This window comes from Macaca fascicularis, chromosome 9, assembly GCF_037993035.2.
Source record: "Macaca fascicularis isolate 582-1 chromosome 9, T2T-MFA8v1.1".
NCBI lineage: Eukaryota > Metazoa > Chordata > Mammalia > Primates > Cercopithecidae > Macaca > Macaca fascicularis.
The window spans coordinates 56,690,929-56,833,481 of record NC_088383.1 but is presented as its reverse complement, the minus strand read 5'-3'; the positions used below and the strand labels follow the sequence as shown (position 1 = coordinate 56,833,481).

The 142,553-nt window shown below is 49.2% G+C and overlaps 2 protein-coding genes, 4 long non-coding RNA genes and 1 pseudogene across 24 annotated transcripts; 3 read left to right on the top strand and 4 right to left on the bottom strand.

The window, feature by feature from the left end:
- Window positions 1-345: 345 nt before the first annotated feature.
- Window positions 346-2,626, bottom strand: LOC123566929 (uncharacterized). The gene is made up of 2 exons (XR_006689649.2): window positions 2,044-2,626; window positions 346-561 (listed from the first exon to the last, which is right to left on the bottom strand). It is a non-coding gene; the product is annotated as an uncharacterized lncRNA (long non-coding RNA).
- A 6,897-nt stretch (window positions 2,627-9,523) lies between these two features.
- LOC123575562 (uncharacterized) lies at window positions 9,524-12,096 on the bottom strand. 2 transcript variants are annotated; one of them, XR_012417706.1, is made up of 4 exons: window positions 11,663-12,096; window positions 10,579-10,661; window positions 10,212-10,386; window positions 9,524-9,991 (listed from the first exon to the last, which is right to left on the bottom strand). It is a non-coding gene; the product is annotated as an uncharacterized lncRNA (long non-coding RNA). The 2 variants fall into 2 exon arrangements; XR_006700877.3 differs by lacking the exon at window positions 11,663-12,096 and having other exon boundaries at window positions 10,579-10,782.
- A 135-nt stretch (window positions 12,097-12,231) lies between these two features.
- Window positions 12,232-17,159, bottom strand: LOC135965090 (uncharacterized). The gene is made up of 2 exons (XM_065520692.1): window positions 16,689-17,159; window positions 12,232-16,363 (listed from the first exon to the last, which is right to left on the bottom strand). The coding sequence occupies exon 2, from the start codon at window positions 14,541-14,543 to the stop codon at window positions 12,372-12,374; it is 2,172 nt and encodes a 723-aa protein (XP_065376764.1). The 5' UTR covers window positions 14,544-16,363; window positions 16,689-17,159; the 3' UTR covers window positions 12,232-12,371.
- Window positions 17,160-48,221: 31,062 nt separating this feature from the next.
- LOC123575473 (uncharacterized) lies at window positions 48,222-127,416 on the bottom strand. Of its 17 annotated transcripts, none has more exons than XR_012417699.1 (10): window positions 127,291-127,416; window positions 118,788-125,807; window positions 117,822-117,918; window positions 110,397-110,582; window positions 110,088-110,177; window positions 108,779-108,812; window positions 107,230-107,263; window positions 105,873-105,952; window positions 100,032-100,129; window positions 48,222-49,907 (listed from the first exon to the last, which is right to left on the bottom strand). XR_012417699.1 is itself a non-coding variant. In XM_074001586.1 (9 exons), the coding sequence occupies exons 3-8, from the start codon at window positions 117,855-117,857 to the stop codon at window positions 100,086-100,088; spliced, it is 318 nt and encodes a 105-aa protein (XP_073857687.1). In that variant the 5' UTR covers window positions 117,858-117,918; window positions 118,788-125,807; window positions 127,291-127,416; the 3' UTR covers window positions 48,222-49,907; window positions 100,032-100,085. The 17 variants fall into 17 exon arrangements, 11 of the variants coding, with proteins under 11 accessions (XP_073857687.1, XP_073857688.1, XP_065376762.1 ...); XR_012417701.1 differs by having other exon boundaries at window positions 117,822-117,897; XR_012417700.1 differs by lacking the exon at window positions 108,779-108,812.
- LOC102142430 (adenosylhomocysteinase pseudogene) lies at window positions 52,992-54,329 on the top strand (annotated as a pseudogene).
- LOC135965089 (uncharacterized) lies at window positions 119,782-126,638 on the top strand. 2 transcript variants are annotated; one of them, XR_010577948.2, is made up of 6 exons: window positions 119,782-119,870; window positions 120,255-120,343; window positions 122,596-122,721; window positions 123,190-123,295; window positions 125,918-125,980; window positions 126,222-126,638. It is a non-coding gene; the product is annotated as an uncharacterized lncRNA (long non-coding RNA). The 2 variants fall into 2 exon arrangements; XR_010577949.2 differs by lacking the exon at window positions 125,918-125,980.
- Window positions 126,999-134,719, top strand: LOC141407673 (uncharacterized). The gene is made up of 2 exons (XR_012417705.1): window positions 126,999-127,828; window positions 128,403-134,719. It is a non-coding gene; the product is annotated as an uncharacterized lncRNA (long non-coding RNA).
- Window positions 134,720-142,553: the final 7,834 nt, after the last annotated feature.

Below are 142,553 nucleotides of genomic sequence, written 5' to 3'. Positions count from 1 at the left end.
GTTTAGTGCAGAAGAGCTTGGTCCCCAGGTGGGTCTCAGACAGAGGAGCCTATGGGTGGGGTCCTGAGCCCCAGGCCAGGCTGGGGAGCTGGAGGGAGGCAGGAGGAGAAAGCTCAGGCAGCTGGAGTTGGCCTAGAGGGGAGCCCAGGCCCAGCAGGAGGCACTGCACAGCTCCTGATTGGCGGGAGGTAAGAACACTTCCGACGCAAATGCCTGGAACTGGGCACCGAGAGGGTGAAGCGCAGAAGAGAGGTGTCCCGTCCCGCGGGATCGTCAATGTAGGCCCTGGAAGAGGGGGTGGGAATTTGGGGAGCAAGAGACACGAGAAATGGAGACAAGACAGTGTCCTGATCAAGTCTCGTTTATTGGCGGCAATACAATGCCTTATATACGTTAGGAGGGGCGGGGGTTGGGCTAAGGCGGTGATGATCTCTCCGCAGTGGGCGTGGCTAGGTAGGTTTCGGTTTCTTCGGTCGGACGTCATGTTGCGCCTGCGCCGTCAGAGAGTGATTTTCGCGGGCGCGGGAAAAATGGGTGAAGAAGAAGCAGGAAGAGCGCCATCTTTTATGAGATAATAGTACAGGGAAGAAGGTAAAACTAGGGAGGAGGTATAGAGAGGAAATGTATTTAGCTCAGGCGTCAATCGTCAATTATTACTCGCTATGGCCGGGGCGCGCAGCTCCGGACAGGGAGGCAAGGATCCTGAGGACTGGATGGGGGTCTGCGCCCCACTTATAGCTTTGATGAAGAGCTGCTCCCTGAGCTGCGGGGAGGCTTGAGTTTGTGCATCGTGTGCTGTGGGTTTGGGAGAGGGAGACCTAGGTGGGCATGAGGGCGAAGAAAGCAAGTTCACGAAGAAGGACTCTGGGTGTTGGCCGAGAGGGGCAGCAGGGGCTGTGCAGGGCCTGGCCACCCTCCCTCCTGAGCCGGGGCTCTTAGAGCTCCCCCACATGGCAGGGACTCTTCGCCCGCAGCGTGAAGTCAGCCTTCAGGGTCCATGCTCGGCCCAGCCTTGCTGGCTCAGCCCATCACATTGGATTAGCCTGTCCCAGTCCTGCCACCAGAGCCAGCTCTGCCTGGCCCAACCAGTCCTGTCTGCTTTAACAGAGGCTGACAGGCCAAATCCCTGAGCCAGCCTGCAGTGCTCAGCTGCCTGCACACCCTTTGGGGCCGCTTCTCTCAGCCTTTGGTCTTTTTGTTTCAGGAGCACAGGAAGTCAAGGAGCCGTAGCACTCTTATTAAGCAGATTTGCTGCTTTGGTAGGATAAAGAGAGTGGGGGAGATTGAGTCAGGGTCAGGGATCTGGAGCTGTGGGTGCTGGGCGCAGGGCTGAGGGCTTAGCAGGATGACCTTTTCCAAACTCAGCCCTGCATATTGAAGGATACAGTGTCCAACACGAGGGAAGCCCATAGGGTTAGGTTTAGGATTAGGATTAGAGTTAAGATCAGGAATGCCAGTCCCATTGCCTGTCCTTGAATCTCAGTTGCATGCCCTTGGGTTAGGGTTAGGGTTAGGGGTTAGGGTTAGGGGTTAGGATTAGGGTTAGGGGTTAGGGTTAGGGGTTAGGATTAGGGTTAGGGGTTAGGGTTAGGGTTAGGGTTAGAGTTTGGGTTAAGAAAGTTGGTCCCATTGGAAGGGCCTGATTTGTAGTTGCACATCTATGGGATGCTCCCACTTCACCATGAAGGGTTCATGCTGGGCCTTTATGAGCTCTCCAAAGCCTAAGTGCCCTGAGACAGGCATGAGCTCAGGGAAAGCCTGGCCATACCCAGAGTACCAGCTAAGCAGCTCCTAACCCCACACCCTTCCTCCCTCTATGCTTACCAGATCAGAGGCAGAGAAAACAAAAATATCTCTAGTCAAAGTCACAGCAATGAATGAGCACGACACTGTATGTGCCTGGCACCCTCCTCCATTCAGGGAGGTCTTCACAGTGGACAGTGGCTCCAGGAGAGCTCGGGAGCTGTTTTGTAACATTCCATCCCCTCCGCCTCAATCACCTTTTTAAAGTTTTCTCAGAAAAACAATCCATGAACATCTTACCTTAACAGAGGAGCTTGAGTCTCACGGGCACACAGTCATGCAGGAAGGAGGTAAAATGGTACAGACCACTAGAGCTCACAGAATGTGTTCTAGTTCCTCAGGCTCTTAGGGTATTACTGGGGTCGCTCACTGTGCATTACTTTCATTTCTTTACAAGCAAATTAGCAGATTCAATGTGTCAACTCCAGAGGTAAGCGCTCCTGCTATTCCCATGGTGGTCCCGTAGCGGGAACAGAGCTGGGCGTGGGCCTCAGAGAGCTCTGTGTGCAGATTCCTGCCCTGCTTCTTCCAGCAAGTTGCTCAACCTGCTCTGAACTCCAGGTCCCTCCCCGGTGCAGTGAGCATAGTAAGCCCCTGCCCCATGGAGTTCTGAGAACTGTGTGGGATCCTGCGTGTGCACCGCTGGTGCTCATAACCCTGAGGTGCTTGCCCTCCAGCTGGGCTGTGTGAAAAGGAAAAGAGAAGAGCCAAGGGGTTTGCCCCCTTGCACACACCTTAGTCTTCCTGCTCCTTTCTATGTCTCCCCTCCGAGTGACTTTCATCCCCTGACCGTATCTCAGATGGTACAGAAGGCTGTCCATGGCCCCCGACTCCCCTCCCCACTGCAGGACTGCAGCTCTGGTCAGGAAAAGGCGGGGCTCATGGGGAAAGCATTGAGGTGGCCATGGGGTTCCCTGCCCAGGTGCCACTGACCTGGAGTCCTGAACTCCTGGGCCCAGAGATGCCAGCAGAGCTGCCAGCAGGCTCTGCCCACAGGACAGCCCTACTGCTCCTCCCCCAGCCTGTGGGACAGGCCTGTGCTTGTGGAGTCCTGGCTGGAGCTGCCCTCAGGCAGAGGTGGTGCAGGCTGCTAGTGGGTGAGGGTTCAGGTGGAGTGATGGGAAGGACCCTACCCCTCTCCATCCCTCCTCTGTAAAACGGGTACCAGGCCGAGGCCCCCCATCACTCTAGGGGTCTCTGGGTGGCAGGTGCTTGGGTCTTGGTAACCTCTGCCCTGGAAGATGAAGTGGGGGTACCTGGTCATGCCTTGGAATGAGCTGTGCTGCGGGCCCAGCCAACTGCAGGGGTCCCGGAGCTTCTGGAGGTCACTCCTGGTGCCTTTGCTGAGCAGGTCACTCCTTGCTGCTTCTGCAGACAACAAGGTTACCAGCATGATTATTGCTATGACCGATGGAGCACTGGTGCTAAATGCATTTCAGGACATTCTCAAAGAAGCTAGTCAGGTTCACAGTTACCAGCATTTTGCTCCACCTATTTTGATGACTAATACTTAATGCCTTCAAATGCGTTTCAGGAGACTCTCAAAGAAGCCAGCTGGGTTCACAGTTACCAGCATTTTGCTCCATCTATTTTGATGACTAATACTCAATGCCTCTTTGCCTTAGGCTGAAAGGCTTGGAGCCTGGGGGCCATCATTTACACCCTGGGTGTGGCTGATTATAAGATAGACCAGGTCATTCTAAACTGGTAACCAAGCACCACTCTGGAGCTGAGTGGAGAAAGGCGTCCCAGGCGGCTTTCCCAGGGCCACCCAGAGGACAGTCATCTAACTTGCCCCAAGTGATTTGGCCCAACCCATGGCCACTGCAAAAGTGATTGACAGCGTGTTGTATAAATCCCACCACACCAAATGGGAGGGTGGAAGAGTTCCCCATTCCCTGATAGTGGGCTGCAGGCTAGAGAAGGCTGTGGCCCTCAGAGCCTGACATTCTGCTGCCCCCAAAGCATGGGGGCAAGACACTGTCCCCTGGGCCTGTGACCTGCTGCATCCTCACCTCCTGGGCGGGGGTCCAAGCCACCCCCAGCAATTGATAACAGTAATTGCACACAGCCGGGACCACGTGTTTGCAGTGGGCGATGGAGTTTCGGAACAGCATGACCTAGTGGACAGAGTGAGTGGGGTGGATTTGAGAGGTGGTGGGGGCCTGGCTGCCGTGCCCTGAGGCTCACACTCCCTGCCCCTTTGTACCCTACTCTCTATTCCAGATCAGAACACAGGTGTCTTGAGGTGAAGTCTGTGTGGAGCCCTCCGTTGTGTGTACAGGAGGTGAGCGCTGAGGAGGCCCCGCTGTAGTAAGAAGGGTGTGTGCTGCATGTGCGGTATGTGATGTGTGTGGTGTGTTTTGTGATGTGTGTGTGTTGGCTATAGTGGGTATATGGTGTGTGGGGTGTGTTTTGTGATGTGTGTGTGTGTGTGTGTGTGTGTTGGCCATAGTGGGTATATGGTATGTGAGTGTGCGTGGTGTGGTGTGTGCTGTAGAAGTTGTGTTTGGTTGCATGTGGGGTTTGTGTGTGTGTATGTGCTGTGTGAGTGTGTGTTGCGCATCATGTATGGTGTGTGGTGTGTGTGGTATGTACATGGTGTGTAGATCATGCATGTTTCTGGTACAGTGTGTTTATGTTGTGTCTGTGGTATATGTGTGCTAGTTGTATGCGGTATAGTGTGTTTGTGGTGTGGGTGTTGTATCTGTGTGTATGTGGTGTGGGCATGCACAACAGCTAACCTGGCCCATAGACCAGGAGCAGCCAGGGTTCATCTCAGGAATGCCAGGTGGGTGTGGGAGCTGAAATATCTGTGTAATTTACCACATAAACAAAACGGGAAAGAGGAACCAGGTAATAGGGGATGAGGAACAAGAAGTGGGGGTGTCAACATCCCACAGCACCCTGGGAGCCGAAGGAAACCTCCATAGCCTGAAAAAGTCGTCCACACAAACACCCTTGATTCTCCTAGGCCCCAAAGGATAAATCCCAGCACACATCCATGCTGTCTGGGATGTGGAGAGAACGTCTTCTTGCCAGCCAGGGTCCCAGCATCGGTGGTGACAGCCCTGTGAGGGCCTCTGTGATGACCCCTGTCTGTCCTGAGCCGGAGGACGTGGGCTGGGGCTGGGCATGGCTGACATTTGTACAACTGCAGCTGCTGGGCAGAGGAAGAGAGCCCTGGGCGTACTCCCTCCGGGAGGACAGCACGAGGCCCTTAGCAAGACCACCAGGACCTCCAGCAGTTGCACTCTGGCCTGCCTGTTCCTCACTGCAGAGCACCCTGGCACTATGCTGTGGGGACAGACGTATGGTCCATATCTGAGCTCTGCTCTCCATGAGCACACAACCAGGAGCAAATAGTCCAATTCCAGCGAGCTCCAGAGGTGCCTCCCATGAACAGAAAGGACGCTGTCAGGCCCGTCGTGAGTCCCAAGGCACTGGGCTGTGCTGGGCCTGGCACAAGGCTGGGAGCTGGTAGGACCCCAAAGCAAGAACTACGCTGACACTTCCATGATTGGTCCTGGGCTCTGGTCCCCCACCCCGCCTCTCCATCACGCAGAGCTGAGGGTGGGGGTGGAGTAGAGAGAGCTCCCCTTCCCCTCAGGGTGTCTTTCTGCTGCTCCTGCTTTAAAGCCGTTCAGCTGTGCAGCAGTTGTGACAGCTGTGCTCCTCTGATGATGTCCCCTGGACATGCACAGGCTGTGGCATCTGAGCAGCCCTGTCAACCGCAGGTGAGGATGTGAGTCGTCATCCTCCCTGGAGGCAGCTGAGTGGAGATGACAGGTGCCCTCTGCCCACCAGCTTCCAGCTTGGCCCGCTGCCTCTGCCCACGTGACCTGGCAGTCACAGCCCTGACCTGTCAGCTGTTGGCCGACTTGTACAAAGCCACCCCACATGGAGGGTGACAGTCGCAGTAGGGAAAGACCAAGGCAGGAGCCTGGAACCCAAATGCAACAGAATGAACCCTGTCAGCAGGCTGCCACCAACAAGCCACAAGGGCTCCGGGGAGCCCAGGGAGGAGGCCAAGGAGGGAGGCACGCAGCCCAGACTCTCCCATTTATCCCTGGGCCTCATATCCAGCCTGGCAGAGACCTCTGCTGGGCTCAGGACCAGCCTGGAGCAGTGAGGCTCTCCAGGGGCCACTCCCTGCTCTGGGCACCCTGTGCAGAGGTGGGACCAGGTGGGGCATAGGCAGTCTGCAAGCCCTGCCTCAACGTGAAGGGCCGAGCCCACTTGCCCTTGGCAGTCCTGCTCGAAGGACACCTCGTCCCTGATGACCAGCCTCTCTGACTCCCTGCAGCCCAAGGGCTTGGTCTGTCCCTCTCGTCAGTCACTTGTCACTCAGGATGTACTATGACTTCTGGTTGTCTATGTCCAAGTATAATTTTCTTATTTAGTTCTGTCTTTCTTCTAATCTTTCATTATTAAATTTTTCAAACTTTACAGCCAAGTGGAAATGATTGTGCAATGTATATGCCTGTTTGTGTCATGGAGATTTTTAATTAATGCTTGACCACGCTTGCTTTATCCTGTCTCTGTGTGTTTCTTCCTCTCTCTGTCTATCTTTCTCTCCACCAATTCATCTTATTTTTGGATGCATTCAAAGTATTTTATAGTCCTCAGGGTACTTTACCCCTAAACCCTTCAGTTCGTATATCTTTCACTAGGGAACAGTATTTGTTAAGTTCTCTTTTTGCAGCGCACAAATCTTTTTTTTTTTTTTTTTGAGACGGAGTCTCGCTCTGTCACCCAGGCTGGAGTGCAGTGGCCGGATCTCAGCTCACTGCAAGCTCCGCCTCCCGGGTTCACGCCATTCTCCTGCCTCAGCCTCCCGAGTAGCTGGGACTACAGGCGCCTGCCACCTCGCCCGGCTAAGTTTTTTTGTATTTTTTAGTAGAGACGGGGTTTCACTGTGTTACCCAGGATGGTCTCCATCTCCTGACCTCGTGATCCGCCCGTCTCGGCCTCCCAAAGTGCTGGGATTACAGGCTTGAGCCACCGCGCCCGGCCGACAAATCTTAAGTGCATCATCTGTATGAGTTTTGACGAGAGCACACCACATCCGTGTAACCGCAGACCCTGTGAAGATGTGGAATGTTACCACGGCCCCAGAAAATCCCCTCAGACCTCCCTGTGCATGTGGCTCAGTAGTTCCCTGGGATTGAGACAAGAAGTGGAATTGTTGCATTAAGGGCACACACTTGTGAAACGTTCTTCAGTAGTGTTGCTTATCTGTCCAGGCCACACCAAGCAGTGTGCGGGAGTCCTAGGCCCCACTGCCCCCCTCCCCCAGCACAGGTGACTTCCATCTGTGTCCTGTTGCCCTTCTGGTAAGTCGTCAGCCCTACAACACTGCTCAGGACTGCAAGGACTTGACCCCTGTGGCCTGAGGGAGCACTGTAGGATTTCAGGGTGGAGAGCTCCAGCTGAACTGCCCCTGTGCAGAGGCTGAGGCAGGGTGCCTTTCCTGGCTTCCTTGGATTGGGAAGGGTGTGGGAGTCCTCCTGTGTCCTCAAGGCCCAACTACCTCCTCGTGGACCCTCAGTGACACCAGATGAGGATTTGGTCCAGTGGACACACAGATATTCATTCAGACACAGCCACTTCCTTGTAGGGAAGCCCCCTGGGAATTCAGTTTTGGGGATGGATCACAGGAGCAGGGAGGTCAGAGTGGAGACTGCCCTCCACTCTTCCTTACTTGGACTTTTGAGTGTTGTTCTTACATGATCCAAGCAAGAGATTATTCATGGATATGACTTTAATAATGCAAAGAGCCAGGACCAAGTTATTTGCAGATTCAAGTTTAGCAAAACAAAAGTCATTGGTAAGTAGCCTCCTCTGAAATCTGCAATGATCCAATGAGGTTTTCCTTTGAGCATTACGGTGACATTCAAACGATTTCAGATTTCAGAGCATTTTGGATTTTGAATTTTCAGATTAGGGATACTCAACCTAACTAAGCAAGGTCACCTGTGTAGAGCAGCTGGCACAAGTATGGACTTTATAATATTTTAAACTCTCCTATCGTTTGGCAACACTCAAGCATCGGGGAACCTCTGCAATTGGAGAGTGGCCTGAGGAAGCGCCCAGTCTAGGCAGACACTGTGCCCTGGGTAGCGGGGGAGTGTGCTCTTCCCTGCTGAGTGCCTGAGGTGCTTTTGGATTTTCTGCATCCCCCTCAATTCTCCCTCTTGACCCCTTGATACATTCATTCCACCTGATCATGTTATGTTCAATGGGCTCTTATTCAGGGTCATCTGGCAAACTTGGAATGACTCCTCTCCCTGCAGGATGCTTCTCGGCCATCTCTCCTCCTGTCCCTGCGTATATAGAGTGGGGCAGAGGCTGTCATTGTCACAGTCTCATGTGGCAGAGTTGTGTAGGTGGTCTCAGGCCATTAAGATTCCACTGACATATACTTTCATGGGAGTGACTTAGGGACGGAGCAGCCCCTTCCTAAGGAGAGCTACTGGGTATTGACTGCTTCTTATATCAGGTATTGTGCCAAGTGCCTTACACTCACTGTCTCCATGAATTCTCCAAGCAGCCTTACTGCATTTCCTTTGCATGGGTGGATAACTAGGGCAGGGGTGACGGAAGAGCTTTCCCAGCACCACACACCTGGAGAGTAGACCCAGGAGATCTGTCTGCCCAGTGGGGGCCTTCCGTGTCCCTGAGATGATGGTTTTTGGGGAAGGCATGGCCCTGCCTATCCCCAGGAAGTCCAATCAGACGCCTCCTCTGCCCGCCTGTGGGTGCACTGGTTTCCTGGAGGGCACTAGTTTTTTCTCCAAGGTGGGCCAGCACCAGGTCTCACATAGGAAAGCCCATGCCACAGTCCTGGGTGCCTCTGCAGACGGCCACACTGCTCCTGGTTGGTGACTGTGCAGAAGTGACTGGGCATGGCTGTGTATTGCAGGGAGCTAGGATGCACTGAGGAGTGACTTTGTCATTGATTACATTTTCCTCTGAAGAAAACATTCATGAAACATTTTAGAAATAGGGAAGCAAGAAGACATATTCAAAGCTTGATGTTTCTATCTGCTTCGTGTTTTCTGTCTTTATAGGCTACATTTTTGTAATTTAAGAAATTTTTTAATATGGTGACTGAAGTATGGGTTTAATCAGTTAATCTGTTTGAAAACTCTTTTTCCAGCAGCCCGGTGTTGCTGGGCCCTCTGCCTATCTTGGCCCTGAACCATGGCCTCAGGGTGCCAGTGCCACCCGCCCTCCCCTGGAGCTCCCTGAGCTGTCCCAAATGCCATACTGCAGTCAGATCACACCTCTTGGGGATTTTTAACCCAGTAATCCCAATCTTTCCATCTCTCAAAGTAAATCTGTTTCCTAACCATGTTTTCCTGATCGTTATCTTTATCAGCACCAAGGAAGAGGTCAACAGTTTAGAAATTCATGGCTAATCTGACAGTTGGGTTCAGGCCAACAAATTGTTCCATGTGGAAATGAATCATTTTGCCCACAGTAACACTGACCTACATGAAAAAGAGAAAAACAATAGAAATTACTTTTATGTATACATGAAATTTTAATTTATAAAATTATATTATATTTTGCTATACATTTGTACAATTATTTTACAGTGTTAATTATATTTTATTATAAAAATCATACAATGTAGAAAAAAGAAACATAGACAAAACATAATGAATAAAAACATTACCCCAAATCCCAAACCCAAAGACAAGTGCTATTAACATTTTCAACTACAGCATAATAAATTTAATTTTGCTTAAATATGACGGAAGAAAAAGAAAATGAAATGGGATTGAAGAAACTGTGGAGCATCACACGAATGCTTCTGGTCGCCTGTGACGAAGTGGCTGTCCCTTCCCCTCCATGCCTCTCCTTCCCTCTGCTCATGGACATCACAGCACATCACACTCTGCCATCTATTTTGTTCTCTATTTTTAATTTTGTTGTCTGTCTCCCACGCAGTCCTTAAAGGTGAGTTCTTGAGAGCAGGGACTCTGCCTGCCTGTTCCTGTTACACAGCAGAGCGCTGCACAGGGCCTGGGTGTGGCGGGTGCTCATAGGGGTCTCTGCAATAGGAAAGCAGAGCCCAGATGCCGGTTGTGGACCATGGGGTCAGCTCTGCGTGATGAGGACCGGAGGTGGGAGGGACAGTGGACGAACATGTGCATCGACATTCTTCCCACGTCATTTCCTTTTAGAAAAAAAAAAAAAAAATCAGTATGGACAAGACTTTCATGACTTGCCCTGGACCAAAGATTAAAAACAACCTGGACAGTAAGAATCTCTGGCAGGAGGCCCTAGAGGGCAGGAGGCCAAGGGTCACGGTTGGGCACCGTGAGGTGTACAGAATGTGGATGCCCCCCTGCTGGGGCAGCACGTGTCTGCGGCTGGTCTAAGGACACAGTGCTCACCTCCCTTGTTGGTGGCCCCCAAGGTGTTCAGGGATCCGCAGTGTCCTAGGGATCTGTAGTGTCCTAGAGATCTGCAGTGTCCTAGGGTCTGTGAGGAGGGCAAGATGCCGGAGATGATTGCCCGAGGAATGGTCCCGTTGCTCCAGGTCACCTTTCAGAGTTAAGCCAACGGACTCTGTAAATACAGAAGAGCCAGAATGGTTGACACCAAGCAGCCATTTGTGGTCACTTAGGACACAGTCACAATGACATGAGATCTCATGCAAGGCCCCTCGCTGCTGGACCCACATCCCCCTTGGCCATCATTGCTGAGGTAGACCTCATAGTGCTTTGGGGAATGAGAGCATTGCCCATGCTGTCCACTCACCGAGGGCAAGAACTGCATCTCCCTGGGCTGGCTGTCACCATCTTCGCTTTCTGTGCTTTAGGGAGGTCTTTGTTGAAGCCAGCCTGAACAATGGCAGAAATGTCTTTTCTAATGACATCACTTTGAAGAGCACCACCTGTGTGAGTACCAGGGTGGGGATGCCACCAACCTGGGCTGTCCAGAGCCCCTGCACTGGAATGAGGTACACCCTGGGGAGGACAGGAAGAGCACACAGTTCCTAGGCAGTCCCAGAAAAGTAGCATGTGCAGCAGACACCTGAGCCTGCTTGATCCTGTTCCAGCTGGCACAGGGGGGTTAGGCTTGGAGGCTGTGTGCCAGGAGCCAGAATCCAGGACCTCTAGAGTCTCCAGCTTCTCCACATGGGCCTCCCAGGTCCAGGGGATCTGGAGAATTCCACGCACTACCTTCAGGATGCGCGTGCCGCTGAACCGGTGCCCCAGCTGCTAATCTGATCCTAAACCCACTTACAACCCCATCCCCGCAGCCTGCCTGGTAGTCATCTGCTGTCATTTCCCAGATGCTGTCAGCCTCCTTTCTGCCTCTCCTCCCTGCTCGGGCCCCGGAGCTGCCCCTCTCTGCTCCCTCCCCGAGCCCTGCAGTATGTCCCCTCCCGCTGCTGATGGGGAGGCTGTCAGGCGCCCAGGCCAGGCTCAGGCCCAGCTCAGGCCAGCACAGGTTCTCTCCTCTCCCCTCCCTAGCCTTCTTTCTAAGCAGAGGTGGAAGGCCTGGGCAGCCTGCATTCCCACGGATGCCGCCCAAAGTCCCTTTACTGTGAAGAACAGCCAGAGAAGAGTTCCCGTTGCTTACACCCCATGTATCCCTGGTTCTGAGCCAGGCCTTTCTCCGAGCTCTGTAAACCTCACAAGTGCCCCCAGGGAGGGAGGCTTATTCCCTTTCCACAAGTGTGGAGGCTGAGGCTCAGAGCGGTGCGTGGATGTGCCCATGGTGCAGAGCCTGGAAGTGGGGAGAGCGGCTGTGGGGGATGGACCCGGGTCTCCTGCCCCTGCTCCTGCACCTGCACCTCTCTCGGCCACGGTACCCCCACCCTCACTTATCTTTGTACCTGTAGATTTAGTTGTCCTCAAAGAAGCCCTGTGCTGCAAGCGAGGTGTTCAGTGAGGCTAGGTTCATCAGATCACAGAAATTTCTGGGACTTTCTTGGCAATGCTCTAGGGCAGAGCCTTTGAGCAGGACCGAAGGAGGAGTCTGTAGCTCTCTGGTGACCAGCCCTGGCCACTAGCCTCACTTTGGTACATGGAGGAGGGACCAGCTAGGGAGAGCGAGGAGTGGGCAGATGGGTCACCAAATGGTGGGCACCGGGAAGAGGCCACCCAGGCCACTGACATTTGGATTGTCTACCAGGCGTAGTGCACGTTAATACCTTTCTCCTACAGGGTGCCAGTCCACCACAGACCACCATTCGCCACAGGCAACCCGTCCATCACAGAACACGCATCCATCACGGACTACCTGTCCATCACAGGCCACTCATCCCCCCCAGAGCACCCATTCATTATAGAACACCCGTCCACCACAGGCCACCCATCCATCACAGGCCACCCATTTACCACAGAGCACCCATCCACCACACAGCACCCATTCACCACAGATCACCCACCCAACACAGAACACCCATCCACTACAGGCCACCCATTCACCACACAGCACCCATCCACCACAGAACATTCATCCACCACAGGCCACCCAATCGCCACAGAGCACCCATTTACCATAGAACACCCATCCATCACAGAACATGTGTCCACCACAGACTACCTGTCCACTACAGGCCACCCATTCATCACAGGCCACCCATCCACCACAGGCCAACCATTCCCCACAGGCCACCCATTCCCCATAGGCCACCTTTTCACCATAGAGCCCCCATTCACCACAGAACACCCATTCATCCCAGGGCACCCATTCATCACAAAGCACCCATCCATTACAGCCCCTACATCCACCACAGGCCAGCCATTCACCACAGAGCCCCCATCCATCACAGAACACCCGTCTGCCACAGGCCACCCATTCACCACAGAGCACCCATCCACCACAGGCCAGCCATTCACCACAGGCCACCCATTCACCACAGAGCACCCATCCACCACAGGCCAGCCATTCACCACAGGCCACCCATTCACCACAGAGCCCCCATCCACCACAGGCCAGCCATTCACCACAGGCCACCCATTCACCACAGAGCCCCCATCCACCACAGGCCAGCCATTCACCACAGGCCACCCATTCACCACAGAGCCTCCATCCACCACAGGCCACGCATTCACCACAGAGCCCCCATCCACCACAGGCCACGCATTCACCACAGAGCCTCCATCCACCACAGGCCACGCATTCACCACAGAGCCCCCATCCATCACAGGCCAGCCATTCACCACAGGCCACCCATTCACCACAGAGCCTCCATCCACCACAGGCCACGCATTCACCACAGAACTCCCATCCATCACAGGCCAGCCATTCACCACAGGCCACCCATTTACCATAGAGCCCCCATCCATCACAGGCCAGCCATTCGCCACAGGCCACCCATTCACCACAAAGCCTCCATCCATCACAGGCCACGCATTCACCACAGAGCCCCCATCCATCACAGGCCATGCATTCACCACAGAGCCTCCATCCATCACAGGCCAGCCATTCACCACAGAGCCCCCATCCATCACAGGCCAGCCATTCACCACAGGCCACCCATTCACCACAGAGCCTCCATCCACCACAGGCCACGCATTCACCACAGAACTCCCATCCATCACAGGCCAGCCATTCACCACAGGCCACCCATTTACCATAGAGCCCCCATCCATCACAGGCCAGCCATTCGCCACAGGCCACCCATTCACCACAAAGCCCCCATCCATCACAGGCCACGCATTCACCACAGAGCCCCCATCCATCACAGGCCATGCATTCACCACAGAGCCTCCATCCATCACAGGCCAGCCATTCACCACAGAGCCCCCATCCATCACAGGCCAGCCATTCACCACAGAGCCGCCATCCATCACAGGCCAGCCATTCACCACAGGCCACGCATTCACCACAGAGCCCCCATCCATCACAGGCCACGCATTCACCACAGAGCCCCCATCCATCACAGGCCAGCCATTCACCACAGGCCACCCATTCACCACAGAGCCCCCATCCATCACAGGCCACGCATTCACCACAGAACCCCCATCCATCACAGGCCAACCATCCACCACAGGCCACCCATTCACCACAGAGCCCCCATCCATCACAGGCCAGCCATTCACCACAGGCCACGCATTCACCACAAAGCCCCCATCCATCACAGGCCATGCATTCACCACAGAGCCGCCATCCATCACAGGCCAACCATCCACCACAGGCCACCCATTCACCACAGAGCACCCATCCATCACAGGCCACTCGTTCACCACAGAACACCCATCCATCACAGGCCAGCCATCCATCACAGGCCAGCCATTCACCACAGGCCACCCATTTACCACAGAGCATCCATCCATCACAGGCCAGCCATCCATCACAGGCCACTCGCCCACCACAGAGTCCCCATCCATCACAGGCCAACCTTCCATCACAGGCCACCCATCCATCACAGGCCACCCGTCCACCACAGTCCACCCATTCACCACAGAATATCCATCTATCACAGAGCACCCTTCCACCCCAAACCAGCCATCTATCACATACCACCCATCCACCACAGACCACCCGTCCATCATAGACCATTCATTTATCATAGACCATTCATTCACTGCAAACCACCCATCCATCACACACCACCCATCCACCACAGACCACCCATCCACCACAAAGCACCCGTTAATCACACACTGCCCATCCATCACAGAGCGCCCATCCATCACAGCCCACTTGTTCATCAGAGAGTACCCATCTGCCACAGAGCACTCGTCCATCATAGGACACTGGTCCATCACAGGAGGCAAGTCAACCAGAGGGCTGGACAAGCAACCCACTAATCATCCAGGTCCTGCTGGCCCTGCTCCTGACCCTGCTGCTGCTTTGTGGTTTCTGGCAGGTGTGTGACAGGAGAATAAGTGCTCCCTGCCCGCCCAGCCCTGGGGCTCAGACACAGGTCCAACCTCCAAGGACTTCAGCATGTGACTGCCACATGATCCCACCTGTGGGAAGTTTCCCATCAGTTCCCAGGTCATCACATGAGCCAAGGGAAGCTGTCCACACGTTCACAGAGTCTAGGAATCCTAGGCTTCTGTAGGACCTCCTGCCCCGGCTGGTCACAGAGAGCTGGCCTGGGATGCCCTGGACATGGGGCTGAGGCCTGCCCTGGCTCCTAGAGAAAAGTGACCCCAGAATCCCTGAAACCAGGGCTACCTCAACAATCCGGACTTCCGGAAGCCTCAGATGGACAGGCCAGGAGGCGTCCTCTGTGTGGAGGGAGGAAGAGAGGGTCCCCCATGAGGCCCTGCTGGCCCAAATGGAAGACAGTGCTATAACCCCCAGCTGTCTGTGCCTTGAGAAACCAGCATGGATCTTGGCATATGTCTGGTGCCTTCTCCATTCCTTCATCTGTCTTTACTGAGCTCCAGCTTCCTCTGGGCCCCATGCTGGGCTGGGGAGGGACAGAAATGAAGCAGCTACTGTTCCCCATGGGGAGCTCACAGTCCTGTCTGGTCAGGGCTGAGGATGAAACGTCCACCCCACAGGAGTGGGAATGGCTACCTGTAAGGCAGAGCAGGACCCAAAAGCAGAGATGGAGCCCAGGGCGGGGAGGGCAATAGAGGCCTTGGAGTTGAGGTGGATGGACCCAGCCCAGAGAGCTGCAGACAGACAGAGCAGGGGGAGGAGAGGACAGAGCCCAGCCCAGGGAACACACAGGTCTCATCTCTGCCCAGGGAGCCACGAGGGGAGGAAACCGGGGACTCAGCCATGAGGCTGGGAGGTCAGGGAAGGCTCCCAGGGACAGATAGGCTCTCCCTGAGGAAGGGAAGAGGGGCGGGCGCTCTCTTTTCCATATGGCTGTGGGCAGAGAAGGACACTTGCAGGGGCTGGGCCTCTCTAGGGACCTGATCCCTGGCCTGGCTGACCCCTAGGAACCCCACAGCAGCAGTACAGGGGTTCCCCTTGGATAAGGTTGGAGGCTGAGGCCTGGAAGAAGGAGCCTGCTTGGTACAGCACAGGCTCAGAGTGCCCAGGTGACACCCTAAAGACCGTGCTCTGTCCTGCTGCCCCACCCCCATCCAGCTCTGCTCCATACCAGGGTCCCAGCTGGGTACAAGGCCAAGGCAGAGCCAGCCCACTCCCATCCAGCTCTACTCCAGACCAGGGTCCCAGCTGTGTACAGGGCCAAGGCAGAGCCTGCCCACCCCCATCCAGCCCATGTTTGTCTCTTTTGAACATTCTAGACTGTCAAGGATCCACCACCTCTGCAGAAACCAGAAAAGGTAAGTCGCAGTTCCAGTCCCGATATTGTCACATCCCAAGGAGTCCACTGACCTTCACCAAGAGTGCCATGAAGCCTGAGCCCCATGACCTCCACCTACTTGGGAAGAGAAGAAGGTGACAGAGGGGCAGAGTGGAGCCTGAGAAGGGTGGGGACTCACAGTAATGTCCCCAGCACACCCTTCTTGCTCCCTGCACCCCTCAACATGAGCCTTCTCACCAATTCACAGCCTGGGGTGGCCAGTTTCAGCAACTGTGATGATCTCTCCTGAGTAAATGGGGCTCTTCTGACAATACCCACGGAGCATGTACAAGATGCTGAGGATGGAGCGCTCTGGAAAAGAAGCCCCATGTTTTAGGGATCTGGCCCCATCCCCAGCCTCCGGATGCGGGTGTGGCTCCATTTGGCCTCCCTGGATCCCTGTCTCCTGGCAGGGATGAGGGGCTGGCTAACGTTAGCTTCAAGGGACTGCAGGGCTGAAGGATGCAGGAGTCCTGGCAGGCACCGAGCTGGGAGAGACACCCAGCCCAGTGAACACAGGGGCCAGGAGTCCGGAAGCAGGCTCCTGGGACAGGGACCCACCCCAAGGGCCATGGGCAGTGGTGAGGGCAGTAGCTGAGGCAGGAGGCCCTGGACCTGAGATGGGGGGGGAACAGACCTCCCTGGCCAAGTCTGTCCACTGCGGTGCTGCAGAGTGGGCTCGGGGAGGATGCATCTGCAACCAGGTGGATGCGGACAGCCACTTGCAAATTCTGGGACCATTGCACAGCCCCCAGAGCAGGCCTCTTTCAACAAGGGTGGTCACGGGAGAACCAAAGGGACAGAGATGAAGTCGTTGGCATTTAGGGGAAAAACCATGTCTGCAAACCAGGAGGAGTTTGCATGTTTCTCACGCGAAAGATGCTCCCCTGTTGTGTGGGCTCCTCACTGGTCCTTTCATTCCACAGACGCACATCTGGGAGCGGTCAGCACTGTGCCTGGTGCTGGGGCAATGACACCATGGCCTTGCACTCAGGATCTGCCCGTAAAGGAAGCAAACAGTTGTTTTCCTTAGTTTAGAAGCCAGAATAGGAGAAACTACCTCCTCTTCCTTCATCACCACTGCCCCCGCCTCCTGTGAACACCTGCCCCACTGTGATTTTTTATTGCTGTGGGTGCCGAGGAGTGTACAGGATAAGAGGGATAGAGGTGAGAAGCACAGAGGGGCTGTGACCCCCAGGCTGGGACTGCAGGAGGAGGGTGCAGCTGGGTCCTGCTGCAGAGGCCTGGGCCCTGGAGGAAGGCAGGCTCTATGGGTGTTGGCCTTGGGTCACTTGATGCCAGGGGCAACCAGATGCCCACCTCACCCTAGTGTCCCAGTGGAGGGCAAGTATGAGGGCTCCTGTCCCCTGCACCACCAGGCCTGTCCCAGCACAAGGAGTTTCCTCTTTGAAGGATCCAGATTTCTGGACATAGCAGCTAGTGACGTCTGAGCAGTCCTGGCTCTCCCAGGGGTTATAATCAGCTCTGGTAGTGGCTTAGGTTTCAAATCAGTGGCCTGCGGGTTGATGAGTCAAACAAACTGAATCACAAAGTCTCCCACAGGTCAGTAAAATATCAACGTAAAATAATCAAAGGGTCAGAATGTAGATTAAAGATAATTTATTCACTTGAAAAGATTGAGGATGGACCAACTGGGAAGCATAGATTCCAGAAAACAAGTCAGTATTACAAAGTGGAGAAGTTAGGGACCATTTATACAGACAAAGTTTAGGAAAGTTAAACTGAATTTTAACATCTGTCCATGTGAAGTTTAATGCATAGTTACAATGATCTGATTAGTGGAGATAGTCTTTCTCTTTTGGGAAAGGTATATTTAACATTCCACACTAAAGATGTAACTATCATGAGGTCTTGGGCACCCTCTGTTCTCAGTTAAGAACAGGACAACAAAAGGAGGCAAGTAATCTATAACAAGGATCAATGATGGGAAGGGAGGCGTTCTGGTCTCTGGTCTCTCCTAGTCATTTACAGAACTAGAACAATGAGAGAGAGTTAAGCTATAATCTATGAAGCCAAATTGCAAACATGGTATGTGACTGAGTCTTCAGGGCTTAACTTCCCCCTTAGCATAATAAATTTAGAAGGTCAGGACATTTTACTTCTCTTACATTTCTTCCTTTTCTTCAAATTATTTCAGAGAAAACATGGCAGAAGAATCATGTATTTAAGTCAAAATCTCATCCTACTAAGAAGGCTCGTTCCTAGGAAGTCAGGTCCAATAGGGGAAGAATTAGAAAGAAGTAAAGCCAATGTATGAAGTAAACAAGGGAGAAGTGGTCCTCAAATCTGATTCAGGCCACATGACTGCCTCTTCATTCAAAGCAGTTCTTTGAGCAACCATTATTCTAGCCTTTTTGGTTGTGCATTGACTCAATTGCAAACATGTGCCATAACAGCAGTGTAGACAAAAACAGGACAAAACACAACAAATGATTACAATTCCCAGAATTAGTAACAGTTTTTTTACACCAAGTTCTGCAAGATACAAACCAGCTGCATAACTAATCAGAGTACTGAATCTGAAAAGTTAGTTATTTGAATTTGTATACCCGTGATTAATTTCATGATGTTGTTCAAGTCATCTGGAGTAGAGACACAACACTGAGATTTTCTGATGTACAAGTTCCTCCTCAGGCTGCACTGAGTATATCTAAAGCCATACTCTTCTGTAATGTAGCAGTTCTCATAAAAGCAACTTACTTGTTTAGCAATGCCATACCCATGGAGCTATTATTTAAGGCCTTTTGTGTATAATTGGTTAGGATCTCTTCATGACAAATGATACTCTCAATACCTGATTTGTGGTACAAAGATGAAAGTTAAATGATCATACCGATGAAACGCAGGATGAACACAATGAGATTGTGAATGAGAAAAATTTGCAGATTTTGACAGGGTATGAACTACTTAGCCCTGTGCCCAAGCATAAGCCAAGGAACACGGTCTTAGCCTATCCTGGGGGTAACCATGGCCACAAGTTAGTACTACATAGCCAAGACATTCCATTTGGAGCTAACCAATAAATACTTGCTCATTGTGCCTGTTCACCATCATGCCAATCAGTACTTTGTAATGTAATAGTGTGGATATATCATTCTTTGGATATCCATCCCACATCTTCAGCGTTATTTGAGTAAGGTATCTTTGGTATAATTTATCTGTTCACAAAACAAACGTGCAAGCTGACTGAGCTGACCACAGCAGAGGGTAAGCCAGATAAAACAGTCCCAGATTTGTGTTATACTAACCTGAAATTGAGTTGTCTTGTCTCTCAAATGAGGCAGTGCTGTTTCATCCCTCTGTCGGGGCACCATCAGTGTTAAAGGTAATGTATTAGTCCATTCTCACACTGCTATAAATACCTAAAACTGGGTAATTTATAAGGAAAAGAGGTTTAATTGGCTCATGGTTCTGCAGGCTGTACAGGAAGCATGGCTGAGGAGACCTCCAGAAACTTGCAATCATGGTGGAAGGCGAAGGGGAAGCAGGGATGTCTTACATGGCCAGAGTAAAGGAATAGAGAGAATGGGGAGGTGCCACACACTTATAAACAATCAGATCTCATGATAACTCACTCTCTAACATGAGAAGAGCAAGGGAGAAATCCGCCCCCATGATCCAATCACCTCCCAACAGGATCCTCCTCCAACACTGGAGATTCCAATTCAACATGAGACTTGGGCAGGGACACAAATCCAAACCATATCAGGTAATGAACTAGTTTCTTATACTGAGAAGCTCTTCCCATGCTCTTTACTCTGTAAAGTATTATTAATAGGCCAGTGGCATACTTTATCCTTAGTCATGCTAGTGTCAAGCATCAATGACTGTTTACAGAAACATGAATACATTCCTCCTCCTCCTCCTCCTTCTTTCTTCTTCTTCTTCTTCTTCTTCTTCTTCTTCTTCTTCTTCTTCTTCTTCTACTTCTTCTTCCTCTTCCTCTTCTTCTTCTTCCTCTTCCTCCTCCTCCTCCTCCTCCTCCTCCTCCTCCTCCTCCTCCTCCTCCTCCTCCTCCTCCTCCTCCTCCTTCTTCTTCTTCTTCTTCTTCTTCTTCTTCTTCTTCTTCTTCTTCTTCTTCTTCTTCTTCTTCTTCTTCTTCTTCTTCTTCTTCCTCCCTCTTCCTCCTCCTCTTCCTCCTTCCTCCTCCTCCTCCTCTTTCTCTTCCTCTTCTTCTTCTTCTTTTTTTTTTTTTGAGATGGAGTCTCACTGCCCAGGCTGGATTGCAGTGGCACGATCTCAGCTCACTGCAACCTCCACCTCCCAGGTTCAAGCAATTCTCCTGCCTCAGCCTCCCGGATAGCTGGGACTACAGGTGCGTGCTACCATGCCCAGCTAATTTTTGTACTTTTAGTAGAGATGGGGCTTCACTGTATTATCCTGGATGGTCTTGATCTCCTGCTCTCATGATCTGCCCACCTCAGCCTCCCAAAGTGCTGGGATCACAGGCATGAGCCACCGTGCCCGGCCAAAGCATGAATACATTTCTGATATTATACCCAATCTTGTCCTTAGAGAGGAGATACTCATCATGAAATAGCAGAACTACTGGAAGGGGCATAAGACTCATATCAGCCCATTTTGGCATCATTATGGAGAAATATGTGAAACTGAGTAATTTTTAAAGAAAAGAGATTTATTGGCTCATGGTTCTGCAGGCTGTACAAGATGCATGGTGCCAGCATTTGCTCAGCTTCTGGGAAGGCCTCAGGAATCTTACAATCATGGCAGAACACGAAGAGAAAGCTAGCATATCACATGGCATGAGTGGGAGCAAGAGAGAGAGGAGGCAGGTGCCACATTCTTTTAAACAACCAGATCTCGCATGAACTCGGAGCAAGAACTCATTACTGTGAGGTGACACTAAGCCATTCACGCAGGACCCATCCCCATGACAGAAACTCCTCCCACCAGGCCCCACTTCCAATACTGGGGATCACATTTCAACATGAGATTTGGAAGTGACAAAACATCACTGCACATTAATAAAAATTATTTTATTTAATAATTAGTAATTAATTTATTTAATTATTTAATAATTTTTATTTATGTGCAGTGATATATTATCACCTCCAAATCAAAATATAAATTATTTTATTTTAACAAGATATGGAGGTGCATATCACTGCACATAAATAAAATAATTTAGGTATTTCAAAGGTATCCCATTTAGACCTTTTTAGTTTTAAGTCTTCATAGGTTAAGTAAGAACATTTTTATAGATACTGACAGGAGATGGTGCCATAAATACTGTACATGAATCAAACTGGAGTTTCTAAAGGGGAATCTCTCATCAAGAAGAATAACTTGGACTTAAAGGGATTATTGCCTATAATCTGAGCTCTCTTTCTCTCTTTTTTTTTTTTTTTAAGATTCATGGGATGTATGAGCATGTTTGTCACACAGGTATATTGCATAATGCTGGGGTTTAGGTTTCTATTGAACTCATCACCCAGATAGTGAACATAGTATCCAATAGGTAGTTTTTACACCTTGCTTTCCTTTTTTCCCCACTTACGGGGTCCCTGGTTGTCTATTTTTTCCATCTTTATGTCCATGACTATCCAATGTTTAGTGCCCACTTACAAGTGAGAACATGCAGTATTTGACTTTCTGTTTCTGTTTTAATTTGTTTAGGGTAATGGGCCTCCAGCAGCATCCATGTTGCTGCAAAGGACATTTCAATCTTTTTGTTGGCCACATAATATTCCATGGCATATATGTGCCACACTTTCTTTATTCAATCCTAATTGGCACTTAGGTTGATTCAATGACTTTGCTATTGTGAATAGTGCTGCAATAAACATATGATTGCAGGTTTCTTTTTGACAGAAAAAAAATATTTTGCTTTTGGTAGATACCCAGTAGTGGTATTTTTTTCATTCTTTAAGAAATCTCCAATTCTGAAGTGGTCAAGATGGCTGACTAGAAGCAGCTAATGTGTACCACTCTCACAGAGAGGAACGGGAAGGGCGAGTAAATGCAGCACCTTCAACTGAAACATCTGGGTACACACATTGGGACTAATCAAGAAAACAACTCTACCCACAGAAAATGGAGAAAAGTCAGGCAAGACACAGCCCACCAGGAAGACACATGGAGCCAGGGAAACCTCCCCCATCCAGGAAGACAGTACTGGAAAATCAGAGGTAACTAGGGACTAGAGTGGACCCCCAGCATACTGCAGCAGCCCTAAGGAAAAGTGGACAGACTGTTACATGGATGCCCATTCCAATATCGCCTCACTGGGAAGATGCTTAAGGCCCAGGCCTCCAGCCACCCCCTACCAGGGCTAGGGAGCCAGGAGCAGCTCTGCAACTCCCTGGATGGAGCTCCTAGTGGGAGGGGTGGGTTGCCATCTTTGCTGTCTTGCAGCCCTTGCCCTTGCTGTCTCCAGGTGTGGAAGAGTCTGTGGGGACCAGGGGCTGGTCCAGACCCCCAGCAGAGAACAACCTTCTCTCAGAAAAGTGGCCAGATTATTCTCCATGCAGATTCCAGTTCTTACTTCTCCTCACTGGGCAGGGCCACCCGACCTAGATTCCAGTACAACCACCCTGCCTCTGCCTGATCACCACAATCAGAGGGAGCCCAGCATTCCCCAAGGAGGAAATCCCAGAGTCAAGCCACAACCCCTCTGCCACTACAGTTGCAGTGGCGCAGCCCTAACAGCCCTAGAACTGGGAAGGAGCAAAAGGCCTAGTCATTATGCTGGCACTTCCAGCACACTGCAGCCACCATACAGACAGGAGTCCAACCCCTCTTTTCTGGGAACCCCCATCCCCACTCCAGAAGGCAAGACTCCTGGTTCATGAATACAGAACAGTCACTGCACCCACAGCTGAGTGAATACCACTGTAGTAACCCAGAGTTTTCCTGGGAAGAGGGTCCCAGAGGCGTCTAACAGACCTTCTGCCACTTCCACAGTAACAGTTATATTCCAGATGCCCTTAATTTGGGGAAGATATAAATCATTATACCATAAAGACATATGCATGCGAATGTTCATTGCAGCAGTGTTCACAATAGAAAAGACATGGAATTAACCTAAATGCCTATCAATGACAGATTAGATTTTTTTAAAAAAGTGGTACATATACACCATGAAATACTATGCAGCCATAAAAAACAGGATGCTATCTTTTGCAAGAACATGGATGGAGCTAGAGGCTATTATTTTTAGCAAAATAATGCAGGAAGAGAAAACAAAATACTGCAGATTTTCACTTATAAGTGGGAGCTAAATGATGAGAACTCATTAACAAAAAGAAGGGAATGACAGACAGTGGAATCTGCTAGAGGATGGAAGGTGAAAGGAAGGAGATGAGCAGAAAAAAATAACTATTGGGTATGAAGCTTAATACCTGGGTGATGAAATAATCTGTACAACAAACCCTCATGATACGACTTTACCTGTATAACAAACCTGAACATATGCTCCGGAAAAAAATTTCTTTAAAAGAAATCTTCATACTGTTTCTATAGGAGTTGAACTAATATACATTCTCACCAAGAGTGTATAAACATTCTCTTTTCTCTGCACCCTCACCAATATCTGTTATTTGAAAAATGTTTAAAGATAGCTATTCTGACTCGTGTGAGGTGGTATCTCATTGTGGTTTTGATTTGCATCTCTCTGATAATTAGCGATGTTGAGTATTTTTTCATATGTTTGTTGGACACTTGTATGTCTTGAGAAGCATCTGTTCATGTCCTTTGTCTGTTTGATAAGGGAGTCATTTGGGGGTTTTTGTTGTTGATTTGTTTAAGATCTTTACAGATTCTATATATTAGTACCTTGAAGGATGCTTAGTTTGCAAATATTTTCTCCCAGTTTTTAGGTTGTCTGCTTATTCTGTTGATGGTGTTTTCTATGTGTGTGTTAGTGTGTATGTGTGTGTGTGTGTGTGCAGAAGCTCTTTAGTTTTTGTGTGTTTTTTTTCTTTTTTTACTATACTTTAAGTTCTGGGGTACATGTGTAGAACATGCAGGTTTGTTACATAGGTACACACGTGCCATGGTGGTTTGCTGCACCCATCAACCCATCACCTACATCAGGTATTTCTCCTAACGTTATCCTTCCCCTAGCACCCCCCACCCCCAAACAGACCCCGGTGTGTGATGTTCCCCTCCCTATGTCCATGTGTTCTTGCTGTTCAACTCCCACTTATAAGTGAGAACATGCAGTGTTTGGTTTCCTGTTCATGTGATAGTTTGCTGAGAATGATGGTTTCCAGCTTCACCCATGTCCCTGCAAAGGACATAAATTCACCCTTTTTATGGCTGCATAGTATTCCATGGTGTATATGTGCCACATTTTATTTACCCAGTCTATTATTGATGGACATTTGGGTTGGTTCTAAGTATTTGCTATTGTGAATAATGCCACAATAAACATATGTGTGCATGTGTCTTTATAGTAGAATGATTTATAATCCTTTGAGTATATACCCAGTAATGGGATTGCTGGGTGGAATAGTATTTCTAGTTCCAGATCCTTGAGGAATCACCACACTGTCTTCCACAATGGTTGAACTAATTTACACTCCCACCAACAGTGTAAAAGCGTTCCTATTTCTCCACATCCTCTCCAGCACCTGTTGTTTCCTGACTTTTTAATGATTGCCATTCTAACTGGTGTGAGATGGTATCTCATTGTGGTTTTGATTTGCATTTATCTGATGACCAGTGATGATGGGCATTTTTTTGATATGACTATTGGCTGCATAAATGCCTTCTTTTGAAAAGTGTCTGTTCATATCCTTTGCCCACTTTTTGATGGGGTTGTTTGTTTTTTCTTGTAAATTTGTTTTGTTTTGGTTTTTGGTTTTTGAGATGGAGTTTCACTCTTGTTGCCCAGGCTGGAGTGCAATGGCATGATCTTGGCTCACCACAACCTCTGTCTCCCAGGTTCAAGCGATTCTCCTGCCTCAACCTCCCAAGTAGCTGAGATTACAGGCATGCATCACCAGGCCCGGCTAATTTTGTATTTTTAGCAGAGACAGGGTTTCTCAATGTTGGTCAGGCTGGTCTCAAACTCCCGACTTCAAGCAATTCTCCCACCTCAGCCTCCCAAAGTGCTGGAATTACAGGTATGAGCTACCACACCTGGTCTTTTTCTTGTAAATTTGTTTAAGTTCTTTGTAGATTCTGGATGTGAGCCCTTTGTCAGATGGATAGATTGCAAAAGTTTTCTCCCATTCTGTAGGTTGCCTGTTCACTCTAATGATAGTTTCTTCTGCTGTGCAGCAGCTCTTTAGTTTAATTAGATCCCATTTGTCAATTTTGGCTTTTGTTTCCATTGCTTTTGGTGTTTTAGACATGAAGTGTTTGCCCATGCCTATGTACTGAATGGTATTGCCCAGGTTTTCTTCTATGATTTGTATGGTCCTAGGTCTTATGTTTAAGTCTTTGACCCATCTTGAGTTGACTTTTGTATAAGGTGTAAGGAAGGGGTCCAGTTTCAGTTGTGTCAGATTTGTCAAAGATCAGATGGTTGTAGATGTGTGGTGTTATTTCTGAGGCCTTTCTTGTGTTCCATTGGTCTATATATCTGTTTTGGTACCAGTACCATGCTGTTTTGGTTACTGTAGCCTTGTAGTATAGTTTGAAGTCAGGTAGCATGATGCCTCCAGCTTTGTTCTTCTTGCTCATGATTGTCTTGGCTATGTAGGCCCTGTTTTGGTTCCATATGAACTTTAAAGTAGTTTTTTCCAATTCTATGCAGAAAGTCAGTGGTTGCTTGATGTGGATAGCATTGAATCTATAAATTACTTTGGGCAGTATGGCCATTTTCACAATATTGATTCTTCCTATCTGTGAGCATGGAATATTTTTTCCATTTGTTTGTGTCCTCTCTTATTTCCTTGAGCAGTGGTTTGTAGTTCTCCTTGAAGAGGTCCCTCACATCCCTTGTAAGTTGTATTCATAGGTATTTTATTCTCTTAGTAGCAATGGTGAATGGGAGTTCACTCATGATTTGGCTTTCTGCTAGTCTGTTATGGGTGCATAGGAATGCTTGTTATTTTTGTACATTGATTTTGTATCCTGAGACTTTGCTGAAGTTGCTTATCAGCTTAAGGTGATTTGGGGCTGAGATGATGGGGTTTTCTAAATATACAATCACATCATCCGCAAACAGAGACAATTTGACTTCCTCTCTTCCTATTTGAATACCTTTATGTCTTTCTCTTGCCTGATTGCCCTGGCCAGAACTTCCAATACTATGTTGAATAGGAGGGGTAAGAGAGGGCATCCTTGCCTTGTGCCGGTTTTCAAAGGGAATGCTTCCAGTTTTTGCCCATTCAGTATGATATTGGCTGTGGGTTTGTCATAAATAGCTCCTATTATTTTGAGATATGTTCCATTGATATCTAGTTTATTGAGAGTTTTTAGCATGAAGGGATGTTGAATTTTGTCAAAGGCCTTTTCTGCATCTATTGAGATAATCACGTGGTTTTTGTCATTGGTTCTGCTTATTTGAATTACATTTATCGATTTGCGTATGTTGAACCAGCCTTGCATCCCAGGTATGAAGCCAACTTGATTGTGGTGGATAAGCTTTTTGATGTGCTGCTGGATTTGGTTTGCCAGTATTTTATTAAGGATTTTTGCATTGATATTCCTCAGGGATATTGGCCTGAAATTTTCTTTTTTTTGTTGCATCTCTGCCAGGTTTTGGTATCAGGATGATGCTGGCCTCATAAAATGAGTTGGGGAGGATTCTCTTTTTTCCTATTGTTTGGAGTAGTTTCAGAAGGAATGGTATCAGCTCCTCTTTGCACCTCTGGTAGAATTTGGATGTGAATCCATCTGGTCCTGGACTTTTTTTTGGTTGGCAGTCTATTAATTACTGCCTCAATTTCAGAACTTGTTATTGGTTTATTCAGGGATTCGACTTCTTCCTGGTTTAGACAGGAGGGTATATGTGTCCAGGAATTTATCCATTTCTTCTAGATTTTCTAGTTTATTTGTGTAGAGGTGTTTATAATATTCTCTGATGGTGGTTAGTATTTCTGAGGGATCAGTGGTGATATACCCTATATCATTTTTTATTGCATCTATTTGATTCTTCTCTCTTTTCTTCTTTATTAGCCTGGCTAGCAGTCTACCTATTTTGTCAATCTTTTCAGAAAACCAGATCCTGGATTCATTGATTTTTTGAAGGGTTTTGCATGTCTCTATCTCCTTCAGTTCTGCTCTGATCTTAGTTATTTCTTGTCTTCCACTAGCTTTTTAATTTGTTTGCTGTTGCTTTTCTAGTTCTTTTAATTTTGATGTTAGGGTGTCAATTTTAGATCTTTCCTGCTTTCTCTTGTGGGCATTTAGTGCTATAACTTTCCCTCTACACATTGCTTTAAATGTGTCCCAGAGATTCTGGTATGTTGTGTCTTCATTCTCACTGGTTTCAAAAAACACCTTTATTTCTGCCTTCGTTTCATTATTTACCCAGTAGTCATTCAGGAGCAGGTTGTTCAGTTTCCGTGTAGTTGTGTGGTTTTGAGTGAGTTTCTTAATCCTGGGTTCTAATTTGATTGCACTGTGGTCTGAGAGACTGTTTGTTATGATTTCCATTTTTTTGCATTTGCTGAGGGGTGTTTTGCTTCCAATTAAGTGGTCAATTTTAGAATAAGTGCAATGACGTGCTGAGAAGAATGTATATTCTGTTGATTTGGGGTGGAGAGTTCTGTAGATATCTTTTTGTCCTGTTTGGTCCAGAGCTGAGTACAAGTCCTGAATATCCTTGTTAATTTTCTGTCTTGTTGATCTGTCTTAATATTGACAGTGGGGTGTTAAAGTCTCCCACTATTATTGTGTGGGAGTCTAAGTCTCTTTGTAGGTCTCTAAGAACTTGCTTTATGAATCTGGGTGCTCCCATTTTGGGTGCATATATATTTAGGATAGTTAGGTCTTCTTGATGCATTGATCCCTTTACCATTACGTAATGCCCTTCTTTGTCTCTTTTGATCTTTGTTGGTTTAAAGTCTGTTTTATCAGAGATTAGGATTGCAACTCCTGCTTTTTTGCTTTCCATTTGCTTGGTAAATATTCCTCCATCCCTTTATTTTGAGCCTATGTGTGTCTTTGCACGTGAGATGGGTCTCCTGAATACAGCACACTGATGGGTCTTTACTCTTTATCCAACTTGCCAGTCTGTCCTCTAATTGGGGCATTTAGCCTATTTACATTTAAGGTTAATATTGTTATGTGTGAATGTGATCCTGTCATTATGATGCTAGCTGGTTGTTTTGCCAGTTAGTTGATGCAGTTTCTTCATAAATTGTAAATAGCTTCGGCTATTTAGGCTTTCTTTACAATTCGGTATGTTTTTGCAGTGGCTGGAACCAGTTGTTCCTTTCCATGTTTAGTGCTTCCTTCAGGAGTTCTTGTAAGGCAGGCCTGGTGGTGACAAAATCTCTCAGCATTTGCTTGTCTGTAAAGGATTTTATTTCTCCTTCACTTACAAAGTTTGGCTGGATATGAAATTCTGGGTTGAAAATTCTTTTCTTTAAAAATGTTGAATATTGGGGCCAGGCACGGTGGCTCAAGCCTGTAATCCCAGCACTTTGGGAGGCTGAGACGGGCGGATCACGAGGTCAGGAGATCGAGACCATCCTGGCTAACACAGTGAAACCCCGTCTCTACTAAAAAAATACAAAAAACTAGCCGGGCAAGGTGGCGGGCACCTGTAGTCCCAGCTACTCCGGAGGCTGAGGCAGGAGAATGGCATAAACCTGGGAGGCGGAGCTTGCAGTGAGCTGAGATCCGGCCACTATACTCCAGCCCGGGCGACAGAGCGAGACTCCATCTCAAAAAAAAAAAAAAAAAATGTTGCATATTGGCCCCCACTCTCTTCTGGCTTGTAGGATTTCTGCAAGAGAGATCCGCTGATAGTCTGATGGGCTTCCCTTTGTGGGTAATCCAATCTTTCTCTCTGGCTGCCCTTAACATTTTTTCCTTCCTTTCAACCTCGGTAAATCTGACAATTATGTGTCTTGGCAGTCTGACCCTTAGTAGAGTTCGAACACTGTGCTAGGAGGTCCACTTCTGTCTTCAGAGCTGTCAGCTTCATACTCCTTGCTCTTCTCAAGGAGTATCTTTGTGGTGTTCTCTGTATTTCCTGAATTTGAATGTTGGCTTGTCTTGCTAGATTGGGGAAGTCCTCTTGGATAATATCCTGAAAACTGTTTTCCAACTTGGTTCCATTCTCCTCATCACTTTCAAGTTCACCAATCAAACATATATTTGGTCTTTTCACGTAGTCCCATATTTCTTGGAGGCTTTGTTCATTCCTTTTTATTCTTTTTTCTCTAATCTTATTGATATCCTTTCTTCCACTTGATCAATTTGGCTATTAATACTTGTGTATGCTTCAAGAAGTTCTCATGCTGTGTTTTTCAGCTCCATCAGGTCATTTATGTGCTTCTCTACACTGGTTATTCTAGTTAGCAATTCGTCTAACCTTTTTTCAGGGTTCTTAGCTTCCTTGCATTGGGTTAGAACATGCTCCTTTAGCTTGGAGGAGTTTATCATCCACCTTCTGAAGCCTACTTCTGTTAATTCGTCAAACTCATTCTCCAACAAGTTTTGTTCCCTTGCTGGCGAGGAGTTGTGATCCTTTGGAGGAAAAGAGGCGTTCTGGCTTTTGGAATTTTCAGCCTTTTCGTGCTGGTTTCTCCCTATCTTTGTGGATTTATCTGCCTTTGGTCTTCATTGTTGGTGACCTTCAGATGGGGTCTTTGAGTGGACATGCTATTCCTTTCTGTTTGTTTGTTTTCCCTCTGACAGTCTGGCCCCTCTCCTGCCCATCTGCTGGAGTTTGCTGGAGGTCCACTCCTGACCCTGTTTGCCTGGTATCACCAGTGGAGGCTGCAGAACAGCAAAGATTGCTGCCTGAGTTTTCCTCTGGAAACTTCGTCGCAAAGGGGCACCTGTCAGATAACAACCAGAGTTCTCTGTATGATGTGTCTGTCGGCCACTACTGGGAGGTGTCTCCCAGTCAGGATACACGGGGGTCAGGGACCCACTTGAGGAGGCAGTCTGACCCTTAGTAGAGTTCGAACACTGTACTGCGAGGTCCACTTCTGTCTTCAGAGCTGTCAGGCAATGACATTTAACTCTGCTGAAGCTGCACCCACAGCCGCCCCTTTCCCCAGGTGCTCTGTCCCAGGGAGATTGGGTTTTATCTATAAGTCCCTGACTGGGGCTGCTGCCCCTTTTTCAAAGATGCCCTGCCCACAGAAGAGAAAGCTGGCAGTCTGGGCACAGCAGCCTTGCTGAGCTGCAGTGGTCACTGCCCAGTTTGAACTTCCCAGTGGCTTTGTTTACACTGTGAGCATAAAACCACCTACTCAAGCCTCAACAATGGCGGACGCCCCTCCCCCAACCAGGCTTGCACGTCCCAGGTCCATCTCAGACAGCTGCTGTGCTGGCAGTGAGAATTTCAAGCCAGTGGATCTTAGTTTGCCAGGCTTTCTGGGGGTGGGACCCACCGAGCCAGACCACTTGGTTTCTTGGCTTCAGCACCCCTTTCCAGGGGAGTGAAAGGTTCTGTCTCACTGGCATTTCAGGTGCCCCTGATGTATAGGAAAAAAAGAACTCCTGCAGCTAGTTCAGTGTCTGCCCAAATGGCCACCCAGTTTTGTGCTTGAAACCCAGGGCATTGGAGGGGTAGGCACCAGAGGGAATCTCCTAGTTTTCAGGTTGCAAAGACCATGGGACGAGCACAGTATCTGTGCCAGAGTTCCTCAGGCTCAGTCCCTCACAGCTTCCCTGGGGAGGGGAGAAAATTCCCTGATCCCTTGCACTTCCTGGATGAGATGATACCCCACCCTGCTTTGGAACACCCTCCGTGGGCTGCACCAACTGTCCAACCAGTCCCAATGAGATGAACTGGGTAACTCAGTTGGAAATGCAGAAATCACCCACCTTCTGGGTCTATCTTGCTGGGAGCTATAGGCCACAGCTGTTCCTATTTGGCCATCTTGCCAGCAATCCTCCAGCTCTTTAGTTTAATTAGGTCCCATGTGTCAGTTTTTGGTTTTGTTGCATTTGCCTTTAAGGTCTTAATCATAAATCTTCCCCTAGACCAATGTCCAGAAGAGTTTTTATTATATTTTCTTCTAGGGTTTTTACAATGTGAGGTCTAACATTTAAGTCTTTAATCCATCTCGAGTTAACTTTTATATATGATGAGAGGTAGGGATTCAGTTTTATTCTTCTGCATATGGCTAGCCAGTTTTCCCAGCACTATTTAGTGAATAAGATGTTCTTTCCCAATTGTTTATTTTGTTAACTTTGTCAAAGATCAGTTAGTTGTCAGTATGTGGCTTTACTTCCAGGATCTGTAATCTGTTCCATTGATCTATGCATCTATTTTTGTACCAGTACCATGCTGTTTTGGTTATTATAGCCTTGTAGTATAGTTTGAAGTTGGGTAATAAGAAAAAAGCCTCAGGCTTTGCTTTGTTTGTTTGTTTGTTCTGCTTAGGATTGCTTTGGCTATTTAGGCTTTTTAATTCCACCTGAATTTTAGAATTAGTCTCTCTAATTCCATGAAAAAACATGTTGGGAATCAGATAGGAATTGCATTGAATCTGTAGACTGTTTTGGGAAGCATGGTAATTTTAACAATTTTGATTGTTCCAGTTCATGAACATGGAATGTTTTCCCATTTGTTTGTGTCATGCATGATTTCTTTAATCAGTGTTTGTGGTTCTCTTCATAGATATCTTTCACCTTCCTGGTTAAATGTATTCCCTGATATTGTGTGTGTGTGTGTGTGTGTGTGTGTGTGTGTGTGTGTGTGTGTCTATTATAAGTGAGACTGCATTCTTGATTTGGTTCTCAGGTTGAACATTATTACTATATAGAAATGCTACTGATTTCTGTACATTGATTTTGTATTCTCAAACTTTACTGAAGTTGTTTATCAGGTCAAGGAGTGTTTTGGAGGAACCCTAAGTGTTTTCCAGGTATAGAATTATATCATCAGGGAACAGATCATTTGACTCCCTCTTTTCCTACTTGAATGCCTTTTATTTTTCTCTCTTGCCTGACTGCTCTGGCTAGGACTTCCTGTACTATGTTGAGTAGGAGTGGTGAGAGTATACATCCTAGCCTTGTTCCAGTTCTTAGGAGAAATGCATCCAACTTTTGCCCATTCAGTATAATGTTCACTGTGGTTTGCCATACATGGGTCATCTTAAATTGAAGTATGTTACTTTGATGCCTACTTTGTTGAGGGTTCTTATCATGAATGGATGTTGAATTTTATCAAATGCTTTTCCTGGGTCTATTGAGATGATAATATGGTTTTTAATTCTGTTTGTGTGGTGAATTATATTTATTGATTTGCATGTGTTGAATCATTTTGCAACACAGGTATAAAGCCCACTTGATTGTGAAGAATTATCTTTCTGGTGTGCCGCTAGATTTGGTTTGCTAGTATTTTGTGGAAGATTTTTGCATCTATGTTCATCAGGGGTACTGGCCTGCAGTTTTCTTTTTTGTTGTTGTTTCCTTGCCAGACTTTGATATCAGGATGACACTGGTTTCATAGAATGAGTTAGGGAGGAATCCCTCCTTCTTGATTTTTTGGAATAGTTTCAGTAAGATTGGTACCAGTTCTTCTTTGTATATCTGGTAAAATTTGGCTGTGAATCCCTGTAGTCCAGGACACTTTTGGTTGGTAGATTTTTATTACTGATTCAATTTCTTAACTCATTATTAATCTGTTTAGGATTTCAAGTACTTCCTAGGTCAATCTTGGGAGGCTGTGTTTCCAGGAATTTATTCATTTCCTCTAGGTTTTCTAGTTTGTGCACATAGAGGTGTTTATAGTAGTCTCTGAAGATCTTTGTATTTCTGTGGTATCAATTGTAATATCATCTTTGTCATTTCTGATTGTGTTTATTCAGATCTTCTGTCTTTTTTTCTTGGCTAATTTAGCTAACAGTTTTTCAATGGGTCTAATGGCCCAACTCTTCCCTTCACTGATCCTTTGTATGGGTTTTTTGGACTCAATTTTATTTAGTTCTGCTCTGATCTTAGTTGTTTTGTTTCTTCTGCCAGCTTAGGGTCTACTTTGTTCTTATTTTTCTAGTTCATTTAGGTGTGATACTAGATTATTAAATTGAGCTCTTTATACCTTCTTGATGTAAGGATGTAGTGCTATGAGCTTTCCTCTTAACATTTTGCTGTATCCCAGAGATTTGGTATGTCATATCTCTGTTTCCACTTGTTTGAGTTCTGACTTAATTTTGTTGTTTACCTAAAAGTTATCAAAAGCAAGTTATTTCCTTTCCCTGCATTTGTGTTGTCTTGAAGATCTTTCTTATGTTAATCTCAAATTTTGGGGCACTGTGGTCCAAGAAGATGCTTGATATGATGTCATTTTTAAAAAAATGTATTGAGACTTGCTTTATGACCTCGCATGTGATTAATATGAGAGAATTTCATGAACAGAGAATATCTATTCTGTGGTTGTGGGTGAAGTATTCTGCAGATATCCCTTAAGTCTATTTGGTGAAGTGTCAAATTTAAGTCCAGAGTTTCTTTATTAGTTTTCTGCCTTGATGATCTGTCTAATGCTGTCAGTGTGGTGTTAAAGTCCCCCACTAATACTGTATGGACATCTATCTCTTTTCTTAGGTCTAGTAGTATTTGTTTTATAAATCCGGGTGCTCTGATGTTGGGTGCATATATATTTAAATTACTTAAATCTTGTTGAATTGAACCCATCATTATTACATAATGCCCTTCTTTGTCTTTTTTTTTTTTTTTTTTTTTTTTAACTATTGGTTTAAAATCTGTTTTATCTGATACAGGAATAGCCACCCCTGCTTTTCTTTGGTTTCCACTTATGTGACAGATTTTTCTCCATGCCTTTACTTTGAGCCTACGGGTGTCACTGCATGTGAGGCTGGTCTCCTGAAGGCAGCAGAATGTTGGGTCTCATGTTTTTCTATCCAGTTTGCCTCGGAAAATGTCTATCTTTAGTGCTCTGGGGCTTTGACAGCAGGGTGCTCCCTGCCTCAGAGCTTCAGGGAAGGCAGCTTATCAGAGGCAAGATCAGAGCTGAGACTAAGGCTCAGAAGACAACTGAGCCTTGGCTTGCAATATTAGTAGGTGCAGAGAAGAGCCCTCAAAGCAGAGGAACGAGGGATGGTGCCTGAGACATGGTTGGGTCTTCTAGGGTCTGGGATGTGGGTGCCTGGAGTTCCTGCTTTCAGGCTTATTTCATGGACTAGCACTAAGCCCTTGTGGTGGCAGATTTTTGTTTGCTCATGCAATTCAAGCTGCCGTCCAGTAGATGGCACTTAAGAGTAAGAGCCGGCAAGGTGGCTGGTGCTGAATGGATGCATTCACCCTGAATACATCAGGAAGAGATTAGATGGGGTGTATTGAGGTCCTGAGGCAAAGAGGTGGGTGCTGCAAATCTCCATCCTGAGCCAACAGGAATGCAATCCACTCTCCTGTGATGCCCCTGTCACAGGACCCATGACCTTCTGTTTATAAAGACTTCATCCTTTGGTTCCTGGCTGGGGGCTGTGGATATGTGTCTCTGATGAATATCACTAAAATGGGGCCTGAAGCAGAGCCTCTTCCCCTAGTCCATGGCAGGCAATTCCATGGTCTGTCCTCCATTGCCAGGATAATGCTGCTCTGTGTAAGATGAAGGAGTTAGGTCCTTGCCTTCATGAAAGCTGGAAGCAGGTAAAGGCTCAATTTCAGCAGGGGTGGTGCCACCATGAAAAGCACTTTCCTTGACTTCATGCTCACCATCCCTAGCAGGAAGGACCACCTTTGCATCTACAACAGTGTATGGTGGGGGAAGTGAGAGATGACCCCCTTCCTAACATTTGTTCCCAGTCATCAATGATGCCCCCTGCAGCAGTGGGCCCCACACCCACATTCTCTTTATCTTAACAGGCGCTTTGGCAGGATGTGCTTCCTTTCCTCTTCCTTTAAGGGCAGTCCACCCCAAGGGTTAGAACACCATGGGGACCTGCCATGCTAGCCAAAGTGAGAGCAGGGGGGACATGGTGGTACAGTGACTGAAGGGCAGAAAATCCTCAGGCAGGGCAGTAGCACCATCGATGCACACTCAGTATAGTGCCCACAATCTCAGTTTGCTTCTGAGGGCAATGTAGGCATGCCTGCACAAACTGGCCAACCAGTTTGCTGTCCCTGGTGAGTTCTCAAATAGCTACCAATAGTGTTTCCCTGGGTCAAGAGCGAAGAGGTGCTCTCCAAAAGTTGGGTGTTCAGTAGATTGTCACAGGGGAGAGAAGAGCAGAGAAGCACTCCCACCTACACTTTCCACAGGGCTCTGAGTTCCTTGGGGGTTGATCTCAGCCAGACTCTTGCTGCTTTCCTTTTCCATGCCTCAGCTTCTTTCTGTGGGCATGATGACAGGCCCTGGCTCTTTTCCCTCTGTTTTCAGTTCAGAACTTGTTCATTTAACAGTAACTTAGACCTTCTTCCTAAGGAGATCTGGCATCCAACGTCCCTAGTCCGCCATCTTGAAAAAAAACCGGATTATCTTTTCAAGTGACCAAAGACTGAAAGAGAAAGATGTTTTAGATCTGGTGTGCTGCCCTCAAGGTGTCACTCTTGTGTCACTTCTTCCCTTTTACATGGCTCACTAAATCCAGGAATCACGAGCAGTTACGGCACTAGAAGAACAACCCTTCTCATGTGCCCACCAGGGTAAACAAGCTTCCCTGCATGTTCTTCTTGGAGATTCCCTGGGGGACAATCACATGTTACAAGCCATGAACTCAATTGCATGTTACAAGCAATGAGGTCAAACACTTCCGCAAGACCTTAATTGCTTGAGGTGCCTTTTGGCAAAGAAGGAAAGTTTCCCTTATCCCAGGACTCATCTTCATCCTCAAAGAAAGTTTCTCATTGGTTTTGCTCACTCTTAAAGGGACTTTAGAATGAATGAAGTCCCTTCAGAGTTGAATGAAGCTTCAGAGTTCAGCCAGTTTTTAAATAAAAAGTATTTATTCCTTAAATACTTCTTAAATATTTCTTATGCTATGAAACATTCACCTCCTCTTTTCAGAGAAGGAAACTATTTCCTTCCCTGACCAAAACTGTAATGAAAGGAAAGGACGTACAAACTCTAAAGGGTAGTTCAACGAGCAACCTGCAACCTTAGACAAAAGTAAAAATCACAAATCCATGAACAGCAAAATTGTTAATATATATAGAAATATTCTAATATTATATATAATCTAATGTTGTGTGTGGGTGTGTGTGTGTGAAACTCCTACCTTAAAAGCAGAGCTTCAATTCTAGCTGCATCAAATGTGGAACTGGATCACTCAAATAAAGTCTGAATCTCAAACCAAAATTAGACAGATTCGAAACCCAAGAGGAGCCATGGCAGAGATCCCTGTCAGTCCTGGCAAAGTTGGGTGAATGAAAAGACATTCATGTTGGCACCAAGGCCTTGGTCGATGACACAACAGGAGTGATCTCTTGAGGCTCACATTGAGTCCCTTCAAGGTAGCTGAATGTCAATCTAAAATAATCAAAGGGTAAAAATATAGTTTAAAGTTTAAGGATAGGTTGACCAGGAAGCACAGAGTCCAAAGAATGGAGGTCAGTATTCCAAAGGGTAGAAGTTTGGGATCATTCCTATCGACAAATTTCAAGGAAGTTTAACAGAATCTTAAAAAGGTGTACTGCATATTTACAATGGTCTGATTAGTTGAGGTGGTCTTTCTCTTTGGGAAAGGTAGATTTAACATTCCACAGTGAAGATGTAAATATCAAGGGATTTTGGTTACCGTCTGGTTTCAGAAACAGGACAATAAGGGAGGCAGGTAATTGATAACAAAGATCAGTGATTGGACAGGGGGATGTCTGATCTCTGGTCTCTCCTAGTCATTTACAGAACTAGAACAATGAGGAAGAGAGCTAAGCTATAATCTAAGAAGCAGAATTGCAAACATGCTACATGACTCAGTTTCCAGGGCTTAGCATCCCCTTGGCATATACATTTAGAAGGTCCTAAAATTTTATTTTATTTTTTTACAAAAACAAAAAGGATCAGTCATGAGCCACATTCTTACCACCATGAAAACTCTGGGGAAATGCTGGTGGCACCTGAAGCCCTGGAAGCAAGCTCTTTGTGCAGAATGAGGAAAAGCGTTCACCAAGTGGGCCTTGTAACTGAGATGAGCTTAGAAGAGCTGCAGAGAGCAGGGGCTGAGATGGAGATCTGAAAGCAGGAGCTCCAGGAACCCACATCGCAGACCCTAGAAGACCCGACCATGTCTCAGGCACCCTCCCTCACTCCTGCGCTTTGAGGGCTCCTCTCTGCATCTACTAATTTTGCAAGCCAAGGCTCAGCTGTCTTCTGAGCCTGAGTCGCAGCTCTGATTCTGCCTCTGATAAGCTGCCTTCCCTGAAGCTCTGAGGGAGGGAGCACCCTGGTCTCAAAGCCCCAGAGCATGGACACTGGCTGAGTCTCTTTCTCCAGCATTAAAGATAGACATTTTCTGTCTTTTTCTTTCTCTCTCCTCTTCTGACACAGGTTTGGGAGCTCTTTCACCTCACAGAACCATTGTCTTCCCTGCCCCAGGTCACACCAAGCTCAGAACTGAATTCAGAGCAATAATGTCTTCCCTGCCCCAGGTCACACACCAAGCTCAGAGCTGAATTCAAAGCAAGAATGACCAGAGCGTCTACAGACTTGGCCCAGACTTCAGCCTTCAGGTACAAGAACAGCCTCTCTCCACCTCTTTTCAGGGCTCAGGAAGGCTCAAAAGCACATTCCACCTCCACCACCACTCCTAACTACGAGCCAGCTGAACCCAGAGCCCAGAATATAACCACCAGGATGTATCAGGACACAGTCTATGCCTTCCTGGAGTGGCTCAATCACGGGGAGCCTGAAGCCCCTTCACACTCCAGGGGCGGCACCCTACCTAGGCCCAAGGAGGGCCTTCCTTCCTGGTTAGTGCCCTCCTCTGTTCTTTATTGGGCTGATCCAGGGAATGTGTCCAGCCCTTACCACAGACCCTGGGGATCAGATTGTCCTTCAGGCTCCTGGCTTAATCTGGGCCAAGGATCTGACCACAGGAAGCACAGGAAGATGAGCTCCAGGCAAACCCAGGAGCAGGGTTCTCCAGGGCCCCAGGGGCTGAGCAAGGAAGCTCTCCGGGGGTTTGGGAGTAACCATCACCAGGTCTTGAATGCTGGTCCAAAGCGGGGCAGGGCAGTGTGAAGAGCAGGCTCCAGGCCCAGTTCACATCCAGCTTTATGACTCTCATCCTTTGTAACCTGGAACAAGTAACTCAAATTCTCTGTGCTTCAGTTTTCTTCAGTAAACTGGGATAATAGTAGCACTTACTTGTACAGTTACTGGGAGGATTAAAATAGTGAAAACATGGAAAGTTCTTAGTCTAGCAACTGGCCCACAGAAAGACTCAATATGTATTAGTCCTCATTATGTTACAAGGAGGAGAGCGATCTTAACAATTTGCTTTCTGATGGTTCCAAGGTGACGACCAAGGAGGGTATCTTTATTCCCTATTAGAGCAAGTCAGGGTTGCCCACACAACCTTGTCAAACACACCCAGCAGCATTCCTGGCCTCAAGTGGCCTGCAAAGGGAGTGCATGGGTTCCAGGTCCAGACAGTCTGGGGACCCCATGGGCACCATTTTGCTATGCCTTGTGCTGCCCTCCTCAGCAGATGCCTGACATGGCTCTCTGTTCCATGATCCCAGAGGGCAATTGTCAAGGGCAAAAGCTGTGGCCTTCAGCCCACTGGGAAGGTCCCTGTGCCCCAGCTCACCCAGCCCCTACACTGGGAACACATCAATGGCACCTGGTTGCAGCTTGGTGAATGAGGTTGCACAAAGTATCCTGACTGCCCTGAAAAGCAATGTGGTCATGAGGAAGCAATGCAGCTTAGACGCTGCCTCTAGAAGGCATCAGGACCCTTTAGCTCGCCTCAGCTCTGTCCCTAGAAACACACCCAGATAAGACTTCAGTCTCCTCCTGGGGGAGGGGTCCTGGCAGCCTTATGGGTTAGGGGATGGCCACTGTGGGCCACAGAGAGTTTGGAATCTGGAAATAAGAGTATTTTTGGTGTGGGAGGAGGAGAAGCCAGGGACAGTTTTAGAGGAAAAGTACAAAAGTTGGAGGGACATGTGCTGGCTGAGTACAGGTCCTGAATTGAAATGTGAGGTGGGAATGGAGCCTAGGCAGGAGCTGGTGGAATGGGAAAGGAGCCCTGCTTTATGGGGGCACACATGGGTAAGGCAGGTGAGAGGACCATGCCCTGCTCATTGAGGGAAGGTGCCTGAGACCGGGGAATAGAGAATAGGAAGGCAAGAACAGGCCAGAAAGCAGCCCAGGACCCATAGTGGGCATCCCTTGGCCACTCAGGGCTGCAGTGAGGCCTTTCTGGGCCCTGGTGGGGATGGGATGAGGGCCGTGTGTTGCAAGGCAGTGCAGGCCGCTGGCAGGTGACTTCCTCCCCCCTGGAGCCTGTGTTTTGGCTTCTCTGTGCCCCACACTCCAGGGAGACACAGGCCTGGCTTCCCCCAGATGCCCACTGAGGCTGCATAGGAGCCTGATACTCCCAGGAGAAAGAAAAAGACCTGACCACAGAGCCAAGACCAAGGAGGAGGAGGGCAGAGCCAGGCAAGAACTCTGGGATCTTTTCCCCCTCAACACTGGCCACTCAAGCACGCCCTTCATCCCTGTGCTGAAGCCCCCTGCTGCTTCCTGGCTGGGCACGGGGACTGGATCCTGCAGGCAGTGGGGAATCATTTTTAAAGGGTGTGAACGCAGTAGGGTGACCTCTGGAGATGGGTAGCTGGTGTATTTGGAACCATCTATCTCCCCTTCCTCCACCCTTTTTGATACTGTCTTTCCCATAAACCTCTTTTATGTTATGTAAATGGTTTGCCCTGCAGCCTATATTGGGTGGAAAACAAGATCCTTGCCATCGAGTCTCATCATCACACTTATCCAGTACATTAGTCACCTTAATGGTGTGGACAAGTTTGGAACCAGCACTTGGGGGAAAAAAATTTCATATAATGCCATCCATTTAGAGATATGTCCCCAGAGCCAGGTAGAGCATCCCCCTTCAAATCTAGTACAGGATAGATTCATCTTATAAATGTGCAGAGCAGCATGAACCAGCAGCCCTGTGGTCCCAACACCTCAGGACCCACCTCAGTCCTGGGGGTCCTTCCAGATTTGGGACAACATCATCTATACAAGTCCTGTTTTTTGACTTGGTTTCCCATTCCAGTCTTTTTTATAGACACTGTACTATATACTTTATTTTTTAACCAACTGATGTAGTTTGGATATGTGTCCCCACACAAATCTCATGGTGAATTGGAATCTCCAGTATTGGAGGTGAGGCCTGGTAGGAGGTGATTGGATCATGGGAGTGGATTTCACATGAATGGTTTAGTACCATCCTCTTGGCATTGTCCTCGCAATAGTGAGTGACTTCTCACAAGATCTGGCTGTTTAAAAGTGTGTGTCACCTTGCTGTCTCTCTCTTGCTCCTGCTTGTGTCATGTGACATGCCTCCTTCCCCTTCATCTTCTGCCATGAATGGAAGCTTCCTGAAGTCTCCACAGAAACTGGGTAGACATCAGCACCATGCTTCTTCTAAAGGCTACAGAACCACGAGTCAACTAACTTTCTTTTCTCTATAAATTACCCTGTCTCAGACATTCCTTTGTGGCAATGCAAGAATGGCCTATTACACTGACAAATAGTACTGTTACATATCCACAGGATACACACAACAAAGAATGAAAGAGATTGACAAAGATCTACAGGATGTATAGGACACCATTAAGTGAACAAATATTAATATTATGAGAATTCCAGAAGAAAAGCAGAAGGGGAAAGATGAGGAAAATACATTTAGTGAAATAATATTAGAAGGCTTCCCAAGTCTTAGGAGAAAGATATATCCAGGTCCAGGAAGTTCAAAGAACCCCAAACAGATTCGACTCAAACAGATCCTCTCCAAGGCACATTACTGTCAAAATGTCAATAGTAAAGACAAAGAAAGAATTCTAAAAGCAGCAAGAGAAAAGAGTCAAGTTATATATAAGGAAATACCCATTAGACTAACAGCAGATTTCTCAGCAGAAACCTTAGAGGCCAGGAGAGAGTGGGATGATAAATTCAAAGTACTGAAAGAAAACCACTAACAACCAAGAATATTATACCCAGCAAAGTTACTCTTGAGGAATGAAGGAGAAATAAAGTCTTTCACAGACAAGCAAAAACTAAGGACATTTATCACAACTACACCTGACTTCCAAGAAATGCTCAGGGAAGTCTTACATCTGGAAATGAACAGATAATAACCACCATGATGAAAAAATGCAAAACTATAAAACTCACTGGTATAACTTATACACAAAGGAGAAAGAGAAAGGAAAATCATTAGATAAAACAACCCAATCACAAATATAAGCAATAAGGAGAGAAGTAAGGAACAAAGTCCTTTGGTCTTTGTTTCAGGGGCACAGAAAGTCAGGGAGCCCTGGCACTCTAATTGAGTGGTTTGCTGCTTTCTATAGCAGGGTAAAGAGAAAAAGGGAGACTGAGTCAGGGTCAGGAATATGGGGCTGTGAGGGTTGGGTTTTCCTGAACTCAGCCTTGCCTTTTGAAGGATAGTGTGCCCAATATAAGAGAGCCCACAGGGCTAGGGTTGCCCTATTGAAGTCCTATCGTATTGCCTGTCCCTGACCTCAGCTGCATATCCCTGTGTTGCAGTTAGGCTTAGGACTAGGAATGCCGGTCCACTGGGAGGGCCTGAGTTGCCTTTGCACATCCATGGGAAGCTTCCCCTCTCACCATCAATGGTCCAGGTGGGACCTTCGGTAAGGTCATTTAGGCCTGTATTCCCTGAGACTGGGATGAGCTCAGAAGGCCGTGAAATCCCTGGTCAATGTCACAGTGAGGAATGAGTAGGACAGAGACCTTGCCTGGCCCCCTCCTCCATCCAGGAAGCCCTGCACAATGAACAGTGACTCCTGGAGAACTTGGGAGCTGATTTTTAACAGTCAACCCACTCCATGTCAACCTTCTTTTTACTTTTTTTTTTTTTCCAAAAAGAAATATGTAGGGCTCCTTGTACATCTGCCAGCAGGAGAAACGTTCATGCTGAGAGGATTTGAAAGGGCACAGACCACTAGAGCACAGATAATGTATTCAAGTTTCTTAAGTTCTTAGAACATTGCTTGGGTCACCTCACTGTCCAGGCTCAATATTTCTTTGTTCCCTTGCAGGCAATTCAGAGGATGGAATATTTCAACTCTGGATGTAAGCACCTGCTGTCCCCATGGTGGTCATGTAGGGGGAATACCAGAGTCCCTGGGTGATTTCTATGCAGCACCTTCTTTCTCCTGGGCTGATAATCTCAGCCTGGGGGCCACCATTTACATCATGGGTATGAGCCAATGTGAGTAGGAGCAGGTGACTCAGAACAGGTACTGGGGAAAGGCACCCCAAGCGGCTTTCCGGGGGCCACCCCATCATCTAACCTGCTACAAGTGACTTGGGCCAACCCATGGCCACTACAGAAGTGATTGACATCAGGTTGTATAAATACCACCACACCAGAGGGGAGGGCTGAAGAGCTCCCCTGCTCCCCAAGAGTGGGCTGCTGGCTGGAGAAGCCTGTGACCCTCAGAGCCTGACATTCTGCTGCCCCCAAAGCAGGCAGACATTGTCCCTTGACCCTGGGATCTGCTGCATCCTCACCCCTGGCCGAGAGTCCAAGGCACCTCCCATCTCTGTAGATAACAGCAATTGCAGACAGCCCGGACCACGTGTTTGTGGTGGAGAATGGCTTCAAGGCCCTGAGAAACACCACTGATGCCAGGAGTGAGCTGATGGTGAGGGGCTGAGGCACCCAGCTCCTATGGCCAGAGGCTCACTCTCCCTGCCCTGCTCCACCCCTCCTGTGTTCCAGCTCACGTCAAAGGCCTGCACTGCAGTTAGGTCTGTGGATCCCCCACCATGTGTGCAGGAGGTGAGAGCTGAGGAGGCCCTGCTGAGGGCAGAAATGTCTGTGCCTGTGTCTGGCGGTGAGGAAAAGGGTGCAGTTTGTGTGTGTTGCCTGTGTATGTGGTGTATGTGTGTTTGTGGTGTGTGGGTGTATGTGTACTATATGTGTGTGGTATGTGGTGGGCATATGTGTGTGTATTTTCTGTGTGGTGTGGCACATGTGTAAGTAGTGTGCATTTGTGGTGTGTAGTATGTGTGTGTTGTGATGGTGTGCATGTGCTGCGTATGATGTGTGTGTGTGGTGTGTAGGTGATATATATGTAGTATGGTTGGACATCTGTGTGTGTGCATAGGGGTGTGCAGTATGTGAGTTTGGTGTATTTGTCGTGTGGTGTGTGTGAGTGTCAATGTGTGTGTGTTTCATGTCTAGTGTGTGTTTTTCTGTGGTGTGTGGTGTACTGTGTGTGTGCTATTTTTGTGTAATGTGTTGTGTGTTTGTGGTCATGTGTGTTTTGGGGGTGTGTGATAAGTGGTATGTGTGTCATATGTGCACATGGTTTGTAGTGTGTGTGGTGGCTCTGTGTGTAGAGGGTCATGTGTGATGTGTGGGTGTTTGGTGTGCGGCATGTGTGTGGCATTGCGTGTGTGTGTGTGTGTAGTGGGTGCGTGTGATAGGTAATGTGCATGTGGTATGTGTGTATAGTGTGTGGTGAGTGTGGTGCTTGTGTACATGTATAGGGCTATGTGCGATGTGTGTGTATTTGCTGTGTATGTGATATGGGGTGTGTGTGGCAGTGTCACTGTGTATACATATCTTGTGGTGTGTTGTGTGTGGTGTGTGGTACGTTCTGTGTGTATCAAGTATATGTGTCTATGGTGTGTGGGTATGTGTATGTGTTGGGTGTGTAGTGTGTGTGGGGTGTGTGTATGATGTGTGCATGCTGTGTATGGTGTTGGGTGCGTGCTGGGTGTGTGTGTTGTGTGGCAGAGTGGGGAATTTGTGCCCTTTGTTTGGTGTGTGTATGATGTGTGATGTGTGTGGTGTGTGTATGTGTGGTGTGTCTTTGGTATTTTTGGTGCATGTGTGTTTGCTATTTGTGTGTGTGTGTGGTGTGTGGGTGTGTGTGCTCTGGGTGCGTGGTGTGATGTGTGTGGTATGGGGTGGGTTGAGTGTGTTTGTGGTGCAGTGTGCATGGGTGGGTGGGTGTGGATGTATAGCCTACATGGGTGTGAATGTGAGTGTCCATTGGTGCGGGGGGAATATGCGGGGGTGGGGGTGTGAGTACTTGTGTACAATTAGTGTGTTGTTACCTCACAACAATAAGTTTAACTCTGAAGCAAGAAAAGACATGTGTGAGAACCTCTCAGGGAAACACTAGCAAGTGGCATGGAGCAGCAGCTAACTCGGTCCACAGGCCAGGAACAGCCAGGGCTCCTCCCAGGAAGACCAGGAGGGTGCAAGAGCTGAAATATCTGTGTAATTTACCACATCAGCAAAATGGGAAACAGGAACCAGGCACCAAGCGGTTATCTCAGGGGATGAAGAACAAGAAGTGGGGGCGTCAACATCCCACAGCACCCTGTGAGCAGAAGGAAACCTCCACAGCCCGACAAAGGCATCCACACAAACACCCTCGGCTCACCTCAATCCCACAGGATCAATCACAGCATCTGTCCCTGCTGTCTGAGACATGGTGAGGATGCTCTCTTGCCATCCAGGGTCCTGGTATGGGTGGTGACAGCCTTGTGTGGTCCTCTGTGATGACCCCTGTCTGTTCTGACCTCCGCCTGTGCGTGCTGGGACTCTGCACGGCTGGTATTTACACAACTGCAGCTGCTGGAGAGGAGGGGAGCCCTGGGCATCCTCCCTCCATGGGGACAGCATGAGGCTGGGTGCCGCTGGCCCCAGAGCAGCAGATGGGCTCTGTCCTCCCTGTTCCTCACTGCAGGGTGCCCTGGCAGTAGGCTGTGGGGACAGACACACCATCCATGTCTGAGCTCTGCTCTCCATGGGCGCACGACCAGGAGCAAATTGTCCAGTGTCGGCAAGCTCCCGCGGTGCCTCCTATGAACAGAAAGGACGTTGTCAGGCCTGTCTTGAGTCCCAGGGCACTGGGCTGTGCAGGGACTGGCACGGGCTGGGAGCTGGTAGGTCCCAGAAATAGGAGCTGTGCTGACACTTCCATGATTGGTCTGGGCTCTGTCCCCAACCCCGCCTCTCCCCAATGCAGAGCTGAGGATGGGGGTGGAGTAGAGAGAGCTCCCCTTCCCCTCAGGGTCTTTCTGCTGCTCCTGGTTTAAAGCCGCTCAGCCGTGCAGCAGTTGTGACAGCTGTGCTCCTCTGATGACGTCCCCGGACATGCACAGGCTGTGGCGTCTGAGCAGCCCTGTCAACCCCAGGTGAGGATGTGAGTCGTCACTCCTCAGCTGGAGGCAGCTGAGTCGAGGCGACAGGTGCCCTCTGCCCACCAGCTCGGCCCTCTACGTCTGCCCATGTGGCCTGGCAGTCACAGCCCTGAACTGTCAGCTGTTGGCTAACTTGTGCAAAGCTGCCCCACATGGAGAGTGACGGTCACAGCAGGGAAAGCCCAAGGCAGGAGCGTGAAACCCAAATGCAACAGAATATGCCCTCTCAGCAGGCTGCCGCTGAGAAGCCAGGAGGGTTCTAGGGAGCCCAGGAAGGAGGCCAGGGAGGGAGGCAGAATGTAACTTGGAACCACTCGTTCCATGAAGGTCCAGAGCAGTCCCCAGCCCTGCTCAGGGGGGCAGAGTTGGGCTGGCCAAGGTGTGCACTACCCAGGCTCAGATGTACCTTCCAGTGTCCAGCTGGTCAGGGCCCTTTGGAAGCCTGAGCAGGGAAGATATTGAGAGTGCAGCCCGGGAGCATCAGATTTGGAAGCAGCTCCGCAGTGGGAGAGGACCCCATGCTTGCACTGAGGGTGCCCAGGCCTGGGAGCTCAGCACAGGGCACCAAGCTGGCCTTTCCTGTTGTCTCTCTCACAGCCTCAGTGCCCCCACAAGGTTCTTCCTAAGGAAGCGTCATGGCCATTGGACAGGTGACCTCAGAGGCCAAACAGGAGATACCATGAGGAGGAACAGGCCAGGACGAGCCAGCTGACGTTGGCAGTCGGAAGGCCTTGGAATGAAGGTGGGCCCTGGAGCTCCCCATGTGAGGAGGGTGGAGCCCCAGGCCCCAGTCAGGGGCTGACATAGAGGGACACAAACCCACTATTCCTGCCATTCCCATTTTACAAAAAATCTAGACATTTGCATTTTTAGAAAGAATGTTCAAGTTTTCTTGCTTTTTTTGTCCTTTGAGACAGGGTCTCACTCTGTTGCCCAGGCCAGCATGCAGTGGCATGATCATGGCTCACTGCAGCTAAATTTTAAAAATTTTCGTAGAGACAGGGTCTCATTATATTGTCCAGGCTGGTTAATTGCTGGGCTAAAGCGATCCTCCCACCTCAGCCTCCCAGTGTGCTGGGATTACAGGCATAAGCCACCGTGCCTGTCAATGTTCAGGCTTTTCACTGTGGGCCCCCGTTTTTGAAAATACTTGAAAGGCTCAGAAAGCATGTCAGCAGGCCAGCTTCACCCACAGCCCGCCTTGAAGGTGTGACGCTGCAGGAAGGCAGGAAGCAGGGATCACAGGAAGCTTTCTTTGGGTGCATGGACCAGGGGCACCCCAGGCATCCGCAGGGATTGGAATGAGCGGGGCCTGGGCCAAGAGGCAGGGATGGAGGCCAATGCCCTTGGCAGCTTCAGACCTGCGGGAAGCCCGGCTGGCTCCTGGGGCCAGCCCCACCTGCCCTGTGTCCCCTGTGGTGTTTGACTCAGGGCAGGAGCCACAGTGGTGGAAGGACACACTCCCTGAGCCTCAGGGTGGGTGCCCTGTGGTCCTTACTGGTTCAGGAAGAGCAGGAGATGAGGAATCACCTGTAGGTCTCCGGAATCACAGTTAAAACAGGGCTTCTGTGATGGATTCCCCTGAGCAGGGTCCTTGGTGACTCGCCTGCCGCACCCGAGTCCCGGCCCGCCCCTGTGGGTGTCCTGCCTGCCACAGGCACACAGAAGACAGAGGGGAGAGACCCCGAGGGTTGAGCAGCCCTGAAGGAGGCATCCAGGCCTGGGTGCCCAGCTCAGGCACAAGACAGGGTGTCTTCAGGCAGCCTTGTGGCTCCGCTTACACCTTACATCAGGGAGGGCCTGGCTGAGTGCACGGCCTGCACACCTGGGGCCCGAGGGAGCACCACAGATTTCAGGGCGGGAACATCACGCTGACCCCACCCTGTGCAGGGGCTAAGTGAGACCTTTCCTGGACTCCTTGCTTTAGGCATGGTAGGGAGAGGGCCCTTGAGTACTCAAGGCCCAGCCGCCTCCTCTTGGACCCTCAGTGACACCAGGTGAAGATTTGGCCCAGTGACACACAGACATCGGTCGAGACACAGCACGAGTGGTGTCCTGACCACCCTGCCATGTGTGCTGTCAGGCTCCCAACCAAGGTCGCAGGGCGCCCCTCAGCTCCCTGGAGTTCCCTCTGGCCCAGCCCCTCAGGCCTCCCTTGGGGGCTCAAAGCAGCACTCCCCTGACTGGTGTGAGTGTGAGCTGCAGAACGATGCTGCCCTCCGTGCAGTAGGTGATGAAGGACAGTCGAGTTCTCGGGCTGGAGAAGAAGCACGTGGCCCTGAGAAGCCAGAGAAACAGCCAGAGCGGGTGACACCCATTCGCCACCTCCCACCCTAACTCTTCCTCTTTGGGGCCCCTTGCTAGATATAGGGAGGTGAGATAAATGTAGTGAAGCACTCTGAGGCCTGTGGAGATGAGGGGCCCACAAAGGAGAGTCAGAATGGCAACTCGCTGCATCCCCACGATCCCAGCACCTCCCAGAGACACTCGCACTCACCACACACACACCCCCCCCACACATGCACCGCCACACACACACAAACACACACAAACACACATCACACAGACACACATACGCACATAGGCACACACACCACACACATGCACACACAAGCACACACATGCACACACACCACACACATGTGCACACACACACCACACACATGCACACACACGCATTCACACACCCCACGCTGAACATGCAGGAAGATGGACACACAGCTCTCACAGCTGGTCTCTCTCTATTGGAAAATACTTTGCCTCCTCACCCCATTCCTCTCTCCTCTTCCTCATCCCTCATCCACCTTAGAAACCAAGCAACAAGGCAGAGCAGAGGGAGTACAATTCAGGCCAAACCCACAACTTCCCCACACCATCTTCCCATCACCTGTGTTTACTGAGGTCAGACCACAAAAGCCCTCTGGGGCCACCACCTAGCTAGAGGGTCCAGTGAGCTGCTGGGGTCCTGAGTAGTTTGGGGAGAGGCCCCTAGAGTCCCGTAAGCAGAAACATCTAGTGCAAGGGCAGCCTGGGGCAGGCCGATGTGTGGGGCAGCCTGCCAGCACCTGCCGCCCAGTGCTGGAAGCCAGGAGCACTGGAGAATGGAAGGACTGCAGGGCTCAGCCAGGACCCAGTGGCCCATCCAGTCCTGACCATGTGCACACACTGGAATGCTCTGTGCCTCCCCTCCCAGCATATAAGTATGGTTAGGTCCTTCAGGGTTTAGATGTGCTCAGCATCCTGCTTGGCACATGGCAAGTTCTGGATTCATGTTATTTCACATTCTCCACCTGTGCCCAGAGACCTTCCCCCATCCATCCCGGGCTTGAGCTTTGCCCCCACTGGGGTCCCCAGCAGAACCCTAGGAGAGCGGCAGGTGCACGTAGCAGGGGGTGACTGAGAGGACCGTTTGGACCCTTACTCCCGCTCTCTGGAAGAACGCGTTCAACAAGGCTGCCAGCCTTCAGCGAAGCCCATCCATTGTCCAACCAGATGCCTAAGTGGGGAATCACCACCCTCAGGGCTGTGCTAAGGATCAAGGGCACAAGACCTGGCCAGTGCATCTTGGAAGTCCCTAGTCTGGGCAGGGGGGAGGGACTCCCCTTCCAGCAAGCAGGGAGCTCCCCTCATTGCTGGCTTTGCTTAGAAGTTGGTGGGCTGGGGTCTGCATTCCCTAAGCATCAGCATCCAGTAGGAATGAGAAAAATCAGAGGGAGTTCAGTGGTTGCCTCCCCCAAAGTAGTGAGCTGAGGATGGTGGAGTGAGCAGTCCTGCTAGACACTCCTTATCTGCTCGTTGCGCACAGCGTCCCGTTTCTGGTTTCCACCTTGGTCAGCAGTGCCGCAGCACGGGTGTTGCTCAGGTCTGTCTTTGGAGTTATTCCACTTTTTGTCTTAAACTCTGTGTTTGTGTTTCATTTCTTATTAATGAATTTTAGAACTTTGGCCCTTTTAAAACTCTGCATTTGTCTTAATTAGCTGTTCTGGTCATATAGTTTTATTCCTTTATCTTTTTTGAACACTTTATACACCCTTATTTTAATATTCCTTTTAGATCACTCTATTCTCTTTACTCTCTGGGCTTTGAATCTCCTTGTTTCTTGTATCTGCTGCCTCTCTTTGGGGAGATACCTGGGAGTTTTTCCTCTGAGCGCCTCTTCAGTAGGAAATGATTTTCCACGAGAATCCTGGTTCCCCTGGATGAGGACGGTGTCTCCCGGGGAGAGTTTCCTGTTTGGTTTTGCTGGAGCCTGGCGGGTTCCCTCAGGTGCAGATGGGTATAGTGTTAGCTCCTCAGCTCAGAGTTTCTGTACCAGTCACTGCAGACCTGGGGCCCTGGTTTCCCACAGATGCCCAGGGCAGGGGCCTTCTTCTGTGCTAGGTGCTGCTCCGTGGTATTTGTTCCGTGACTCTGCAAACATTGTTTTAAAATCAGTTTGTAACATCGGCCTAGTAAACAAATGTAACACATGTGCCTCCTGGAACAATGGACTGGCACACCACCCCCTTCTCATCTTCATCCCAGTCCTCAGGGAGGCCCCTGGTCACTGAAGTCTGAGGCCACCAAGGCAGGAAGACCCTGGGGGGAGGGTCAATGAGAGATGCCTCTCAGCCCCTGTTCCTGCTGTCCCTGGGCCTCAGGGTAGAGCTTCTGCGGACTTTGTTCCTTCCCGTTTCTGAGACAGCCTGAACTTGGGCCACCCTCCCCTTCATGGAGTCCCAGCTGTCAAACAAACACCTCCAGGGCCATCTGCTCTCTGAACAAGTTTTCCTCCTAGGATGCCCCCACCCACTCACAGAAACAGGGATATAGGGAAGAAAGGACCAGGATTTCTGGTTGCAATGATTGTATCCATGAGTTTGAGACCCCCAGGTTACCTTTGGACTCATGAGCTGAACTGCTGGGCATTCTGGCCTGGATGTCCCTGGAGCCCCAGAACCTCCACAGGGATCATGAGCAGGGGGTCACTGCCCCAGAACAACGAGGACACCCACACCCACATGGTCTACCCTAGTTCCTCACTCATCAGAGGAAATGACGAGATTCCAAGGTCCCCTCCAGTGTCACAGGCTGGCCTGAGCCATAGGGTCCTGACCCAGCATGGCATCAAATGCCTGGAGCTCATCCTGCAGGAGCAGCCACGGAGGAGCCCCTGGGTGTGCTGGGTAGGGGGGCTGTACGGAATCTCATTCACTCTGGACAGCTGTGGTCTCTGCAGAGGCCAGGGGTCTGTGGCCCCCAAACTACCCTCAACGATGCAGTCCAGCCAGAACTGGGGCCTTTTGGCTTCAAAACGTGTTGGAGTCTTTCCCCAGAGCCCATTGTCTTTTAGAAATTACCACTTAGGGAGGGTAGTGCTGCTGATAAAGCCTGGCATGCACTGAATTGTGTCCTCCCCAAAATTTATATATTAAAGTCCCAACCCCTGGTTCCTCAGGATGCAGCTGTATTGTGTTTGGAGAGGATTTGTAAAGGTTAAACGAGGTCATTAGGGTGCGCCCTAATCCAGTACGACTGGTGTCCTTACAGGAACAGTTTAGGAAACAGACATGCGTGGAGGGAACAGCATGGGAGGACACAGGAGGAAGGCAGCCGTCAGCAAACCCGGCTCCATGAGACCCAGAGGAAACGACCCCCACACCTTGACCTTGGACTTGCAGCCTGCAGAATTCTCAGGAAAAGTGTCTGTTTTTTGTCACTCAGTGTGTGGAACTTTGTTCTGGCCCCTAGTGGACAAATACAATGGCTTTGCTGTTAACAGCCTAGTGGACAAATGCAAAGGCTTTGCTGTTAACAGCCCAGACCTACGTTTCCTGCACATAAGGCATGGGACTCCCTCATCCCCTCTGCCCAGGTCCAGCCCTCGTCTCCGAGCTGAGCTCACCGGGTAGGCTGCGGGCAGCAGGCGGGAGTGGGGCCTCATGGAAGGGGCGGTGCTGAGGCAGTGAGGGCTGCAGAGGGATGCTCACTTGCTCATGTGGCTCAGCTTCGTGGAAGCATCAGGAGCAGGAGTGAAGGAAGCAAGGTGACAGGGGCCACTCATGGGGAGACAGATGGGCAGGCTCCTCTACATGCTGGAGACAACTTTGAGGGTACCTGCTCCACCCACTGCCACACCCTCAAACTTCCCCATACCCTGTGCATGGTCCAGCAGTAGCCCTGATTGTATGATATGACCTTGGTGGTCAGATCAGGCATGCACAGCTTGACCCAGACTATGGGATCAGAATCTCTCCCCAGCAACGTGGCCATGGGGTCTCTGAAGAGAGGACGAGCAACCGCAGACTGCAGGGCTACTCGCAACAGCCAAGTACACAGAGAGGCAGAGGTGAGGAGAAGGGAGCAGAGCTGAGGCCACATGGCCCAGGGAGCAGGGCAACCTGAAGGAGACCCCAAGCAGGGGTCCTGTGGGTTTTCCAATGTCTGGTCCTGCTAAGACCTGGCTGCTCTTGTGATCATGAGCTAGCAGCCTACAGTCACTACAGCCCTGTCCTTCTGTTGTCTCCTCTTGGGTCCTGCCTCCGCACAGCCTGTAGCCAGGCTCAGGCTGGGATCTCCCATATGGACCCTAAGGCAGGCTTTCTTACACTTTCCACGGAAATTCTCCAGCTGATAGAAGTGAACTCCCCAAGCTGGGGCCATATTCTCAAGTGGTCTGTAAAATTTTTGCAAGGTTTGTGGTTCATCTAAAAGATTCATAATTTAAAAATGGAATTCTTGATAGTTAAGTCAAGGCAGATTGGGTTTCTGGTGAGAGTCAGCTCTCTGGTTCATCGTTAGCATCTTTTGGCCAACAATGTCTCCTGTGTCCTCCCACCATGGAAGGAGAGAGGCAGCCCCCTGAGGCCTCTTTTATAAAGGCACTAATTCCATCCATGAGGCTCCGCCCTGGTGACCTAATCACCTCCCCATACCCCCACTTCCTCATACCATCCCTTGGGGTTTAGGATTTCAACATAGGAATCTTTAGGGGACACTAACTTTCAGGTCATAGCATTGGACTTACACCATTGCCACACCCCCGCCCCTCTAATTCTTGGGCCTTCAGACTCAGACTGAGTCACACCACTGACATTCTTGTTTCTGTAGCTTGCAGATAGCAAACTGCGGGACTTCTCGGTCTCCATAACCACATGGGGCAATTCCTATAATAAATCTCCTCTTACATATACCTGTATATATCCTGTTGGATCTATTTCTCTGGATAACTCTGGCTAATACACACTGCAAGTACCTGTGCAATATCAAGGGCCTGGCTATCTGCTTGAAATGTAAAATAGAAAACAAACGTGTGCATGCACGCACGCGCGCACACACACACACACACACACACACAGAGACCCTGCCCAAAGCCACCTGCCAAGTGCCTGTCCTCAAACCAAGGCCCAGGCCCCTTCACCCGTCTCCATCACAAGCGTCGCCAGCCTGTCTGACAAACTGCCCTACAAAGTTACTGACATTGGCCTGGCCTCCTGGATACACAAGGCCCTGAACATTGTGGAGAATGAGATGCCAGGCCTGATGCACATGCCAGAGCTGTGCTCAGCCTCCAAGCCACTAGAGGGCACCCGCATCGCAGGCAGCAGGCATCGCCAGCTGCCTGCACACGACCATGGAGACTGTCATCCACATTGAGACCCTTATCATCCTGGGTGCCCCAGCAGCAACATCTTCCTCACCCAGGACCATGTGTTGACTGCCATTGCCAAGGCTGGCATTCCAGTACATGCCTGGAAGGGCGAAAGGATAAGGAGTACCTCTGGTGCATCGAGCAGTCACTGTAATTCAAGGACGGGCCCTCAACATTATTCTGGAGGATGGCAACGACCTCACCAACCTCTTCCACATGAAGTACTCACAGCTCTTGCTGGGCATCTGAGGCACTTCCAAGGAGACCAAGACTGGGGTCCACAACCCACACAGGATGCTGGTCAGTGGGATCCTGAAGGTGCCTGCCATCAATGTCAATGACTCCATCACCAAGAGCAAGTTTGACAAGCTCTGTGGCTGCTGGGAGTCCCTCATAGATGGCATCAAGTGGACCACAGAGGTGATGATTGCCAGCAAGGTAGCAGTGGTAGCAGGCTACAGCAACATTGGCCAGGGCTGTGTCCAGGCCTGTGGGGTTTTGGGGCCCACGTCATCATCACCAAGATCGACCCTGTCAATGCACTGCAGGCTGCCATGGAGGGCTATGAGGCGACCACCATGGACGAAGCGTGTCAGGAGGGCAACACCTTTATCACCACCACAGGCTGTGTCAACATCGTCCTTGGCCAGCACTTTGAACAGGTGAAGGATGATGCCATCATGTGTAACACTGGACGCTTTGATGTGGAGATCGATGTCAAGTGGCTCAGCGAGAACACTTGGAGAAGGTGACCATCAAGCACCAGGTGGCCGGGTACTGGCTGAAGAATGGGTGCCGCACCATCCTGCTGGCTGAGGGTCAGCTGGTCAGCCTGGGTTGTGCCATGGGCCACCCTGGCTTTGTGACGAGTGACTCCTTCATCAACCAGGTGACTGCACAGATTGAGCTGTGAACCCACCCAGAGAAGTACCCCATCGGGGTTCACGTCCTGCCCAAGAAGCTGGATGAGGCAGTGGCTGAAGCCCACCTGGGCAAGCTGAACGTGAAATTGACCAAGCTGACTGAGAAGCAGGCCCAGTACCTGGGACATGTCCCCTGATGGCCCCTTCATGTGTGATCACTACCACTACTGAGAGTCAGACCTGTGTTTCACCTTCCAGCTGCTGTTCTTGCCCAGGCTCTGCCTCTCCTTCTTAAGAGCAAATAGCACCAATTTTGTGACTGGTTTGTCAGCATCCCCCATCGACTCCTCAGGGCTGGTCACTCGGTTTTTGGCTTCACTTGCACCCTCATACTATTCCAAGTGTGTCAGGGGAACTGAGAGGCCCCTCCTCAAGCCCTGGTCACAGTGGAGGTGTAAGGGAGACAGCCACAGGGAACTGTGAGCTCAGTGGTCTTGGAACTGCTCACTAAGTCAGTCCTCCCTTAGCCTGAAGTTGGTAGTGGAGTCACAAAGCCCATGTACTTTACCATCTAGGCCTTCACCTGGCCTGTGGACTTATACCGTGTGCTCGGTTTACAGGTTCAGTGGTTCCTCAGCCCCTGACAGAAGGAGCTGTACTGAAGGGCAAAGAGGAACTGTTTCAATTTTCCTGAGAGCTTGGCTTAGTGCTGGGCCTTCTCTTAAACCTCATAACAATGAGGTTGGTACTTTCAGTCCCTGTTTTACAGGGGTTAGAATATACTGTTAAGGACAACTGAGAAAGAACAGAGAAGTGACAGCCAGAGGTTGAGAAGGGCCAGAAAAGCATAAAAGGAGGCATAGATTGGCCACTACTTTGTAACGAGATGGTTCCTATCACAACCCTGGGTCAAAAAGAGAGTAATTTGGTTTATAATGTTTAAATAATGTTTATAATGTTAAAAGAAAGCAGGAAGGTAGGTAAATAAAAAATCTCAATACCATAAAAAAAAAAAAAAAACCAGGGAGAACACAAAACAGAATGAATACTTCAATAGATACCTGACCAGGTATGCAAATTACCCAGCACGGCACAGGCAGAAACACTAGGCAGTGCTTGAGACACAGAGTTCCCTTCTGCCCCTCTGTCTCCCTCTACGTGCTGAGCCTACTCAGGGAATCCTGGTGAGACATGGAGTTCCCTTCTGCCCCTCTGTCTCCCTCTACATGCTGGGCCTACTCAGGGAATTCTGGTGTTCACAAAAGGGGTCAGGGGAACTGCATGAAGACCACAGCTTTGTGTAGGCCCACAAGCTTCAACACAGGCTTATGGATGTGTGGTTGTGTATGTGTGCATGCAGAGGAGTCCTGCAGCCATGCCTGGTGGGAGTCTGGGGGAGGCTCCTGGCTTCAAAGAGTCCAAGCCACTAGCCCAGGCTTGGAGACCTGAGCTGAGGGATTGGAGGGAGGGGCTGAGCAGCAAGCTCAGGAATAGCCCAGGCCAGCCAGGAGGACAGTCCACCCAACCAGCAGTGGTGAGGGAGCCTCGCCCCAGCCCAGAGCTGGGTCCACTGGCCAGCCAGGTGGAGGGGTTCATTCAGGCTTCAGTGATGACCTGGCAGGAGGCTGGGGACATGCTCTAGGCTGTGAGCCTCTGTGAGAGGTGGGTGGATACTTCCCCCATATCCCCACTCCTGGTTGCAGGTTCTGCATTTGGGGACAGGAACCGAGTGCCCAGTACACCTCTGCAGACAGCTGCTCTGCATTGACTCCTGGTTCTTCCACTTAAAAGTTGTGGGATGTTAAGCAAGTTGCTATAAATTCTCAGACCTGTAATTTCCTAATCTATCCAATGTGAAGAAAGCAAGCCAAGCTCACAAAATATTAGTGAGTCTAAAACAATTCACCCGTGGCGATCAGCGCACATCCCCAAGGAGCATAAAACAAAGTTGACAAAACTCCCCAGTGTTCTGATGTGACGTCCCCACCTCCTAGGACCAAGGGTCTAGCACAGAGTAGACGCTTAGGATGTATCAAGGCCCCATTGAGCTCTGGGAGTTCTGGCTGTGCCCACTTTAATGATAAATGATCAGAGTGCTGCACTAAGGCAGCTTCACCATGAAGCAGCCGTCTGGGAGGGCCTGGTGGTTCAGTTCCCGACTGCGGAAGGGGGCAACCTGGGGAAGTGCACAGGGCTTTGGGCTAGAGTCAGAAGACTCAGCTGCTAAAGCCCAGCCCAGCCCTCCTACACTTTCCTACACTTCGACCCACCTGATGCCTCCTCTCACGGAGGCTCGAGCCCCTGGTGGTGGGTGCGGGGTGGGGGATCTAAGGGCTCACCTTGTCACTAGGCAATCCCTGTCCCAATCACCTCCATGCCTCTTTGCTAGGGCTTGTGGGTTGACAGTTGGAGTTTCAGGACCGCAAGAAAAGTGCCTTAAATAACACTTTCCTACAAATAAATAGCCATTTATTTTCCCATTGATTGGAGATGTTCGCTGTAGCACATCCTATGTGGGTCTGGTTCCTGCCTTTATTCTCTCCCTCACCGTGGTGCTCCCCAGAGGACTCCCTAACAAAATAAACCTTCTACATGTACATTTTCCTCTCCAGTCTGTTTCCAAGCCTCTATAAGAGGTTCAGCTAATACAGGTGTGCAGACCAGGTGTGCACATTTGCCTCCAAAAGTCCCACCAGAGTCTTGCCATCAAGGGAGCCTTCCCTAGTAGGCTGGGGAAACCAGTAAGAGAGCTAAAGCTCCAGGGTCCTTGCCCTCAGTGATTGGCATGCTAGCAGGGACTGGGCACTGTCCACAAATCTATCCCCAACTCCTTCTTGGATGCACGGCTACTAAATTGTAGCCTCCCCTGCCGCTCAGCGGGCTGTGTCTGAGCTCATGGCAGTGGCAGGTGCACGTGCCTGTCACCCAGCCTAGCCCTGCTGCTTCTGTCTGGCTGACTGGAAGCTGATCTCAAAAGAATGCTCTTGCCTGGCAGAGCTTCCCCTGCATATTGAGGTCCCTGAATGACCAATGGAGGCCTGCAGTGTCCCTGAAGGCCTGGACCTTCTCTGTGCCATCCCAGGGGTGATAAGTGCCCTGGCTTCGTGTGAGCTTTGTTGTTCCACGTGGGGCTACTCATAGCCTCACCTGCTCTGGCTCATTCCAGCTCTACAGGGGTGCTTTACGTGACATCCAGTAGACTCTCAGAAATGTGTGTTCTTATAGTCAAAAGTAAGGAATAAGGAGCTCTGATGTGAGACTTGTTTTCTGAAAGTATGCTGCACCCCTCCAAGGAGGGGCAATGGAACAATGGCAGCCCAGGAGTAGAAGTAGTTAGTTGGCACCTCTCAGGCATCAAAATAGTGAGTAAATACTAACACTTCAAATAGATCCTCTAGGAGAGCACACTGAAATTCACCAGAAACATGACAGGAATCAGACAGCAGAGGAGAGGGAAGCCTGCCGAGCTGGGACCCCCCAGGAGCCACAAAGGGCTCCGTAACACAGGGAAGAGGTGAGTGAGTGAGAGAACCCTGAAATTTCACACCTCCACCATGGACCTTTGCAATCCTAGCCACAGGGAGCCCCCGGGCCTCCAGATGAACACAGGGAGCCTGCTGGAGATGGTGCAGAGGCATTGTTCAAGCCTACATGGATCCCACAGGCTTTTCATCCCTGATCTGCCTGGTGCAGCCACTGCTGCCCGCCATGGAGGGGAACTGGGCACTTTTGTGTGCCCCAAAGACAGATACCGCAGCTGTGGTAAGGAGGAGTGGGTAGACGATGCTCTGCATGGCTTCCCACTGCTGCTCCTCTCTGCCAAACGGGACTTGCCTGCTTTGGTGACAGGCTGCCAGTGCCACAGCCCACCCCTGCCTGAGCATGACAGCCACAGCTCAGTGTTCTTCTGAGAGCCCAACCCCCAGAGGCTGCCCATTAACCCTTTCCACCACAGGCTTGCCTCTGCTGCCCCAGGCCAGGGAGGGAACAGGAAGTTCAAGTACCTTCCTGAGCTCCTAACAGCAAAATCCAGCTTTGGGCGAAAAGTGTGAGTGGGCCATGAGCCCAACAACTGCCATCGCTCATTGCCCCAGCTGAAGGGTCCTGCCTTCCTGAGTGAAAAGTGCACAGCACAGCCACCCTGCTATGCCTGAACATTGCAGCTGTGGCCTGGAGCCCTTGGGTCCTGTGATCTGTTCTCAGGCTCCAGGGGACCAGCCCACCCCTCCCTATCACAGCCAGCACCTGAACTCTGGGCTGGCTGGATCCTGGTCCAGCCACATCAGGACTCCTACATGCCATCTAGTGGGTCGTTGAGAAGTGTGGGAGTTTGGGAATTACCTAGCCCAGTCCAACATCGCTGGCACCTGACTCCTCCTTGGGCCTGAGTTTGGGCCCACCCAAGCAGCCAACACCACCATGATGACTCCCACCCACATGGCTGATAGGCAGAGCCATTCCCCGTCTCCCCATGAGGCAGCAGCATTACCACATGGAGAACATCACCACATTGGAGAACAGGCGCGCCATACAACTGCCTGCATTGGGCTGAGTGAAGATCTTCTACCCTGAAGCCATTCCTGCAGAGAGGCACACAGGACAGGCATTTTTCATGTCTCTCAGCCACACTGTGGCCTGGAGATAGACCACAGTGTGCATCTGAACTGAGACACACCAGCCCCAGAACAGGGGTGTGATAGGGAAGCTGATTGCATTCCTGCCTATCTAGGACATGGAGCCAGTGCAGCCCCCTCATCCCACCACAGAGACCTCTGTGCATTTCATCAAGCGCTCCCCCAGCCACCCCCATCAGGGCTGGTGCCTGTGCTTATCACTGGGGGTATTCGTGGGAATGCCAGGGTTCCAGCTCTGCCCAGCTGCATCCTCTCTTCCACCCTCCCAATCTACTCTGAGCAGGAAGCTTAGGGCACCTGGCATTCCACTGTCCAGTCCATCACCTGAAACAATAGAGAGCACCTCAGTGAGCAAAGGTCAAATATACCCATGGGCTTATGCCCCAGCCAGTAGTTAGTGAGCACCTCTCAGGCATCAAAACAGTGAATAGATCCTTTAAGAGAGCACGCTGAAATTCACCAGAGACATGACAGGAATCACAGACAGGAGAGGAGAGTAAAGTCTGCCGAGCTGGGACCCCTATGGACCGAAAAGGGGCTCCCTAACACAGGAAAGAGGTGAGTGATATATAAGTCAAGTAAGCCAGCTCTTATTTGTAAGTGCCACCTACTGGCCTGCAGGTTGAACTGCATGGCCCAATATAAAACAGAAGTGCACAGGGCTGCAGGAGGAAGTCCAAAACCCCTACCAACAAACTCTACAGTGACACCCTCAAGGTGGGGGAAGGGGGAGATAACAGAGAAAATATCCCACATAAATGAAAATAAATTTGAATATAAGAAGTGTCAGCTCCTCCAGATGAGAAGGAACCAGTGTAAAAATTCCAGCACCATGAAAGATCTGAATGTTGCAACAACATTCAATAATGACACTAGGTCTCTAGCAAAGAACCCCAACAAAAAAGAAAACCCCAAAATTACAGATAAAGAACTAAAAGTACGGATTGCAGGGAAGGTCAATGAGAACCTAGAGAAAATTGAAAACTAACACAAAGAAACCATGAAAACCGGGAAATGAAGGAAGAGATAAATACCTTTAAAACAACAACAACAACAACAACAACAACAACAACAGAACTTCTGGAAATAAAAAATACACTTAATTCCAAAATACAGTTAAAAGCTTTAATGATCCAAGCAGAAGAAAAAATTTTCAGATCTTGAAGATTGGTCTTTTGCTAACACAGACAAAAATATAGAAAAATGAATTTTAAAAAAGAACAAAGAAATATGGGATTTTCACCAAATCTATAACTTATAGACATTCCTGAGAGAGAAGAAGAAAAAGTAAGCAAACTGGAAAACATATCTAGGGGAATAATTCAGGAAAATTTCCTTAATCTTGCTAGAGAAGTAGACTTCAAAATATAAGAAACTCAGAATACACTTACAATTACAGAATGGGAGAAAATATTTGCAAATTATGCTGCCAACAAAGGAGTAATATCCAGAGTATATAAGGAAGTCAAACAACTAAACAGAAAAAAGCAAGCAACTCCATTAAAAACTGAGCAAAGGATATGAACACACATTTCTCAAAAGCAGCAAACACATGAAAAAATTCTCAACATCACTAATTATTAGAGAAAGGCAAATTAACACCACACTGAAATATCATCTTACACCAGTCAGAATGACTATTTTTAAAAAGTTAAAAAACAACAGATGTAGGTGTGGATGTAGAGAAAATGAAACATTCATACACTGATGGTGGGAATGTAAATTAATTCAATGTCTATGGAAATCAGCTTGGAGATTTTTCAAAGAACTAAAAATAGAACTACCATGTTACTCAGTAATCCAATTACTGGGTATCGAGCCAAAGGAAAAGAAGCCATTATATAAAAAAGACACCTATACTTTTACATTTATCTCAGCACTATTCACAATAGCAAAGTCATAGAACCAATCTAAGTGTCCATCATTGGTTGACCAGATAAATAAAATATGGTATATATGCACTATGGAATATTATGCAACCATAAAAATTGAAATTATGTTCTTTGCAGCAACATGATGGAGGTGGAGGCCATTATCCTAAGTGAACTAACTCAGAAACAAAAAAACAAATACTGCATGTTCTCGCTTATAAGTGGGAACTAAACAATACGTATATATCGACATAAGGATGGAAATAAGAGAGGCTGTGGACTCCGAAACAGGAAGGGGTGAGAGGGGGATGAGGGCTGAAAGACTACCTATTGGAAACAATTTTCAGTATCTGGGTGATGGGTACACTAGAAGCCCAATCCCCACCAGTACACAATATATCCATGAAACAAATATGCACATGTGCCCCCGAATCTAAAATTTAGAAAGGCAGCCCACTTGCAACTCAGTCCACCTGCATGACCAAGGGTTGTGCCGCTTTTCCCCCTTCACCAGGGTGAGGAGCCCCTGACTGATACCAAACCTGGGGGATCAACTCAGCTGGAGAGGAGGAGGCAGGGCTGGAGTGGCCCACAGAAGGGTGGCTGGCAAAGTTCCCTCTGCCTGCCCCTGCTATCACTGTTCAACACAGAAAGCCTGGGAGGGTCCCTGTGGGTGACCAGGGTGGAGAGGTTCTCTCCTATGATGTCCTCTAAGCTCGCCTTCTTAATCTATGACTTCCTCCCTTGAGGGATGAGGAAGGATGACAGGCCCTAACCTGAGTTCACATTGGCTAAATTCCAAAGGCTCTCAAACCCCATTAACAAACATATGTTGATTTCACCAGGATCACATACAACTCTTCATTAAATTGCACATGCATTTCTCCTTATGGGGTCTCAGAGCCACAGAGATGGAAAGCAGCCTCTTCATGTTTATACATGGGTTAACACAGGAGCACAGACCAGCTGCAGAGGAGTGGGCTTGAACCTCCCAGGGCAGAAACATAATTGTCATTAGTTAGAGACAACCCAATCTGAGGAAGAAATAAAATCTCTCTACACTTTCAGGTTATTTTAATTCCCTTCCTTTACCCTATCTATCTATCTATCTATCTATCTATCTATCTATCTATCTATCTTTTTATTTATTTATTTATTTTGAGATAGGGTCTCGCTCTGTTGCCCAGGCTGGAGTGCAGTGGCAAAATCTCAGCTAGCTGCAACCTCCACCTCCTGGGCTCAATCAATCCTCCACCCAACCTCTTGAGTAGCTGGGACTATAGGCAGGCCATCCTGCCTGGCTAATTTTCATATTTTGGGTAGAGATGGGGTTTTGCTATGTTGTCCAAGTTGGTCTTGAACTCCTGGACTCAAGCAATCCACCTGCCTTGGCCTCCCACAGGCCTCCCGTGAGCCACCATGCCTGACCTCCCTTTCTGCCTAATGAAAGCTTCCCCACACTTTTCCTGGTGTCATGAGTACAGTGAACATTTTCTCCCTGAGTCTTGAGAGACACACAATTCCAGGCACCTTATAAAGTTGCCTTGGCTGCTCTGGGCACATTCGTATATGGCTGTAGGCATTAGGCAGCTGGGCCAGGCAGTCTAGCACCAGAGGGTGCACTGTCTGGCTGTCCATCCATTCCCACACCTGCACGGACATGTGACCCACCTCTCGGTACCCTGCCCATGGGGCTGCACACAGGCCATGCACCTGCTCGCCAGGCACCAGGCACCCTTGTCATAAATAACTCCACCTGTCCAGCAATGAGGTGGGAACACTCAATTCTTTGTGAAAATCTCTGTATTTACAGTACCAGAAGTGTGTGCATTTTGTGAAACAAAAACTGTCTAAAAAACAAAGCAAGACAAAAAAATTGATGAAGCCAGGCCTCCCACTGCAGGAAGAATGTTGAGAAGTAAAGTGTGGAGGGGTGGCATGTTCTCTTTAGCACCCACGGTTGTTCAGGGAATGAGCTTCCAAATGGAGAAAAACCAAATGACTGGGTCCCGTCCACCCCCAGGGGCTCTATCACCCTTTTCCATTTCCTCAACATTGACCTGGCTTATTTCTCTGGACGCCTTGTGCAGGGTGTTGTGTGCTTGGAAAACTCTCTCATAACCAGCTAGGGAAACAGATGTGCAGACACAGAGGGGAGAGTCTGGGGAAGGGTGGGAGAGGCCCACTTTCCAACATCGCAGCTGGCAGGACCCAGGTGCGGAGTCCAGGCTGCAGCAGGACAGGAGGGTGCAAGACGGAGAAGGGGGACAAGAAAGAGTAACTCCTCGGGATGATGGCATTGAAGGTCAAAGTCATGTGACTTAGAGAAAGCCCCAAAGCCCTATACACAGAGGCAAGCCATTGCATTGAAGCCTTAAAAGAAAAAAAAAAAAAAACATGGAGCGGGGACATTGCCATCCAAATTAGTCAATACTGTTTAAAACCTAAACCTGGTATATTTTTAACTTGTACTTACCTTTCAAAAATTCTATGGAAAAGTATAGATATTGCATTCTACTAGATGGGGGAGGTGGAGAGCAGTTGATTTACTCTCAAGATAGATTAGGTATGACTGGACAACCTCAGCCACAGCCCTTGGTCTGTGTGGGTGGCACCTTGGGCCATCCTGCAGCCACTGTCTGCACATGCTGGATGGTAGGATCCTGTCTGTTGACACTCATCTCTGTTGGGGCTGTGCTTCCTTCTTTGGGGACAAATGACTAAGAGGGGAAGTTTATCTTCTCTAATGAAATGAGGAAAATCTGCTGAAATTTTCCTGGTTTGGGGGACAGTGTGGGGTATCTAGAAAGAGAACTCACATTTCCAGAAAGACCCTCATTGCCTTCTGGGACACATTCAGAATTTGAATAGCCAAAAAAATGGAAAGCAGGGACAAGGATGTGAAGAGTATAGCAAATAAAATACACAAATATTTTTCATTGCAAAAAAGCTAGGGAGGGAGATACAGCATTGAATTCATGTTTCAAAGACTTTGGGGCTTTTTTTAGAGAGGAATTTGGCCTAAGACCTCATGGTCCCACCCCTTGGTGACAGATGACGTTGGGGCGGTTAGGAGTGGAATGCATCCATGCCTGGCATCCCCACAGCACCAGGGAGCTTTATTCTGGCAGGTGCAGTATAAATCCAGCTCATTCAGAGGAAAAGCTCCCTGGTGACAAACCCTTTGGTTGATCAGCAAGAATTCAACACCTTTGACCACAAACAAAGCCTCAATGTGTATGTCCAGTTCAGCAACAAAGGCCTGTTAATCTTGGGTGTTTGGTGCCTTAGAAGTTGGGCTCTGGGGGAGGCAGTGACAAAGGGGGTTCTGCAGGGTGCCCGAGAAGAGCAGGGAGCAGTGGCAGCATCCTGGAGGGAGGCCTTGGGCACCTAGTGGGGAGGAGGTGGCACCTGGAGGAGCAGGTGATGGGGAGGCACTCCCAGCTGGGTTGAAGGCAGCTCTTCGCGTTGCAGAGTCTGCTTGGGAAAAGTACTCCAGGCTGTGTCTCAGGCACATCCTTGGGCGGCAGGGAGCCTGTGGTAGGGAAAGGCACTCCTGACTGTGTGGAAAGCAGATCCTTGGGCAGCAGGGACCATGTGTGCATTGGAACTGTGCAAGGGCTAAGCTGAGGTACCTCCCCTGTAGGGAAGAGAAGAGAGAGAAGGTCACTGTGACAGCATTGGAATTGGACTCAGAAGGCTGCAGTTGCCTTGCTAAAGGGGTGGGGTCAGGACCCATCGGGACCCACAGGGTGGGCCTTGCTGTGCTCCTCCTTTCTCCCCTAGGTGCTGCCTCCAGCCTGGACTCCTCCGTCCAGACCAAGCTCAAGTGTCAAAAGTACCCCCTTCCTCTCTGGGCAGCCCTGGGTCTCTGACTCTGGACTCCCTCACTTGGGGTTGAACTTGTCTTCTTCCCCCTGGGGGTCAGGAGGAGGCCCCAATTACCTCTGTGCCCCAGCATGGCCTGGAAGGCTCTAGTGAGCATGTGGAAGGGATGAGCACTCACCACAGCCCTCAAGGCTGGCTCCAGGGACCCTTGGGTGGGTGACGAGCTGAGAAGGCAGCAGCTCCACGATTCCCTTGGTTTGGGAAGAGGATGATCCAGACCCGTAGGAATAGCTAGTTCTGTCTTGCAGGACCAGTTGCTTTGCTTTCATCCTGGGCACACACCAGTGTAGCCAACCCACCAACCACACAGCTGCAAGTCTGCGATGCCTTTCTCTCTGCTGGTTTCTTATGCTCATGATCGGGCAACCCTGTCTGAAGACTTGATCAGGCCCTTTCAAAAAGGCCCTCAGGGTCACTTTAAGTAAGGTCAAAGGGACTGGGGTTCATTCCAGCCTCTAACCACAGGCAAGCCACTCAGCCTCTTGGGAATTGCTTTTCCATCTCTCACATGGGTCCAGCAATACTAAACACTGATTGGTCACCCCAAGTCTATTCTTCCTGTCTTCCTTACTAATGAGACCTGATTTTGTTAAGAGAGGCAATGTAAAATGACCTTTTCCCAGTCTCCCTTGCTGAGCAGCATGGCCACGTGAATGCATTCTGGCAATGGAGTATAAATAGGAACTGTTGGGCATTGCTTTAAAGAAGCCTGCTTTCCCTTTTTCCTTCTTCTTCCTGCCTGGAGTATGAGTGTGATGCCTAGAGCTCCAGAAACCATCTTGTAAGCACGAAAGCAAATTGAAAGCCTGGCCTTTTCAAGGATAATTGTTCGGTTTCCCCAAAGCTGTTCTCTTGGGGCTTAGCAGGCAGGCAATCAGATAACAGTCTTTCTCAGAGCCCCTCAGCTCTCCCATTTCTCAATTTGTATAGGCTGTCCTCTGTTTCTGGAATGTTCTTCCTAATGTTGTCTGCCCAGTGAACTGCCGCTCACCTTTTCAGACTCAGCTCCCGAGTGGCCTCCTCCAGGAAGCTCCTTATCCTTGCTCCCAGCTAAAGTGACCACCCTGCTTGGTCTTTCTGGTCATGTGCTGGCAGAAGGCTGAGCCCGTTGTCGGAATTGCCCTGTCCCTCTAGATGTGCCTGTCCCTGCTCTGCATGCATGAGGACTGTAACTGCATCCCCTTCTGCATCTGTGGCTGGAGGGCTGCAGCAGGCTTCCAGGATGCCGGTGGGCATACGCCACTTCGCCTCAACCTCCCCATCTGTGATGTGGCGCTGATGATACCCACAGACCACGGCAGGAGCAGCAGCCCATCGACACCTGTGGTTTCCCTGGCGTGGGGCCTGCTCAGCTCCTTCTCTACTCAAGGCCACCCTTCCCAGGCTGTCTGGAATCCCAGGGTTCCCTGCCAGGCCAATCTCAGCCTGATGGTCCCCAGGAAACCCTCCATTCCTCACAGGTGTTCCCCAGAGCGTGCAGACTTTGAGCTTGCTTGAACCTGTCATTCATGCATAAAGCCTCCCCTTGGGCATGTGAGTGACAAGTGCCTCAAATGCTGGATTCCCTTATGGAGATGGTCCCTCTCTTACTGACAGAGACCCTTCTCCCCTCTAGACCCCGTCCTGGGACCTGCTCTCTCCTGCATCTGACCTGCTAGTCCCCATCCAGGATGATGCTCACTTTCCCTTTGTGCCCCCTCACACCCTGTCCTGAGCCACCTGTGTCTGCAGCTGCCTGTCCACCCTCCTCCATGCCTGATTGGGCTCCCGCCACCTGTTCAGGGATTTAGGCTTCCTTCTTAGTACAACCCAAGTGTGTCAGCCTGCTCTCCCTGGCTCCACCCATCCCCAAATTTAGTCCTCCCAGGATCATCTTCCCTCCCAGCTCACACCCTCCAGAGAAGCTCTGCACTGCTGGCAGGATCCAGTCCCTCCACCCAGCCTGCACGCCAGACCTTCCCCTGCCAGGCTCTTGGGGTCTCCACATCCTGCTTTCAGGCAATCATAGCCCGGCTACTAGAAGAGCTGGCCATGCCCTGGCACCCTCCCTTGCTCCTCTGCCTTGAGGGCTCTGCTCCTCTGCCTTAAGTACTCTGCTCCTCAACTCTCCAAGTTGCATGTCCAAGCCCAGCCATCCTGAGCCTCAGCCTGAGCTCTGATGCTGCCTCTGACAAGCTGCCTTCCCTGAAGGCGAATACCCTGGTCCCAAAGCTCCAGAGCACTAGAGTTGAGCCTCTTTCTCTTTCTCCAGACAGCCTCTCTCTCTCCTTGCAGCACAGAACTGGGGGCTCCTTCACATCACGAAACCCTCAACTTCCCTGCCCCAGGTCACACGCCAAGTTCAAGGCTGAGTACAGAGCAAGAGCGACCAGAGACTCCATGGACTTGGCCCAGACCTCAGCCTGGAGGCACAGGGACAATTTCTTTCCACTTCTCCTTTGGGCCCAAGAAGTCTCAGCACCGTATTCCACCCACCACTACGCCCTGACTACAGGCCAACTGGACTCAGAACACAGGACACTTCATCAGGATGTCTGGGCCACAGTCCTGGCCTCAGAGGTGGCTCTGTCAGGGGGGCTCAAAGCCCCACCTCACTCCTCCTGGCACCACCCAGACTATAAGGCCCAGGCAAGATCTCACCTGCTGGTCAGTGCTCTCCTCTGTCCACTCAGGCCTCAGCTTCAACCTTCTCGCCTCTAAGCAATCCCTGTGTGCAGCAAGGCCATTGTGTTCAAACCCTCTTCTGGCATGGTTAGGAGGCATGGTGGGAACCGGAAAGGATGATGCCACTCCCAGAAGGAGACGGACCCTCCTCCTGGCACTGCCAACCCAGCCTGGGGGATCTGTGGTGGCATTGTGAGGGGCTGCCTGTGCTCGTTTTTGTGGGAGGAGGAGGTGCCAGCTATGAGGCTCCAGGGCACCAGGGGCCTGCTGACTGCCAGCCACTCATTTCTCCCTGCCTTCCCTCAATTTTGACACAAGTGCTGGGTCCCTAGGCAAGACAGAAGTCCTCCCAGGGACATTCCAACATCAGACCCCGTATTATCTTCCTTTCTCCTCCTTATGTTTCTCTTTCTTTATTTCCAGAGCTCCTCTTTCTTTTTCTATGCTAGGCGCTTTACGCACCTATTCTTCACTTCTCAGAGTAAAGCCCTGCAGAAACACTGAGACACAAATAATGGGTGATCCATGCTTCTCCTGGGTTGGGGGCTAAGGTGGACATCTTTCCGGATGTGAGGAGAGAGGGTGAGGCAAGGTGGGGACACAGCAGGCCACCTCTTCTCCAGAACAGGATGAGGGACAAAGGGTAGGTTCCCCTCCCAGTATTCTCCCTGTCAAGCACTAAAAGGAGTCTGGCATGCAATTGCACCGGAGGTTCTTAGATGTGCTGGTGCTCTCCTGGTGTCCCGGACAGCTGATGAGCCAGAACCGTCCACATTCATGCTGATGCTGCAGTGGGCAACTGCCACCAGGTGCAGACCACTGGCAGACAGGCCTGGACTGGATCTGGCTATACAGGCTCACCTTGCCATTCCCTTAGCCTTGCCATTCCCTTGGCCTTGCCATAGCATAGCCTAGCATTCTTTATGTATGCATTTCATTTTATCCTTATTTTTGAGACAAGAAAGGTGAAAGTTGGAGAAGCTAAACCACTCAACTTGGTTGAGCCATGTTCTTCTATGGTCACCCTTGAAAATGCCAAAGGGGCTTCTCACTTCTCTACAGTTATGCCCAAAACAGGTTCCTGTTCATACATGTCAGATCTGAAGTGTTTCCTTGTGAAGCTGAGAAACAACCAAAAGTATATTCACAGGACCGTGTCTCACTAGAAATACTCATTCATTTATTCAACAGAGAGCCCTGTATCTGTGAACCCAGATGCAAGACAACGGCTACTTGTGGAAAATATACTCCTGTCAACACTGACCTGCAGGGCTGGGACGTGTCTGTCTTCCACACCCTGCATCCATGTGACACTGACTGTCATCATGAACAGATTGACAAGGACAATATTTGATTTCCTACCTTTGGTTCACCAACTCCAAGCTGCCCCAAAATATTCACACTGGCTGTGTCTTCTACTTGAAAGGAATCCCCCAGATTTTTACTCCACTGACTTCTTATCATTTTTTCTCAGTTTAACTGTCACTCCCTCCCTCTTCCTCTTCTTTTCTCCCAAGAGAGTCTTCTCTGGCCAACCAGGCATTTGTTGACACATTAATGACTTTTAATCCTCTGGACAGTTTCTGTCACCATCCGACTCTCCCTAAGAAAATGCAAACCCTGCCATGAAAGTGAGACATTCTTCGTCTGGTTCATTTTGTCTTCCCAGCACCTGCTGTGGAATACATTTTTGCTGAATTAATGAATGTGAATAAATCTGGGAATATTTTCCTTTGAACATTTTTTCCTTGTGACAAAGCTGGTCTTGAAATTAAGAAAAAAATAAAAATTTTCCACTGCTTTTATGCTTACCTAGACCTCTAGAATAAGAATTCATGGATAATGAAATCAAACTTATCTTTATTCTAGTTATTATTGGTAATTATATACGTATATATATATCTCTCTCTTATACATTTAAATTATTTTGTATATATTTTAGTGTATCGTGAAATACAGCTTTTATCTTAGCTTTTCCCCAATAGCTTGCCAAAGTTTACAAAATCATTTGTGTTAAATCAAACTAAATTTGATCTAAGAAAACTTCTGTAATCGCATACTTGAGTTCTCACACATGAACTGCAACCTAACAAACTGAAACCCTAACTGAGAAGTCGGCTTCCGTCACAATAGCTGAGTCTTAGCCAATCACAGCAGCCGTGCTTCAGCCACTCATAGGGAGCCAATTGTTCAAACCATGTACAAATAAGGCAAATGCCAAGGTGTAACTAATCCAGATGTTTGTAGTTCACTTTCATTTTCTGTATGTCATTTCTTTTTCTGACCATACATCATATCTGACCATATGGTAGCCACAGACGCTCTCTGAATCTGTTCTGATTCTGATGTTGCCTGATTCACATTTTTTTCTTGATCAGTTAAACTCTGTTAAATTTAATTTGTTTAAATTTTTCTTTTAACAGATTTGGTGTCAGAAGATAAAAAGTAAAACTGCAAAAGACTGGAGAGGCTTCAAGATGACTGACTAGAGGCATCAAGAACTCACCTCCTCCACAAAGAGAAATAAAAGCAGCAAGTAATCACACTTCAAGAAGAACATCTAAGAGTGAATGCTGAAATTCAATAGAAAAATGATGGGAAACATATGAGGCATGAAAATGGAAGATAGTGAGGCAGCAAGCTTGGCTGGGTTTGGCTGGGAACGCAGAGTGGCTCCTTAGTGCAAGAAAAAGGTAAGTGAGAGATCCACAGTGGTTGACATTCTGACCATGGATTTTGTAACCATAGCCAAAGGAAAATCCCTCAACCCTCTAGACCCTGAGACTAGCGTAGGAAGATGCCTAGAGACTATCAAACAGCATTGCTTCAGTGGGAGCTCATGTGGGTCCCACCCCCCAGGTCCTGGGCAACTGTAGCTTTCTGCCATTTGGAGAGCCCAGCCACCACCAGACTGCATCCTGCCCTGGAAACCAACAGCCCCTGCATTTCCACATCCCTAGAGCTCCACTGACATCTCCCTGTGTTCACCTGTAGGGCTTCAGTAGTGCAATGCCAACTGGACCCAGCAGAGCCTCCCCAGCAGTCTAGCACACACAGTGTACTGCATCTTGGGGAATGGACAGTGCAGCACAATAGGGAGGCTGCCTCCCCAGTGTGCTGAGAAGCTGCCCTCAGAGAAAAAGGAGCCAAGGTGTGGGTTGCTTAGAGCTTGAAAACTGTCTACCTGGGGCAGTTATCATGGACAGCAACCTTGTTCCCACCCCAGCAGTAAGACTGCCATGCACATGCCTTGAGGGCAGGGTCTGCTGCTGCTCACTGCATCTGTTATTGCCGTCACTGGGGCCAAAGCACATGCCACTTGACAGTGACTTTGCCCTTTTCAGCAGCAGAACCACTGCATACTTGCATGCCCCTTACTACTGGTTTTCTCTGTTGCTGCTGCTACCACTGCTGCTGCCACCCCAGCTGGCGGCCAAATCTCACACTACCCAGAGCCTAAGAACTCCTACTTATGGCTGGAGCCACTGTAAGCAACCTGCCCATTATGGCCCAGCCATTTGCACATACCCTGAGGACAGTTTCCCCTGGCCCACTGCTGCCACTGCCACAGTCACTTGAGCACTCTGCCAGCGGGCCTGAGGATCCCTCCATTTTGCCAACCACAGCCATCACCTGAGTGTTCCACTGGGGGGCCTGAGGATACTCCCACCCACCCTGACACTGCCCAAGCACACTGCCTGGGGGCCTAGGGATTACCCCCACTCTGTTCACCATTGCTCGCCTCTATGTACTCCTCCTAGGGGCCTGATGACGGACCCACCCAGCCTACCACTACCACCATAGCCAGCATCCATTTGCATGTACCACTTTGGGTTTAGGGAACTGACCTACCCAGCCATCACTAACACTGACGTGTGTTCCTTTAGAGCCTTAGGGTTGCTGTGTTATTGCTATTGTCAACACTCGCTCCACACATGCTGCCAAGGGAAGGACCTGCCCCAGCCAGGCCTACCACTATGACTGTCAGCACCCAAGCCAGCCACATGGAGGCCTGAGAACTGCCCATTTCTACCTGCTGACACTAGTGCCTGTGTACACTACCTGGGGTCCCAAGGACAGGTAAACTTACCCTGCCACTGCCACTGTAGCAGGACGAGCCGCAGACAAAACCTCTCAGACACCGAGTTATAGAAGGAAGGGCTTTATTCACCTGGGAACATCAGCAAGCTACTGCCTTAAAATCTGAGCTCTCTGAGTGCATAATTTCTGTCCCTTTTAAGGGCTCACGACACTAAAGATTTCACATGAAAGTGTCATGATTGATTTGAGCAAGCAGGGGGTACGTGACAGGGGTTGCATGCACCGGTGGTCAGAGAGAAACAGAACAGGGCAGGGAGTTTCACTACGTTCTCTTATACAATGCCTGGAATCTATGAATAATATCGGTTTCTAAGTTATGAGTTGATTTTTAACTACTGGGTTTAGGCCAGGCAGGCCCAGGCCTGGTTTTGGGCCTGGCGCCGGGCTGCCTGTCTTTGGTTTTACTTCCTTGTTTTATTCTTAAAACAGCTACCGAGCATAAAACAATATAAAACAGTATGAGAGGGTCTCTCTCTTTCCTCACCACCATCAGGGTTTGAGGGCACACCCACCTAACATCCCCAACCCCAGCAAAACATCACCACAGCCTCCACCAACAACCACAGCCTGAGCCACTGGGGAAATCACACACCACTGATGCTGCTTAGAGTTGAAGAAATCATAGAGAGACTACATTGCTTCACACACTCAGAAGCAAAGCTAAAGTTTCTGACCCAATAAAAACCATATATACATCTTCAGGAAAAAGCCAATCCAAAATATACGAAGAAGCAACTGTTACAAAAGATGTGCAGATATCAATGTAAAACATAAGAAACATGACTAAACAAGGAAATATGGCACTTTCAAAAGATTACAATAATTCTTTAGCAACAAATTCCACTGGAAAAAAAGTATGAAATGTGGGGAAAATAATTTTTTAAAATGATATTATAAAAGCTCAGTAAGATACAAGAGGATATAAACAAATACAAAACGTTAGAAATCAACTGAGGATATTGTCATGCACGTCCATGTGAAGAGACCACCAAACAGACTTTGTGTGAGCAGTAAAGCTTTTTAAGCACCTGGGTGCAAGGCGGGCTGAGTCCGAAAAGAGAGTCAGCGAAGGGAGATAAGGGTGGGGCCATTTTATAGGATTTGAGTAGATAAAGGAAAATTACAGTTAAAGGGGGTTTGTTCTCTGGCGCGCAGGAGTGGGGGTCGCAAAGTGCTCAGTGGGGGAGGTTTTTGAGCCAGGATGAGCCAGGAAAAGGAATTTCACAAGATAACGTCATCACTTAAGGCAAGGATCGGCCATTTTCACTTCTTTTGTGGAGGAATGTCATCAGTTAAGGCAAGAACCTGCCATTTTCACCTCTTTTGTGGTGGAATGTCATCAGTTAAGGTGGGGGCAGGGCATTTTCACTTCTTTTGTGATTCTTAGGTTACTTCAGGCCATCTGGGCGTATTCCTGCAAGTCACAGGGGATGCGATGGCTTGGTTTGGGCTCAGAGGCCTGACAGATATGAATAAAAAATTCACCAGAGAAATAGATATAATAGAAAAAAGAATCAAACAGAAATCCTTAAAGTGAAGAATTCAATGCATAAAATAAAAATTTATTCAAGAGCTTCCACAGTAGAGTGGAACAAAAAGAAGAAAGCGTCTCAGAACTTGAAGGCAGGCCTTTTGAAATAACCCAGCCAGAGCCCCCCTCCCCATGCCTCACTCACATAAAAGAATTTTTAAAAATGAACTAAACCTACGTAACATATGGGACACTATAAAACAACCAAAAACAGAAATTTAGGGTGTTCCAAAAGGTGAAGATGCCAAAGGTATAGAAAACCTAATTAACAAAATAGTAGCTGAAAACTTCCCAAATTTGGTAAGAGATTTAACATTCAGATACAGGAAGTTTAGAAATTCACAACTAATTAAAACCTCAAAAGGTCTATTTTACAGCACATTATAGTAAACTGTCAAAAGTCAAACAGAATTCTAAGAAGAGCAAGAGAAAGGAAAAAGCTCTGGTCACATGTATGGGAAGCCAGATCAAACTAACAATTTCTTAGCAGTAACCGTATAGGCCAGGAGAGAATGGCATAATACATCTAAAGTGCTAAAAGGGGGGGAAAAACCTGTCAGCCAATAATACTATCCCTAACAACATTATTCTTTATTAAAAAATGTGAAATAAATGTTTATTCATCATCACTAGACCAGAGGGAGTCCTATGCCTGGAAATGAACGAATGATATCTACCATCATGAAAACATACAAAAGTCTAAAACTTGCTGTTAGAGCTAACACAGAAATAACAAAAAGAACTCAAATGTTACCACCATAGAAAACTACCACAACACAATGATAAACTATGAGAGAAAGGAAGGAAAAATATACAAAACAATCAGAAAACAATTTAACAAAATGACAGAAATAAGTCTTCACATATCAATAATAACCTTGAATGTAAATGGATTAAATTTTCCACTTAAAAGATAAAGTCTGGCTGAAGGAAGTTTGAAAATACCCCAACTATATGCTGCCTACAAGAAACTCACTTCACATGTAAACACATATAGACTAAAAGGAAAGGAATGAAAAAAGATATATCACACAAATAGAAACCAAAAGTGAGCAGAAGTAGCTATAATTATATCAGATAAAACAGACTTTAAGACAAAAGCATTACAAAGTGACAAAGAAGGTCATGCTATATAATGATAAAGGGATCAATTCAGCAAGAAAATACAATTTTAAATATATATGCACCCAACACCAGAGCCCCCATATACATAATACAAATATTATTAAACCTAATATACTTCAATACAGTAGTTGTTGGGGACTTCAACACTTCACTCTCAGCATTAGACACGTCATCTAGAAAGAAAACCAACAAGGAAAAAATAAATTTAAACTACGGCTTAGAACAAATGGACCTAGGAGACATCTACAGAACATTTCTTCCAACAACTTCAGAATACATGTTCTTCTAATCAGCAAATAGAACATCATCCAAGATAGACCATAAATCAGGTCACAAAACAAGTCTCAACAAATTTTAAAAATATCAAAATCATACCAAATATCTTCTCAGACCATCATGGAACAAAGCTAGAAATCAATAACAAGAGGAACTTGGAAAATGTACAAGTACAAGGAAATGAATTGATGTTATTCTGAACACAATGAGGAAATTAAAAAGGAAATCAAAACATTTCTTGAAGCAAATGAAAATGGAAACACAATATACCCAAACATATGGTATACAGCAAAAGCAATGCTAAGACAGAAGTTTATAGCAAAAAAGGCCTACATCAAAGAAGTAGAAACATTTCAAGTAAGCAATCTAATGATGCACCTCAAGGAATTAGAAAAGCAAGAACAAACCAAACCCAAAATTAGTGTAAGGAAAGAAACAATGAAAATCAGATCAGAGTAGAACTAAACGAAATTGGCTAAAAATACAAAGAATCAATGAAAGGTGAAGTTGGTTTTTTGGAAAGATAAAGTGGATAAACTGCTAGTTAGACTACCCAAGAAAAAAAGAGATAAGACCCAAATAAACGAAATCAGAAATGAAAAAGGAGACACAATAACTAATACTACAGAAATACAAAACACATCAAAAACTATTGTGAACAACTATTTGCCAAAAAACTGGAAAACCTATAGAAAATGGATAAATTCCTGGACACTTACAACCTACCAAGGTTGAAACAAGAAGAATCAGAAAACCTGAACAGACCAATAAGGAGTAACAAGATTGAATCAATAATGTAAAAATCTACCAACAAAAAAAAGCCCAGGACTGTATGGCTTCACTGCCAAATTCTACCAAACTTTTGAAGAACTAATGCAAATTCTCCTCAAGTTATTCTAAAAAAATAGAAGAGACCTCATAGAATGAGGCATTATCCTGATACCAAAACCAAACAAGAATGCACCAAAAAAGGAAAACTACAAGCCAATAACCCTGATGAACACAGACACAAAATATCCTCAACAAAATGCTAGCAAATTGAATGAAACAGCACATCAAAAAGATAATCCTGCCATGATCAAGTGGGATTTACTCTGGGGATGCAAGGATGATTTAACATACACGAATCGATAAACATGATATATCACATCAACAGAATGAAGGATAAAAACCATATGATCATCTCAATAGATGCTGAAAAAGCATTTGATAAAACCCAAAAAAATGCTTTTTGACTGAGAGGAGCCGGGCACATTCCTCAGCCCCGGGCTCAAAACAAACAAGCCCAATACAAACACATCCCATCCTCCCATCCCACCACATATCGCCATATATCTCTCAAACTTCCTGAGCCCAGTACAAACACATCCCATCCTCCCATCCCACCACATATCGCCATATATCTCTCAAACTTCCTGAGCCCAGTACAAACACCACCTGGAAAAGTCTCCGATAAGGAGGCAGCCGTTCAAAGTTTTACTGAAAGCGCGGGAACCAAAAGAATTCCTTTGTTCCCCTGTAACTTTCGGGCTATAAAAAGCAAACACTCGCATTGTTCGGGGCCCTCTTGTATGCTGTGTAATGGAGGGACCCAGTTCGAACTTGTTGTAAAGATCCTTGCCGCTTGGCTTTGACTCTGGACTCTGGTGGTCTTCTTTGGGGAACAGAGGGTCTGGGCATAACATCTGGGGGCTCGTCCGGGATTCCCCCAAGCCCACCAGACCCCTGGTCAATGGATCTACTAGGATCGATCTACTGATAGGTGAGCCGGCTCGTCTCCGTTTGTCTGTCTGTGTCTGTTCTGAATCTGAATCTGTGACTCGCGAGGTCTGAAACTGGAGCTGGCACAGTCCTGGCGGACGCGCTATAGGACGGCCAGTGGAGACCGGTGGGAGACGTCCCCTGGCGCTCGTCTGATCTAGCTTACGATCTGAACTGCCCCAACCGCCGGTTTGGGGTTTGGGCAGTAGCTGTTTCTGATCTGAACTGCCCCGACCGCCAGTTTGGGGTTTGGGCAGTAGCTGTCTCTGATCTGAACTGCCCCGACCGCCGGTTTGGGGTTTGGGCAGTAGCTGTCTCTGATCTGAACTGCCCCGACCGCCGGTTTGGGGTTTGGGCAGTAGCTGTTTCTGATCTGAACTGCCCCGACCGCCAGTTTGGGGTTTGGGCAGTAGCTGTCTCTGATCTGAACTGCCCCGAGCGCGTTTGCGGTTTGGGCAGTAACTGTCTCTGATCTGCACTGCCCCGACCACCAGTTTGGGGTTTGGGCAGTAGCTGTCTCTGATCTGAACTGCCCCGAGCGCGTTTGCGGTTTGGGCAGTAACTGTCTCTGATCTGGGCTGTCGGAGCACGATCGCGACTAAATATCATTAATAAGTCAGATCAGATTTCCTTTGCAGGGATTCAAACCCACATTCCTTTACAGGAAGGGACTACAAATTATTACAGGATGGGTAATACCCAGAGCACTCCTCTATCTCTCTTTACAAATAATTTCAAAGAAGTAAGAGCAAGGGGCCATGATCTTGGTATGGAAATCAGGAAAGGAAAGCTAATTACTCTGTGTCGCTCCGAATGGCCTGCCTTTGATGTAGGGTGGCCACCCGAAGGGACCTTCTGACTTGCGGTCATCACTAGGGTAAAGTCCAAGATTTTCCTACCTGGGCGTGCGGGCCACTTAGATCAAATCCCATATATCCTCATATGGCAGGACCTTGTTGAGAACCTGCCTCCTTGGCTGTCCCCTTTCCAATTAGCCTCTGAACCCTGTAAGACACTGGTTGCTCGACCACTAAAATCCAAGCAACCAACTGCCCCCCCTATCCTGTTCTACCTGATAGCGGGGACCCACTGTTCACAGAACCCCCTCCGTACCCCTCCAGGCCCCAGGCCCCGACCCCCGGGGCTGAGTTGCGGGAGGGAGCAGGCGGAGGGGAGGTGGCCGGCACACACGGGCCCGCTGACAGGGAAGGTAACTTTGAAGGGCCAGCGGGGCGGACGCGAGGGCGCACTTCACGGGCTAGCCCCCCCACAGCCGCCTGACTCCATGGTGGCTTTACCCCTTCGGGAAATAGGACCCCCAGATGACACAGGAATCCCCAGGCTCCAGTACTGGCCATTCTCCACCAGTGATCTGTATAACTGGAAGACTCAGAGTGCTCGGTTTTCAGACAACCCCAAAGATTTACTGGCTTTACTGGATAGTGTCATGTTCACCCACCAGCCCACTTGGGATGATTGCCAGCAGCTCCTCCGAATCTTGTTTACCACGGAAGAGCGAGAGAGAATACAGGTAGAAGCTAGAAAGCTGGTCCCGGGGGACGACGGTCAACCGACTGCCAACCCCGACCTCATAAACGCGACCTTTCCTCTGACCAGGCCGGCGTGGAACTACAACACGGCAGAAGGTAGGGGACGGCTACACCTTTATCGCCAGACTCTAATGGCAGGTCTCCAGGCAGCTGCTCGCAAGCCCACTAATTTGGCTAAAGTATATTCTATTCTGCAGGGAAAGACAGAGAGCCCAGCCACCTACTTAGAAAGATTAATGGAAGCTTTTAGACAGTACACCCCCATAGATCCAGAGGCTCCAGGAAGTCAGGCAGCTGTTGTAATGTCTTTCGTAAATCAGGCAGCCCCAGATATTAAAAAAAAACTCCAGAAATTAGAAGACTTGGAAGGAAAGCGGATTCAAGACCTCCTTCAGATAGCCCAGCGGGTTTACAATAACAGAGATACTCCAGAGGAAAGGCAATTTAAGGCCACTGAAAAAATGACCAAGGTCCTGGCAGCAGTGGTACAGAAAGAGCATCTACAGCTAGAGTACACCCAACCTAGGCGGCCCCCAAGGCATGATAACCTGAGAAAAGACCAATGTGCCTACTGCAAGGAGGCTGGCCACTGGGTAAGAGACTGCCCCAAAAAGAAACAACGAGGACAGGGACCCCCTAGGTCTACACCCGTACTAGTCACTCAAGATGAAGACTAGGGAAGACGGGGTTCAGATCCCCTCCCCGAACCTAGGGTAACTTTGCAAGTGGAGGGGTCCCCAGTCCAGTTCTTGGTCGATACGGGAGCACAGCACTCAGTCTTAGTTAAAACTAATGGGAAATTGTCCTCCAAGTCCTCGTGGGTACAAGGGGCCACAGGAGTTAAAAAATACCCATGGACAACACAAAGGACAGTAAACCTCGGAGCCAAGAATGTAACCCATTCTTTCCTGGTCATCCCTGAGAGCCCCTGTCCCCTATTAGGGAGAGACCTGCTAACTAAAATGGGAGCACAGATCCATTTCCTCCCTGAAGGGCCGGTCGTTACCAACTCCCACAATCGGCCCGTGTCCGTCCTGACTATAACCCTAGAAGATGAGTACCGGCTCCACCAGGAGCGAGCGGCCCCTGACCAGGACATAGCAACCTGGCTCCAGCAATATCCAGAAGCTTGGGCGGAAACGGGGGACTTAGGACTAGCAAAACACCGTCCTGCCTTGTTTGTTGAACTTAAGCCTGGGACAGACCCCGTGCGGGTACGCCAATACCCGATGCCCCTAGAGGCCAAGAAAGGAATTGCCCCGCATATCCGCCGGCTCCTTGACCAAGGGGTCCTTCGCCCATGTCACTCGCCCTGGAATACTCCATTGTTGCCGGTACGAAAACCTAATAGTGGAGAATACAGACCTGTACAAGACTTAAGAGAAATCAATAAGAGGGTTGTGGACATACATCCAACTGTGCCTAACCCGTATACCCTCCTGAGTACCTTAAACCCTAAACATCAATGGTACACTGTTTTAGATTTGAAAGATGCTTTCTTCAGTTTGCCTTTAGCCCCTCAGAGCCAAAAGCTCTTCGCCTTCGAGTAGAATGACCCTGATAGGGGCATAAGTGGCCAATTGACATGGACCAGGCTGCCTCAGGGATTTAAAAACTCTCCTACCCTGTTCGATGAGGCCCTCCATGAAGACCTGGGTGAGTACCGACGCAAACACCCTGAAATAACTTTACTACAGTATGTTGATGACCTCCTAATTGCTGCTGAGACCCAAGAAGCTTGCATCCAAGGGACCAAGGGTCTCTTACAAGCTCTGGGGAATCTGGGCTACCGAGCCTCGGCAAAGAAAGCTCAAATCTGTAAGCCAGAGGTAACATATCTAGGGTACCTGCTTAAAGAAGGGCAGCGCTGGTTAACAGATGCCCGGAAACAAATTGTTCTGCAGATCCCCAGGCCACAATCCACCCGACAAGTGAGGGAATTCCTGGGGTCGGCGGGATTTTGCAGACTATGGATACCTGGGTTCGCAGAACTGGCTAAACCCTTGTATCAGGCAACCCGGGGGCAGCAGCCATTTAATTGGACAGACAAAGCCGAGTCGGCTTTCCAACAGATTAAAACCGCCTTACTCTCTGCACCTGCACTGGGGCTACCTGATGTTACCAAGCCCTTCCACCTATATGTGGACGAGAATACGGGTGTCGCCAAGGCGGTAATAACTCAGAACTCAGGCCCCTGGCGGAGGCCAGTTGCCTACCTGTCAAAGAAGTTAGACCCAGTGGCTGCTGGGTGGCCCCCTTGTCTCCGAATGATTGCGGCCACGGCTCTGATGGTGCAAGATGCTGATAAACTTGTCATGGGACAAGAATTGCGGGTCATTACTCCACATGCCATCGAAGGTGTACTCAAACAGCCACCTAATCGATGGATGAGTAACGCCCGGCTCACCCACTACCAAGGACTCCTACTAAATCCTCTCAGGATAACTTTCCTGCCCCCAACGACCTTAAACCCTGCCTTGCTGCTGCCCAACCCGGACCTGGACGCCCCACTCCATGACTGCACCGAGATACTAGCTCAGGTGCATGGAGTTCGAGAAGACCTGCAGGACCGCCCACTTCCTGACGCCGACCTCGTCTGGTTCACTGATGGGAGCAGCTTCATGCATCAAGGCCAGAGGTACGCTGGAGCGGCAGTGACTTCAGAGACTGAGGTAATCTGGGCGGAACCCCTGCCCCCGGGGACATCGGCCCAGAAGGCCGAACTGATTGCGCTCACCCAAGCTCTTACTTTAGGGGTGGGGAAGAAGCTGACAGTATATACAGACAGCCGATATGCTTTTGCAACGGCGCATATACATGGGGCCATTTACAGGGAGCGAGGGTTACTGACGGCTGAAGGAAAAGAGATAAAAAACAAGCAAGAGATCCTAGCCCTGCTAACAGCCCTATGGAGGCCAGAAAAGTTAGCCATTGTGCATTGCCCAGGGCATCAGAAACCAACTACTCCAACTGCTCAAGGCAACTTTCTGGCAGACCAAACTGCAAGGAATGTGGCAAAGGCTCCCAGCCAACTCCTTACACTCCAGCTCCTTGACCCGGGCCCCCGGGACTTGCCAAATTTCCCTGAATATTCAGAACAAGATCTCCAGTGGATTGACAAACTTCCCCTGAAACAAGTCCAGAATGGGTGGTGGACTGATACTAATGACCAAACCATCCTACCAGAAAAATTAGGACAACAGGTGTTAGAACACATCCACCGAACCACCCACCTGGGGGCCCGGCGGATGATAGACCTGATCAGACGCTCCAGGCTCAAAATCAGACATATAGCTGAGACGGCCAGCAGTATCGTGACAAGTTGCAAAGTCTGCCAGCTTAACAACGCATACCCTCAATCTCAAGCTGCAACAGGAACAAGGCTCAGGGGAACCAGGCCCGGTATCTACTGGGAAGTAGATTTTACTGAAATAAAGCCAGGAAAGTACGGGTACCAGTACTTACTTGTCTTTGTAGATACTTTTTCAGGGTGGACGGAAGCATTCCCAACCAAAAGAGAAACTGCTCAGGTCATAGCAAAGAAAATTCTGGAAGATATCCTTCCCAGGTATGGCTTCCCCGTCCAGATAGGGTCAGATAATGGGCCCACTTTCGTCGCTAAGGTAAGTCAGGATTTGGCTTCCATCCTTGGGGCAAATTGGAAACTCCATTGCGCTTACAGGCCCCAGAGTTCAGGACAGGTAGAAAGGATGAATCGGACCTTAAAAGAGACCTTAACTAAATTGACTATGGAGACTGGCGCTAATTGGGTAGTCCTTCTCCCCTACGCTCTGTTCCGGGCCCGTAATACCCCTTACAGACTGGGCCTTACCCCTTATGAAATCATGTATGGTAGACCCCCACCCCCAGTTCCCAGCCTAAAAGATGATCTGCTCAAGTCTGAAACAGAAAATGTCTCTGAACTCTTATTTTCCCTACAAGCCTTGCAGAAAATTCATCAAGAAATCTGGCCCAAGCTGAAGGAACTATATGAGACCAGTCCCCCACCGACACCCCATCCGTACCAGCCAGGAGACTGGGTCCTGGTCAAGCGACACCGACAAGAGACCCTAGAACCCAGGTGGAAAGGACCACTCCAGGTACTCCTAACCACACCCACCGCCCTAAAGGTAGAAGGCATCGCATCGTGGATCCACTACACCCACGTCAAGCCGGTGGACCCAACCTCCGACCTCCTGGGACCAATCACGGCGGCAGCTGAAGCACCGGACACGTGGACTGTGGACAGAGCTAAGAACAACCCCTTAAAACTCACCCTGCGCCGACAGCATAGCTCACTGCAAACATGCAGTTAGGTAGTCTGACTCTAACGTTGGTCGCCCTAGTGGCCGCTGGGGAAAACATAAAGCCAGCTCCTAATCCCTTTGTCTGGAGATTCTGGCTTTATGAAAACCAAACCCACCCTGGGCAACCTCATAAGCCCGGGAAATTAGTGGCCAGTGCAGATTGCCCCTCCTCAGGGTGCAATAGCCCAATTTTACTAAATTTTACCGATTTCCCAATAGCCAAACCAGTGGCACCAATGATATGCTTCGAGTATGATCAGACTCAATACAATTGTAAGCACTATTGGTGGCACCAAAGTGCCGGCTGCCCTTATAACTATTGTATCGTCCATAAATACCAATGGTGGGGTGGAAAAGAACAGATAGATCCCAGATGGCCCTTCCATCGTAGACGAGATGGAGACCTTTCATATACATGGATAGTTAGAGACCCCTGGAACTCCCGCTGGACCACGCCTCAACACGGGGCTGTATACTACTCCTCCGCCTCCACATGGCCTAGCAGTCACCTCTATCTGTGGCGGGGTCTAGTGCAGGTACGGCCCCTGGTCCATGGAAATATCCAGCGACAAGAAAACCGCCTGACACAAGATTTACGTCCTTTTTCCTGGTTAAAATTATTGCAAGAAGGATTAGAACTTGCTAACCTTACAGGACTTCACAGCCTGTCTGGCGGCTTTCTGTGTGCCACTCTAGGGCGTCCACCGCTAACCGCTGTCCCCCTGCCGTGGGGATCCTCTACCTCTGCCCAAGCTAACAACCACCGAAACCCCTCATATGCCCCTATCCCTAACATGCCACTATACCTAAACCCCAGTCAAGAAAAGTTTCCCTACTGTTTCTCAGGAACTAATTCCAGCCTCTGCAGCATCACTGCAACGCCCCCTAATATCACCTTAAGGGCTCCGTCAGGCATATTCTTCTGGTGTAATGGAACATTATCTAAAAACCTATCAAGCCCCTCTGTTACCAACCTACTGTGTCTTCCTGTCACATTAGTTCCCCGGTTGACTCTACTTACTGCCGGAGAGTTCCTAGGGTATACGGGTAACTGGACTAGTGCTGTTATTCACCCAGTCCCTAGACCGAGACCTGCAAGAGCCATATTTCTCCCCCTCATTGCAGGAATCTCCCTCACCGCATCCTTCATGGCAGCTGGACTGGCGGAGGGAGCCTTAGGTCACACCCTCATAGAAAGTAACAAGCTGTACCAACAATTTGCCATTGCTATGGAGGAGTCAGCTGAGTCCCTTGCCTCCCTCCAGCGGCAGCTCACGTCCCTAGCACAGGTAACCTTGCAGAACCGGAGGGCCTTAGACCTACTCACTGCTGAAAAAGGGGGTACGTGTATGTTCCTAAAGGAAGACTGTTGTTTCTACATAAATGAATCAGGACTTGTGGAGGACCGGGTCCAACAGTTACGCAAGTTAAGCACAGAAGTAAGAACACAGCAGTTTGCTTCAGCTGCAGACCAATAGTGGAACTCATCTATGTTTTCTCTGTTAGCCCCCTTCCTTGGACCCCTGCTGAGTCTTCTATTTCTGCTTACCGTAGGACCTTGTGTTGTTAACAGAATTTTGCGGTTCGTTAGAGAAAGATTTGACACTGTACAACTCATGGTCCTCAGAGCCCAATACCAACCTGTAGACGCTGAAACAGAATCAGACTTGTAAGACCCAAGATTGGCTCTAGAGATACCTGAAAAGAAGGGGGGAATGAGAGGAGCCGGGCACATTCCTCAGCCCCGGGCTCAAAACAAACAAGCCCAATACAAACACATCCCATCCTCCCATCCCACCACATATCACCATATATCTCTCAAACTTCCTGAGCCCAGTACAAACACATCCCATCCTCCCATCCCACCACATATCGCCACATATCTCTCAAACTTCCTGAGCCCAGTACAAACACATCCCATCCTCCCATCCCACCACATATCGCCATATATCTCTCAAACTTCCTGAGCCCAGTACAAACACCACCTGGAAAAGTCTCCGATAAGGAGGCAGCCGTTCAAAGTTTTACTGAAAGCGCGGGAACCAAAAGAATTCCTTTGTTCCCCTGTAACTTTCGGGCTATAAAAAGCAAACACTCGCATTGTTCGGGGCCCTCTTGTATGCTGTGTAATGGAGGGACCAAGTTCGAACTTGTTGTAAAGATCCTTGCCGCTTGGCTTTGACTCTGGACTCTGGTGGTCTTCTTTGGGGAACAGAGGGTCTGGGCATAAGATGACAAAAACTCTTAACAAATTAGGCATAGAAGGAATATACCTCAATATAATAAAGGCCTCATATGACAAACTCACAGCTAATATCACATGAAATGGGGAAAAGCTGAAAGCTTTCCCTCTAAGAAGTGGAACAAGGCGGGGATGCCCACTTCCACCCCTCCTATTCAAAATAGTACTGAATATCTTAGCCACAGCAATCAGGCAAGTGAAAGAAATAAAAGGCACCCAAACTGGAAAAGAGGAAGTCAAATTTTCCTTCTTGGCAAATGACATGATTTTATACTTAGAAAAACCTAAAGACTCCACCAAAAAACTTCTAGATCTGACAAACAAATTCAGTAAAGTTTCAGGATACAAAATCAACATATAGGCTGGGTGCAGAGACTCACATAGGTAATCCCAGCATTTTGGTGGAAGGATTGCTTGAGCCCAGGATTTCAAGACCAGCCTGGACAACATAGTGAGACACTCATCTCTATTATCATTGTAAAAAATTATCAAATAAACATACAAAATTCAGTAGCACCAATAATAACAGAGCTGGAAAAGAAATCAAGAAGGCAATCCCATTAACAATAACTACAAAAAAAAAAAAACAACTAGAAATAAATTTATCCAAGGAGGTGAAAGATCTCAATAAGGAAAACTACAAAACACTGATGAAAGAAATTGAAGAGGACACAAACAAATGGAAAGACATCCCATTTACACAAATTGGACAAGTTAATATTACTAAAATGATTGTACTACCCAAAGCCATCTGCAGATTCGATGCAATTACTAACAAAATACCAATGTCATTTTTCACACGCCAACTCCACACAGGCAGTGACCTTAGCCAGGAATGGATTTTTTTCTGATCAGCATCATCATTTCTCACTCAGTATTCAGAAGACGTTGAATGAAACGTTATTTGAGGACCTGCTGTGTGACATTTTGCACTGAAGGGAGATGCACTTGCAGGTGTTTCCATAGATCACTCTGACAGCAGGACATGGGGTGGAACCTGACTCAGACATGAGCCTCCCCTCGGGTCAGTTCATAGCCCGGCTCTACCACTCAACGATCCTGCCATGTTGAGCCTATCACGAAACATCAGAGCCTCGGTGTCCACAGCTGTGAAATGCAGACAGTAGTGACTGCCTTGCAGGACAGAGAGGTGGCCATGAACACAATAAGGACCTGGAGCCAGGCTGTTGGATGCTTGTCCTATTGCTTCCTGGTTGTGTGACCCTGGGTAGGTTACCTAACTTTGTAGGGCTTCTAGCTTCCTCCCCGCAATAGAGTTATGACATATGTTACTTTGTGGAATGTACTTGCAACAGTGTCTGCGCACCTTAAGGTCTATATGAATGGCAGCTATGAGCCTTCCTGGGTGTTGTGAGAATGAAATGAGATCCAATTTCTAAAGGGCTTCCTGCTGTGGTGCGCACACGAATTAAACTCACTGCAGAGGCTGTTATATCATTGTGGGCACTACATTTGGTGACAGAGGGTAAGGTTTCACATTATTAGCCTGACTTTCCTGATGGATCTAGCAATACTGTTTCCCATTAACATAATGAGCATCCACAGGATAAGGTGAAGGAGGATCGTCAGCATGGATGGGAGGTAGAGTTTGACTCAAGAGCCTCGGAGTCTTGCTGCTGCATTTTGTATGAGTGTGTAGTGGGGATGGCCTGGAAGAAGACACTATCAAAAAATTTATTCAGGGAACTGAAGGTGATGGAGCAGGGAGACACACTCAATTTAAAACAAAAATTGAAAGTAAACAAGACTGACTGCTTTTGCCACAAAAATGTTGAGGTTTTTGGTAAACCAAGCCTTTGAGAATTTCCTGCATTATCATGTGCTGAAATGCAAAAATGTTTGGGTTTGCCGAAACCAGCAACTAAACAAGGTTTTAAAAGGCGAGAGACAGGCCTGGCTCACCTGGGCCCTGTGCTGACACCACATCCATGGCACCTGGCGGCAGCTTGGGTGAAAGAGGTCACAAAAGGTATCCAGATTGCCCTGAAAAGCAGCGTGGCCACGATGAAGCCATGCAGCCTGGATGCCTTCTCAGGACTCCCCAGCCCTCCATGGCTCTGTTCCAAGGAACACACCCAGAGAAAGCTCCCATTTCCCCCTGGAGGAGGGGCCTGGCAGGGTTGCATGTTGGAGACGTGGTCACTGTGGCCACAGAGAGTTTTGGAATCTGGACCAAAAAGTACTTTGGTTGTAGAAAGAAGAAAAGCCAGGGGCAGATTCACAGGAAAAGTCTAAAGGTGGGAGGAGCCTGTGGTTCCAAGCAGAGGTCCTGAAGGGGAGCATGAGTTAGGCCTGGGGGCCCAGCATGGGGGCCTGGCCAGGAGGGAGGAGGAGCCTTGCTGCTGGGTCACACAAGGGGAAGGCAGGTGAGAGGACCATGCCCTGCTCAGGGGGTAGGTACCTGACCCCAGGGAAGAGAGAAGAGGAAGGCAGAGAAAAACAGGCCAGAAAGCAGCCCAGGACCCACGGCGGGCAGCCCCTTGGCCACTGGTTGCTGCAGTCAGGCCTTTCTGGGCCCTGGTGGGGATGGGATGAGGGCCGTGCATTGCAAGGCAGTGCAGGCCGCTGGCAGGTGACCTCCTGCCCCTAGAGGCTGTGTTTCAGCTTCTCTGTGCCCCACAATCTGGGGAGAGACAGGCCTGGCTTCCCCAGATACCCACTGAGGCTGCAGAGGAGCCTGACACTCCCAGGAGGAAGCAAGAGATCTGACCACAGACAGAGCCAGGACCAAGGGGGAGAGGGGCAGACCAGGCAGGAACTCTGGGGTCCTTCTCCCTCAACACCAGCCACCCAGGCGCCCTCTCTACCCCTGTGCAGGGCCCCTGCTGCTGCCTGGCTGGGTTCCCCTCAGCAAGATGGGCCTGTACCTGCCCGGGAAGGAGGTTTCCTCAGGGAGAGTGGTTGTGTTGGCTCCGGGGCTCGAGCTCCTGCACAGGTGTCTTGTGAGGGCGCTTTCGGGTCTCCACCTCCTCCCCTCCCTGCAGTGCCTGTCAGCCCATCTCAGCAGGCGACAAGCCCACTCAGGGACAGCTTTTCCTCACTGCCTGAAGATCCTGCTGCCTGGGCTGGCAGGTGCCCCTGGCATCCTTGCAGTGTTTGTTGTGGTGAGAATGCGTGTCAGGACTGGTCAATTCTATTTTTTTTTTTTCTGATCTACATGACCTTTTGTGACTCAGGTTGCTTGACCCATGCACCTGCAGACAGGTGGTTTAAAGCCGAGGCCACTGCCAGAGCTGAGGTACCCCTGTGGGAACCAGGAACCAGTCAGACATCAAAAGCTGCCACTGTACAGAAACGGATCCTTCTAGGGAGGGAGTTCAATGTGTGGGGACAGACCTGGTAGTGCAGGGGACAGGATCCCTCACATATGCCTGCCACTGGGGCACTAGCATGAGGTGGACCTCTGGTTTCTCTGGGCACCAGGTGACCAAAGTCCATCCTCCATAGAGTCTGCCTTCCTCCAGGAAGGGCCTGGTCTCTGCAGTGGGACCCAGCTGCTCCTCCTCCCGTAGTCCTAGCCTGGGGATTGCAGCCCCTCTCCACTGTGCTTCTCACCTCTACCCCTCTCATCCCGCACACTCCTTGACACCCACAGCAACAATCACAGTGGGGCAGGTGTTTACAGGAGCCGGGGGCGGAGGCAGTGGATGCGGAAGTTGTGGTGGTGGAAATGGTGGTATCTCCTGCTCTAGCACCAAAAAAAAAAAAAAAAACAACAACAATGGTTTGCTGACTTTTCAGACAACGCTTAAGAGCAAGGGTATGGTGTCATTGCCTCAGCACCGGGCACAGTGCTGGCCACTCCCAGATGTGTATCTGGGAAGTGAAAGGACTAGTGAGGAGCCCACACCACAGGGGACCGTCCTTCACGTAAGAAACACGCAAACTTCCTGGTTTGCAGACATGCCTCTTCCCCTAAATACTAACAACTTCGTCCCAGTCGCCTTGGTTCTCCCGAGGCCAGCCTTGTTGGAGGAAGCCTGTCCTGGGGGCTGTGCAATGGTTCCAGCATTTGCAGATGACTGTCTGCATCCACCTGGTTGCAGATGCAGCCTCCCTGGGCCCACTACATAGCACCGCAGAGGCCATCCTTGACCAGGGAGGCCTGTTCCCACCCTGTCTCAGGCCCAGGGCCTCCTGCCTCAGTTACTCACCACTGCATATGGCCCCTGGGGTGGGTCCCCAGCCCAGGTGAGCCACAGCCTGCTCCCAGACTCCTGGTCCCTGTGTTCACTGGGCTGGTGTCCCTCCCAGTTTGGTGCCCGCCAGGACTCCTTCACCCCTCAGCCCTGCAGTCCCTAGAAGCTAACCCCAGCCAACCCCTCATCCCTGCCAGGAGACAGGGATCCAGAGAAGCCAAACGGAGCCACATCCGCATCTGGAGCCTGGGGACGGGGCTGAGCTCTGTCCTCTCCTCCCTCTGCTCTGTCCTCTGTCTGCAGCTCTCTGGGCTGGCTTTTTCTGCCCCAGCTCCCAGCGCCCCTGACACTCTCCCTGCCCTGGGCTCCATCTCTGCTTTTGTCTCCTGCTCTGCCTTATAGGGGGCCCTTCCCACTTCTGTGGGGTTGACATTTCACTCTCAGCCCCGACAAACCAGGACTGTGAGCTGCCCGTGGGGAGCTTCATTTCTGTCCCTCCCCAGCCCAGCATGGGGCCCAGGGGAAGCTGGAGCTCAGGAAAGACAGATGAAGGAATGGGGAAGGCACCAGACATGTACCGAGATCCATGCTGGTTTCCCAAGTCACAGACAGCTAGGAGTTACAGCACCATCCTCCATTTGGGCCATCAGGACCTCAGGGGGGACCCTCTCTTCCTCCCTTCACACAGAGGCTGCCTCCTGGCCCTTGTCCATCTGAGGCTTCCAGAAGTCCTGATTGTTGAGGCAGCCCTGGTTTCAGGGGTTCTGGGGTCACTCTTCTCTAGGAGCCAGGGCAGGCCTCACCCCCTTGTCCACGGCATCCCAGGCCAGCTCTATGTGGCCAGCCCGGGGCAGGAGGTCCTGCAGAAGCCCAGGCTTGCTAGGCTCTGGGAATGTGTGGACAGGTCTGCCACTCCCTGGGCTCATGTGATGAGCCAGGAGCTGAGGGAAACTTCCCACAGGCTGGATCATGGGGCAGTCACATGTTAGAGTCCCTCAGAGGACGGGCCTGTACCTGGGCCCCAGGGCTGGGTGGGGAAAAATCACTTGCCTTCTTGCAGCACAGCCACCAGACACAACACAGTAGCAGTGGTGCAAGCAGCAGGGGTGGCACAAAATAGAGCCAGTTGCGAAAAATGCCCTGGTGGAGAAAGACAGCACCATGAACCACGTCTAAGGGACAGAGGAATGCCAGGCCTGGGAGGGCCTGGGTAGCCTCATCCTGGTGCCCACCAATTGGGGGCCCATCTGCCCACTCCCCCTTCTCTACAGGTGGTCCCACCTCAAGGCACAATAGTGGGGTTGGGGATAAGGGATGCTCCCAAGGGAACTACAAACCCCTCCTCTGGACCCGCTGAAAGTCTCTGCCCAAGAGCCCTGTCAAGAAAGTCCTGGAAGCTCACACTGTCTGACAAACCCCCCCTCACCGCACACCTTGCCTGCAGCACAAGGCTTCTGGGAGGACCCCAAAATCTCCAGGTACAATGATGGGCAAGGGTGGGGGTGCTGTGGCCAAGAGAGGTGCAGGTGCAGGAGCAAGGACAGGAAACCCAGGTCCATCCCCAACAGCCTATATCCCCACTTCCAGGCTCTGCACCGTGGGCACATCCACACACCGCTCTGAGCCTCAGCCTCCACACCTCTGTGAAGAGAATGGGCCTCCCTCCCTGGGGGCACTTGTGAGGTTTAGAGAGCTCAGACAAAGTCCTGGCTCAGAACCAGGCCACATGGGGTGTAAGCAACAGGAACTCTTCTCTGGGTGTTCTTCACAATGAAGGGAACTTGGGTGACATCCATGCGAATACAAGCTGCCCAGGCCTTCCCCAAACCCAGAGCTCTGTTTAGAGAGAAAGATGGGGAGGGCAGGGGAGGGCAGGGAGGGAAGGGGAGAGGAGGAGAGGGGGCCTGTGCTGAGAACCCAGCTGGCTGAAGGAGAGGAACCACTGAGGCTGAGCATGAAGGCCGCTGGTGAGGCTGGAGCCCCAGGGCTGCTCCTGATATGCCTGTCACCGTGGAGCCTTTAGTGGGTGGAATCCTGATGGGGAATGTGTGTGTTCAGCCTGCTAATCCATGCGTGGATATGCAGGGACAGGCAAGGGGAGACCCAGAGGGAGGACTGTCAACACTGGTGAGTCCTCACATATAAGACTGGGTACAAGGCAGTGGAGTGGGCTCAGGCCTCCCGCGCGTCCCTCCAGCACATCCTCCTGCCTATGTGGCCCTGGGCCAAGCTGCCCAAAGATGTGGAGCTCTGAAGGGCAGACTCTTAGGATACAGCATCTCCATTCCCAGGGGCCTCTTGGAGCTGAGCCCAGGTCCCAGTGCCCTAGAGCCTCCCCTTCATCCAACAGGAGGGGACGAAATGCAGAACTCAGCGAGGGAGCGGAGAGGGACATCTCAGGGACTCAAGCAAGGAGCAGAGGCAGAAAGGTTCAAGGCATCTGGGCCTTGAATGACAGCAGCTTACAACCAGGCAGGCTCGGGGGCCAGGGTCATGAGTGGGTTTAGGACCAGATCAGCAGCTGGGGCACCAGTTCAGTAGCACACACACACCCTGACGGCAGTGTGTGGAATCCTCCAGAACTCCTGGGCCTGGGAGGTCCATGTGGAGAAGCTGGACACCCAGGAGGTGCTGGACTCTGGCTCCTGGCAGACAGCCTCCTAGCTTCACCCACCTGCACCATCTGGAAGCCTGGTTGGAGCAGCCTCAGGTGCCTGCTGCACACACTACTTTCTGGGACTGCCTGGGAACTGCCTGCCCTTTCTGTCCTCCCCAGGGTATATCTCCTTCTAGTGCAGAGGCTCTGGACAGTCCTCATACATGTTTGCAACCCCATCCTGGTACTCACACATGTGCTGCTGGTGACGCTGACATTGCTCTTGAAGAATGTTTTGCCGTTGTTCAAGCTGACTTCAATAAAGTACTCCCTAAAGCACAGAAAACGCAGATGGCGAGACCCAGCCCGGAGAGATGCAGTTCTTGCCCTTGGCCAGTGGACAGCATGGGTCATGAGAGGTCATTCCCCAAACACTTGCAGGTCAACTCAGCAATGATGACCAAAGGGTAAGCGGGTCAGGCAGTGAGGGGCGCTGCATGGGGTCTCATGCCATTGTGACCGTGTCCTAAATGACCAGGGACCACTGCTTGGTGTCACCATCCTGGCTCTTCTGTATTTACAGAGTCTGTTGGCTTAACTCTGAGAGGCAACCTGGAGCAAAGGTACCATTCCTCGGGCAATTATCTCCTGCATCCTGCCCTCCTCACAGACCCTAGAACACTGCAGATCCCTGAATACCTTTGGGGCCACCAATGATAAAAGGTGGGGAAAGTGCCCTTAGCCCAGTGTCAGACACGTGCAGCCCCAGCGGGGGGCAGGGGGGGGGGACATCCACATTGTGTATACCTCACTGTGCCCAACCCCGACTCCCTGGCCTCCTATCCTATAGGGCCTCCTGCCAGGTTTTTCTATCTTTGGTCCAGGGTAAGTTTTGGAAGCCTTGTCCATACTAATTGGATGTTCATTTAAAAGGAAATGACATGGGAAGAATGTCGATGCACACATCTGACCACTGTCTCTCCCCATGCCTGTCCTCAGCATGCAGAGCTGACCCTGTGGCCCAGGACCAGCATCTGGGCTCTGCCTTCCTCTTACAGAGACCCCTGTGAGTACCCACCACACCCAGGCCCTGTGCAGTGCTCTGCTGTGTAACAGGAACAGGCAGGCAGAGTCCCTGCTCTCAAGGGACTCACATTTAGAGATTGCATGGGACACAGAAAACAAAATTGTAAAAAAATAAAATAAAGTAAACAGGACAAAACAGATGATAAAGAGTGCAACGTGCTGTGATGTCCATGACCAGAGGACATGAGGGGACCAGAGGGGAAGGGACAGTCACTTCATTATGCGTGACTTCTCCTATCTTGTAGAGCCACAATTTCTGGTCTAGAGGATCATGAAATGATGCAAGGCCAGGGATTTGCTTCAAAATACTCTGTGGTAAGGGTACCAAGGAAAGCAGGTGGGGGCAGGTTAAGAATGATTGAAAGTAGGTGATGGCTTCTTCAAGTTCATGGCACAATTCTTGCTACTTTGTATAGTGTTGTAAACTTCCATGAAAAATAAATTCTCTCTGAAGAGGTGACAATCCAGCTGAGATTAAAAAGATGAGGAGCCAGCCAGGCAAAGATCCCAGGCAAGGGTGCTTGGGGCTGAGAGAGTGGCCTGTGCCAATGCTCTGGGCAGTGACTCACTGACCTTGTCAAGGAGGGAAAGAGGTGACCCAGGACAGGGGGCAGGGCCTCCTGGGCCCTGGAAAGGGGTTGGGGTTTTATTTCTTGTGCAGTGAATCTGTCCAGGTTGGGCAGATCCAGGATATATTTTGCACATGGAGGCAACAGGACTTGCTGGTGGGATGGATGTGAAGAGGAAGCTCGGAGGAGTCAAAGATGACATTTGAGTGTTTGACCAGAACAACCGGCTGGACAGTGACACCATTTACCAAAAGGGGGAAGCCTGAAGAGGGGACTGGTTTTGTTTGTTTGTTTTAAGTCTGTAACTTTCTTTCCCAATGTTTATTTATTTATATATTTACTTATTCATTTTTGTGGGAGCGTGATGGGCTCAGGAGAGTTCATTAACGTGTAGACATGGAACCTTCTCACTCCTGAGCCCACACCCTTTTCATGGCTCCTGAACTGTGGGGGAGGGCGTGGGCATCTGCCTGCTGGCCTTGATCCACCTCTCTACCCACTGGGTTCGGCTGCCAGGACCTCGGCTTCCCAGGGCTCAGCAACTGCCTGGCAACCTAGGACTGGCAGAACCCATGGTATTGACCTTTTTGCCAAGGATGATTTCAAAACAATTATGGCATCCTCCTCATTTTCCTTTAAAAACCTTTCTCTGTTTTTTTTTCACCTCCCTAAATATGCACATAGTTTACTCTGGCATGTGTTTTCCATGCCCTGTTCCTGAATAAAGAGCATTTCTGTTTAGAGACGCTGTTTGTTATTTTGGTTGACAAAAATCGTATCCAGGTGCTTCCCAGAAGCCAGAACCAGGCTCTGCCCCTGCTTCCCCACAGGGACAGATGCAGGACAGAGGGAAGTCTCTCCCTGACCTGCACCTCCAGGCTGGCATCAGTGGCCAGGGAAGGCACGCTGCCGTCTAGTGGGGGGTGCAGGGGAGGCGTGTTCAGTGGTGGCCAACACTCCAGGGACATTTTCAGGGGATATCTTCCTAATAGTGAAAATAGGTTTAAAGGTTGTTCTCAATTATTTTTAAAAACAAGCTTTTTACTCCTGGACAAGCCATCAACCAGGAGCAGCATGGCCATCTACACAGGTGCCCAGAGCTGTGGCAAGGGCTCCCCGCTGCGAGACGTCAGTGCTGGCCTGTGTATGGAGAGGTAGACGGTAACCTCCAGTCTGGGAAGCCAGTGCAGCCACAGGCCCACAGAGGAGGCAGCTGAATGCCCTTCATGGAGGTAGGCTGGGTACCCCCTTTCCCAGCAGCTGCCATCACAGGGAGGCAGAAGGCCCTGGTAGGGCAGGCAGATCTCCTGGGTCTGCTTTCCTGCACTGCAACATGAACTGTATGGCCCTGGGCAGGCTCTTCCATCATGCTTCTCTCTAGTTCTCCATCCATACAGGAACGTTGTCAGAACTAAAAATGGAGTCATTTGTGTTAAAAAAAAAAAAAAAAATTAAAGTCCATGACAAACAGGGCTAAGAAAGGCTGCAAATAGAGGGTTTTTATGCCTATATGTCTGGTAGCAAAAACTATCACAAAAGACTTTGCAAAAACCACAACCTTGCACAAAAGCCATTGCAAACTTAACACAAAAAAATACTTCCACAGGAACATGTTCCCAAGAACTACCTGTCCAGCCTTGGACTAGTGTCACCCTTGCTATTGATCTGTTTAGACAAGGGTAATGATCTCAAAACAATTCCCTAATCCTCATTTCTTCTTTAAAAGCCTTTGTCTTCTGTTACCTCCCTGATTATGCACATTACCACGGCACACATATTCCTAGTGCCAGGCACTATTCCTGAATAAATACTGTTTTCTTTTAGAGAGAAACTCTGTTGTTCAGGTTGACATAAATGGTGTCCAGACGTAGGACCTGGAGTAGGACCACTATTGGAAGAAATCAGCCATTCTTGGAACTGGTGTGCAGTCCTCACTTGAGCCCCTGGAGCTCTCTGTTTCTGTGCTTGCCTTTTCTGTCCTGGAGGGTCTTCTTTCAGGCTGAGCCTCCTACTTTTGGGTAGAAGCTCTTGACTTCATTCAGCATCTGATTTGGATAAGTCAAAGACCTTACATCCCTCCTGAAATAACAATTTTTTGTCTTTTCTGGTAAATTCTTTCTGGTATAATGACAAATGTTTTTCTGATTTGAGCACCCTTGTTTCTACATAATTTACATTTGTTTGTGAGGCATGTCTTTTCTGGCAAATTCACTTTTAGTTCTGCATGCCTAATTAAATATTTGTTTGATCTGCACACCTGGGTTAAAATCCCTGTGAACAATGATTTTGGTTTGGTTCCGTGTGTCTGTAATTCATACGGAACCTAAAAAGCCCACGTAGCCAAAGCAAGACTAAGGAAAAAGAACAAATCTGGAGGCGTCACATTACCCAACTTCAAACTATACACATGGCTATAGTCATCAAAATAGCATGGTACTGGTATAAAAGTAGGCACATAGACCAATGGAACAGAATAGAGAATCCAGAAATAAACATGAATACTTACATATAGCCATCTGATCTTTGACAAAGCATACGAAAGCATAAAGTGGGGAAAGGACAACCTATTCAACAAATGGTGCTAGGATAACTGGCAAGCCACCATGTGGAAGAATAAAACTGGATCCTCATCTCTCACCTTATACAAAAATCAACTCAAGATGAGTCAAAGACTTAAATCTAAGACCTGAAACTGTAAAAATTCTAGCAGATAACATCAGAAAAACCCTTCTAGATACTGGTTTAGGCAAAGACTTCATGACCAAGAACCCAAAACCAAATGCAATAAAAACAAAAATATTCATGGCAGGTAAATTGATGAAAAAATTTTCGCATGTAATTGACTTGGTAATAATCAGAATAAAATTATGTATAAGTCTTCATAAAGATTGAGCTCTGGTATTAAAAATACAGTAATACTAAACTAAAAAATTGGTCTCCTATGTTAGAATACCAAAGTTTTCTTGAAATATTGATTTGCTATTAGTAACATTGCAAGAGGTTGTGATCTTTAATTCTGACTTCTGTTTTCTTTAACAGCCATCTTCTAAACTGCAGTCAGTTTCTATTTCTGGCACATTTTTTCCTGAGATCCATTTAATTTCCCCAGTTTCAGGTAAGGAATGTAATCTTTTTCATGAAGAATGGTAATTTTATTTATTAAGGTAGGGTCTTCCTCAGATTCTTATTTCAGAAGTTCAGTTTCTGCTGCGTCCCACTGCACATGGTTTGCAGGCCATACACCATAGCCTGCAGCGCTCCTACTCTCTTCCTTCGAAAAGTTGCAGCTTTTTGGTTGGCTGAGGTGATAACTCTCTTCTCCAACTTTTTCATCAGCTGCTCTAACATTTTTCCTCCAGTTCTAACTCGGTTTTTATGGCCTGGCACTATAATGTTTATCTTGAAGGCCAAGAAAAGCAATGTTTTCCTCCAATATAACTAGATTACGTATTCTTGGCTTTTCTTGATATGTGTGAATTGTTCCATGCTACCAAGAAACTTCACGCGTTTTTACTTTATCTAAGAGCTCTGTATTCCTCTGCTCAAGGTACTAGTCTTCTTGTTTATACTCTTCTATGAGTGTACACTCATAACCCTTGGATATATTATTTTATCTCTAATTGAATTTCAGGACCCTTTCATCAGGTTCAGTTTCCATACTGAACGGGCTTCCCATGAGAAGAAGCAATTACATTGCAGGAAATTTCTTTTTTTACCTTTTGGTAATTGACCTAAAAGACAAACAATTTATATATTTATATTTTACCAAGATAATTTTCTGTGTTGTCTTTATTAAATTTTCGATTACTTAAGAAAACTGAGCTTTGAACAGGTTAAGGTTTTAAAATCTTTGTAACTTTCTGTATTGCTTTTGAAGTTTCCTGATAATCACTCGAGTTAAATGAATGACTATTATTTAACAGTGACCTATGATTCTATTTTGATCTAGGGCTTTGAATCTCTTGACATTTTTGGTGGGCTTCTCTTGGATCAAAATTCTAAATTAAGTCTTTTTGAACTGCAATTAACTTTGAGATTTTCTAGTTGGGCCCCTGGAGAATATCAAAGAAGATATCTTTTAAGTTATGGAGATATTAAATGATTAGGCTTATTTGGTAAATTATATGACAAGGATTGTCAAATGAGAAGTGAGGCTACATCTTCTTTTAGTCACATTTGTGGGTAGGCTATTGATAGGAATGTTCTAAAAATTATATAACAAAATCTAATATACTATCAGTCATAATTTGGGTTGTTATGTTAAAACTTCTTTAAAGTTTTACTTATATGGCTATGTTATTGATGTGAGTATTCTAAACATTATATGAAATTTGTAAGTCCGATACTTGTGATATGATGCTATCAGTTATGATTATGGTTGATATCTTAAATTCCTGCAGGTAATGGAAACAACTAAATTTTCTTGTCGATTGTGAACTTTTATCAGATTTTTAACCACGGCTATGCTAAGTTTTTTGGATTCTACTCAAAAAGCATTTGCACTCAGTTGTTGTCCAAGTTCTTGTTATCTGTCTGTAGCTAGACCACATCCCGAATTATTCTATGTTCCTCCAATCCAACCTTCTTCCATGGAATTACTATGAATGGAAAACTGTTCTGTTCCAAAAGCCCTATAAGCTGAAACTAGATGAATTTTAAGAAACCAGCCATGTGCCTGATGTATGGGCCACATAAAAAGTTTACCAAACCATTTGATGCCATGACCAGAGACAAACTGCAAATCAGGATGAGAAGTTGACCTTTGCATACTGTAGACAGCTTTTTTTCAAGACATTGGCAAAGACTCCATAGTATAATGAGACTCTTACGCTCCTTAAGGCTACCTTGCTCACTTGGCAAGATAATGGAGTAATTGAAATTTCACAGTTAGTACCTTTTGCTTGTAACTTGCCAGAACCTGACCTAAGAGATCTTTTGGTATACATTGGTTAAATAAGCAAACGTCTGTACTATTGCTGATACTACATGCCATACCTGGATAAATTCCGCTGGGAAAGTCAATACCAATATACACAAAGTAAGAAAACAGGCCACATGGTTAAAACAGATCTCACCTAATTCCTTATGGTCATTTGATTCATTCGATGGGTTACTGATGTGGTTTGGCTGTGTCCCTACCCAAATCTCATCTTGAATTGTAGTTCTCACAATTCCCACTTGTTATGGGAAGGACCCGGTGGGAGATAATTGAATCATGGGGGCGGCTTCCCCCATGCTGTTTTTGTGGTAGTGAAGAAGTCTTAGGAGAGCTGATGGTTTTATAAGGGGTTTCTCCTTTGGTGTGGCTCTCATTCTGTCTTGCCTACCACCATGTAAGATGTCTCTTGCTCTTCCAGCGTCATTGTGAGACCTCCCCAGCCGAGTGACACTATGAGTCAATTAAACCTCCTTCCTTCATAACTTACCCAGGCTCAAGTATGTCTTTGTTAGGAGCATGAGAACAAACGAATACAGTTGTCTTTAAGTCTAGGTTCATGGATCAAAACTATTATGCAAACCATATTTTCCATTTTTAAACTTTCTATATGCTACTTGCTAAATTTTTGCAGAAGTACAACTTGTAACCATAATGCTAGCCCATCATTTTGAGATAATAGCAAGACTGTGGAACCCACAAAATTGAACTTAATAATGGACTCAAGATAGACTTAACCTGAGAGTCACTCCTTTCAAACATCCTTGAAAGGTCAAATGCGACTAAAAGGGTTTGACACTTATTCCTAGTTACCAGTTGCCCCCTCCAAAATGGACCAAGACCTGCAACCAGGACAGGCCCATCTCATTATCCAGGGACAGTCAAAACCTGATTACAGAATGATTGATTTGCGAGGCATTTGCAGAAAGATCTTGATCAAAAGGTAGAAACTGTGAAAGTTGTCAGAATCAAAATAGAATTAACATGTTAAAAAACAACAACAAAAAATCCTGGCAAGCTGAATTGGGGAAGTTTATGAAGAGAAGATTCACAAGCTTGTATACCTGATAACAAAAACTACCACAAATCTGTAAAAACTACAACCTTGTACAAAGACCATTGCAAACTTACACAAAAAATACTTCTGCCAGGACATCTGCCCAGCAACTGCCCATGCAACCTCACATTGCGGTAATCTCTATTATTATTGACCTTAGTAGCCAAGAAGAATTAACTCAAATAATTATGTAATCCTCCTCACATCTCCTGTCAAATCTACCTTTACTGAATATGCATGTAGTTTCCTATGGCATGCGCATTCCCACTGTGATGCCCATTCTCAGATGAACATCATTTTCTTGTAAAGAGCCCTTGTCTGTCTGTTATTTAGGTTGACACATACAAAGGAATTTCTGTTAGGCTGCTTTGAGGATTCAGGGAAATACTGTGCGTAAGGCACTTGGCACAATATCTGATGTAAGTGCTCAATAAGCGTTACCTTTCCTTAGAAAGGGGCTGCTCAGTTCCTAAGACACTCCTGGAAAGTATAACCCAGTGAAAACCGAATTTCCTGAGACCATCCACACAATGCTGATGAGTGGGAATGTGGGGATGACAGGCCCAGCCCTTCTTATGTACTCATGGAAAGGAGGAAAATGGCCAAGAAGCCTCTTGGGGGAAGAGAAGTCATCCTGGGATTAGCACATGGCCCTAGAATTAGATGTCAGTGAACATACTATCATCACATCAAATGAATGTATCAAGGGGCCACCTGGGAAGATCAAGGAGGATGCAAAAATCCAACTGCACCCCAGGCGCTCAGTGGGGAAGAGCACACCCCCCTCCCCAGCACCCAGGGCACAGCGTCTGCCTGGACTGTGCGCTTCCTCAGGCCACTCCACCATCACAGAGGTCCTCTGATGCCTATAGCCAAATAATAGGAGATTTTTAAAAAATGCTATAGCCCTTCCACGAACCAACTGCTCTACACATGTGATTTTGCTTAGCTAGGTGCAACTGTGGCTGACCATCTGTAATATGAAAATCCACACCCAAAATGCTTCAAAGTCTGAAACTTTTTGAGCACCAACATGGTGTTCAAAAGAAATGCTCAGAGAATTTCAGATTTCAAATTTTAGGATTAGGGATGCTGAAACATAAGCATAATGCACACATTCCAAAACGTAAAAAAAATCTAAAAACTAAAATATTTGTGGTCCCAAGCATTTTGGTTAAAGAACACACAAGCAGCACCATATGGCTCCATGTTAAACTGAGAAAATAGAGGCTCAGAGTAGAACACTCATCTGGTCAAGGTGACACAGGCAATGTGTGCCTGAGCCAGGATTCCAGGGCCCAGGCCTACAGGCTGGCATCCTCCCTCAATGCAAGGTAAACACACCCCTCTGGGCAAGCTACTGGTGCACCTGGCCAGCCAGGCTCAGACCTCCGGGGCTGCCACCATTTCCCAGGAGTAGCCTTGTGGGCTTCGGGTCCTTCCAGCCTCACTGAGGGGGAAGCCCTGATCTGAGATGCTCTCTTGGGATTTGTTACTTCCCCGCTTGGCAGATGAAGGGAGGGGTGGCCGGGCTTCCCAGTGCCTCCTTCCACTTGTCTTCATGGCCTCTAACCCCACAGGGTTCACAGGGAACAGCTGGCAAGGGCTGGGAGGCTTGGCTGGCTGTGGGGAAAGGCAGTATTGTATGGGAAATACGTGACTCAGAGGCACCGAGGAGACAACTTACCAATGATAGTGCTTTCATTGAAGATAAATCTGCAAATAACTTCGTCTTGTTTCTTTAGAGTCTGAAAGCCATTTCCATGAATAACCACATGGTAGGATCTGCAAGGACAACATTCAAAAGTCTGAGTGTGGAAGAGTGGAGGGCTGCTTCCCCTCTGACCTCCCTGATCCTGGAGATCCTCCCCCAAAACTGAATTTGCAGAGGCTCCTGTAAGGAAGGAGCAGTGTTTGACCAACATCTATGTGTCCACTGGGTCAAATCTTCATCTGGTGTCACTGAGGGTCCAGGAGGAGGCAGCTGGGCCTTGAGCACACTCAAGGACTCTCTCCATACCATCCCTGAACCAACACGCTCAGGAAAGGCCTTGGTCCCTGCACGGTGCAGGCTCAAAGTGCTATTCCTGCCCTGAAATCTGTAGTGCTCCCTCAAGCCCCAGGGGTACTGGCCATGCACTCAGCCAGGCCCTCCCTGATGTAAGGTGTAAGTGGAGCCATAATGCTGCCTGAAGACACCATGTCTCATGACTCAGCTGGGTGCCCAAGCCTAGATGCCTCCTTCAGGGCTGCTGAACACTCGGGGTCTCTCCTCCCTGTCTTTCTGTGTGCCTGTGGCAGGGAGGACACCCACAGGGGCAGGGGCAGGGCCAGGACTGCTCAGGGGAATCTATCACAGAGGCCCAGTTTTAGCTGCTATTCCAGAGACCTACAGGTGATTCCTCACCTCCTGCTCTTCCTGACCCAGCAAGGACCACAGGGCACCCACCCTGAGGTTCAGGAAGTGTGTCCTTCCACCATTGTGACTCCCACCCTGAGACAAATACCACAGGGGACACAGGACGGGGGGGCTGGCCCCAGGAGCCAGCTGGGGTTCCCGCAGGTCTGAAGCTGCCAAGGGCATTGGCCTCCACGCCTGCCTCCTGGCCCAGGCCCCGCTCATTCCAATCCCTGTGGATGCCTGGGGTGCCCCTGGTCCATGCACCCAAGGAAAGCTTCCTGTGAACCCTGCTTCTTGCCTTCCTGCAGTGTCACACCTTCAAGGCGGGCTGTGGGTGAAGCTGGCCTGCTGACATGCTTTCTGATGCTTTCAAGTACTTTCAAAAATGGGGGCCCACAGTTAAAAGCCTGAACATTTCCCCTAAATATCTAGATTTCTAGCTTTCTTGGAAAATGGGAAATGCAGGCCTCAGTGGGTTTGTGTTTCTCCATGTCAGCTCCTGGCTGGGACCTAGGGAACCATGCTCCTCAGATGAGGAGCTCCGAGGCCTGCCTCACTCCAAAGACCCACACACTGACTGCTGACATCAGCCAGCTAGGCCTGGCCTGCTCTTCCCGCTCAAGGTGCCAGCCTAGCCCTTGTGGGCACCCACTTGATGGATACTATGCTGTCCTCGGAAGACCCTGGGCCTGGTGGGGGCACTGAGGCTGTGAGAGAGCAGGAAAGGCCAGCTTGGTGCCCTGTGCTGAGCAAGCAGACCTGGCCCCGCCTCAAGGCAAGTATCGGGTCCTCTCCCACCACTAAGACCGACAGCAGCTGCTTCCAAAGCTCATGCCATCAGGTAGCATTTTCAATATCTTCCTCGCTCAGATGTCCAAAGGGCCCTGGCCAGCCGGACCTGGGCTCAGTGTGTGCCCGGGAGGGAGCAACTGGGCCCTTGGTCAGCCCCTTGGTCAGCCTGCGCGCCTTGGTCAGCCCAACTCGGCCACCCTGAGCAGGACTGAGGGCTGCCCCAAAGCTTCAGTCCGGGTGCTTGCAAATTACATTCTAGGCTGTGCTAGGGCTATGTATTCTATGTATTGCAAACATACATACATTGCAAACATGTATTCTATGTATTGCAAGGTGGATGGATGAAGAGAGAGAGAGGGAGAGATAAAGGAGCATGGGCGAACATTCAGTGTAAAATCCCAGTGGTGGACAGAGGTGTGTTTGTGTTCATTGCACAATCCTTTCCACTCACCTATAGGTTTGAAAATTTCAACAATAAAGGGTGGAAGAAAACCAAAGAACTAAAGAAGAAAATTATACTTGGACATAGACAACCAGAACTCATGATACATCCTGGGTGACAAGTGACTGATGAGAGGCACAGACCAAGCCCTTAGCTGCAGGGAGTCAGAGGGGCTGGTCATCAGGGAAGGCTTCCAGGAGGAGGTGCCCTATGAGCAGGGCTGCAAAGGAAGGTGGACTCGGCCCTTCAAGGTGAGGCAGGGTTTGCAGAGTGCCTATGTTCCACCTGGTCCCACCTCTGCACAGGGCATCCAGGATAGGGAGTGGCTGCTGGACAGCCTGGGGGTCCTGCTAAGAGCCTCAGATGCCTGCCTGGCTTGGAAGGGAGGTGCCTGCCAAAACCCTCCAGCATGTGTGGGGGATGGGCTCAGGAATGGCCTGGAGCAGTGAGGCCAGCAGAGGCCTCTCCCAGGCTGGATATGAGGCCCAGGGCTAAATGGGGGTGGTGAGTCTGGGCTGCGTGCCTCCCTCCCTGGACTCCTTCCTGGGCTCCCTGGAGCCCTCCTGGCTTCTCGGCGGCAGCCTGCTGACAGGGCTCATTCTGATGCATTTGGGTTTCAGGCTCCTGCCTTGGCCTTTCCCTGCTGTGACTGTCACCCTCCATGTGGGGCAGCTTTGCCCAAGTTGGCCAACTGACAGTTCGGGGCTATGACTGCCAGGCCACATGGGCAGAGGCAGAGGGCTGAGCTGGTGGGCAAAGGGCACCTGTCACCTCAACTCTGCTGCCTCCAGGGAGGAGTGACGACTCACATCCTCACCTGGGGTTGACAGGGCTGCTCAGATGCCACAGCCTGTGCATGTCCAGGGGACATCATCAGAGGAGCACAGCTGTCACACTGGCTGAATGGCTGAGCAGCTTTAAATCAGGAGCAGCAGAGAGACCCCGAGGGGGAAGGGAGCTCTCTACTCCACCCCCACCCTCAACTCTGCATCAGGGAGAGGCGAGTAGGGGCCACAGCCCAGGACCAATCATGGAAGTGTCAGCCCAGCTCCTGTTCCTGGGTCCCACCAGCTCCCAGCCCTGTGCCAGTCCCCGCACAGCCCAGTACCTTGGGACTCACGACAGGCCTGACAGCGTCCTTTCTGTTCATGGGAGGCACCTCTGGAGCTGGCTGACATTGGACAAATTTGCTCCTGGTCGTGTGCCCATGGAGAGCAGAACGCAGACATGGACGGTGTGTCTATTCCCACAGCCTACTGCCAGGGCACACTGCAGTTAGGAACCAGGAGGCCAGAGCCCAGCTGCTGCTCTGGGGCCAGCAGCACCCAGCCTCATGCCGTCCCCATGGATGGAGGACAACCAAGGCTCCCTTCCTCTCCAGCAGCCGCAGTTGCGTAAATGCCGGCCAGGCAGAGTCCCAGCACGCACAGGCGGAGGTCGGGACAGAGGTCATCACAGAGGACCACACGAGGCTGTCACCACCCATGCCGGGACTCACCCTTGCCACATTCCAGACAGTAGGGACAGATGCTGGGATTTTTCCTGTGGAATTGAAGTGAGTCGAGGGTGTTGGGACGCCTTTGTCGGGCTATGGAGGTTTCCTTCTGCTTACAGGGTGATGTGGCATGTTGACGCCCCCACTTCTTGTTCTTCATCCCCTGAGATAACCTCTTGGTTCCTGTTTCCCCTTTTGTTGATGTGGTAAATTTCACAACTATTTCACCTTCTGCACCTGCCTGGCCTTCCTGAGAGGAGCCGTGGCTGCTCCTGGCCTGTGGTCTGGGTTACCTGCTGCTCCATGCCATTTGCTGGTGTTTCCCTGAGAGCTTCTCACACATGTCTTTTCTTGCTTTAGAGTTAAACTTATTGTTGTGAGGTAACAACACACTAATTGTGCACAGGTACTCACACTCCCACGCCCGCATATTCCCCCCGCACCAACACTCACATTCACACCCATGTAGGCTATACATCCACACCCACCCACCCATGCACACTGCACCACAAACACACTCAACCCACCCCATACCACACACATCACACCACACACCACACACCCAAAGCACACACACCCACACACCACACACACACATAAATAGCAAACACACGTACACCAAAAATACCAAAGACACACCACACATCTCATACACACAACACACACATCACACATCATACACGCACCACACACTCCCCACTCCCCTAACACACACCCAGCACACCCCACACACACAACATAAACAGCAAACACGTATACACCAAAAATACCAAGCACACACCTACACATCCCATACCATACACACACAGCCACGGCACACACACCCACCACCCACTGAATGCACACACAAAGTATACACACATGCCATCACACCATTTCCTTCCCCTCATGCCACACACACAAGATATACCCATGTAGACACCCACGTATGACACACACAACACATCCAAACACTCTAGTCCTACTGTACATACCCACACCACAGACACACATAAATAGTAAACACACATACACCACAAACAGCAAACACACAGCACACATCCCATGCACACACACCACACACACAAGCAGTACACTCCCGACTCCTCCACACAACAAACTCACACACTAGACACCACGCACCAGGTACCCTTCCCACACACTTCCATAGCACCCCAACTTACGCCACACACTCCTCACATACACCACACACACATACATATATGCCCCGTACACACACTCACACCCCCACACACACACAACACATACCTCCTCAGCTCCCACACCACATACACCCATAACACAACACACACAGATGTGTCACTCATGCATACCCCCCACATACTATACTCACAGCCCATATACACACCCCACACACAGATCACACACACATTTACACAACACACAGACCACATATTACCCTCCCCCGCAGACTTCACACACATCAAGCTTCCCACAGCACACCTTCCCACACACACTACACACACTGCACCCAAACTACATACACACACCAAACACACTCACACCACATACACACACCACACTCACACACTCCCCACACACATCGTCCCCAACACATACCAAACAAACGCACACTCCATACATGCATGCACTCACGCACACCACCGTTTGGCTACCACAGGGCCTCCGCAGCCCTCACCTCCTACACACACAGAGGAAGGCTCCACCAACATAGCTTCAAGACAGGTCTTTGATGTGAGCTGGAACACATGAGTAGGGGTGGGACAGGGCAGGGAGAGTGAGATTCCGGTCACAGAAGCCAGGCCCCTAGCCCCTCACCTCCACCCACTCACAGTATCAACAGTTGCTTCTCAGGGCCTTGAAGCCATTCTCCACTGCAAACACATGGTCAGGGCTATCTGCAATTGCTGTTATCTACAGAAAGCAGAGCTGGATCCCCAGCCCAGGGGTGAGGATGCAGCAGACCCCTGGCCCAGGGGACAGTGTCCTGCCCCCATGCTTTGGGGGCAGCAGAATGCCAGGCTCTGAGAGCCACAGCCTTCTCCAGCCAGCAGCCCACTCTCAGGGAGTGTAGGGGGAGCTCTTCCGCCCTCCCCTCTGGTGTGGTGGGATTTATACGACATGCTGTCATTTCTGCAGTAGTCATGGGTTGGCCCAACTCACTTGAGGCAGATTAGATGACCCTTCTTAGGGTGGCCCTGGGAAAGCCACCTGAGACGCCCTTCCCTACTCTAACCCTAACCTGACCACAAGGCTCCATATTGGTACCTGGTTAAGCCGTTTGGAATTATCAGGTCTTTCCTATAATCAGCCACACCCAGGGTATAAATAGTGGCCCCCAGGTTCCAAGTCCTTTCAGCTTAAGGGAAAGAAGGCATTCAGAATTAATTACCAAAATACAAGGAGCAAAATGCTGATAAATACGAACTGAACTCACTTCTTTGAGAGTGTCCAAAAATGGATGTTTCATCATTGTTCCATCGGTCATAGCAATAATCATGCTGGAAACCTTGTTGTCTGCAGGAGAAGCAAGGAGTGGCCTGCTCAGCAAAGGTCCTAGAAGTGACCTCCAAAACCTCTGGTGTTGGGAGAAAAGCTGAGTGCTGGGAGAGAAGCTAAGGCAGGGCTTGCATGTCTGCTAGACTTGCTGGCTCCTTGCTTCTAGCACTCCCATTATCTCAAGCAGCTATATGTTTCTCATTCACTTGATACATTGTTTCTTTTCAACCCCTGCATCCTCACCCCCTGTTTCTTTGTTTGAGCACCAATAAATAGCATGGGCTCCCAGAGCCGGGGGCCTTTGCAGCCTCCACACTCGTGATGGCCCCCTGATCCCACTTTCTCTCTCAAACTGTCTTTTTCTCATTCCTTTGACTCCGCCAGACTTCATCACTCCCATGATCTGGTGCTGGGTTTGATCACCCCAATACTCCAGGACCCCTGTGGGCCGCCAGGCCCACAGCACTGATCACTCCAGGGCATGGCCAGGTGCCCCCGCCTCATCCTCCAAGGGAGAGGCTGCCAAGAGCCAAGCACCTGCTATCCAGAGACCCCTAGAGTGAGGAAGGTCTCAGCCCAGCACCCATTTAAAAAGGAGGAGCTGAGAGGGGCAGACCCCTTCTCAACAGGCTGCCTGTACTCTCACCCACTAGCAGCAGCACCACCTCTGCCTGAGGGCAGCTCCAGCCAGGACTCCACGAGCACAGGCCTGTGGCACAGGCAGGGGGAGGAGCAGCCGGGCTCTCCTGTGGGCAGAGCCTGTGGGCAGCCCTGCCGGCATCTGTGGGCCCAGGAATACAGGAATCCAGGTCAGTGGCACCTGGGCAGGGGACCCCACGGCCACCTCAATGACTTTCCCCACCAGCCCTGCCTTTTCCTGACAAGAGCTGCAGCCACACAGTGGGGAGGGGAGTTGGCGGCTGTGGACAGCCTTCTGCATGAGACACATTCAGGGAATGCAAGTCACTCAGAGGGGAAACGAGGAAGGGAGGAGGAAGACTAAGGTGCGTGCAAGGGGGCAAACCCCTTGGCTCTTCCCTTTTCCTTTTCACACAGCCCAGCTGGAGGGCAAGCACCTCAGGGTTATGAGCACCAGGGGTGCACACGCAGGATCCCACACAGTTCTCGGAACTCCATGGGGCGGGGGCTTACTATGCTCACTGCACCAGGGAGGGACCTGGAGCTCAGAGCAGGTGAGTAACTTGCTCCAAGAGGCAGGGCAGGGGTGGCCTTGCAGAATCTGCACACAGAGCTCTCTGAGGCTCTCGCCCAGCTCTGTTTCCCCAGGTGCTTACATGTGGAGTTGAAATTTTCCATCTGCCGAATTGCCTGCAAGAAAATGAAGAAATAGCGAACTTGGACAGTGAAATAGCGAACCTGGACATGGATACTCTAAGACCTTGTAAACTAGAATCGATTCTTGGAGCTCAAGGGGTGTATACATTTCTAAATCCTGCCTGCATGGATGTGTGTCCTTCAGGCACCATTTTCTGAAGTTGGTCGAGACCCTCTTTTATTTTCTTCCTGAAAAAAACTCCAAAAAGGTGGTTGACATGGAAACACATGTACTGTTAAAAATTAGCTCCCTGGCCGGGCGCGGTGGCTCAGGCCTGTAATCCCAGCACTTTGGGAGGCCGAGGAGGGCGGATCACGAGGTCAGGAGATCGAGACCATCCGGCTAACATGGTGAAACCCCGTCTCTACTAAAAATACAAAAAATCAGCCGGGTGTGGTGGCGGGCACCTGTAATCCCAGCTACTCAGGAGGCTGAGAATGGCGTGAACCTGAGAGGCAGAGCTTGCAGTGAGCCAAGATCGCGCCACTGCACTCCAGCCTGGGTGACACAGTGAGACTCCGTTTCAAAAAAAAAAAAAATAGTGCCCAAGCTCTCCGGGAGACACTGTTCACCATGCAAGGCCTCCTGGATGGAGAAGGGGCCAAGCAAGGGCTCTGTCCTGCTCATTCCTCATTGTGATGTTGACCATAGATTTCAGGACTTCTGATCTCATCCCAGTTCTAGAGAATGCAGGCCTGAGGAATCTCACTAGGGCCCCGCTTAGACCATCTTTGGTGAAAGTGGGAGCTTCCCATGGATGAGCAAATGTGAGTCAGGAACTGCAATGGGGCTGACATTCCTAACCCTAACCCTAACCCTGAACGGAGGATGGGCAATTGAGAGTTAGCGCCCAACAATAGGGTTGACATTCCTAACTCTAACCTTAACCCTAACCCTGAACCAGGGATGGGCAACTGAGGGCAACTGACAATGGGGCTGACATTCGTAACTCTAACTCTAACCCAAACCCTAACCCTAACCCTGAACCAGAGATGGGCAACTGAGAGTCAGCCACTGACAATGGGGTTGACATTCCTAACTCTAACTCTAACTCTCACCCTAACCCTAACCCTAACCCTAGCCCTGAACCAGGGATGGGCAACTGAGAGTCAGCCACTGACAATGAGGTTGACATTCCTAACTCTAACTCTAACTCTAACTCTAACTCTAACTCTAACTCTAACTCTAACTCTAACCCTAATCCTAATCCTAACCCTAACCCTAACCCTAACCCTAGCCCTGAACCAGGGATGGGCAACTGAGAGTCAGTCACTGACAATGGGGTTGACATTCCTAACTCTAACTCTTACTCTAATCCAAACCCTAACCCAAGAAGGACTCTCTTGTGTTGGGCACTCCATCCTTTAACAGGTAGGGCTGCATTTGGGAAAAGTCATCCTGCTAAGCCCCCAGCCCTACACCCAGACCCGACAGCCCCAGACCCCTGACCCTGACTCAGTTTCCTGCTCTGTCTTTACCCTGCTACAGGAAATACCAAATCTACTTACTTAGATTGCCTGGCCTCCTTGACTTTCTGTGCCCCTGAAACAAGAAGACCAAACGCTGGAGAGGCAGCCCCGATGGCTGTGCATGCAGGGACTGAACACTGATCTGCAGACTGGCTGGGGGATGTGGCCTGTCAGCTGCTGTTAAAACAGACAGAATGGGCTAGGGCAGCCAGGACTGGCTCTGGTGGCAGGACTGGGACGGGCCAGGGACTTAGGGTCAGGCTAATCCAATGTGACAGGCTGAGCCTGCACAGCAAGGCTGGGCAGAGCATGGACCCTGAAGGATGGCTTCCTACTCCGGGCAGAGTCCCTGCCATGGCCAGAGCTCTGAGAGCCCTGCCCTGCCCAACCCAGGAGGGGAGGAGGCCAGGCCCATCCATACCCAGAAAAGGCCATGCCCTGGCCTTCCTCTGGCCATGCCCAAACCCTGCTCCCCGTCTGGGTCATCTGCCACAGTCCTCCCCAATAGACTTGCTTTTTACCACCTCACACCCACTCCAGTCTCTCTGCCAAACCCACAGCGCAGGGCACACAGATCCAAGCCTCCCCCAGCTCAAGATGTGGCAGCCCACCTTGTATTCCCTCGAAGCTGCAAGTGTAGTCCAGGCCCCCATCCAGTCCTCAGTGTCCTCACCTCTCCTGTGCTTCACCTTATCTGGGCCAAGTTCTGGGCATGTGCCCTCACCTCCCGCCAAACAGGAAGTCTGCAGTGCCCCCTGCTGGGCCTGGGCACCTTGCTAGGCCACCTCAAGCCACCTGAGCTTGCTCCTCCTACCTCTCTTCAGTTTCCCAGCCTGGCCTGGAGCTCAGAACCCCACTCAGGGACTCCCCTGTCTGGTCCTGCCAGCATCCCTGCGCTAAAGCCCCAGGAATCTCACCACCGGCTCTGACCCTGTCTCCCTCCCGCACTGGCCAGGGCAGGGGGAACAGGCACAGAGCAGCAGCCCGCACAGGTGTGTGTTCACAGGACGCCCCCACCCCTCCGCCAGCCCCTGCACCCCGGGAATCCTCACAGCCACCTCCCAGAGAAGGAGGCAGGGCAGAGAGAGGGCAGGGGAGTGTGAAGTGGGGGAGGCCGAGAACTGGAGCACAGGGGCCTGCAGGTAACCTTGCAGCCACGGGTAGAAGGATGCAGGGGAGCCGGGGCTAAGGTCAGGTGGGTACTGTGAGTTGCCCTGTCCGGCCTGCCCTGTGTGCTGTCAGGCTCCCAATCAAGGTCTCCGGGGATCCCTCAGCTCCCTGGAGCTCCCTGGAGCTCCCTCTGGCTCAGCTCATCAGGCCTCCCTTTGGGGCTCAAAGCAGCACTCACTTGTCTGAGGTGAGCAGCAAGACGGTGTTGCCGTCCATGGAGTAGGTGACGAAGGACATCCGCATATTTGGTCTGAGACGGAATCAAGTGCTGGTGAAAAGCCGGAGGCACCGGCTCAGAAGCTGGAGCGAATGATGCCAATTCCCCACCTCCCACCCCAACTCTGTTATGAATTCCCTGTTATGATTGACAGGAGGCTTGACACGGTGACTTTGTGACCTGCTGCTCTTCCCAATATCCTGCATGATGACAACGCTAGGGGGAGGCACAGGACCTTTGGAGGGGCTACAAGAGGAAGCCTCCATTTACCTTATAACAGCCCTCGCGGTGTCCCTTAAAACTCCCAGACCCTGCCGTTTGTTCACTGGAAGAGTTAGCCCAGGTGACTTAGGTGAGGACATTGCTGTGGGTGAGGAGGTCAAGGATTGGGAGGTCAGAGTGTTGGCAGTGAGAGGTCATTTGTGTGACACTGAAGTCTCCCAGGGGATAGCCGATCTGGAAGGAGATGGAAACTGCAGTGTTGCCAGAGTCCTTGTGAATGAGGGACATTCTGGTTCTTTACTGCTGTGCACCAGACCCCCCTCATTTAGGGACACGGAACAGGCCCATTTTATTACGCTCACAGGTTCTGAGGATCAGGCACTCAGGGCAGAGTAGGGAGGGCTTCCTCATGTCTGGGGCCCCAGATGGGAAGGCTTGAGCAGCCCGACAAGACTTGAAGGATTGGGCACTAGAATTATCTGGAGGCTGCTCCACTCACAAGTGTGGCTCCTGGGCAGGAGGGCTCAAAAGCTGGGCTCAGCTGGAACTGTGAATGGAGACCCTGCATGGAGCCTCTCCGTGTGACCTGGGCTTCCTCCCAGCATGGCAGCTTCAGGATACTTGGGCTTTTACAGATGGCCCAGAGTTCCAAGAGTGAGTATTTCCAGTGAGCAAGGCAGTAATTGTAGAGCCTTTTATGATATCACTTTGGAAGTCACACAGTGTCACTTCCACTGTACTCTATTGGTCCAAGCAGTCACAGCTGCCCAGAGTCAGTGGGAGGAACACAGGCCCCCTCTCTAGGGCAGGAGTGTGGACGAGTTCACATTCCAGTGTCAAAACTGCTATATGACCAATGCTTTGAATGGCAGAGACATTAGTGTGTGGAAAAATGTGGACACTGATGATGGGATTCAAGTTGGACTCAGAAAAGTTAGACTGTGATAGAAACACCTTAATTTTATTTTCTTCATTTTTGTATGCAGAAGTGATATATGATTTAAAATTCTTCTTCAATAAGTCTAAAATAGATCTTTCAACATATTTAACACAAAAATTACAAGTGACAGCCAGGCAGGGTGGCTCATGCCTGTAATCTCAGCACTTGGGAGGCTGAGGCCAGCAGATGACTTGAGGTCAGGATTTTGAGAGCTGCCTGGCCAGCATGGTGAAACCCATCTCTACTAAAAATACAAAAATTAGCCAGGCGTGGTGGTGCACATCTGTAGTCTCAACTACTCAGGAGGCTGAGGCAGAAGAATCACTTGAATCTGGAAGGCGGAGGCTGTAGATTGCGAGATTGCATCATTGCATTCCAGCATTCCTGAGTGAGACTCTTCCTCAAAAAAAAAAAAAAAAAAAAAAAAAATTACAAGTGATAAAAAGCTCTGGGTTAGTGGACTTTGGGGGGTTTTGTCTTGCTTTGGAGTGGTGTTTAAAATAACGGATTATTTTAAATAAGTGGTATTTTAGAATGGGTAAAGTTGGTGTAATTCCTCCGAAAGCATATTAGGTTTTCTTGCTTCATATCCTTCATGACTCTTCGTAGTGCCATATTTTAGATTTTTTATTTCTAATTATTTTTTGATGTCTAATCAATAGATAAAAGTATTGTCTTAATTTGCAGTTTCCTAATTACTAAAGGATTGTTCATCTGTTCACATGATTTTGGGTGATTCATGTTCCCTCCTTTGCGAAGTGCCCACTCATGCCTGTGTGTCCATTCTTAATTTAGGTGTTTGTCTTTTGCCTATTGATTCATTCACATTCTTTAAATTCTGAATACTAATCCTTTATCAATTGTTGCAAATATCTTCTTGCATGGTGTGGCTTGTTTTTTCACTCTATTTGTTGTCTCTTAGTAAAGCAAAAGCTGTTCATTTTAATCCAGTTGTTTGTCATTTTCTTTTTCTTTTGTTTTTTTTTGTTGTTGGTGGTGGTGGTGGTGGTGGTGGGTTGCTTGTTTGTTTGTTTGCTTTGTTTTGTTTTGAGACAGAGTCTCACTCTGCTGCCCAGGCTAGAGTGCAGTGGTGTGATCTCAGCTTACTGCAACCTCTGCCTCCCAGGTTCAAGCAATTCTCTGCCTCAGACTCCCAAGTAACTGGAATTACAAGCCCAGCTAATTTTTGTATTTTTAGTAGAGATGGGGTTTACCATCTTGGCCAGGCTTGTCTTGAACTCCTGACCTCGTGATCAACCCGCCTCGGCCTCCCAAAGTGCTTGTCATTTTCTTAAACTTTAAGATTTGCTCTATTTTGAATCTTAAGAATTTCTTCCCTGTTACAGGTGAAATATATTTTATTTTACAAGTTTTAAAGATTTGCCTTTCACATTGAAGTCTTGATTCTACCTAGAATTAATTTATAAGTGTGATTTGTGCCAGATATTTGATTTCATTTTTTGCCATGTAGATAACAAATTGTCCCAACAATTCTATTTTTTCCCCATTGATCTTGTCACTACTTGTGTTTCAAGTTCCATATATATTTGAATCTGTTTTTATTAATTTATTTTGAGATGGAGTCTCTCTCTGTTGCCCAGGCTGTGTAGTGCAGTGGCACCATCTCAGCTCACTGCAACCTCCGCTTCCCAGGTTCAAGTGATTATAATGCCTCAGTGTCCCAAGTAGCTGGGATTATAGGCACTAAGATGTGCAGTGTTCCCTTGGGAACCTGGGATGGCTACGTGGGAGAATGATATATATACATGAGAAATATAGTTTGTGCTTTTCAGATGATTAAATGGGGAGAGGGAAGGGGGTAACCGGAAGATAACCTAGACTCATCTAACACATACACACAGTTCTTCACATACACACTGTGCCTGGCTAATTTTTGTATTTTTATTACAGACTAGGTTTCTCCATGTTGGCCAGACTGCCAACCTCTTTATCTATTGACTTGTATTGACAGCATCCATACCACACTATCTTAATGACTATGTGGGGGAAGACTGTATTACCATTCATCACTGTCCCTTTCCATTTAAGGGAAGTACTGTGCTCCCTGCCATGTTCGTGGCAGGTTTTGATTGACCAGTGGAAAGTTAACAGAAGTAATGTGTGCCACTTCTGGACAGAAAATGTTTAAGAGTCTAGGTATGACTCAGGTGGCCCCAACAGCCTGGTGCCTGAGCAACTAGGATGTGCAGCGTTCCCTTGGGAACGTGGCGTGGATACATGGGAGAATGACATATACACATGAGAAATATAGTTTGTGCCTTTCAGATGATTAAATGGGGAGAGGGAAGGGGGTAACCAGAAGATAACCTAGACTCATCTGACACATACACAAAGTTCTACAGCAAGTCTTCACACAATACGGTCAATCATCCACCATTTTTACTTCTGGTAATTGTTGGCTATTTGCTCTTTGACATAAATTTTAGAATCAGCTCATCAAGCCTCCTCTCTCCCAAAAACTTCTTAATGTTTGATTACAATAACACTAAATGTATGGATTCATTTGGAAGAAACAGGTCTGCAGTAAGAGTTGTCCTATCAGTGAATATGACACATGGCACATGTCCGTTTACACAGGTCTCTTCCAATGCCTTTCATATAAATTCCCCTACAAAGATCTTGACCTCATTGGTCCAGTGCATTCCCAAAATACGCTACATTTTACTACTATTGTAAATGATAATTTAAAAGTTTTTAAACTGTGTATCATATACAGAAATGTAATTACATGTTTATATATTGACCCACCTTGCTAAACTGTCTTCTATGAATTTATCTGTAGATTCATTTTGATTTCTTGTAAAATATAATTTTTTTAAAAAAAAGAATAAGCATTGTGCTGACTAGTTCTCCAATCCAATGTTGACTAGTGATGGAGGCACTCTTGATTTTAAATAGAATGTTTCTAACATCACAATTAACAATGATATTCATTGAAAGCTTTTGGTAGAAATTCTTTATCAGATTAGAAAGTTTCTCTACTAATCTTGGTTTGCTACAAGTCACAAACAAGTGTTGAATGTTATCTAAATGCTTTTTCTGGTATTTTGTGATGAACATGTGTTTCTGTCCAGCAATCTGAATTTAGTATGTTTAGATACATTAATGCATGCAAAACCAATTTTAAAATGTTATAAATAAACCTCACTTGGCCATGATATTTTAAAACATGCTAGAGTTTAGTCATAATTTAGAACTTTTTGTTTATTTATGATCATGAGAGAGATGGGTCCATACTTTCCGATTTCTGTGCTGTCCTTATCTGTTTTTGGTATTAGGTCATAGGAGACATAAAATGCACCTGGAGGTTAGCTCTTTCTCCTAGGAAAGACTTCGAACATGATAAATATAATCTGCTCTTTGAATATCTGGTATGATATCATCCTTGTGTTTTCTTTTGGGAAGACTTTTAAATGATATAATTTAATACTTCCTGGATGTTATGAATTCGGTCTCCCCCAAAATGTGTATGTTGAAGCCCTAACCAGTTGATGTGACTGTATTAGGACATAGGGGCCTTAAGGAGGTAATTAAGGTTAAATGAGGTCATAAGAGTAAGGCCTTAATCAAATAGGACTGATGTACTTACAAGAAGAGAAAGAGACACCAGAGTTTTCTCTTCAAGCATGCACAGAACAAAGGCCATGTGAAAACTCCATGAGAAGGTCTTTATTTGCAAGCCAAGAAGAGGAGTCTCACCAGAGACCAATCCTGGTGGCACCTTGACCATACTTTCAGCCTCCAGGATTGGTAGTAAATAAATTTTTATTGTTTAAGCCCCCCAGCCTGTGGTATTTTCTTATGACATCCAGAGCAGACTAACATCTATGTATTTTATTGTTATTATTATTATTTTTGAGATGGAGACTCACTTTGTCGCCCAGATTGGAGTGCAGTGGCATGATGCTGGCTCACTACAACCTCTGCTTCCCAGGCTCAAGAGATTCTCCTGCCTCAGCCCCCAGAGTAGCTGAGATTACAGGGGCACACCACCAGGCCTGGTTAATTTTTGTATTTTTAGTAGAGACAGGGTTTCACTATGTTGTCCAGGCTGGTCTTAAACTCCTAACCTCAAGTGATAAGCCCACCTTGGATCCCAAAGTTCTGGGATTACAGCCATGAGCCATCATGCCCAGCCCTAACACTTATTTAGTGTTTCTATTTCTGCCAATTCATATGACATATTTTTCTAGGAATTTGAACATTTATTAGTATGCCTTGTTATAAGATTGTTCAGAATGTTTAATTCTTATATTTCTGCTCTATCTACAGATACATCCTTTTAATTCCTATTATTGCTTAGTTGTGCCTTCTCTTTTTCTAGGCATTCCAAACAGGGAGGATATTGTCCCTAAAGGAGTGAAAATTAGCCTTGGGTGGGTCTTACTCTTCTAAAATATAAAGCACAGATATGTATACAGTACATAAAGGGCAATCTAGTATATATGTGGAATCAAAATTTCTTGGGCGTTAGTGGGGAGAGGTTATTAAGAAAAATAAAGCCTAAAACATTTCCCAGGATGGGGAGATTACAATGAAAAACAAAAAAGGATAGGAAGCACTGTCTTGTTTTCTGATCAATTTCACTAGAGTATTGTCTATGTTAGCAAAGCTTTCAAATAACCTTTAGCTTTGTTATTACTCTCTATTGTATTTTTGTTTTCTATTTATAGTTATTTACTTAATATTCTCTACCTTTCACTTTCTTTGGGTTCATTTTGCTACTCTTTTTCTCGTATTTTCATTTGGATTATTAGCTCTTTATTTTCACCCCTCTTTGCTGCAAAATAAACCTAATAGGCCTCAAATTTCCCTCTAAGTTTCTCTTTCACTGAATCTCATAAGTTTTCATATGTAATATTTTATTATAAGTTGATTTTAATATTTTAATTTCAGTGTTGATTTCTACTTTGATACATTCCATTTTCAACTTCCAATTTTATGTGGTTTTAAAAAATTCTTTTTGTCATTGATTTCCAACCTAATCGCATTATAATCAGAGAACATGGTCTGTATGACACTATTTCTTTGAATTTTATTGAGATTTGTTTCAATACATGATTTGGGGGAGGATTCTTTAGAAGACCATTAAAACCAAGTTTATTAATTGTGTTGTTCAAATCTTCTAAATTTTTAGAAACATTGTGTCTACTCGACACATGCGTGTTGAAATTTCTCAAATGCATAGTGGGTTTCACAATTTCTCCTTATAGTTTATGTTTTTTGTTTTATTTTATTAGGCACATGCAAGTTTAGAATTGTTACGGCTGTCTGTAAAACGCAGCTGATTGGGAACTGATCCTCTCAAACCCTGGTCACGCTTTCTCTGTGCTGAAGACTCCCACTTCCTTTTGGTTTCCCCAGCATCCCAACCATATCTCTGTATCTTTTCCCATCCTTTTATGTTAAACTTTTTAATGTCCTTATGTATTAGATGTGTCTCTTTTTGAAAATATATAGCTAGTTTTGTTTTTGTTTTTGTTGTTGTTGTTGCTGTTGTTGTTGTTGTTGAGACATGGTTTCACTCTGTTGCCCGGGCTGGAGCGCAGTGGTGCGATCTTGGGTTACTGCAACCTCCGCCTCCTGGGTTCAAGACATTCTCGTGCCTCAGCCTCCCAAGTACCTGGGACTACAGGTGTGCACCAACACATCCGGTTTCTGTATTTTTTTTTTTTTTTTTGGTGGAGACAGGGATTCACCATGTTGGCTAGGCTGGTCTCGAACTCCTGACCTCGAATGATCCGCCTACCTTGGCCTCCCAAAGTCCTGGGATTACAGGCATGATCCCACAGTGCCCAGCCAATTTCTGTTTAAGAGTCAGGGTCTCACTCTGTTGCCCAAGCTAGAGTGCAGTGGTGCACTCATAGCTCACTATAACCTGGAACTTCTAGGCTCAAGTGATACTCCTGCCTCCCATAGTCTGGTAAGTAGGACTATAGTGTGCGCCACCACACCCGACTAATTTTGTTTTCTGTGGTTTTTTTGTTTTTCTGTTTTGTTTTGTTTGTTTGCTTGTTTGTTTTTGAGAGAAAGGTTCTTGCTATGTTGCAAAGACTGGCCTCAAGCAATCCTCCCACATCTGCCTCCCAGAGCTATGGGATTACAGGCATAAGCCACGGTGCTGGATTGGATTTTAGCAGACAAATTCTGACTTTAAATGGCAAGTTGAGTACATTGTGGGGAGCACAAAACTGCACCAATCAGATCTCTGACTCTGGGGAGTATGACTGGGGGAAGGGAGTGTTTTGGAAATCCACTCTCTATCAGTGGACCACCACATTCACAGAAAGACCACACCCCTCACAGGCTTCTTCCAGCCAGAGGCCAGCAGGGATATGAAGGTAGGCCCATGCCTAGGAAATCTCAGACTCCTCAGATGGCTCAAGGTCTCCCCAGCTGCTTGGATAAACTTTCCTGAAACTGGTCTCCACTCTGAAATTATTCTTTCCTTTTATTTTCAGAAAACTCCCCATATTGGTGATGGTCATTATTTTCCGTATCTAGCCACTCACCTTAATCAGCGTGTTCCCAGCTTCTTTGCTCACCATCGTTTCTTGAACTCCACTCTTCCAAGTTGTTTCCTTCTTTCTGAAATATACATTCTTGCTCCTTTCATCAAGGTTGTACAGGTTAGAAACTCACACTCTGCACATCTGACAATACCTTCATTTTGTGCTCACACTTTGTATTCCAGATAGATACAGAATTCTATTTTTGAGACACCCAAGGACATATCACTGGTGGCTGTGGCAACTTTATCATCTGTTTCACTGCCAGTCTTTCCTGGGAAATCTGTGTTTTGAGCTTGGTGACTTTCAAATTGTTTAATTTGTCTTTGATGTTCTGCATTTCGGATTTGATGTCTCTCTCTATTCCTCAATGTTATCTCTTCCATAAAAGTAAAGTTTTGCTTTAGCACTGTCAGAGGTAGTCAAACCAGAGTGACTCCATTTTGAGTGAGGGCTAGGAAAATGAGTCTGGGACTTGCTGGGCTGCATTCTCAGAAAGCTAGGCATTCCTAGCCTCTAGATGTTCACAGTTAAGGGAACAAATTAACAAAGTTTACTAAACAGATCCAGACTTGGGAGTGTCCAGATATCCCAGTATCTGGAGAACAAAGGCATTCCTAATTTTGCTTTAAAGATAATATTGATTCTTGCAAAATATAGTAATTAAGAAAATTAATCCTTTATCACAAACTCTTTTGCAGAGCACATCTACCCACCTACACAAGCATTGTACCTAGGATGGGGGCTTTCCACCTTTTGCTTTCAGGAACGTCCCACTCTATGGAGTAGCTTTTACTTTCTTAATAAACTTGCTTTTGCTTTGCACTGCAGACTCACCCTGAATTATTTTTTGTGTAAGATTCAAGAACCCTCTCTTGGGGTTTAGATGGGGACCCCTTTCCTGTAACAGGACCATCTCTAAGGTTTCGATGTATGTTCTGAACCCAACTTCCCCCTCCTCAGACTTACCTTTGTTCTTGAGGATCTCATCTTTGCAACAGACCCTCCAAAGCCTCGGAGAGAAACTTGGCGCTTCCTCACGGTATCTCCGCGCACCCACTCACCCCTACGACGTCAGAACACCCACTGAGTGACGGAATTAATGAATGAGGGAGCAGGGACTCGGGGTGGTTTCCCTTTCAGAACTTCAAGAATTCTCCCTTCTCCAAACGAAGCTGCTTTGCACCCTGGGCTCAAGCAAGGTAACCCATGCACACTTGCCTGCAACAGCACCAAGAACTGCAATTACCTGAGACTCTACCCCATCTACCCTCACGCCCCACTGCAGGGGAAACCCCAGGTCCTCCAAATCCCAGCGCAGTCTCCACCCACCCACGGTCATTCAGTCCAGACCATGCCCTTCTGCCCTGGCCCCCTCCCACCCTCCAGGGGCAGTTAAGTCCCCCGACATCTCTATGTTCTAAGGGTCGCGGAGCCCCCCTTCCTGGCAAAGTGCTGAGCGGTCACAGCAGGGGCCAGGGAAGCGGAGGCGTCGGGACGCTCCCGGAGGAGCTGGGCTACTTGGGCGCTGGGGAGGTGCCGCTCGCGGGGCCTCCAGGTCGCGCGGGAAGGGAGGGCCGGGAGGCCACGGGGTCCTCGGCGAAGAGGGAGCCACAGACACGGGGCGCGTCGCCGCGGCCCCCCTGGCCCAGGAGTGAGAGGTCGGGGAGCCTAGAGCCAGAGGGCGGCAGCGAGAGCTGGAGCCGCCTTCAAAGGACGCCCTCGCCCTCCCGCAGGCGCCGGCGCCCGGCCCAGTCAGAGCCAGCAGAGGGCGGTCCGCGGAGCTGAGCCCGGGGAGGGCTGGGCTGCCCAGCTGATCAGAGGCATTCTCCCGGGTTGCGGGTTCTCTGGCCTGCAGCACCCTCCCGCGCCGGGGCCACCCACCCACAAGCCCTGCCCGGAAGGCGTGTGCAGCCAGGAAGGCGGGGCCTGGTGCCCTCAGGGCTCTGGCGCCAAGTTCAGAGCCGCGAGCTGGGCCCTTGGCGGTGGCGGCCGCGTAGGCATCTCCCTCCCTGCGCGCCGCCTGACAGCCTGGGAGAGAAGCGCCCTCAGGTGGGCCAAGACCTGGAGCAAGCGGGAGCGGTCAGCGGGGTCCATCTCATTTCCCCCGCCTTTCCCCAGGGTAGCGCCCTTGAGTCCTGACCTTGACTGTGGGGTCCTTCCCTTCCCTCTGTCGCCAGCTTCCTCCCGCATTCTCCCAGGTCCTCTCTGAGTCCTATTTCTGTTCCTGTCCCCTGCCTTTCTACCTCTTGTCTCCTTGTCCCATCCCGTTTCTTTCTCCTCTCATCTCTCCCTTTTTCTTGTGTCTGCTTTATTGGCTATTTCCTTGTCTTGTCTCTTCCCTCTCTCTCCCCCTCACTCTCTCTTTCATTCTCCCTATCCAACGCTCATTTTTTGCAAGCAAGAATTCTCCTTTTGATTTATTTTTTCTTCTAGGGAGACATGTTGGGCTGCGTTTCTCTTCATCCACCCATCCCTCCGTTCATGACATGCTGCTCCATTATCTTCTTGGGCTTGCTGCTAGGGTAAGAACCATGCATCAGACCCAGATCCTTTCTCCAATAGATTATATCCAAAGATCTGGACATGTAACTTGTTCAGGGGGAAAATACACAGATGATCAAATTATAAATCTCTGACTTTTCAGAGTTACCCGAAAGAAAACATCTGGTTTTAGAGTCACAGCTTGATTGCATTCTTTCCTTGACCTTTTGCCTTTCACTAATAGGCACAGACATCGCAGGAGTAAGCTAAGCCTTGCAGAAGCATTTAAAGGAGACTCACACCTTCTGTGCAATGCCAGGTGCAGGGGAGGGAGGGGACAGGATACAGAGCTGGGTTGTGGCAAGACAGTGGGAGTCCAGGGCTTTCAACCTGAAACATTTGAGGGAGCCTGGAAATAAGAAAATAACAGTAAATTTCTAAAATACGTAGTTGCCAATGTCACTGATGTACAGAAATGAAGTTACCTAATTACTCCTGAGAGAGACATTAGACATTTTATAACAATAATTTTGGCATTTGAAATTAATGTTTTTGTGTACATCAGGAGGACCAAGATAAAAATATTTTACATTAATATGAAAACTTGTCTTAGATGCATACTAAATGAAAAAAAATCTAGAAAACCAAGTCAGATTCATTTATGAGGGATAAAAGAGAAGAATTATACATCAAGGCATTTTTTGCTGCTGCTTGTTAAAAAATGTAATCTTGTCAGAGAGATGTGGTTTCATTTTTAATGAGTTTTTATGATATATGTGTCTGTATATTCAAACACATACCATACATATATTTGTGTGTGTGTATATGTGTGTGTGTGTGTGTGTGTATATATCTTGTTAATAACCAGCTAAAGCTTGAAGTTGGGATTCTTAGAAATAATTTAACCTGATGATGGAGTTTATTGTGATCGTTGAGCTAATTTAACTTTTCAGTTGATGCAGAAAAGGAAATATGGTCATAGAGAAATCACACAGAAATGAACAGAGATTAAATATTATGGAAGTAGATTAAAGTGTGTTTAATGAAAGAATTTGCTCACTTTAGATCAAAGAGTGTTGGACAAAATCATAGGTCTGTGCATGGAACTTTGATTTATGAGACTTTTTCTGGAATAAAGAGTTAAATTCCCTTTTAAATCATCTAATCGCTGACCTCCAACATATCAAAATTTTAGGGAAAGGGGTATACTTTTCAAATAATTTTAATCATCGTATCTGCTTGGCTTAGCAGATTTCTTTTCAGAAATTCAGTGGGTGGCACATTTGGTAAAGATTTAATCACATCTTTTTTTTTTTTTTTTTTTAAACTACAAGGTTAAGTCTTGGGCTTCAGTACTTTTATCCTAGGGTGATGCTATCGTAGGAACCTGGGAAGGTCGGAAGGTGTAGCTGAAGTAAAATCACGGACTTTTTCCTTGAAGGCTGCCAGTGGAATTGGGACCACCATCTTGGGCTCCACCTTTATTCTCTAGTTGTATTAGGAAGAGAGCTGCTGTTCCTGTGCTCTTGCTGCCTGGCATGCGCAGAGCCCTGCTGAGTCCTGTCAGTGAGCCCCTGAAGTGAAGATCACCGTTCCTGTTTTACTTATCAGGAGATGGAGGCCTAGAGTGGTTGCCTGAGGTCAGGCAGGTAGCGAGTTGCAGGGCTGACTTAGAACACAAGTTATGCCCTGGAGGCAGAGCACCGAGGGCTAACTCAGTCCCATTATGTGACTTCCATGTTGCTTCAGCCTCAGCACATATTATGTCTGATATATCACTCCACACTGCACAACTCATTGCCTGTTGGCGTTGTTGGGCCATAGGCAATGAGTACTTGCTGTTGCTCCCTGTTCTGTGTCCTGGCCATCTTCAGCCATGTACATGGCAGACTCTCAATCCGCACAGCAGGGCCCCTTGAAGCACCGGATCTGCCTTCTGCTTTCACTGGCCCTGCTTCTGCACAGTCTTGGGCATCTGAGTGGGTGATGGGATCGCATCCACCCCTATGAGGGTCCATGTGGCCAAGCTGTGTTGTACTAGGGCCGCCCTCACTGCAGGACTGGGGGCTGCCTTATCCTGGGACTCCTGCACTTGGCTTTGCTGGAATACAGCAGGCATTGCTGCTAGAAGGGTCCAGGCATAGCTGGCCACAGAGCCTACAGGGGCTGGCCAGGAAGTGCTCATCTCCCCAGCACCACCAGCCAGCCTCTGGAAAAGCCTGGATCACCTTCAGTGTTTAGTTTCTTCAATATGCCAGAGCCAGGAGGATAACAGGTGTATTCCCTTTCTTAGGAAACCCCAGGACCTTATAATCCATAGGCAGAAGAGACCCATAGATGATTGTCCTCTGGAATCTTCCAAAAGAGTCTGGGAAGCTTCTCCAGAGACTGGGGACACCAAAGGATTGGAAGACAGGAGGTATTCTCTGCTCTTGTTTTAGCTGAAGAGAAAGGTAGATGCAGCAAAGCACTCGGTGGGGGGTCAGGGGTATATGGCGTCTTTGAATAAGATCTGGTGCCTGACCTGCAGCTCAGAACAGCTGGAGGCTGGCCAGTTGGCTTGGGGCGGGTGCCTTCAGACATCTCAGGAAAAAGAGGTTATCCAGCTGTTTGCCAAGAGTTCTTTCTTCTGTAGTTGGAGCGGGAAGAGGAAAAATGCCCAGGCCATTTGGTCATTCATTAAACATTGTTGGTCACTGGTCCCTGAGAGCTCAGGAGTGATGGGAAAGCCTCCATGGAGTGGACTCTATCCCTTTGCACTCAGTGTGATAAGAACTGATCCCCCTAACATTTACTGAGCCAGGCTCCTTAGCACTTTGACTATACTAATCAATCTAATCTTTCCAACAATCCAGTGAAGAGAGAGCCAAGGTGACCCTCTTTACAGGTGAGACAGCAGAGGCATGGCGATGATCCACACTTTGCCCAAGGTCACAGGTTGGATACAGCAGAGCTGGATTGGAGTCTCGGTTACCTGGAACAACCTGGTTAAGGTATAATGTGGGAGAATGTGGCCAGTGGTTCCCAGATGAGTGAATGATCAGTACGCAGTCAGGGCCCAGGGGATGGGTGATAAACCAAGAACCACGAGCTTTTAACATGGTGGGGCTGGTGAGACTTCATCTCCCAGGCTGCAACACCTGCTGAGTTGGGTAATAGCGGACCCCGATTTGTGGCCCATGTGGGTTGGGAGCCTTGGGGAGGTGTGCTCTGTGTTGGTGGAGAAGGCGAGGCATGGTTAGATCCCCTGTAGACTTGGGGAGCTCAGTTTCAGAAAGTTTCAAAGATCATCACTTGATTTCCTGTGATCTGGGGGCTCTCAAAGCAGTGGGGGAGACCCGGAATTAATCTGGTTCTTCCAAGTAGGAAGGATGTGGGGTGGTAATGAGAGATGTCTGTGTGGTTCAGAGGGAGGTCTTGCTGAGGTCAGAGGGACGAGAGCCAAGAGGAGCCCTTCCCAGGACACTCACAATGACAGAGTGACGAGGGTCAGTAAAGAGTGTCAGGGGGCAAGAGCCCAGGCATGAGCTGAGCCTAATGAGGAGAGCTGACGACCACAAAGCATCTTTTCATATCATGTTCAGAGCAAGGAGAACAAGGGCTTCATAGATCCATCGCCGTCTAGGGCAGCTGGTGTCTTTGAAGGGGAGGAAGGTGCAGCTGCACTGTGCCCACAGTGGTCTGGACAGAGGAGGATCTGCAGGTGCAAAGGGCGCAGGCGGGTCCCTGGAGGAAAGCAGGAGCCAGGCAGCGCTGGGCTGCTGTGTGTGCTCAGGGCCCTGACCCAGAGAACGCCCTGGCCAGGGCATGGTGTGACCTGGAATGAGATCTGAGGTGCTGTGGGAGAGGCATTGGGGATGAAGCCTGGAGGTGGGTGAGACTCAAATCTGATGTTGACCCTGGGAATGATCCTAGAGTAAGCGGAAGGCTGTGAGTCTGTAGGCAAGGGAGAGACGGACATGAGGGGAAGCCAGACTCATGTCATTTTCCACCTTGAGGGACTTTGATCTGGCCCTTGTTCTGTTGGGGTTCTGGAGGACATCCTGTGCCCTGGCCTCTCTGACCTTACTCCATATGGTGCTGATGCAGCAACAGCAGTGACCCTCGCGGGTCCTGGGTGGGATGAAAGGTCCCCAGATAGTTCCTCATTTTCTCTCCTCCTTTTCTTCCTCGTTGCTATTATTATGTCTCCCCTTCCTTTTTTCATCTTCCCTCGCTTTCTCATCATTACGTATTCATCTTCTCCTTTGCTCTCTCCTCCTCCTCCTCATTCTTCTTACTCAGATCTGGATGTTAGCATTGGAGTGTGAAGCTGGGTGGGGTACCTAAATCAGCAGTTGGCAGTGACCAAATCCACGATGGTCTCTAAAAGCTGGGATGCTGCCCTGAGTTTATCAGGATGACATTTTTCAGGTTGAAGATAAATTCACTTGGATCAAGACCTCATGTGGTTGTGAAAATTAAATAAAATAAGCTGTAGGAGCATCTGTCATGTAGACACTTACGTAGTCAAAAAATGTTAAGTCTTAATGTTATACGGTGAAGCATCCTGACAGCAAATGTTCTGTCCTGCTGTGACACCTTGTGTCCCCATTTTTAGTGCTGAGAAGAGGGTTGTCACATCCTAACTCTGGGCATGCTGGACAGTTCTCCTGTTCAGGGCGGCATGGCTGTGGTTGGCAAACTTTGTCTCAGCCATGAAGGCAGCCCAGCGGGGCGCCTGCGGAGGTGGTGCCGGGTGCAGCAGAACCAGAAGGATGACACAGGCAGGCTGCTGTACCTAGGAACAATACTAGCTATACTGGGGAGATGTGTGTGCGTGTGTGTGTGTGTGTGTGTGTGTGAAAAAGAGTAAGCATGAGTTTGCAAGCCCGTGTAAGGGAGTGCATGTGTGTATTTGAATATGTGTGATTGCATGTGTGTGAATGTGTATGCATATGTGTGTAAATTTGTGTGTGTGCGGGTGAGTTTATGTGTCTCTGAGTATATGTATACATGTGTGTATGTGTGAGTGCATGTGTGTCACTGTGTGTGTGTCTGTATATGTGACGGTATGTGTGAGTGTATGTGTGTGAGTGTGTATGTCTCTCTGTGGGAGCTCATGGAAGCTCAGCAATGGGGCTTCAAGCAGACCAGTTTTTCTTGGAGAAAGGGGGAGAACTGGCTTCATCCAACTAGTCGTACATGTGTAGGTCTGGGATGGACTGGAGAGACAACTTAGCCCGAGCCCATTTTACAGATGGAAAGCTGAGGCTCAGAGAGGTTGAGCGCTTTGTTCAGGGTCATTGAGAGGAGTGACGTTTCTGTATCTGCCTCTTTGGGAGACAGTGGCTGAAATTCATCTCTGATGTGAGGCACCCCCTCTGAGGAATCTGCTCAGAAAGGGCATGGGAGCTGCAGCACGTGGTTTGCATCCTCTCCATGCAACAAAGGGCCTGGACTTCCAGCAGTCACAGGGTAGTCTGCAGGGCAGGGTAGAGATGTTCCACAGAAGCTGGTCAAAAGCTGGAATATCATTAAAGATCACAATATACCACAACATCAGGTTCAATTATTTCTAAGGAGGCAAAGCAACTACATATTTTAGAAATTTACTGTTTATTTCTCATTTCCAGTCAGTCTCACCCAAAGGTTTCAAGTGCAAAGCCCTGGCCTTCCACCGTCTTCCCATAACCCAGGTCTGTATCCTGTCCCTTCCCTCCCCTGCACCTGGCATTGCACAGAAGGTGTGGGTGGCAATGTCCCCTAAAAGCTTTTGCAAGGCTTAGCTTCCTGCTGTGCCGTCTGTACCTCTGTGAGTAAAGGCAAAATGTCAAGAAAAGGATTCAATTGTCTTGTATCTAAAACCAGGTATTTTCTTTCAGGTGACCCTGAAAATTCAGAGATTCATAATTTGATCATCTATGTATTTTTTCCCAGGAAAGGCACTGAACGGGTTACATGTGCAGATCTTTGGATATAATCTATTGGAGAAAGGATCTGGCTGATGATGCCAGCACCTAGCACAAGCCCTGGATGAGAATAATGGGGCCCTACAAGATGAACAGAGAGAGGGATTGGCGGTGAGGGGAGGGAAGGGATGCAAACAATTATGGCCAAGAAGTCACCTTAGGGGAAAAACCTAAGAAGAATTTTGTCTTGCAGAAGAGAAGGAAGCCTATAGAGAGAGTGGAAGTGGGCGTGAGGGGAGAGGCTGAAAGAGAGACAGAGGGAAAAAGGACAAAGGAGGACAGGAAAATAGCCAATAAGGCAGACACGAGAAAAAGGGAGAGATGAGAGAGAAACAGGAGAGGACAAGGAGACAAGAAGCAGAGAGGCAAGGGACAGGGGCAGCAATGGAATTCAGAGAGGACATGGGAGAGAGCTGGAGGAAGCTGACAGAGGGAAGGGAAGAACACGCCCCGCCGCCGTCAAAGGCAGGACTCAAGAACGCTGCCCTTCGTGGAAGTGAGATGGGGCCCGCTGCCTGCGCCCGCTTGCTCTCAGTCTTGGCCGACCTGAGCGCGCGTCTCTCCCGGGCTCTCAGGCGGCGCACAGGGAGGAGGTGCAGACGCCGCCCCCACCGCCCAGCCCAGCGCGCTGCTCTGAACTTGGCGCCAGCGCCCTGAGGACAACAAGTCCCGCCTTCCTGGCTGCACCCGCCTTCGGGGGGGGGCTTGCAGTTGGGCGGCCCCGGCGGGTAGGGCGCCGCGGGCCAGAGTAACCGCAACCCAGGAGCAAGCTCCCTGCTGATCTGCCGGGCGGCCCGGCCCTACCCCGGCTCAGCTCCCTGGAGCCGCCCCCAGCTGGCTCGGACCAGGACCGGCCCTGCAGGAGGGCGAAGGCGTCCTTTGGAAGCGGTGCCGGCTCTCGCTGCCGCCCTCTGACCCTGGGCGCCCGGACCTCTGGCTCCTGGGCCTGCCGGACCTCAGCGATAGGCGAGGGCTGCGCCCGGTGCCTGCGGCTCCCTCAGCGCCGTGGACCCCCGCGGCCTGCCGGCCCTCCTTACCTCACTGAGGCGGGAGAATCGCTTGAACCCGGGAGGCAGAGGTTGCGGTGAGCCGAGACGCGCCATTGCACTCCAGCCTGGGCAACAAGAGAGACCTGGCGGCCCCGCTAGCGGCACCTCCCCCGCATCCGAAACGCTCAGCTCCTCCCAGGAGCACCCGCGGCCTTCGCTTCCCAGGCCCCAGCTGTGACCCGCAGGAAGGCGGGCTCGGCGACCCCAGAACGTAGAGGTGTCTGGGAAGTTAGCTGTTCCCGGAGTACGGTGGGAGGGGCCCAGGGTAGAAAATGACAGTTCAAGTGCCTTAAAATTAAGAATTTAGGCGTTGTTTAAAAAACAATAAATGGAGTGAAAAAATCAAGCCACACCGTAAAAGAAGATATTTGCAGCAAGTGATAAAGGATTAATATCCAGAATATATAAAGACTGTTACTGAATCAATGTGAAAGAGAAAAACACCTAAAGCAAAGACATCTAAAGCCAAGACATCTAAAGCCGTCATTAGGCACTTCAAAGAGGAACCATGAACGACCAAAATCAAGTGAGTAGGTGACCAGTTCCCATTAGTAATTAGGAAATCGCAAATTAAGACCACAAAGAGGGTAGTGAGGGTGGCTCACACCTCTCATCTCAGCGTTTGGGAGTCCAAGGCCAGAGGATCCCTTGAGGCCAGGAGTTGGAGACTAGTCTGGGAAACATAGCAAGACCCTGTCTCTACAAAAAATAAAAATAAATAAAAAAGTAAATCACAAGGAGATGACTAACCACCAGGCAAAAATGTTAAAGTATGCTTATATCAACTGTCAAGAGGAATATGAAGCAAGATAGCTCAAATACGCTTTTGAAGGAAACATACCAGGCTTCATTCATTCCGAAATGCCCCTTATTTAAGATACTCCGTTATATTAAATACAATTCCAAAACAAAAAAATCAAATAACAAAAAACCAAACTAACCCAATACTTTTTATCACTGGTAATTTGTATGTTACACATATTGAGGGATATGTTTTAGATTCATTAGAGAAGGATTTTTAATCGTATATCACTCTTGTGCATACAAAATAAAATTAAGATGTTTCTTATTTTATTTTATTTATTCATTTATTTTTTCAGACGGAGTTTCGCTCTGTCGCCCAGGCTGGAGTGCAGCAGCGCAATCTTGGCTCACTGCAAGCACCACCTCCCCGGGGGCCATTCTCCTGCCGCAGCCTCCTGAGTAGCTGGGACTACAGGCGCCCGCCACCATGCTCGCTAATTTTTTTGTATTTTTAGTAGAGACGGGGTTTCACCATGTTAGCCAGTATGGTCTAGATCTCCTAACCTCATGATCTGCCCGCCTCGGCCTCCCAAAGTGCTGGGATTACAGGCTTGGGCCACCGCGCCCAGCCAATTAAGGTGTTTCTAACAGTCACAGTCTAACTTTTCTGAGTCTGTTTGAATCTCATTCATCAGTGCCCACGTTTTTCCACACACTCAAAGCATTGGTCGTACAGTTTTTTGGTTTTTTTGTTGGTTTGTTTTTTGTTTTTTGAGACAGAGTTTTGCTCTTGTTGCCCAGGCTGGAGTGCAATGGCGTGATCTTGGCTCACCGCAACCTCCGCCTCCCAGGTTCAAGCGATTCTCCTGCCTCAGCCTCCCTAGTAGCTGGGATTACAGGCACGCACCACCATGCCTGGCTAATTTTTGGATTTTTAGTAGAGACAGGGTTTCCCCATGTTGGCCAGGCTGGTCTCGAACGCCCAACCTCAGGTGATCCGCCTGCCTTGGCCTCCCAAAGTGCTGGGATTATAGGCGTGAGCCACCACGCCTAGCCCCTACTGCAGTTTTGACACTGGGATGTGAACTCGTCCACACTCCTGCCCTAGAGAGGGGGCCTGTGTTCCTCCCATTGACTCTTGGCAGCTGTGACTGCTTGGACCAATAGAGTACAGTGGAAGTGACACTGTGTGACTTCCAAAGTGAGGTTATAACAAGTTCTACAATTTCTGCCGTGCTCACTGAAAACACTCTTGGAACTCTGGGCCACCTGTAAAAGCCCAAGCATCCTGAAGCTGCCATGCTGGGAAGAAGCCCAGGTCACACGGGGAGGTTACATGTAGGGTCTCCATTCACAGTTCCAGCTGAGCCCAGCTTTTGAGCCCTCCTGCCCAGGAGCCACACTTGTGAGTGGAGCAGCCTCCAGATAATTCCAGTGCCCAATCCTTCAAGTCATGTGGGCTGCTCAAGCCTTCCCATCTGGGGCCCCAGACATGAGGAAGCCCTCCCTACTCTGCCCTGAGTGCCTGATCCTCAGAACCTGTGAGCGTAATAAAATGCGCCTGTTGTGTGTCTCTAAATGTAGGTGGTCTGGTACACAGCAGTAGAGAACTGGAATGTCCCTCACTCACAAGGACTCTGGCAACACCACAGTTTCCATCTTCTTCCAGATCTGCCATCTCCTGGGGGACTTAAGTGTCATACAAATAACCTCCCATTGCCAACACTCTGGCCTCCCAGTCCTTGACCTCCTCACCCACAGCAATGTCCTCACCTGTCACCTGGGCTAACTCTTCCAGTGAACAAATGGCAGGGTCTAGTGGTTTTAAGGGACACTGTGAGGGCTATTATAAGGGAAATGGAGGCTTCCTCTTGTAGCCCTTCCAAAGGTCTTGTGCCTCCCCTCTGGTGTTGTCAATATGCAGGATATTGGGAAGAGCTGCAGGTCACAAAGTCACCATGTCAACCTTCCTGTCAACCATAAAGGAATTCTGTCCCCAGGGTAGGGGAAGGGCCAGGCAGGTAGCTGGAGGCAAGTCTCCCAGAGCCAGCTGCTGACCCTAGTCCCTGCGATCTGGGGAGGTACCTGGTGAAGGGCCGCAGTGTGCACTGGTGAAAGGGCAGGAGGAGGGGTGTGGCCCTTGGGCATAAGGGGAGGCGCCAGAGAAGGTGGCCAGAGGTGGCCTGTGCTCAGCCTATCTGGGCCCTGGCACAGGCACCCAAGAGTGAGGTGGGGTCACAGGGACGGCCAGATAATGAGGAGCCATGGCCGCTGGGGGCCCTGCTTCCTGCTCTTCCTGCTGCTGCTTCCTCCACCGCTTTTTAGAGCAGGAAGCCTTCGGTACCATGGACCTGGCTGGAGAATGTTTCAACGCCTGGCCCTGGGCTCCAGGAGGGCCCACCACCGCCATGGCCCAGGATGGAGGCAGCACTTGCGCCAGGGGCAAGCAGGTCACAGATGCCAGGGCTCATTTGACCTCTACTTCATCTTGGACAAGTGAGTGTCCCTTCCAGCTCTGGCTCTGGGTCACCCTCAGGAGCCACCACCTCTTTTTCACTAGGGACAGGACGCCACTCAAAGAGATGCAAGCTTCCGTCACAAAAGCAGGGCCAGCCCTTTGGTCAGACCAGACCTAGGCCTCCTGATTTTCTGAGGCACAAAGAATGCCATGGCTGTCTTTTCCCTGGTGCTTCATCTCCTGGATGAGGAAATAAGTCACCAAAGGGGTTCTGGATGATCCCCTGTCCCCCCAACAGCTGGGTCAGCATCCTCATCCTCAGGCTGCTGCAACAGCTGATTGCTCGGACCTGCTTCTCAGCAGTTCTCAGAAGCGCACTGTGGATGTTTGGGGGTTTTGTGTTGTTTTGCTTGTTTGTTTTTCACGCAAATAACTTCTATTTTACTGGGCCCCAGAGAGATTGCTTTGTTGCCTGTGTTGGTCATTCTAATGTCACTGCTTAGAGAAGGCCTTTGGTTGGCTGCTTCTAAGTGCTTCTTCTACAACTTGGAGAGCCACGTGATAGTTCCTGCACTTTCAGGAACAGTTGGGTCTGTTTCAGGGTGGCCCTGGGGAAACTGGGCTGTGTATTAGGCACCTTCTGGCTCACCAGGAAGGAAAGAGGCAATGTTCAGCTTTGGAGAGATTGCCTTGGTTCCCTTTCCCACTCCTCCTGCTGGAATACTCTCTGTATGGTGGGAATACTCTCTGTGCTTATTCAGTAGCAGCAGTGGTGCAGTCTTCAGGAGAGCAAGCGCTTTCTGGTCTCCAAAGCCCTTTCCCTGCACTCCTGGCACCTCACCACAATCCTGGGCTGTGAGTAGTGCAGGTATTTTTCTATCTGGTTCCTGGACAAGGGCGGCTCTTGGAGGTTGGGGAAGCATCCAGAGACAGCTGGTGTGACAAGACTCCGGCTTCCTGTGCTGCACTCTTTCCAGCATCGCAGGTTGAAGTTCCTCTGAATTTTCTCATTCCCCCAGATACTGATGCTTAGGGGATGCGCACCCCAGCCCACCAATTCCTATGGTTTGTAACTGCTCTGCTACTCTTGGGGAAGGAGCAACTCCGTTCTGGAGACAGGCAGACTCCACTCACTAGCCACATAGTCTTGGGCGAGTTGCTTCGTCATTCTGTGCCTTCGTGTCTCCCATCTGTAAAAAGGGTATCTTCATTTTCACCTTGCCAAGTGTGATGAGGATGAAGGGAGAATTTGCAGGTCAGAGGCAATGACAGAGGATGGGGATGAAGGGACCTGCCAGGAAAGGCAGAGTCACAGGCTGGAAGCTCATAGGAAATACAGAGGCCCTGATGCAATCCCAGACAGACTGGATGACGGAGAATGCAGAGGGAGTGCCTAGAATGGATGTAAAGGGAGCAGACAAAAGCAACCTTAATGATTCTTCCTAACAAGGCTGGGGTAAAGGGTATTGCCCCATTGTAAGGAGGAGGCAATGAGGCAGGCCATGGCCAGGAAATGGCCCACCACAGCCTCCAGATAGACATCCATGGCACTGAATTGAAACTCTGGATTGTGTGACTCCAAAGCCCATCCAAAGACCATGCAGCTGGGCGGGACCCTGAGAGTCTTGCAGTAGTCCTCCTGGCAGAACAACATCTACTGCCTGCAGGGAGGCTCTTTGGTCATTCATGTCCAGCTTATTCATGAGACTCCTTATTCATTGGTTCATTCATTGGATTGAGCTGGAAGAAAATGAATCAGCCTCCCATGTGCTTCTATTCTTGGCCAGGTGACCTTTTAGGCCTCTAAGTGGAAGTGACCCATTGTATTTTTTTGAGTAATTTTTTAATTGTGGGAAAACATACATAACAAAAATTTACCATTTTTAAGTGTGCAATTCAGCGGCATTAAGTACATTCACAGCGTTGTGCAGCCACCACCATCCATCTCCAGAAATGTTTAATCATTGCTTATTGAAACCCTATTCTCAGCCGGGAGCAGTAGCTCACTCCTGTAATCCCAGCAATTTGGGAGTCAAGGTGAGAGGATTGCTTGAGTCTAGGAGTTCAAGATCAGCCTGGGAAACATGCAAAATCCTGTCTATACAAAACATATAAAAATTAGCCAGGCATGGTGATGTGTGCCTCTACTCCCAGCTACTCAGGCTGAGCTGAGGCAGGAGGATTGCTTGAGCCTGGGAGGTCAAGACTGCAGTGTGTCAAGATCACACCACTGCACTCCAACATGGGTGACAGAGTGAGACTCTGTCTCAAACCCCATCCACACCAAAACCCAAAACACCTCTATTCCCATTGAACAATAACTCCCCATTCCTCCCTTTCCCCAAGCCCTAGTGACCTTTAGTGTATTTTCTCTATCTATGAGTTTGCCTATTGTAGGTACCTCATGTAAGTGGAGTCACACAATATAATTATACAAACATATAATATTTGGCCTTTTCTGTCTGACCTTTTTCACTTAACATAATGTTTTCAAGGTTATTCCATGTTGTAGCATCCATCAGAATTTCATCCCTTTTATGGCTGAATAATATTTCTCTGTATGTATATGTACCACATTTTGTTTATCTTTTTTTTTTTTTTTTTTTTTTTGAGTTGTAGTCTCATTCTGCCGCCAGACTGGAGTTCAGTGGCGTGATCTTGTCTCACTGCGACCTCTGCCTCCCGGTTTCAAGCGATTCTCCCTGCCTCAGCCTCCTGAGTAGCTGGGACTACAGAGGCGTGCCACCAGGCCAGGCTAATTTTTGTAGTTTTTAGTAGAGACAGGATTTCACCATATTGGACAGGCTGGTCTTGAACTCCTGACCTCGTGATCCCCCCGCCTCGGCCTTCCAAAGCACTGGGATTACAAGCGTGAGCCACCGCACCCGGCCTGTTTATCTTTTCATCTGTTGATGGACACTTGGGTTGCTTCTGCCATTTGGCTATTGTGAATAATGCTGCTATGAACACCGGTGTACCCATATCTCTTTGAGTCCCCGCTCTCACTTCTTTTTGGTATATACCTGGGCATGGAATTGATGGATCCTATGGTAATTCTATGTTTAGCTTTCTGAGGAAATGCCAAGCTATTTCCCACAGGGATTGTACCATTTTTCTTTCCCACCAACAAAAGTCTAACGTTTGTTATTTTTTAGTTTTTGATAATAGCCACCCAATGGGTGTGAAGTTGTATCTCCTCGCCGCTTTCACTGGCATTTCCCTAGTGACTAGTGGTGTGGAGCATCTTTTCATGTGCTTATTGGCCATCTGCATATCTTCTTTGAGGAAATGTCTATTCAAATTCTTTGCCCATTTTTTTGTTGTTGCATTTTTTTGTTGTTTCTTTTTCGTTGTTGTTGTAGGAGTTCTTTGTATATTTTGGATATTAATCCCTTATCAGGTATATGAGTTGCAAATATTTCCTTCCATTCTGCAGGTTATCTTTTCACTCCCTTGGTAGCGTCGTTGATGCACGAAATTTTTAATCTGGATACACTCTCGACTTTTCTATTTTTAATTTAGTTGCCTGTGTTTTTGGTGCCATATCCAAAAAAATCCCCAAATCTAATGTCATAAAAGTTATGTTTTCTACTAAGAGTTTAAAAGTTTTAGCCTTTACATTTAGGTCTTTGACCCATTTTGAATTAATTTCTGTAATGGTTTATAGAAGGGTCCAACTTCATTCTTTTGCATGTAGACATCCAATTTTCCCTGCACCATTTTTTGAAACTACTGTTCTTTCCCACATTGAGTGTTCTTAGCACACTGGTTGGAAATCATTTGACCACAGACATGACAGGTTATTTCTGAGCTCTCTATTCTGTTCATTGCTCTACATGTCAGTCCTTATGTCAGTGCCATAACAGTTTGATTACTGTAGCTTTGTAATAAATTCTGAAATCAGGAAATGTGTATCCTCAATTTTGTTCTTCTTTTTCAGATTTCTTTTGTTATATGACTAATGTCCCTTGAAATTCCATATGTAATTTAGTGCAAATTTTTTATTTCTGCAAAAAAATGCTGTAGAGATTTTGATACAGATTACCTTCTGATTCATAAGCATGCAATATCTATCCATTTATTGTGTCTTTAAATTCTTTCAGCAATGTTTTACAGTTTTCAGTATACATTTCTTTTGCTTCCTTGTTTAAATTTATTCTTAAGTATTCTGTTCTGTTTGATGCTCTCGTACATGAAACTTTTTTGGTTGATTTTCCATATTTGGATTGTTCATTGGGGGCTTTTCCAACCAATACATTCTCTCCCATTTCCACTCTACACAGTGCCCCACCTAACCTGATCAGCCACCTGGATGGCCAGCAAAAGCCCCACATCCCAGGAAGATTTTCAGTCCCAGGCAGATGGGGCTGGGTGGTCACCTTATGCTGACCACTCAACTGGTGAAACTCATGACCTCGGATGATCCAGTGGCCACTGAGGGGTGTACCCCAGCCTCAGCTGTGCTGAGGTCAGGCGAGCTTGTTAAGAGCCTTCTGGGAGGCTGGGGGTGGGGCAGACACTTGCCCACCTGACAGATGCACTCATCTCCCTGACCCACGTCTCCTGTCTCCTTTTGTTTTAGGTCTGGCAGCGTGAACAACAACTGGATTGACCTTTATATGTTGGTGGAGGAAACAGTGGCGAGGTTCCAAAAGTACAGATCTCCCACATGGCAGCCTCCCCTGAGCTGCAGAGAGCTTTTCCTCTGGAAGGCAGGAAGAGGGCACATCCCATCAGATGGGGTGGGCGTGGGAGTCCCTCAGTGGGGGACACAGAGCACAAGGTGGCATTCTGAAGCAGGAATGAGGCCAGCGCTCACTGGTTCCATCGGGTCTCAGCAGACTTGGCTGGCTCCTGCCTGTGAGCCCGGGCATATTGCAGGAGAGGCAGTTTGCCCTTGGGGACATCACACGCTGGGAAGGGACAATAGACAGGGAAACCAGTGACTCAGTCCTGGAACCTCGGGTTACACAGTGCTGAGGGCTCAAGTAGGGGACAAAGAACTCACCTGGAAGGTTGAAGGAAAAAGCAGGAACTCCTAAGGACAAAGTCAGCAGTGGCTTCCAAGGATGTGCGTGTTTGAACTGGGTCTTGTAGGATGGAAAAGACAGGGACCTGTGGTGGAGTGAGTGGTCTTGCTTGGCTGGGAATGAGGTTAGCTCACGGAGGGCTGGGAGAGGACTGGGCAGGTCAGCTTGAGGCCAAAGGCACAGGGGCTCATTGTGCCAGGCCAAGGAGCTGAGATTTCCTGCTGTGAGCCATGGAGAGCCAGAGAAGGCTCTTGAGCAGAGGAGTGGCATGATCGAGATGGCACTTAAGGAAGAAAAGTCTGATGACTGTGGGTAAAATAAATGGGCAATAGGGCAGGAGCCATTAGGAGCTCTGCTGGGGACATATGACAGCACTGTCACTGAGGGCTACTGAGGGTCAGCCGGCAGGAAGGAGGGTCAGGGAGAGGAAAGGGAGGCCGTGTGCATGGCTGCCAATAGGGAGTCGCTCCTCTGAGGTGAAGGAGAAATGAGGGAGAGGAGGGGGAGGAGGGAATGGGGTGAAGAGGCAAAGAATTTTCCAGTAGAAGGGAGGCCAGCTGGGAGGGCTGTGTGTGCATCTCCCTGCCTGTTCATTATAAGGTATATGTGTCTGTGTGTGTGTGCATGTGCCTGTGTGTGGGTGCCTTGTGTGTGTGTGTTCATGTGAGTATGTCCATGTGTGGGTGCATGTGTGTGGGTGCATGTGTGTGTAAGTGTGTGCGTGTGTGTGTATACGTGTGTGTGGGTGTGTGTGGGTGTGTGTGTGGGTGTGTGTGTGGTGTGTACGCCTGTGTGTGCACGCCTGTGTGTGCATGTGTGTGTGCAAGTGTCTTTGGGGTGTTGGGAGTGTGGGGATGCAGTGAGTTGCCATCCTGACTCTCTCTTCTATGGAGCCCTTGTCTCCACAGGCCTCAGAGTCCTTCACTACATTTATCTCACCTCCTTGTGTCCAGCAAGGGACTCCAAAGCAGAAGGGTGGGGGCGGGAGGTGCGGAATTGGCCTCACCACCCTGGCTTCTGAGCCGGTGCCTCTGGCTTCTCACCAGCACATGATTCCTTCACAGCTCAGATATTCGGATGTGCTTCATCACCTACTCCACAGACGGCCAGACTGTCTTGCCACTCACCTCAGACAAGTGAGTGCTGCTTGGATCCCCCCAGGGGTCTGGTGAGCTTGGCCAGAGGGAGCTCCAGGGAGCTGAGGGGCTCCCGGAGACCTTGGTTGGGAGCATGACAGCACCCAGGGCAGGCCGGTCAGGGCAACTCACAGTACCCACCTGACCTTAGCCCCGCTCCCCTGCACCCTCCTACCCATGGCTGCAAGGTTACTTGCAGGCCCCTGTGCTCCAGTTCTCAGCCTCCCCCACTTCACGCTCCCCTGCCCTCTCTCTGCCCTGCCTCCTTCCCTGAAAGGTGGCTGTGAGGATTCCCGGGGTGCAGGGGCTGGTGGAGGGGTGGGGGTGTCCTGTGAACACACACCTGTGCAGGCGGCTGCTCTGTGCCTGTTCCCCCTGCCCTGGCCAGTGCGGGAGGGAGACAGGGTCAGAGCTGGTGGTGGGAGTCGTGGGACTTTTGTGCAGGGATGCTGGCAGGCCCAGACTGGGGAGTCCCTGGGTGCGGTTCTGAGATCCAGGGCAGGCTGGGAAAATGGAGGGAGGCAGAAGGAACAAGCTCAGACGGCTGGAGCCCAGGCCCAGCAGGGGGCACTGCAGAGTTCCTGTTTGGTGGGAGGTGAGGGCCCTTCCAATGCACATGCCCGGAACTGGGCCCAGAGGAGGTGAAGCACAGAGTGAGGTGAGGACACTGAGGACTGGATGGGGGACTGGGCCCCACTTGCAGCTTCGAGGGAATACAGGGTAGGGGAGCTTGAGTTTGTGTGTCCTGCGCTGTGGGTTTGTCAGAGAGACTGGAGTGGGTGTGAGGTGGTAAAAAGCAAGTCTATGGGGGAGGACTGTGGTGGGTGACCCAGACAGGGAGCGGGGTTTGGGCATGGCCAGAGAAAGGCCAGGCCGTGGCCTCTTCTGGATATGGATGGGCCTGGCCTCCTCCCCTCCTGGGCTGGGCAGGGCAGGGCTCTTAGAGCTCCGGCCATGGCAGGGATGCTCTGCCCACAGTGGGAAGCCATCCTTCGGGGTCCATGCTCTGCCCAGCCTTGCTGTGCAGGCTCAGCCTGTCACATTGGATTAGCCTGACCCTAAGTCCCTGGCCCGTCCCAGTCCTGCCACCAGAGCCAGTCCTGGCTGCCCTAGCCCATTCTGTCTGTTTTAACAGCAGCTGACAGGCCACATCCCCCAGCCAGCCTGCAGATCAGTGTTCAGTCCCTGCATGCACAGCCATCGGGGCTGCCTCTCCAGCCTTTGGTCTTTTTGTTTCAGGGGCACAGAAAGTCAAGGAGGCCAGGCAGTCTAACTAAGCAGATTTGGTACTTCCTGTGTCAGGGTAAAGATAGAGCAGTAAACTGAGTGAGGGTCAGGGGTCTGGGGCCGTTGGGGCTGGGTGTAGGGCTGGGGGTTTGGCAGGATGACTTTTCCCAAATGCAGCCCTACCTGTTAAAGGATGGAGTGCCCAACACAAGAGAGTCCTTGTTAGGGTTAGGGTTTGGATTAGAGTTAGAGTTAGGAATGTCAACCCCATTGTCAGTGACTGACTCTCAGTTGCCCATCCCTGGTTCAGGACTAGGGCTAGGGCTAGGGTTAGAGTTAGAGTTAGAGTTAGAGTTAGAGTTAGAGTTAGAGTTAGAGTTAGAATTAGAGTTAGAGTTAGGAATGTCAGCCCCATTTTCAGTGGCAGACTCTCAGTTGCCCATCCCCGGTTCAGGGTTAGGGTTAGGGTTAGGGTTTGGGTTAGGAATGTCGGCCCCAGTGCAGTTTCTGACTCACAGTTGCTCATCCATGGGAACTCTGGAAGTTCCCACTGTCACCAGAGATGGTCCAAGCAGGGCCCTGGTGAAGTTCCCCAGGCCTGCATTTTCTGTAACTGCGATGAGCTCAGAAGGGCTTGAAATCTCTGGTCAAAACCACGATGAGGAATGAGCAGGACAAAGCCCTTGCCTGGCCCCCTCCTTCGTCCGGGAGGCCTTGCACAAAGAACAGTGGCTCCCAGAGAGCTTGGGAGCTGATTTTTAACAGTCAGTGTCTTTCCAGGTCAACCACCTTTTTAAATTTTTTCAGGAATAGAATAAAAAATAGTCTTGACCAGCTTCGGAAAATTGTACCTGACGGACACACATTCATGCAGGCGGGATTTAGAAAGGTATAGACCCCTTGATCTCCTAACTCTAACTCTAACCCTAACTCTAACCCTAACCCTAACCTACAAAATCTTAGAGCATCAGTGGGATCATCTCACTGTCCAGGCTCAATATTTCTTCATTTTCTTGAAGGCAATTCAACAGATTGAAACGTTCAACTCCGGAAGTAAGCACCTGCCGTCCCCATGGTGGTCCCATAGGAGGAACAGAGCTGGGCAAGAGCCTCAGAGAGCTCTGTGTGCAGATTCTGCAAGACCACCCCTGCCCTGCATCTTGGAGCAAGTTGCTCACCCTCTCTGAGCTCCAGGTCCCTCCCTGGTGCAGTGAGCATAGTAAGCCCCCGCCCCATGGAGTTCTGAGAACTGTGTGGGACCCTGTGTGTGCACCCCTGGTGCTCATAACCCTGAGGTGCTTGCCCTCCAGCTGGGCTGTGTGAAAAGGAAAAGGGAAGAGCCGAGGGGTTTGCCCCCTTGCATGCACCTTAGTCTTCCTGCTCCCTTCTATGTCTCCCCTCCCAGTGACTTGCATTCCCTGACCTGTCTCATGTGGTACAGAAGGCTGTCCGGGGCCCCCAACTCCCCTCCCCAACGTGTCACTGCAGTTCTTGTCAGGAAAAGGCAGGGCTGGTGAGGAAAGGCATTGAGGTGGCTGTGGGGTCCCCTGCCCAGGTGCCACTGACCTGGAGTCCTGAACTCCTGGGCCCAGAGATGCTGGCAGGACTGCCTGCAGGCTCTGCTCACAGCAAGACCCAGCCCCCTGGGAGCCTCCCTGAGCCTGTCTGTTACAGGAGGGCCCAGCAGCTCCTCCTGCTGCCCGTGGGACAGGCCTGTGGTTGTTGAGTCCTGGCTGGAGCTGCCCTCAGGCAGAGGTGGTGCAGGCTGCTAGTGGGTGAGGATTCAGGCAGCCTGGTGGGAAAGACTGTGCCCCTTTCAGCCCCTCCTCTATAAAATGGGTGCTGGGCTGAGACCTCCCTTACTCTATGGGGTCTCTGGGTGGCAGGTGCTTGGGTCTTGGCAGCCTCTCCTCTGGAGGATGAGGTGGGGGCACCTGGCCATGCCCTGGAGTGGGCAGTGCTGTGGGCCCAGCCACCTGCAGGGGCTCCAGAGCTTCTGGAGGTCACTCCTGGTGCCTTTGCTGAGCAGGCCACTCTTTGCTTCTTCTACAGACAAGGTTCCCAGCATGATTATTGCTATGACTGATGGAGAACTGGTGGCACATGCATTTCAGGACACTCTCAGAGAAGTGAGTCCAGTTCATACTTACCAGCATTTTGCTCCATGAATTTTGATGACTAATACTCAATGCCTTGTTTCCCTTAGGCTCAAAAGGCTCGGAAACTGGGGGCCAACGTTTACACTGTGGGTGTGGCCGGTTATAAGCTGGACCAGGTAATTCCAAACAGGTGACCAGGCGCCACTTTCGAGCCTAGTGGGGAAAGGCGTCCCAGGTGGCTTTCCCAGGGCCACCCGGAGGATGGTTGTCTAAGCTGCCCCAAGTGAGATGGGCCAATCCATGGCCACTGCAGAAGTGACTGACAGCATGTTGTACAAATCCCACGATGCCAGAGGGGAGGGTGGAAGAGCTCCTCGCTCCCCAAGAGTGGGCTGCTGGCTGGAGAAGCCTGCAACATTCAGAGCCTGACATTCTGCTGCCCCCAAAGCATGGGGTCAAGACACTGCCCTCTGGGCCTGGCATCTGCTGCATCCTCACCTCCTGGCGGGGATCCAAGCCAGCTCTGCTCTCCGTAGATAACAGCAATTGCAGACAGCCCGGAGCATGTGTTTGCAGTGGAGAATGGCTTCAAGGCCATGAGAAACACCGTTGATGCTGTGAGTGGGCAGAGGTGAGGGGCTGGGGGCCTGGCTCCTGTGGCCGGAAGCTCACTCTCCCTGCCCCGCCCCACCCCTCCCCTGCTGTGTTCCAGCTCACGTCAAAGGTCTGTCTTGACGTGACATCGGTGGAGCCTCCCACTGTGTGTGTAGGAGGTGAGAGCTGCGGAGGCCCCGCGGTAGCCACAGGGTGGTGTGCATGGGTGCAATCGTGTATGGAGTGTGTGCATTTGCTTGGTATGTGTGGGGGAGGATGTGTGTGGGGGAGGATGTGTGTGGGGGAGGATGTGTGTGGGGGAGGATGTGTGTGGGGAGTGTGAGTGTGGTGTGTGTATGTGGTGTGTGTGTGTTTGGTGTGTATGGTGTGTGTGTGTGTGTAGTTTGCGTGGGTGCAGTGTGTGTAGTATGTGTGGGAAGGTATACTGTGGGAGGCTTGATGTGTGTGAAGTCTGTGGGAGAGGGTAATACGTGGTCTGTGTGCTGTGGAAATGTGTGTGATTGTGCGGGGTGTGTAGATGTGCTGTGAGTGTGGTGTGTGGGGTATGCATGAGTGATGCATCTGTGTGTGTTGTATTGTGGGGTGTATGTTGTGTGGGAGCTGAGGTGCTGTGTAATATGTATGTGGGGGTGTGAGTGTATGTAGGGGGCATATATGCATGTGTGTGTGGTGTATGTGCAGTGTGTGTGTGGCATGAGTGGGGGTCTTGTGGGAGTGTGTGGGAAGGTTGCCTGGTGTGTGGAAGGCTGCTGGTGTATGGGAAGGCTGTCTGGCATGCAGGTATGTGGAGTCCAGTGTGTGTTTGTGTCATATGGGGAGTTGGGAGTGTGTTGCTGATATGTGTGGTGTGTGTATGGGCTGCGTGGTGTGTCTTTGGTATTTCTGGTGTATGTGTGTTTGCTATTTATGTGTGTGTGGTGTGTGGGTGTGTGTGCTTCAGGTGTGTGGTGTGATGTGTGTGGTATGGGGTGGGTTGAGTGTGTTTGTGGTGCAGTGTGCATGGGTGGGTGGGTGTGGATGTATAGCCGACATGCGTGTGAACGTGAGTGTCTATTGGTGTGGGGGGAATATGCAGCGGTGGGGATGTGAGTACCTGTGCACAATTAGTGTGCTGTTACCTCACAACAATAAGTTTAAAGCAAGAAAAGACATGTGTGAGAAGCTCTCAGGGAAACACCAGCAAATGGCATGGAGCCGCAGGTAACCCAGACCACAGGCCAGGAGCAGCCAGGGCTCCTCCCAGGAAGGCCAGGTAGGTGCAGGAGCTGAAATATCTGTGTAATTTACCACATCAGCAAAACGGGAAACAGGAACCAAGCCGTTATCTCAGGGGATGAAGAACAAGAAGGGGGGCAGTCAACATCCCAATGCACCCTGTAAGCAGAAGGAAACCTCCATAGCCTGACAAAGGCGTCCACACAAACACCCTCGGCTCACCTCAATCCCACAGGATCAATCCCAGTGCCTGTCCATGCTGTCTGGGATGTAGTGAGGATGCCCTGTTGCCAGCCGGGGTCCCAGCATGGGTGGTGACAGCCCTGTGAGGGCCTCTGTGATGCCTCTGTCTGTGCTGAGATCTTTCTGTGCAGGCTGGGGCTCTGCATGGCCGGCAGTTGCACAGCTGCGGCTGCTGGACATGAAGGGAGCCCTGGGTGTCCTCCCTCCACGGGGACAGCACGAGGCCCTTCGCAAGACCACCAGGCCCTCCAGCAGCTGGGCTCTGGCCTTCCTGTTCCTCACTGCAGGTTGCCCCGGCAGTAGGCTGTGGGGACAGACACACCGTCCATGTCTGAGCTCTGGTCTCCATGGGCACACGACCAGGAGCAAATTGCCCTTTGTCAGTGAGGTGCCTCCCATGAACAGAAAGGATGCTGTGAGGTCTGTCGTGAGTCCCAAGGCACTGGGCTGTGCAGGGACTGGCACAGGGCTGGGAGCTGGTAGG

Bases quoted from the DNA above. Each gene is read 5' to 3' on its own strand.
- LOC123575473 (XM_074001582.1), bottom strand. From the start codon at position 117,857: ATGGTGAGCAAAGAAGCTGGGAACACGCTGATTAAG. The intron at 107,264-110,087 runs GTGAGTGCTGCT...ATTTTCTTGCAG, and splicing joins TTGCTGCTCACCTCAGACAA to GCAATTCGGCAGATGGAAAA. The intron at 105,953-107,229 runs GTAAGCACCTGG...CTTCTCCTGCAG, and splicing joins GGAAAATTTCAACTCCACAT to ACAACAAGGTTTCCAGCATG.
- LOC135965090 (XM_065520692.1), bottom strand. From the start codon at position 14,543: ATGGACCAGTGTCCTATGATGGACGAGTGCTCTGTGGCAGATGGGTAC.